The sequence below is a fragment of the Delphinus delphis genome, chromosome X (genome assembly GCF_949987515.2).
Source record: "Delphinus delphis chromosome X, mDelDel1.2, whole genome shotgun sequence".
NCBI classification, from domain to species: Eukaryota; Metazoa; Chordata; class Mammalia; order Artiodactyla; family Delphinidae; genus Delphinus; species Delphinus delphis.
The window spans coordinates 61,058,912-61,203,090 of record NC_082704.1 but is presented as its reverse complement, the minus strand read 5'-3'; the positions used below and the strand labels follow the sequence as shown (position 1 = coordinate 61,203,090).

At 37.2% G+C, this 144,179-nt stretch overlaps 1 protein-coding gene across 1 annotated transcript; it reads left to right on the top strand.

Annotated features, from left to right (window-relative positions):
* The first annotated feature begins 30,283 nt into the window (after positions 1-30,283).
* Positions 30,284-31,471, top strand: TENT5D (terminal nucleotidyltransferase 5D). Its single transcript, XM_060002026.1, has one exon. The coding sequence runs from the start codon at positions 30,284-30,286 to the stop codon at positions 31,469-31,471; it is 1,188 nt and encodes a 395-aa protein (XP_059858009.1).
* The last annotated feature ends 112,708 nt before the right edge of the window (positions 31,472-144,179 follow it).

Genomic DNA, 144,179 nt, shown 5'->3' with positions numbered 1-144,179 from the left:
ACTCCAGGAGAGCACATGACAATTAATATTCCCTGGGCCTGGGAATTCTCTGGTGGTACAGCATCCTGGATTCAGCATTTCCACCCTGGAGGCCCAGGGTTGACCCCTGGCTGGGGAACCAAGAACCTGCAAGCTGCATGGTGCATCCATAGAAGAAAGGAAAACAAAGGAAAAGAAATGAAACAACAAAACCCCAAGACAAATAGCAAAATCAAAAACAAACAGCAGCAACAACACAATAAAAAGGAAGAAAGAAAACAGACAAACCAAACCCAAGATAAGTGATAAAAAGAAAACCAAACAAACAGAAACAAAGAAACGGACTACAAAGGCAAAAAACCCCACAAAACAGGGCTTCCCTAGTGGCGTAGTGGTTAAGAATCTGCCTGCCAATGCAGGGGACACGGGTTGAAGCCCTGCTCCTGGAAGATCCCACATGCCATGGGGCAACTAAGCCCATGCATCACAACTACTAAGCCTGCACTCTAGAGCCCATGAGCTACAACTACTGAGCCTGAGTGCCACAACTACTGAAGTCCGTGCACCTAGAGCCTGTGCTCTGCAACAAGAGAAGCTACCCAATGAAAAACCCATGCACTGCAATGAAGAGTAGCCCTCACTCACCACAACTAGAGAAAAAAGCTCGCATGCAGCAACAAAGACTCTAGATGCGAAAAATTTTAAAAATAAATAAATAAATTTATTTTTAAAAGTAATAAATAAAACACATAGAAACAATCAAAAAAAGAACAAAGACAAGAAAAAACACAGAACAACAAAAAAGTAAATAAAAATAGAAAAAATATATTAAAAATAATATTAAAAAAATAATAAAAACATCAACTGAACAAAATGAAACAAGCAACAAAGGAATAATAGTAATAAGAATGTTTTCCTGGCGCCTCCTCTGTCAGCATCCTTGCTCCCACAGTGAGCCACAGCCATCCTCCACCTCCCCAGGGAGCCCTATAATACCTCTAGGTAGGTCTTTGGACCTGCTGTGGGCACTGTGGGGACAGCTCATAATCTGACCTGGCCCAACTCTCATGCGTACTTGCCCCCAAAGTCCACTGATTTTAATGCTAGACTGGTCTCAGTTTTAGGAACACTTGTTGTCTATTCAGATATTTCAGAGATGTAGGATTTACCAAGCCGATCGTGTTGATTTATCTGTGGCTATGCAACTGCACAGAGATATTTCAGTTCCTCTTCCTTAGTCGCACCACCCCTGGGGCTCAGCTTTGGTTTTGGCCCCAAGTCTGCATGTTTGCCACCCTTAGGTATCTATTCCCTGCCCAGGCGATAGTGAGTGAAAGCAGTGGCTGATTGGGGCACACTTACTCAGGCCAGGGAGGGGTACGTTGGCCACAACTGGGGTGTGCACAAAGTGCCTGCAGCAGCAGTGACCAGCAGATAGTTGCAACAGACTGGGGCATGCTCACTCTGGTGGGAGTCCCTCCCAGTGCTCGCGGAGGCATGGACTGGTGTGTGGGGGCTGTAGTGGCCCCACCTCTTATGTGCCACTCAACAATGACACCTCGTTTCCTAGGCAGACCATGTTTCCTCTAGGGCATTCCAGGCCATGGAGCCCCTCACTCCTGTTCCCTCTGTTGTATCTGTGCAGCCAGCAGTGGTCCTCTCCCCAGATCTGCTCTCTCTCTCTTTTTTTTTTTACATCTTTATTGGAGTATAATTGCTTTACAATGTTGTGTTAGTTTCTGCTGTATAACAAAGTGAATCAGCTATATGTATACATATATCCCCATATCCCCTCCCTCTTGAGCCTCCCTCCCACCCTCCCTATCCCACCCATCTAGGTGGACACAAACCACTGAGCTGATCTCCCTGTGCTATGCAGCTGCTTCCCACTAGCTATCTATTTTACATTTGATAGTGTATATGTCAATGCTACTCTCTCATTTCATCTCAGCTTCCCCTTCCCCACCACCCCCATGTCCTCAAGTCCATTCTCTACGTCTGCATCTTTATTCCTGTCTTGCCACTAGGTTCATCAGAACCATTTGTTATTAGATTCCATATATATGTGTTAGCATATGGTATTTGTTTTTCTCTTTCTAACGTACTTCAATCTGTTTGACAGACTCTAGGTCCATCCACCTCACTATAAATAACTCAATTTCATTTATTTTCACAGCTGAGTAATATTCCATTGTATATATGTGCCACATCTTCTTTATCCATTCATCTGTCAATGGACATTTCGGTTGCTTCCACTCTCTTAACCCCACACTTTAGCACTCAGCCCCTGCCAACATTGGCAGATTCACATCTCAAGCAGGGGCACCCAGGGCTGATTCTGGAGGAGGCTTTGTGATGGGCAGCACTCAGGACCTTGGAGCCTACATGGGCAGAGGCGGCCTTGGCTTGAGGGGTGGGTGAGCCTGCTCAGATGGGTGTCCCTCCCAGTACCCACGGAGGCTGAAGCCAGCGGGTGGTGAAGGGGGTTGCAGTGATGGCTCCACCCCTTGCACACCACTCAACAATGACGCCTTGTTTCTATGGTGTCCCGGGCTTCCTCCGCCAACTTTCCCAGTCATGGAGCACCTTACTCCTGTCCCTTTGGGCTGTCTTTTCACAGCCAACAGCTGTCCCTGCCCTGAGTCCATGCTCCAAACCCCACTTTCCAACACCCATCCCCCCTCTGCAACAAGAGACACATGACTCCAGCTGGGGTGCACAGGGCTGCGACACAGACCATGAGCGCAGTTTTTACCTTGACCTGCCTTCCACAGACTGTCCGCTGCATTCCCCTTTGATCCCCTGAAGGTCTCTCTGTCCCAGCTACTTTCTCCACCATGTGGGGAGGTTTTTGAGTGCGGGAACCTCTCCTCACCTTCAGCTTCCTGCCAGAGTTACTGGTCCCTTTTTTGATTCCTCTTTTCTTTTTTCTTTCTTTCATCTTACCCAGTTGTGAGGGGATTTTTCTTGTCCTTTTATGTGTCCGAAGTCTTCTGCTAATGTTCAGCAGGTGGTCTGTGAGAACTGTTCCATTTGTAGATGTATTCTTAATGTACTTGTGAGGAGAGATGAATTCCGCATCCTCCTATTTCATCATCTTAAATGGCCATGCCTTCTTTTTGGAATTCAGTGTATTTATTAGTCCTCTTCTTGGTTCCACTTTTGAAGAAATTCACAGTCCAAAGAAAGTGTTGCTTCAGCATCCCCAGGAGAAGCTCTGGTCCAAGTTCTGATTGGAATTCCAGGCGAGGCTGCTTGCTGAGCCCTGCCTACTCTACCTATGCTGGGAAGCCCTCAACTGCCTCTGCAGCCAACCATTCAACTGAATGTCTGTCCCACAGCTTTTGAATGCACCATTTTCTATCATATTCTTTCTCCCTCTCCTCATCCTTCTTCCCCTCTTTTTGTCCTCCCTTCCCTCCACCCCACTGTGTTTTAGTTTAGATAATTTCTATTCATCTGTCTCCAAGTTCACTGATTCTTTTCATAAATATATATTATTTATATTTGAATCTCTTTCTGTTCTATTGTTTTCTCTTTCCTTTTTTTTAACTCATAATTATTTGCTTTATAATTGAACAGAATGTATAGGACAGAAGAGACTAGTGTAAATCATATTTATGCCTGGAAATGAGCATGTCTCTTTGGTTAGGCCTTTAGTGTTGGGAATTTGAAATAATCTAATCAGGAATTGAAGTGGGTGTGAAATTTGGTCTTGCTGTGATTATTCTCAGTGTACCACCTGCTTCAAATTCCTCTAGATCCCTTGTGCTTAGGTGAGTGCTACATTGCTGGGCGATTTTTCCAGTGTTCATATCACACCTTCAGCTTTAGCCTTTCTTTGTGGTCCTGTGCTTCAGAGAAGGTACTTCTCCACATTTTTACTTGAAACATGACTCTGCTGATGGGGGCAGGTGAGGATATTCTCTATTGTCTTGTTTTAGGTTCTGTCCTCCATAGGCCCTGTGCCCCTGGTTCTCCTGAAGAGGGCTTTCTCAGTGATCTAGCCCTTTTCCCAGTGTTAGAGGTTGTTTTTGTTTTGTTTTGTTTTCTATTGCTTTCCTCTAGCCACAGTGGGTCTTCAACTGTGCCCTAGGGATGACAAGGTTTGCTGTCCTTCCCCTAGCAACTTAGGCTTTTGTTCCAGAAGGTAAAGTGTTCTGGGCAGAGATTCATGTTTTTCCCACATTGGTAACCACTCCTTTCCCCCAGGTCTATACCATGAGGTAGGCTTTCTCTGGTCTCCTGCCCTGCCCTCAATGTTTTGTTTTGTTCCTGTTTATTGCTGTTGTTTTTTATGGGAAGCCATAGAGGTTTGTGGAGAAAAGCCTGCAAGTTGGGTTAGAGCTCTCCATAGTCTATAGATCTCAAGGGTTCTATATTTTCATGCTAGCTCACATACAGCCTTCAGCAATTTGTTAAAAAAATATATCTGAACTTTTCCCTGCTTGTATGGCAGCCTATTACCCTCCCATGTACTTCTGCAAATTAGCCAGTGCTCATGTTCCATTCTTGGAAGCACCTGTCTTTCCTTAGATTTCAGGCCTGCTTGTTGCCCTGTGACCTTGACTCTCTGATAGGTTCATGGAAATTTATAATTGTGTATATTATCCAGTTTATCTTATTGTAACAGTGGGAATGATTCTCTTTCCAATTTTCTGCATACCAAGTGGAAGGCAAAATAACCCCTACAATGTTTTTGTTAGAATAATAAGATCTAGCGATATGTAAAAGTTGTGGAAAGAATGTAAAAATCACAGAAAGTAGAGCAAACATAGCTATAATAGAGCACATTTGGACAGTTATTAGGAAATTAAAAGGAAAAGAAGATAGAGAAATTAAGATTTTTTTGTTATAAAGTGTAAATGCTTTAAGCCTTAGTGATATAAAAGTGATGGCATAGCTAATAACAAGCATGAGTGAGATAAAATGTCAGTATGCTAATTTCATTATCTTTCATAGCATGGAATCAATAAATTCCAATAAAGTTAAAATAAGTAGTTAAAAATACAAAAATATTTTAATGTCAATGTAGTAGAGTTGTTTTACTTTAGAAGAATCTTAAAAGCTAGTCTACATTGCTGTCTACTAAATTAAAATTGATTTAATATTTTATTATAAATAATATTATAATATCCTTTTGTAGTAAAATCATTTATTTCTAACTTTCCATATGATATATGCACAGAGAGAACAAAGTGCTTCAGATTGTGTTTTCTCAAATTTTAGCACTGGTAGGATTCAAGATAATTTGTTTCTATCCTATTTGCAATTTTTACTGTTGCTTAAATATTTTTAAGTGAATATGTATCATTTTTACTAAAAGGAAGTCAATGTGCTTTAAAAAATCAATTAAATGCATTTTGAGTAAAAATTAAACTGTCGATTACTTCTTAGAGTTTAAAAATTGAATCTGCCACAAAAATCAGCAAGATAACAATGTGAAATACGTTTAATACACTGTTAATTACCTACTAATATGCTATTATTTTCCTTTCTTAAACCAGGAATTTCTGACAGTTTTACATGGAGTCTTATGTTTCAGAGACCTTAGTATCCTTTACTAGCAGTACTTCTCATTGAATTTAAGTAAATGTCTGTGTACTTCCTAATAGCACAGGGTTCTCAACCTTGACACTACTAAAATTTAGGCTGCATAATTCTTTATTGTGGGAAGCTGCCCTGTGCTTTGTAGGATGTTTAGAACATCCCTAGCCTCTACCCCCTATGTGCCAGTAACAATCCCCTGTCCACTATTGTGACAACAAAATATATCTCCAGACATTGCCAGATATACTCTAGGGGGCAAAATTACTCCTCGTTGAGGACCATGTAATAACAACACTTTAGAGGAACTATTCATTTTTCCCACAGCTTTAATAATTGAAGAAAAGTTATGGGATTTTATCTCACTGACTCTAATCAGCCATAAATAATTAATAAGCTCTTGCCCCAAATCTTCCTCTGACCTTATTGTATGAATCATTATACTTTTAATTTACCATCATATATCTTGCTGTTTTCATGCTTTATTTTCCCCCAGTAGATTATAAGATCTCCGAAGTCAAGAATGGTCATCTACTTCATATATACATAACCTTGCCTTGTACCTTATGCATTATATGACTTCAGTAAATGCTTATAGGTTTAAATCAACCTATTCTTATTGAGAAAAGCATTGTGCTAGGCCTTGAAGAGCATACAAATATGGGAAAGCCTAGTCTGCTCCTTCAAGAAGCATATTAGGAACAGAACTAAAATAAATATATTAAAAATTAGTAGAAAGGAGAATATGCTAAAAGCCATAAGAAAGATACAAGCAAATGCCAAAGGTAAGAGAGATCAGGAAAGGCTTCAAGGACAAAATGGGTTTTGAAATGGGCCTAAAGGATGGCTGTTAGGCAGGTTTATGGAGAGTAGAGGGTAGAGAAGGGTTTTTATAGGCATAGTTTAAGGGAAGCGTTGAGGAACAAATTACTGGAGATAGAAAAGCTTAAAAGTATGTTTTGGAAATAGCAAGAAATGATGATATAAAACCTATTGGATCTTTCTTGATTAAAGTCATATTCTATTTTTTATTTCTGCCAGACATAAAACATCTTTATCATCAAAGAAATCATGGTGTTCTATGTAAGGGATTTGTATTAATTTGCTGGAAGTTTTATTAGTATAGTGAACGTTTGGAATAATGTTAAAGCAAAGGGGTTCTTATGCAGCTTTATTTTCTATCTTAAAAATGAAAGTTATTTAAAGTTATCATTTATGAGTTTTATACAGTTTTTCTTTCTGTTTGTTTATTTCATTTTGAATTATCACTGTACACAGTGAACTATGATTTTATATTTACTAAATATTTTCTGTTCATTTTTCCGTCCCTTGTAATGTGAGTTTGCTCATCCAAGTGGCAGTAGAGAGTTATATAGCGCTGGCATATAGATGAATTGGGGAAGAGAAAATAGCTATTAAATTGTAGTTACCCTTTTCCCATAGGAACAACAACAAAAATCTTCCTGTTCAATAAAAATATTTAAAATTTCATTATGTAAAGCATACAGTAACCTAAATTAAGCTTTGGGTGCAAATAAAAATCAATGGGAAACTCATGCTTTTAGATTGTCCTTTTGAGTAGCTCTCAAAGTGTAGTCCAAGGACCCCTAAGAGGCCCCAAGATCTTACTGGAGATCCATGAAGTCAAACTGTTTTCATAATACTAAAACATTATTTTCATTATGCACTATGTTGACATTTTCACAATGGTACAAAAACAACAACTAAAACTACTATTGCCTGAGCATGAATCAAAACACTGGTACTAAACTATAGTAGTAGTAATTTATATTCTTCACCACAATGCACTCAGAGGGGGAAAAGAAGCCAGTTTCACTTAATGTCTTTGATTAAGCAGTAAAAACTATTAATTTTATTTGATCTAGACCTTTGAATATATATCTCTTTAATTGTACAACAGAATGGAAAGTAGGCAGAAAGCACTTCTTCCTCACACCAAGTATGGTGGTTGTCTCCACATAAAGCACTTAGAAGACTGTTTGCATTGTCAAACTTTCCTAGCTGCTTTTTTCATGGAATACCATTTTTATTTGAAAGAACTAGTAACAAACTATGGTTATTCTGATTTGGTTATTTGACATATTTTTTTCAAAAATGAATGACTTGAGGCTTTCACTTCAAAGAAGACAACTGATGGTATTCATTAGCAATGCCAAAATGTAAGTTTTCAAGCGAAAATTGGAATTTTGGAATTAAAAAATAATTCTCAGTTTTCAGATTTACAATATTGCATTAGTTTCAAGGTGTACAGCAAAGTGATTCAGTTATACATATATTTTTCAGATTATTTTTATTGTAGGTTATTACAAGATACTGAATGTAGTTCCCTGTGCTATATGGTGAATCTTTGTTGCTTATCTATTTTATATAAAGTAGTTGTTATCTGTTAATCCCATACTCCTAAATTATCCCTTCCCCCTCCTTTTCCCCTATGGTAACCACAAGTTTGTTTTCTATGTCTGTGATTCTGTTTTGTATATACATTCATTTGCATTATTTTTAGATTCTACATATAAGTAATATATAATATCTGTCTTTCTCTATCTGACTTCCTTCACTTAGTATGATATTCTCTAGGTACATCCACGTTGCTGCAAATGACAATCTTTCATTCTTTTTATGGCTGAATAATATTCCATTGTATATATATACCACATCTTAAAGCAATCATCTGTTGATGGGCACTTGGGTTGTTTACATGTCTTGGCTATTGTAAATAGTACAACTATGAACACTGGGGTGCATATAGCTTTTTAAATTAAAGTTTTTTATCTTTTTTGGATAAATGCCCAGGATTGGGATTGCTGGATCGTATGGTAGCTCTAGTTTTAGTTTTTTAAGGAATCTCCATACTGTTTTCCATAGTGGCTGCACCAATTTACATTCTCACTGAAAGTGCACAGGGGTTCCCTTTTCTCCACAACCTGTCCAATATTTATCGTTTGCAGACTTTTTGATGATAGCCATTGTGACGGGTGTGAGGTGATACCTCCTTGTGGTTTTGATATGCACTTCCCTAAGAATTAGAAGTGTTGAGCATCTTTTCATGTGCTTGTTGGCCATCTGTATGTCTTCTTTGGAGAAATGTCTATTTATCTTCTGCCCCTTTTTTGATTGGGTTGCTTGATTTTTTGATATTGAGTTGTATAAGCCATTTGTATATCTTGGATATTACGCCCTCATCAGTCACATCATTTGCAAATATTTTCTCCCATACCATAGGTTGTCTTTTCATTTTGTTGATGGTTTCCTTTGCTGTGCAAAAACTTTCATGTTTGATTAGGTCCCACTTGTTTATTTTCACTTCTATTTATTTTGCCTTGGGAGATTGATCTAAGAAAATATTGCTACGATATATGTTTTAGAAAGTTTTGTCTATTTCATGTCTCATATTTAGGTCTTTAAACCACTTTGAGTTTATTTTGGTATATCGTGTGAGGAAGTGTTCTGATTTCATTGATTTACATGTAGCTGTCTGCCATTCCCAACACAACTTTTTTTTTTTTTCTAACATCTTTATTGGAGTAAAATTGCTTTAAAATGGTGTGGTAGTTTCTGCTTTACAACAGGGTAAATCAGCTATACATATACATATATCTCCATATCTCCTCCCTCTTGCATCTCCCCCCCACCCTCCGTATCCCACCCCTCTAGGTGGTCACACAGCACCAAGCTGATCTCCCTGTGCTATACGGCTACTTCCCACGAGCTATCTATTTTATATTTGGTAGTTTATATAAGTCCATGCCACTCTCTCACTTCATCCCAGCTTACTCGTCTCCCACCCAATGTCTTCAATTTTGTTTCTTTTTATGGCTGAGTAATATTCCATTGTATGTACATACACATCGTCTTTATCCATTCACCTGTCGATGGACACTTAGGTTGCTTCCATGTCCTGGCTATTGTAAATAGAGCAGCAATGAACATTGTGTTACATGACTCTTTTTGAACTATGGTTTTCTCAGGGTATATGCCCAGTAGTGGGATTTCTGGGTCGTATGGTAGTTCTATTTTTAGTTTTTTAAGGAAGCTCCCTACTGTTCTCCATAGTAGACTTATCAATTTACATTCCCACCAAAAGTGCAAGAGGGTTCCCTTTTCTCCACAACCTCTCCAGCATTTATTGTTTGTAGATTTTTTGATCATGGCCATTCTGTCTGGTGTGAGGTGATACCGCATTATAGTTTTGATTAGCAATTCTCTAATGATTAGTGATGTTGAGTATTCTTTCATGTGTTTGTTAGCAATATGTATATCTTCCTTGGAGAAATGTCTATTTAGGTCTTCTGCCCATTTTTGGATTAGGTTGTTTGTTTTTTCTTTTTCATATTGACCTGCATGAGCTGCTTGTAAATTTTCGAGATTAATTCTTTGTCATTTGCTTCGTTTGCAAATATTTTGTCACATTATGAGGGTTTTTGCTTGTCTTGTTTATGGTTTCCTTTGCTGTGCAAAAGCTTTTAAGTTTCATTAGGTCCCATTTGTTTATTTTTGTTTTTAAGTGCATTTCTCTAGAGGTGGGTCAAAAAGGATCCTGCTGTGATCTATGTCATAGAGTGTTCTGCCTATGTCTTCCTCTTAAGGGTTTTATAGTGTCCGCCCTTGCATGTAGGTCTTTAATCCATTTTGAGTTTATTTTTGTGTATGGTGTTGGGGAGTGTTCTAGTTTCATTCTTTTATATGTAGCTGTCCAGTCTTCCCAGCACCATATACTGAAGAGGCTGTCTTTCCTCCATTGTATATTCTTGCCTCCTTTATCAAAAATAAGGTGACCATATGTGTGTGGGTTTATCTCTGGGCTTTCTATCCTGTTCCAATGATCTATATTTCTGTATTTATGCCAGTACCATACTGTCTTGATTACTGTAGCTTTGCAGTTTAGTCTAAAGTCCAGGAGCCTTTTCCCTGCAGCTCATTTTTTCTTCCTCAATATTGCTTTGGCTATTCAGGGTCTTTTGTCTTTCCATACAAGTTGTGAATTTTTTTGTTCTAGTTCTGTGAAAAATACCATTGGTAGTTTGATAGAGAGTGCATTGAATCTGTAGATTGCTTTGGGTAGTATAGTCATTTTCACAATGTTGATTCTTCCAGTCCAAGAACATGGTATATCTCTCCATCTGTTTGTATCATCTCTAATTTCTTTCATCAGTGTCTTATACTTTTATGCATACAGGTCTTTTTTCTCCTTAGGTAGGTTTATTCCTAGGTATTTTATTCTTTTTGTTGCAGTGTTAAATGGGAGTGTTTCCTTAATTTCTCTTTCAGATTTTTCATCATTAGTGTATAAGAATACAAGAGATTTCTGTGCACTAATTTTGTATCCTGCTACTTTCCCAAATTCATGGACTAGCTCTAGTAGTTTTCTGGTAGCATCCTTAGGATCCTCTATGTATAGTATCATGTCATCTTCAAACAGTGACAGATTTACTTCTTTTCTGATTTGGATTCTCTTTATTTCTTATTCTTCTCTGATTTCTGTGGCTAATATTTCCAAAACTGTGTTGAATAATAGTGGTGAGAGTGGGCAACCTTGTCCTGTTTCTTATCTTAGAGGAAATGGTTTCAGATTTTCACCATTGAGAATGATGTTGGCTCTGGGTTTGTCATATATGGCCTTTATTTTGTTTAGGTAAATTCCCTCTATGCCTACCTTCTGGAGGGTTTTTATCATAAATTGCTGTTGAATTTTTCAGAAGCTTTTTCTGCATCTGTTGAGAGCGCATATATTTTTTCGACTTCAATTTGTTAATATGGTTTATCTCATTGATTGATTTGCGTATATTGAAGGATCCTTGCATTCCTTGGATAAACCCCACTTGATCATGGTGTATGATCATTTTAATGTGCTGCTGGATTCTGTTTGCTAGTATTTTTGTTGAGGATTTTACATCTATGTTCATCAGTGATATTGGCCTGTAGTTTTCTTTCTTTATGACATGTTTGTCTGCTTTTGGTATCCGGGTGATGGTGGCCTCATAGAATGAGTTTGGGAGTGTTCCTCCCTCTGCTATATTTTGCAAGAGTTTTAGAAGGAAAAGTATTAGGTCTTCTCCAAATGTTTGATAGAATTCACTTGTAAAGCCATCTTGTCCTGGGCTTTTTTTTTGTTGGAAGATTTTTAATCACAGTCTCAATTTCAGTGCTTGTGATTGGTCTGCTTATATTTTTGATGACTTCTTGGTACCTGGTTCTTCTGAGAAGGTTGTGCTTTTCTAAGAATTTATCCATTTCTTCTAGGTTGTCCATTTTATTGCCATATAGATGCTTGTATTGATCTCTCATTATCCTTTGTAGTTTGCAGTGTCAGTTGTTTCTTCTCTGTTTTCATTTCTATTTCTATTGATTTGAGTCTTCTCCTTTTTTCTCTTGATGCATCTGGCTAATGGTTTATCAATTTTGTTTATCTTCTCAAAGAACCAACCTTTATTTTTATTGATCTTTGCTATTGTTTCCTTCTTTTCTTTTTCATTTATTTCTGATCTGATCTTTTTGATTTCTTTCCTTCTGCTAACTTTGGGAATATTTTGTTCTTCTTTTTCTATTTGCTTTATGTGTAAGGTTAGGTTGTTTATTTGAGATGTTTCTTGTTTCTTAATGGAGGATTTTACTTCTATAAACTTCCCTCTTACAACTACTTTTGCTGCATCCCATAGGTTTGGGTCGTCGTGATTTCATTGTCATCTGTCTCTAGGTATTTTTTGATTTCCACTTTGATTTCTTCAGTGATCTCTTGGTTATTAATTAGTGTATTGTTTAACCTCCATATGTTTGTATTTTTTACAGATTATTTCCTGTAACTGATACCTTGTCTCATAGCACTGTGGTCAGAAAAGATACTCGATAAAATTTCAATTTTCTTAAATTCACCAATGCTTGATTGGTGACCCAAGATACGATCTATCCTGGAGAGTGTCCCATGAGCACTTGAGAAGAAAGTAGTGTATTCTGTTGTTTTTGGATGGAATATCCTATAAATATCAATTAAGTCCATCTTGTTTAATGTATCATTTAAAGCTTTTGTTTCCTTATTTATTTTCATTTTGGATGATCTGTCCATTGGTGAAAATGGGGTGTTAAATTCCCCCACTATTATTGTGTTACTGTCGATTTCCCCTTTTATGGTTGTTAGAGTTTGCCTTACATATTGAGGTGCTCCTATGCTGGGTGCATAAATATTTAAAATTGTAATATCTTCTTCTTGGATTGTTCCCTTGATCATTATGTTGTGTCCTTCTTTGTCTCTTGTAATCATCTTAATTTAAAGTCTATTTTGTCTGGTATGAGAATTGCTACTCTGGCTTTCTTCTGATTTCCATTTTCATTGAGTGTATTTCTTTATCCCCTCACTTTCAGTCTGTACATTTCCCTAGATATGAAGTGGGACTTTTGTAGATAGCATATGCACAGGCCTTGTTTTTGTATCCATTCATCCAGTCTATGTCTTTTGGTTGGTGCAATTAATCCATTTACATTTAAGGTAATTATCAGTATGTATGTTCCTATTAACATTTTCCTAATTGTCTTGGATTTGTTTTTGTAGGTCTTTTTCTTCTGTTGTGTTTCGTGCCTAGAGAAGTTCATTTAGCATTTTTTGTTAAGCTGGTTTGATGGTGCTGTATTCTCTTAGTTTTTGCTTGTCTGTAAAGGTTTTAATTTCTCTGTCGAATCTGAATGAGATCCTTCCTGGGTAGAGTAATTTTGGTTGTAGGTTTTTCCCTTTCATCATTTAAATTTGTCTTTCCACTCCCTTTTGGCTTGCAGAGTTTCTGCTGAAAGATCAGCTGTTAACCTTATGGACATTCTCATGTATATTATTTGTTGTTGTTCCCTTGCTGCTTTTTATATTTTTTATTTGTGTTTAATTTTTGATAGTGTGATTAATATGTGTCTTGGCATGTTTCTCCTTTGATTTATCCTGTGTGGGACTCTCTGTGCTTCCTGAACTTGATTAACTATTTCCTTTCCCATATTAGGGAAGTTTTCAACTATAATCTCTTCAAATATTTTCTCAGATCCTTTCTTTTTCTCTTCTGCTTCTGGGACCCTTATAATTCGAATGTTGGTTCATTTAATGTTGTCCCAGAGGTCTCTAAGACTGTCCTCAATTCTTTTCATTCTTTTTTCTTTATTCTGCTCTGCAGTAGTTACTTCCATTATTTTATCTTCCAGGTCACTTATCCGTTCTTCTGCCTCAGTTATTCTGCTATTGATTCCTTCTAGAGAATTTTTAATTTCATTTATTGTGTTGTTCATCATTGTTTGTTTGCTCTTTAGTTCTTCTAGGTCCTTGTTTAACCTTTATTGTGTTTTCCCCATTCTATTTCCAAGATTTTGGATATGTTTACTATCATTAATCTGAATTCATTTTTAGGTAGACTGCTTATTTCCTCTTGATTTGTTTGTTCTGATGGGTTTTTACCTTGTTTCTTCATCTGCTGTGTGTTTCTCTGTCTTCTCATTTTACTTAATATGTTTGGGGTCTCCTTTTTGCAGGCTGCAGGTTCATAGTTCCCATTGTTCTTGGTGTCTGCCCCCAGTGGGTAAGGTTGGTTCAGTAAGTTTCAAAGGCTTCCTGGTGAAGGGGACTAGTGCCTGTGTTCTGGGGGATGAGGCTTGATCTTGTCTTTCTAGTTGGCACGACCACATCTTGTGGTGTGTTTTGGGGTGTCTGGGACCTTTTTATGACTTTAGGCCACCTCTATGCTAATGGGTGGGGTTGTGTTCCTGTCTTACTAGTTGTTTGGCACAGGTTGTCCAGCACTGTAGCTTGCTGGTCGTTGAGTTGAGCTGGGTCTTATCCTTGAGATGGAGATCTCTGGGAAAGCTTTCACCATTTGATATTACATGGACTTGGGAGGTTTCTGGTGGACCAGTGTCCTGAACAAGGTCTCACACCTCAGAGGCACAGGCCTGACATCTGGCAGGAGCACCAAGACCCTTTCAGCCACACGGCTCAGAAGAAAAGGGAGAAAAAAGGAAAGAAAGGAAGAAAAAAAATAAAATTAAAATTAAAAAATAACTTTTTAAAATTTAAAAAATTAAAAAGTATTTAAAAAACAGAAGAAGCAAAGCAGAGAGCAACCAAACCAAAAACAAATCCACCAATGATAACAAGCTCTAAAAACTATACTAAATACAAAAAACAAAGAAACAAAAAAGAAATGGGCAGGCAGAACCCTAGGACAAATGGTAAAAGCAAAGCTATACAGACAAAGTCACAGAAGGAAGCATACATATACACACTAACAAAAAGAGAAAAAGGAAAAATATATATATATAAAGGAGGAAGAGAGCTACCAAATCAATAAACAAATCTACCAATGATAATAAACTCTAAATACTAAACTAAGATAAACATAAAACCAGAAAGAAATTAGATGCAGAAAGCAAACCTCAAGGCTACAGTTGCTCCCAAAGTCCACCACCTCAATTTTGGGGTGATTCGTTGTCTATTCAGGTATTCCACACATGCAGGGTATGTCAAGTTGATTGTGGAGATTTAATCCACTGCTCCTGAGGCTGCTGGGAGAAATTTCACTTTCTCTTCTTTGTTCACACAGCTCCTGGGGTTCAGCTTTAGATTTGGCCCCGCCTCTGCATGTAGGTCGCCTGAGGGTGTCTGTTCTTCACTCAGACAGTACAGGGTTAAAGTCGGACCTAATTAGGTGGCTCTGGCTCACTTAGGCTGGAGGGGAGGGTGGGGTACAGAATTCAGGGTGAGCCTGCAGCGGCATAGGTCTGCGTCTGCATAGGTCTGCATGACGTTGCAACAGCCTGAGGCATGCCATGTGTTCTACCGGGGAAGTTATCCCTGGCTGTGGTGGGCTGCATAGGCTCCTGGGAGGGGAGGTATGGATAGTGACCTGTGCTTGCACACAGCCTTCTTGGTGGTTGCAACAGCAGCCTTAGTGTTTCATGCCTGTCTCTGGTGTCTGCACTGATAGCCACAGTTCACGCCCATCTCTGGAGCTCCTTTAGGCGGTGCTCTGAATCCCCTCTCTTCACGCACCCTGAAACAATGGTCTCTTGCCTCTTAGGCAGATCCAGACTTTTTCCCGGCCTCCCTCCTGCCTAGTTATGGTCCACTGGCCCCCTTCAGGCTGTGTTCATGGATCCAACCCCAGTCCTCTCCCTGGGATCTGACCTCTGAAGCCCAAGCCTCAGCTGCTAGCCCGCACCCATCCCAGTGGGTGAGCAGACAAACCTCTCAGGCTGGTGAGTGCTGGTCGGCACTGATCCTCTATGCAGGAGTCTCTCTGCTTTGCCCTCTGCAGCCCTGTTGCTGCACTCTCCTCTATGGCTCTGAAGCTTCCCCCCTCTGCCACCCACAGTCTCAGCCCACGAAGGGGCTTCCTATTGTGTGGAAACATTTCCTTCTTCACAGCTCCCTCCCAGAGATGCAGGTCTCCTCCCTATTCTTTTGTCTCTATTTTTTCTTTTTTCTTTTGCCCTACCCAGGTACGTGGGGAGTTTCTTGCCTTTTGGGAAGTCTGAGGTCTTCTGCCAGCGTTCTTCAGGTGTTCTGTATGAGTTGTTCCACATGTAGATGGATTCCTGATGTATTTGTGAGGAGGAAGTTGATATCCACATCTTACTGCTCTGCCATCTTGAAGGTCCCCCCCCAACAAGGTCCCCCCCCAACACAACTTATTGAAGAGACTGTCTTTTTTTTTTTTTTTTGCGGTATGCGGGCCTCTCACTGCTGTGGCCTCTCCCATTGCGGAGCACAGGCTCCGGACGCGCAGGCTCAGTGGCCATGGCTCACGGGCCTAGCCACTCCACGGCATGTGGGATCTTCCCAGACCGGGGCACGAACCCGTATGACCTGCATTGGCAGGCGGACTCTCAACCACTGCACCACCAGGGAAGCCCAAGAGACTGTCTTTTCTCCACTATATATTCTTGCCTCCTTCGTTGTAGATTGACTGTATGTGTGCAGGTTTATTTCTGGGGTCTCTATTCTGTTCCATTGATCTATATATCTGTTTTTGTGCCAATATCATGCTGGGTTTTTTTTAACATCTTTATTGGAGTATAATTGCTTTACAATGGTGTGTTAGTTTCTGCTTTATAACAAAGTGAATCAGTTATACATATACATATGTCCCCATGTCTCTTCCCTCTTGCATCTCCCTCCCTCCCGCCCTCCCTATCCCACCCCTCTAAGTGGTCACAAAGCACTGAGCTGATATCCCTTTGTGATGCAGCTGCTTCCCACTAGCTATCTATTTTACATTTGGTAGTTTATATATGTCAATGCTACTCTCTCACTTCGTCCCAGCTTACCCTTCCCCCTCCCTGTGTCCTCAAGCCCATTCTCTACATCTGCATCTTTATTCCTGAATCCTGGACTATTTTGTCTATTACTCTACTCATTAATTTACTTTATAACTTGTTCTCTATGTTTTTTTCACATGAATCTTGGGCCCTTCTGATTTTCTTTACATTCTTTTGAGTGAGAGTTAAATGAGTTAATTAAAGCACTTAGTACCTGACACACTATAAGCATTACATAATTTTTAGTTATTGTCACCATTTAAATACATGTTTAAAAATTATACACTTAGTACGTTAAAGTTTAAAAATCTATATTAAGTATTACATATCACGAAGTGTCATGCAATGTCTATATTTTTCCCTTAGAAAATCTACAGATATATTTTTCTTTTCAAATTAAGCTCTGTTTAACATTATTTTTATATACTTGGTTTATACTCTTAGATCTAATTCAAAAATTGTTTCTTCTTTTTTTTACATATATTATAGTACCAGAAAAAAAACTAAAGAAAAACAAGCAGGTATCTTGTTTTATCTTGGCCCTTCTAAAATGTACTTAGTCTCTTCTCTCTATTATACTGCAAAATGACATACATGGGCTCTCCAAAACATATCCTATGGATCATTGGCTTTGACAACTGATTTGCTTCCTATATCTATTTGCTTGCCTATCTTTTCAATTTTTATATTTTTATTAAAAACAGTTATAGGATGATTTCTATAAACTGGACATATTGTAACAAGACACTATGTTGGGAAAAACTTTGTCTTTTAAAATGGTTTTGTATTAATCTTTGGTATTCCACACAATTATCAAATGCTTATCAACGACCATAATTTTTAACTGTTTGAGGATTTTTGAAACACTGTTCATTTGGGGGATAAAAATTAAATAGAAAATATTTCCCCAAAGTCTGTATTTCAAAAATTACAGCTTAATTTTGATTTCACATATAGATAGTTACAATAAAACAAAAGTATTTACCTATCTGCATATATCTGTATGGGTTATTTATTTACCTCTACTATGTTTTATTAAAGTCAAAGTAACTTGAGGAATGTTTTTAATCCTTAATATTGTTTTACTTGAGATTTGGGATTCAGAATTGCCCCATATAAATTGTTCATTTGAAAATACTCTTAACTATAAGAGCATTAATGATGCAACAGTAATATTCTTGGTCTCCTGGCAACGGTATCCATGTGGTTGTGGCAAGTGAGGTGCAGAGAATGTGGGGAGATCAGTTGATGGGGAACTAATGGAGAAGGAAATTAGTCTTCAGAGTCGGAGGTGTTAAATTCAATAAAGTGTGCTAGCAAAAGCATGGTGAGAAATCCTATAGAAAAGGAATTTTGTTACTTTTCCTTTTAGTTTTAACTATAAGTAGACATTGAAATTACATTTTATTCAGAAACTGATTTTATTTGACTAAAATATATATACTGACTTCCTTAGAAAATTAACTCTTTTATTAATAATTGTGTCTATATGGCTGTGGTAAAGTTGAACTTAATGTGCTGAAGAAAGCATCAGTAATTATTTTAATATTTTATTTTCTGTGCTGAGTAAACAGTAATAAATGGGAGATGTAATATAACTGATATGTTGATGTAGTATCAAGAATTATGTTTATTCACAACTCCAAGGTAAGGGAAATACAAAATCTCCTAGATTAATTGACTAACACATTGACATCTCAATAAATAGCCTGATAGTGAATGATTTTCAAAATTTAACTTCAGACATTTCTAAAATGAAGTATTAAAGGTCTGTACCTCTTTTTTTAGATATCAAGTATGTTTAACTACTACATATCAGTGAATGAAAATTATAACCAGATAATCAAGTATGTTTACATATATATGTATATATATATATGTGTGTGTATTTTTTCTTTAATCCTGAACTTCATTTTGAGATTTTTTTTCTTCCATAAAGCACTCATTAGTTATCCTTTTTTTAATAGAGTCTTTGAGTACCTTAAAAGTGAACTCTATTTTATGCTAGTAGAATAATTTAATGCAAATAAAGTTTAGAAATAATAATCAGATTAATACATTTAATATTACCAATCATAAACTTAGTAGATTTCATTAAAGTAATTGTATTTTAAACTATCAAAGACTGCACTTTGAAATTGTATTTTTAAGGAATGCCATCCACCTGTTTTCACTTATGAGAAGTGGCTATAGATATGGGAAATATCATAAGGACCTAAATATTTCTAGCAAAACAGAGAACAGAATGTATTAAAGTAAGGGAGGGAACTCCTCATGATAAACAGAGTTAAGGATAAAAAACACTAGAGAAAAGCCACTTGTTTCAGAAAAACTGCATTCCGAATTTAAGTTTGTGTTCATGTTGGCAATGATTAAAGAGGTGGGGGAGGAGTTACTCATTTGTGTGTGCGGGGGAAGTTGGATGGGTGGAAGGTAGAAAAGACACAGTCAAGACACTATTTGTGGGAATGAGAAGAAATCTCCCTCCCTCCCATTGCAGGAAGGGAGAAAAGGTAGTATTATTCCACTGGAGAAAGTTCAGCACTAAAGGAAAAAGGAAAGTAGTGGAGAGATCGCCAGCCTGGGGAAAGTGGAATTTATGACTCAGTACTACAGACCACCTTAAATCGTGTGACCACAGGTTACCATGGAAATGGTTTTATGCTACAGGGCGGGTTAAGCCTGGGAGGAAGGGAAGTCTGTGGAGTGGATGAGTTGAACTAGAGAAGTGTATTGGGGAAAGTCATTTCAGCACCCAGTTGCCTTTGGACAGCAGCGGTTCAGCGGCCCTGGCAGCTGTTGCAAGTGCTGGCTCTCTGTGTTCTCTTTCCTTTCTTCCTTAATTTCGTTTTCTTTTTTCCTTCTACCCTTATTTCTTCCTTTTTATTTTAATTTCTGCATTTTTATTTTTCTCTATTTGCCACCCCTCCCCTTCTCCTGTGTGCTTACCAGCAGGCCCCCTCCAAAGCTTCACTCTAGCGCCACATAACTGCCTCCTTCTTTAGTTGCTCCTTGCCTGGATGAATTTGAAGAGAGCAGCAGTTGGTGAAGTGAGTTCTTACAGCCTGCCAGAGGGTTCGGTGAGGGGAGAGGGGGAGAGATGCTAACAGAGATTAAAAAAAAAAAGCTGAGGCTTTTTCCTCGAGCATTCCGGTGAGTTCCTACGTCCCTGTTTCTTCAGATAGTGTTGCTGAGTCATGTGGAAGGTGTATATGGTGTTGGCTCTAATTCGGAAGGCCCCTTCAGTCTCCAGAGAATCCTTGATCCCTTGAGTGTTGGCAGGGTTATCCACAAAAGGGTAAGAGATCTGGAATGACTCAGGGAATACTTACCTGGTTACTGGGTTATTCCGAGAGTCATGAGGAGCTGAACAGGGTCCAGTGCAGAAGGGATGGTGCTTTGGTCTCACTACATAGTTTTAGCTCACAGCTTGCCCAGAAGCCTGTTGCACTTTAGAATCTTCTCAGTGATATCCCCACCCAGTCACTCCCTCCAAAGGGAACTGGAATTCTCTCTAGTCAGCTCCCCTCACTGAGATTAATGGCAATTTGGAGAGGCAGCAAGTCTTTTCATTAGGTACATCAGAAGTAAAAGAAGCCTGATTTGGTGGCTGTTGAATTTGCATAGCTATCAACCTCCACCAGCCATGTAAGAAACTAGGAGAATGAGGATGGAGGCAGTGCTGCTGCAAGCTCTCACACTTCCCATGGTAACGGATTGGTGCTAAAACTAAAAGGAGTTGGGAGACGATTTCCTTAGAACAGTGCACACTTTTAACACTTAAAAGCAACAAACAATATACACAACAACACAAAAAAATTAAAACAAACACAAGAAAGTGTATGTATGTGGATTGGGGCAGAGGGAAAGAAAGTGATAAGATTTCTCAGGGATTAGGGGCAGAGGTTTAACCGAGGGAAGACAGTTCCTTTTTTTTTTTTTTTTTAACATCTTTATTGGAGTATAATTGCTTTACAATGGTGTGTTAGTTTCTGCTTTTTATTTATTTATTTATTTTTTGCGGTGCACAGGCCTCTCACTGCTGCGGCCTCTCTTGCTGCGGAGCACAGGCTCTGGACGCGCAGGCCCAGTGGCCACGGCTCACAGGCCCAGCCGCTCCGCAGCACGTGGGACCCTCCCGGACCACGGCACGAACCTGCGCCCCCTGCATTGGCAAGCGTACCCCCAACCACTGCGCCACCAGGGAAGCCCCTAGTTTCTGCTTTATAACAAAGAGAATCAGTTATACATATACATATGTTCCCATATCTCTTCCCTCTTGCATCTCCATCCCTCCCACCCTCCCTATACCGCCCCTCTAGGTGGTCACAAACCACCGAGCTGATCTCCCTGTACTAAGAGGCTACTTCCCACTAGCTATCTATTTTACGTTTGGTAGTGTATATATGTCCATGCCACTCTCTCACTTTGTCACAGTTTACCCTTCCCCCTCCCCATATCCTCATGTCCATTCTCTAGTAGATCTGTGTCTTTATTCCTGTCTTGCCCCTAGGTTCTTCATGACCTTTTTTTTTCTTTATTTTCTTAGATTCCATATATATGTGTTAGCATATGGTATTTGTTTTTCTCTTTCTGACTTCACTCTGTATGACAGACTCTAGGTTCATCCACCTCACTACAAATAACTCAGTTTTGTAATATTCCATTGTATATATGTGCCACATCTTCTTTATCCATTCATCCGATGATGGACACTTAGGTTGCTTCCATGTCCTGGCTATTGTAAATAGAGCTGCATTGAACATTTTGGTACATGACTCTTTTTGAATTATGGTTTTCTCAGGGTATTTGCCCAGTAGTGGGATTGCTGGGTCATATGGTAGTTCTATCTTTAGTTTTTCAAGGAACCTCCATAGTGGCTGTATCAATGGCCATCATCAAAAAATCTAGAAACAATAAATGCTGGAGAGGGTGTGGAGAAAAGGGAACACTCTTGCACTGTTGGTGGGAAGGCAGTTCGTTTTAAGCTTCTGAGCATCATGCCTTTAAATTCAGAGCTGCTCCTCTTTGGGACCTTTGTGTTCTTTTCTCTAGGTGCCTGGCATGTTTATCTTTATTGTCCCAATGCACTTTTCACCTGAGCTTTTCCACTCAAAAGACATTCTTTTAGCATGGTACTACCCATATATAAGAATTTCACGAACAAGTTATTTCCCTATTCATCAATGGCAGGAAACTGAGAATTCATGTAAATTCTCAGTCAGTAAGAGCACTGACTTTTAGAATGGGAAATGGATCTAAGCATAATATTTGAGAGAAATCGTTCATGAAAGGAAGAATCCATTGATGTGGCAAACTTCACTGTCTCAAGGAATTGCCACAAGCACTCCAACTTTCAGCAGTCACCACACTTTATCAGTCAGCAGCCATCAACACTGAGGCAAATGATTCATTGTAGGCTCAGATGATGGTTAGCATTTTTTATCAATAAAGTATTTTAAATTAATGTATGTACATTGTTTTTTTAGACAATGCTATTGTACACTTTAATAGACTACAGACTAGTGTAAACACAAATTTTACGTGCACTGGGAAACCAAAAAATTATGTTACTCACTTTATTGCAATATTCACTTTATTTATTTATTTATTTATTTATTTATTTATTTATTTATTTATCTATTTATTTTAATAAGACACACCTAGCTTCTCATTTGACTTCAAATCTTTATTTATTTCTCCCTGCATTGTTGTCTCTGTTCTAGCTCTAAGACCTCAGTGTGAAGGAGGAGTGGCTTCTTCATGCCCCCCCGCCCTTTTTTTTTGGCCACACCACTTAGCTTTTGGGATCTTAGTTCCCTGACCAGGGATTGAACCCAGGCCCTTGGCAGTGAGAGCATGGAGTCCTAACCACTGGACCACCAGGGAATTCCCAATATTCACTCTATTTTGGTGGTCTGGAACCAAACCCTCAATGTCTCTGAAGAGTGCCTGTAATCTGAAATATTCTATGGAGTTATCTCTCTCTGTGAAGGGATATCTGTTTGGATTTGGTGGCCATTCTAAGCATTGCCTTAAGATTATGTAGGTAGATGTTGTAGGCATTCAGAAAAGGTAATATGCATAATTACTGTGGACTCAAGATAGCTGAGATATATAGATAAATTGTTGGTATGTAGTGATAACTGCAAAATGCTCATCTTTCAAGGAAAAGTGAGATAAAAGTACATTAATTTTAAATCTCAGTCCTATCGATATTATGACTATTAGAAATAGACTTCCACTTTTAATTTGCATTCTCTGTAATCAGGCAACAAAATCACTGGAGCTCTCTATTGTTACAGAGATCACTTTTATCCCATTTGAAGCAACTCACTTTGCCTTTCACTGCTTTTATTATCTCTGACTGGTATCATGTGCTTTGAGTTAGCACCATAAACAAGCAAGAAAAAATGTTTTCTGCTGGGAATTCTTTTTTTTTTTTTTTAAGTCTTGGGAATTTTTTTTAAAAACATCAAACCTGACTTAAGATACTTTGGTTAAAAAGATTTTTTAAAATTTATTTATACATAGCTATTGCAATACTTTATTCCTTCTACAATTACTCCTGTACTCCCCAGCAATTATTAAATCAAAAGAATATGGTTTAGGGGCTTCCCTGGTGGCGCAGTGGTTGAGGGTCCGCCTGCCGATGCAGGGGATGCGGGTTTGTGCCCCAGTCCGGTAAGATCTCACATGCCGCGGAGCGGCTGGGCCCGTGAGCCATGGCCGCTGGGCCTGCACGTCCGGAGCCTGTGCTCCGCAACGGGAGAGGCTGCAGCAGTGAGAGGCCCTTGTACTGCAAAAAAAAGAAAAGAAAAGAAAAGAATATGGTTTGAGTAGCCAACAACTCGATTGACGTCACTATATTTGTGAAAGGCAAAAGTACAAAACAGTAGACATCTTACATTTTTTAAATCACAGAGCCAGACACAAAGTATTGACCATGATGGCTTATATGTTCATTGATATCCCAGTCAGTATTTTATTAAATTTTCTCTCAGATTTGAATGAGTCGGATATCAATAAGAGTTTTCTCTTAGGTTAATGTAATACTTCACTCTTTTCTTTTGACAGGGTGAAAATAATGTGGGACATTTCTGTGAGATGATTAATGCTTGTTTCATAGATTTTCTTTTAATTTAGTGCATTATACTATGAATGTTGGCTAGGGTATTCTACCATCTTATTGAATACCACATGGAAACATCAAAGTAATATCATTTGTAATCATAATGTTTTCTTCTTGATATACAAAAATACTACTTTTTTTCTGAAATAGGTATCTGTATTTTTAAAGGAATAATGGTTGTTTGTGAGTAAACCATTGCTTAATTAAATACTGCATTGTCACTTCTTACCATTTCTCACAGACATTAACATTCTTTCTTGGAAACAAATGCAGTATACTAGATAAAATATCCAACACCTTTTTCCAGTCAGCAAATAACACTTCTTTGGACTGGTAAAATATATATGATCAAAAACTCTTTGTTGGGCTTCCCTGGTGGCGCAGTTGTTGAGAGTCCACCTGCCGATTCAGGGGACACAGGTTCGTGCCCCGGTCCGGGAAGATCCCACATGCCGCGGAGCAGCTGGGCCTGTGAGCCATGGCCGCTGAGCCTGCACGTCCAGAGCCTGTGCTTTGCAATGGGAGAGGCCACCACAGTGAGAGGCCCACATACGGCAAAAAAGCAAAAAACAAACAAACAAAAAAAAAAAAAACCAACTCTTCGTCTGTTTATCTATATGTAGGCATATGTGTATATGTCTTAAGTGTTCCTAAAGCACAGGAGTCCGTTTCTATATATCATCATTTATGATAGATAGTGGTACAAGTTAGACTTATATTTTAGAATTATAATACAAACTTTTTAAAGATTTTCTATTACCTTTAATGTTTATTTGAAAAAATAATATTGGACTGTTACAAGGTAAAAATAGGAAGTCTAGATGTTTAAAGGAACATTCACTTTGATCAGAATTATCTACATTATTCAATGTAATGCTTTAAATTAAATAGAAATAGCCAAATTCTATGAGGGACTAGTTATTGCTATTGAGACTACTGTTCCTTTACTCTTCTTTCTGAGTTTATTTTAGATTAATGATTATTAAGTGTGGTTCTCTTACCAGCAGCATCAACATTACCTTGGAAGTTGGTAGAAATGCAAATATTCAGGCCCTACCTCCAACCCGAAGAAGAAACACTGGAGTTGGGACCCAGAATTCTATGTTTACAGATCCTCCATGTAATCCTGATGTATCCTAAGTGTGTGTGCGCGTGTGATATATGTATGTGTGTATGTGTGTGTGTGTGTGTGTGTGTATATATATATATATATATATATATATATATATATATATATATAATTTGTAGGACTACTGGCCAGCAGTCATCATATTACTTGTATATAACATTATTAAATGACTCTATTATTACTTGCTTTTTTCTCCCTGCATTCCTGGTTGATTCATGACTTTATTTAGTGATCAGATGAAAATTCTTATCTTCACTGAAGGATCCACTGAATCATCATATCAATTCAACTATAGTGCATCCTTGAAACTATTCCTTCAAAGTAAATCTTAAGTCTTTTTCTCTTTGAAAATAACATTCTAATATTAATACAAATATGAAAACGATGGCTAAGTTCTTCATTTCCCATACAGTAGTGGTAGGGGGAATAATTATATTTTATTATATGAGTATCTATTCACAGTCCTTTGTGAAATCTTGGCAACTCACTCATTTTACCTTGCATTACCAGGTGAATTTAACCCACTGAATAATGGAAACCACTTTGTTTTGAATTCAGTGTTTACTAAAGTTGGATACACTAATATTAGTTAAGTTAGATGTAAAAAGTGGTAGCTTTAAGGATAAGTAAATTGCAAGAAGGCAGAGAGTCAGAACAAGATTTATATGCTCTGTTAAAATAGTGAACTACTGCTGATCCTCATATTTGGAGAATAATTAGGAATTTCAGATTTTGGGCTTCTGTTTGGGCTTCTGTGGCAAATTATTGAAGAATTTCTGCCTTGAATTTGAGTTATTAGTCCATGAACATATACCTCATGCTCAATAAATACACTTTCAGTAACTAAGAATTGTACTGTGCTCAAGACAGAAACATAAGCAATATTGATGGCTTTGTTGGAGTTTTCAAACTTCTAATATGATAGTCATCCAAAGTCTATATTTAGCCATGCTTTCTGGTTCATCAAATCAAATCAAATTTCCCGACAAGTTTTGTTACTTTTTTGTCTTTGATATAAAGTATTTGATTCTGCTATATGAGGTGTGACAGTTAAATGCTGAACCATAATCTACACATGAAAGATAAATCATTATTTTAATGTTATATTTGAAATTTGTACTTATAGCATTAATTGATATTGTACATTATGTGAAAATGAATAGTAGATGTGCCAAAGAAGCATAACATTACTCTCAAATCTTGATTATCCATGTTAATAGAAGTGAGCATTAGTGGAAGTGTGTATAGATTTCAGATCAATATAAGTGACATATTTATTCCATTCTGACATATATTTCATTATATTTTGTGTGCTCATATATGTGTGTATGTGTGTCTGTATCACAGATTTATTATCATAGATAATAATGTGTGTATCATAGATGTATTTTTATAATTATTTTCCTAAGTCTATTTTTAAAAATTCTAATTTGCATTTCCTGTGCATGAAGCTGTAGAGGTGTTCAGTGAGATGGTGGCTCAGAAATCTTTGGTTGTTAATGAGGTATTAATTCAATAGAAAAATAAGCTTGATTTAAAAAATAATTGTATGTAGTTATAGCTAAAGAAAGGTAAAAATACTAACTGGTTTTTAAAGCCCTGATTTTGAACAATTAAGTAATATATTGCTCAATCTAGGACACAGGTTTCCCACATCCTAGCAAGTTGGCTTCACTGTTACCTTTTTTAACAAGAAATACTAGGCCTGAAATATTCTATATGTGTATTTTTTAAAGCTCTCTAGATAATTCTGAAGACCATAAAGTTTGGGTATCATTAACATAGGTAATTAAGCATCAACTAGATAGTTGCACAATTATGATCAGTTTTCCTGCACCACTTTCCTATTATAAAGTGAAGTTAAACTTTGGACCTCTTTCTTTTTTTATTTTAATTTTACTGGAGTATAGTTGATTTACAATGTTGTATTAGTTTCAGGTGTACAGCAAAGTGATTCAGTTACACATATACATACATTTATTCATTTTCAGATTCTTTTCTCATATAGGTTACCACACAGTATTGAGTAGAGTTCCCTGTGCTATACAGTAGGTCCTTGTTGGTTATCTATCTTATATATAGTAGTATGTCCATGTTCATCCCAAGCTCCTGATTTATCCCTCTCCACCACATTTCCCCTTTAGTAACTATAAGTTTGTTTTCGATATCTGTAAGTCTGTTTCTCTTTTGTAAATAAGTTCATTTGTATTGCTTTTTAAATTAGATTCCACATACGAATGATATCATATGATATTTGTCTTTCTCTGACTTACTTCACTTAGTATGATAATCTCTAGGTCCATCCATGTTGCTGCAAATGACATTATTTGATTCTTTTTTATGGCTGAGTAAAAATCCGTTGTATATATGTACAACATCTTTATCCATTCTTATGTTGATGGACGTTTAGGTGGCTTCCATGTCCTTGCTATTGTAAATAGTGCTGCAGTGGACATTGGGGTGCATGTATCTTTTCAAATTATGGTTTTCTCCAGATATATGCCCAGGAGTGGGATTGCTGAATCGTATGGTAGTTCTATTTTTAGTTTTTTAAGGAACATCCATACTGTTCTTCATAGTGGTTGTACTAGTTTTACATTCCCACCAATGGTGTAGGATGGTTCCCTTTTCTCCACACCTTCTCCAGCACTTATTGTTTGTAGACTTTTTGATCATGGCTGTTTTGACCAGTATGAGGTGATACCTTGTAGTTTTGTTTTGTATTTCTCTAATAATTAGTGATGCTGAGCATCTTTTCATGTGCCTTTTGGCCATTTGTATGTCTTCTTTGGAGAAACTGGACCTCTTTCTCATCTTTGCAAGATCTTACTGTGATTCTATCCAGGAAACAAAATTATGTCCCTTCCTTTCCTCTAATATCTATGAGAAGATTCAACATATAAAGCAAGGCTTATGATTTCTTGATCTGAAAGGTACCTTTTTGATAAAGGACTCCTGCTTTCTGGCAATTAGAAAGTTAAATTATTCATATTTTAGATGGTTTTATTTGCACATAAAGGTCCTGGAAACTTCTGTATGGAAAAGAATTTGGTAACTTCAGTAATGTCAGTATGACAATGTAAATGATCTCCTTTATTTTCAGATCATTGGTGATTAGAAGTATCGATTAAATGGGGATTGTAGGCCTGGGATTAGGCCATTGAATTTTTTTTTGTTTTTTTGGCCACACCACGTGGCTTGTGGGATCTTAGTTCCACGACCAGGGGTTGAACCCGTGCCCTTGGCAGTGAGAGCATAGAGTCCTAACCACTGGACCACCAGGGAATTCCCTAGGTCACTGAATTTTTAACTTTTAGCTAATATTGACACAGGAAATTTGCCATTAAGGAAAATAAAATTTCCATTTGCAAAAGAAATTTGCATATTAAAAAGGAATTTGGGAACTTTTTTCTATAACAATTAAAATTACATAGTTTATATGTGATATTTCTAAAATATTTATTAGGTAAATGATTGAACTCCATAAAGTCTTACATGAAGCCAGCCAATGTTATTAACTATTACTTTTCCAGATGGAGAATTTGAGGATAACAAACTTTATTAGCTTCAAATAATTCAGTGATAATTCCAGGAAATTAATTAGAAAATAAGCATGCCAGTTCTTATTGCATATTCTATCCTTCATGTAGCATTTTGTTCTTTCCATTGTCCTAAAGACACTATAAAGATCATTTCACTTGACGGATGAATGACCAAAATCCAACAACCTGATGTGTAGTCAGTTCAGTTCATTCATCTTTAAGGATTGATTTGGATATTGACATAGCTGATAAAACTGTATGAACTTTGGCAATTAATGTGGCTTAAAATGAAACACATAGCACATTATATGGGCCATTTCATCACATAATAAAAATAAATACTCTAATTCATATACATGGGGATTTCATATAGAGAAACAAAACAGGTTTAGCCTTCTCACTGACAGATCTGCCATTGCTTAATTGGCCTTTTGCAAAATTCTTGGGCTGTCAAAGTTGGTTTTACAGATGTGAAATAAGATGATTCTCTTTGCTCTAGTTCTACTGGGGAAATGTAGAAATATACAACACCAAATTCTAAATATTTATATTCTGTTCTAATGGCTCTCTAGATAAGCAAAATATGAATACTATCTATACAAATCTGTCATAAGCTTTGTATAATTTTTATTTCTGGAATTCAGGAAAGAGTGCCTAAACCCAGAGCTACATCCATAATGAACTTTACTTACTAGATTTATTGCTTAAATAGCTTAAGAGTATTTGAAGGTCCATGTAATAACTGTAATTGTACCTAATTATATAATAGTATAATTATATTTAATTATATTTATAGTGTCTATAATTTTAGCTTCCTAATATTCCCCCAACTGTAAAATTTTCTGAGCATGTCATATTACACATCAGCAGAAAACATTTTTTTAAATTAGGAATCTTATGCTTTTGTATATTCTTGCTCATTTTGGAGACAAATTTAGTAACACTATTTGTTTTCTATTTTAAAATGACATTCATTATTTCCTTTAACCAACAATTCTTTAAGGGCTACCAGGAACATAGAGGAGGTGTTGCATTAGGTACTCTCCTTATCCTCAAGCAATTCAAGGAATTAATAATCTAATAATGGACTTCAGTAGCATTCTTTAAAACAAGAGCAGTAATATATATAAAATTTAATAATAGAATGCTCTGATGCTTTTGGATTAAAGATGCTATATATTGCTTTTAAACATTATGCTGTTCAGTCAATTGGGTCTACCACACACAGACATGCTATCTGATCTCACTTTAAATTCATGACAGTTAACCTCAATTATGTGCTCTGATTATCTCATGAACAAAATTTATACCACCAAACAAATATACTTGTTATAGTACTTACATGAGGAAAGATTGAGAAAGGCCACCGTTTCACATCAAAAATAATTCCAACTCTAACAAATCCCTGAGAATGTCTGTTTACATGCACCAATCAATCTAACAAATTTGATATAATCATAGTGCTTTTATTTCACTTATAGATTTGAACACAATTAGATACATTGATAATTTACTGCCTAATATTAGTTTGATTTATGTTGAAGGTAAGTCTATTTTTTACTTTTCATATGCTTTAGCTGTAACACTGATATCAAGATGCTAAATTTCTTCTCAATATTTTGCTTACTTTCTAGTTGACCTACTGACTTCATAATGTCTGAAATCAGATTCAGCAATCTCACTTGGGATCAAGTTATAACACTGCATCAAGTGTTAGATGAAGTAATTCCAATTCATGGAAGGGGGAATTTCCCCACATTGGAGGTGAAACCGAAAGATATCATTCATGTTGTGAAAGATCAACTGATAGAGCAAGGAATTATTGTTAAAGATACCCGATTGAATGGTTCCACAGCAAGTTACATACTTGCAAGCTACAATGGCATGAGCTATAAGGATCTGGATGTTATTTTAGGTATTGAACTACCAAGCGATCAGGAATTTCAGCTTGTTAAGGATGTAGTTCTAGGTTGCCTACTCGACTTTTTACCAAAAGGTGTTAAAAAGGAAAAGATCACCCTAAAGACTATGAAAGAGGCTTACGTGCAGAAAATGGTCAAAGTTTGCAATAAGCATGATCGTTGGAGTCTTATCTCTCTTTCTAATAACACTGGGAAGAATGTAGAGCTAAAATTTGTGAATTCACTCAGACGACAATTTGAATTTAGTGTAGATTCCTTTCAAATTATCTTGGATCCCATGTTAGATTTCTACAGTGACAAAAGTGGTACGCTAACCAAAGAATTATATCCTGTTGTGGTAGCTGAAAGCATGTATGGAAACTTCCAAGAAGCAATGACACACTTGCAGCACAAGCTTATATCTACCAGAAAACCTGAAGAAATTAGAGGTGGTGGCCTTCTGAAATACAGTAACTTGCTGGTTCATAACTTTAAGCCAGTTTGTGAAGCAGAAATCAAGACCCTAGAACGTTATATGTGTTCTAGATTCTTCATTGATTTTCCTGATATAGAAGAACAGCGAAAGAAGATTGAATCATACCTCTACAACCATTTCATAGGTGAAGAAAAGAGAAAGTATGACTACCTCATGACCTTGCATGGAGTTGTGAATGAAAGCACTGTTCTCCCCATGGGTCCTAAAAGAAGACAGACCCTCAATATGATCACCCTTATGGCTTTAAAAGTACTTGGAGAACAGAATATCCTACCTAATACAGGCAAGGTAACTTGCTTTTATCTGCCTGCTCCATACCTTGCTGCTTGGGGAGGGTCCCCTACGTATTATGTAACATCTGTACTACCACCTACATTGTTTCAGCCATACCACCCACTACACTTTCATGTGCCAAATGGTATGGCTTTTAAAAAAACACAGTAGAAACTTTGCTTTAATTAAACACCTCTTAAAAGCAATTTTCCAATTTCCATAAAATTTAAGCTCTATTTTTATTTTTATGCAGTTACCAACAATTTTTCATCAATTATAGCTTAAACCATCACAGTAAATACAATATCATCTGTGAAATGACCTCTTTAAATGATTTTCAAATGTTATCAATTATCTATAACAACTTTCAAATGTTGTGGACCACTTAAAATGATTTTTAAGTCTGACTGACTACTTATGACTTTCAAATTTTCTATGACAAATACATTAGAGATGCCTGCAACTTTGATTACATTACAAAAGAACAGACTCATATTTTAAAATCCAGATGTACAGTAAAGACCAGTGCAAACATTTTTGTATTCAGTCAATTCCTTTGTTACCTTTACTTAATTTTTTGCTAGTGAATATTACCATCAATGAATTTTCAGTGCCTAACAACAATGCCTAATTTCAAAGACAACAGATTCAGAAGATATTAAAACCCTGGACTTTGTAAGCATATATTTCGTTTCTCAATTGAATTGGGTTAGATACAATATCCTACTATAGTTTGAAGGAACACTGAAAAAATGATCCTGGAAAACATTGGCCATTAGTAATTTATCAACTATCAAATAAGTTGACTTGTGGATCTGAAGAATAGTACTGTCCAGCTGGACAGCCAATACTGTGACCACTTATACAGATTTCTTCATTTTCCCCCAAACAAGTTGAAAAGAATGAAAATGACCAACTCTGAATGTGAAAGTTTTCTATCATCATCTGTTAAAAAGAGACTCTACATGTCAAACAGCAAAAAGCAGGCAGAGGTTTTTAGCTATTGCATTTACTATTTTTATGACCGACTTGACCAACATCTTAATATGTGGAGACGTTCAATGTTAGTAAGTGAGAATATTTTCATTACTAAATGAGGCTTTTTTCCATCTTGCCTTTCCAAAGATCAGTTTCTAACACGACACTCAAGTGCCTCATCATATGAGATTTTGCATAATGCTGTAATTTATTCAACAATTGTATATGTTCATCATGTATCTGAATATCTACTCACAACATCAGATATGCAGCTAGCAAATCTTCCAGTGGGATTAAAACTGTATTTTCTTCCTGTAATGAAGAAAATAATCCATGACCAAGATTACCTGGGATGACAGAAGGGGAGGAGCTGTCCTGAATGAATATAGATAAGATCATCAGATAACTTCACTATTTTTGCTTGCTTCTAATTTTTTATGAGTTTCCATCTCAGTTTTCATTGACCGTCACAAGGTTTTCCATCACAACATGATCCAACAGGCATATTCTGAGAATTTGTCACTTATAGACTGTGCTTAATCTGTCCTCTCTATATTACAGTATTGGACAAAAGAAGTACACCAAAGATGGCATTTTCAAATAACCAATATTTATGAAATGTTTTATACCACAGTACCACTGGCCATCAGTATATGAATATATATATATATATATATATATATATATATATATATATATATATATATATATATATCTCATAACCGTGAAGCTTTAAAACATTGTATGGATTCACTTCCTTGCTTGGGACAAATAAAGAATTTTAAAATGCTATATTAAAGAGAAAATTCAGTCATCTATCAGTATAATGTATGGGCTAAAAATGATTGATCTTTCTGCCCTAAGTATACTGTTTAGTTTTCAGTTAATGAGAGTGTGTCTTTTTTTTTAACATCTTTATTGGAGTATAATTGCTTTACAATGGTGTGTTAGTTTCTGCTTTATAACAAAGTGAATCAGTTATACATATACATATATCCCCATATCAATGAGAGTGCTTCTACATAAAACTGAAGGATTTTATGCTATATTAACAGTACCAACAAATTTACAAAAGATATAGGAAAAGTATTTAAGAATAAAAGAACTATGATAGTGATGAGTCAGGGGTAAAGGTTCAGTATTTTCCAGAGTAGCATTTTATGCTGAACAGCAGAATTTTGAAGCTATTTGGAAACATCTTACCATCCATGTGCTCCCTTAGTTTCCTTTGGTCCTTTTGAGAATTTGAACTCCTTCCCTAAAAAGCAAATCCCCTATGGTATTCTCCTGATGGGAAAATGGCCTGAAAGCTATATGCTTCCTCCTACCATGTCAATCATGTGTTTCCATTATAGCAAAGAAGCTCAGAATTGGCATTTTAAAAGTTCAGATTTTTCTCAAGAGAGAGAATCCAAACTTGTTGAAGGGAATGGTATCACTAAAGAGAAAGCTATAGCTTTACCTATCATGGCTTTCTTTCTGTTGATACCATCATCAAGCTAGGCTGTCCTCTTTGCTCCCAACTCAAGCAGAAAAATATTTATCTTCTATAGTGTATGAATATATCTCCAAGATTAGGCTAGTTGGGTTGAGAAGCACTACTATCTCATTCTGTTCATTAGGATAATAAATGGAATTTTTTAAATGAGTGCTAGCCTCTTGTCCTAAAGGAGCTAATAGAAGTTAGTTAAAAATATAACTCTATAGCATGTCATCCCATTACAAGAGAGAAATGATGCTGTCTTTTCTTATTTTATTTTATACAATTCAAGACTGAGTCTTGGCTCAGGAGTTTTGTTTTGTTGTTGTTTTTTTCCCTCCAGAAACCTAACCAAAACCAAAAAAAGAAAAACCTTTTGATATACTTCTAGCATTCATATCAGTGGGACATATTTGGTGTCAGTTATTGGTACATATTTTTAAAAACTAAAATATTCTTGCATTTCACAAATATTCACGTTATTATCAAAGTTTCACTACTAGAGTATTTGTAACTTTTAAATTCAGAGTTATTCTAATAGAGACTGATGTCCAGTTTAGTCAAAGAAAACTGAAGAGAAGGATTAAGTATTGTTTTAAATGAGAGCCCAGCTAAATTAAAGACAAAATATCAGAGCTAGAAAAGTTGTGAATATCTTTTTAAAAAGTGGGAAAGCTCCTGGACCCAAATTCCTTTTTTTGTATTATCTCAGAAAGGCTCTATTAAAGTACCTCCAAATTGAAGTGATTTTAAAATTTGCCTTTAGTCACCTTTTTGTTTTAGACATTGATAAAGATATCAATATGCAAAACTCCTGAGATCTGATTAAAACTCCTTTCATTCGATGGATCTATTATCTGAAAATATTCACCCAATTTTAAAAATATAAATTAAAGTGTATAATTGAGAAAATTTTTGAAGTTTAAAGATTGTAATGCTTTTCAAAATTATATCAATATATGAATACAGCAGTTCCATTTATAGAAGATTTTTTTAAAATAAGTAACTCTGTAAATTAACATTGCAACAGGATTGGGAGATATGTGGGACTACAGTTTGGTAAACTTTTTTTTTTTTTTTTTTTTTTGGTGGTACGCGACCCTCTCACTGTTGTGACCTCTCCCGTTGCGGAGCACAGGCTCCGGACGCGCAGGCTCAGTGGCCATGGCTCACGGGCCCAGCCGCTCCGCGGCATGTGGGATCTTCCAGCACCGGGTCACGAACCCGTGTCCCCTGCATCGGCAGGCGGACTCTCAACCACTGCACCACCAGGGAAGCCCTGGTAAACATCCTTATGAAGTCCATTTCGGCAAGGCATAAAACCCGACATTTTAACCTGCTTTGGGATTCATTTGCTTTACCATTATAAAAGAAATACATTAATGTTTTGTTTTCAGTTCTGCTATTATTTTAGTGGTTCTATTTTATATATTATAATGATAAAATTTATGTAATAAGTATAGGAAATTGTATTGCTAATCCACTGCTTCATTTATGAACATATTTTCAGCATGTGTAATTGGAGGCAGCTAATTTGTTGGAACATCAGCTCTTAAGTTTTCCTTGAATTTTTTGAGTTTGAGCAAAATATACTATTTTGAATATATGCTGTCTGGAAACCAATTTAACATGTAACAGGTGATCTTTAAGCTCAACTCATTGTACTTTTTGTTTTGCTTTGCTTTAATATGGGGAACTGTAAGGTTATTTTTCACACAGTTGTTGTGTCTACATGGATTGTATTAGTGTTTGAAACAGCAACAGAAACGCTTTTTGTTTAGATTTAGCCCTTGAAAGAGCAACAGAAAATTTATAAATGACTTTGTTGTATTGGGTTGGCCAAAAAGTTCGTTCGAGTTTTTGGTACCATCTTATGGAATGACCCGAACGTACTTTTTGGCCAACCCAATACATGTGCTTTTTATGACCCTTCAAAATAAAAAGAAATCAAACTCCCTATTCTAGAAAAATAATACTATATTGATATACCTCTCAGTACTTTATGGCCAAGATGTTAACCCCTATAAATGCATAAGCAGCTTTCCCAAGAGAGAAATATCTTGAGAGGGCCCTCTTGGAAAATTCTCTCTCATGACTCCTAGTTAAAAGTGATGGATTGACTAACCCTGTTAAATCCAACTCAAGTAGTTTCATGATGATTTATGAAAATTTACATTTTATACATTCTAGACTGGTGATAGTATTTGAACCATTCTTTAAAATTCTAATAAGTAGTCCATTTCCCTTATAAATAAAGAATGACCAAGTCACACTTGGTCCTTTGGCTCAACTAGAGAACCCAGAAGCCTAAGATTGAATCCTGTTTCAGCACTGATGCAGCCCTGGAGAATCAGTAGGGGAGATTTGGTCACCATGAAAATGACAGTAGAGCATGGTATGAGGTTCAGACTACTATATGATTCAGCAATTTTACTTTTATCATAGGACAACATTTAAAACAAACACTTTTCTATATAGAATGTGGCTTCAATCCCAAATGAAAAAATGATATTGTAATATCTTCAGCTTGTAAAACTAGAGTTAAAAAGGGAATTCCATGCATTTGTAGTAGTGACTTCTAAAATGTTTCTTTAAAATAAAAACCGGTATTAGCCATTGAGGTTTAAAATTTCTGCTTAAAATTTTTTTACAAATGTTCACCTTTCCCCAATAAAATTGAATAGTCAACCCAAACATATATTAGTGGATATTTGAATAAAGAGGATTGAAAATAATGTTCTTTAAGCCTTACAAGTGACCTCCTTGAACAAAATGATTTTTACAAAAATGATTTTCTTTACTGTTTTGTTAAGTTTTCTAGGGTAGCTTTGGGACACTTAAGATTAAATGCCTCCAAAAAGCAATGGTTGCTCAGACAGTGAACGCCAAATAACTATTGTCTCATTGCAATTCCTCCAGATTTATTATCAGGTAAAATTCTTTCAGATAGTGTCAGCAGGTAAAAAATGTAAATTAACAGTTTGTAAGGTGAAAAATCTTCTTTTAAAAGCACCTAAATACATTTTTAAAATAAAAGGCATCATCTTCTAGGTAAATAATATATATACTGAAATAGAAACCATGGCAGGGAGGTTATGTGCTTTAGAAATGCAGAGAACTATATTTAATATGCTGCAATAGACTCATATGAAATTCAGTAACCGTTTATTTAGTCAAGGAGTGTACCTCTGAATAAGAGATGTACAAATTGTATTCCTGACAGTTTACAAAAGGGGGCACATTTCCTGACAAGTTTTTAATTCCTGAAGTTTTTCTTCTACCTTCTCCTCGTTTACAAAAATGACATCTTTCTGTGCTCACAGTGATAAGGTGCAAAAAAATGAAGTCTAGGGGCAATTTATTACTGTTTATATTACCAAAAGATAAAATGACACTGTTCCAAGTTTAGTTCTTAGTGAGAGGAGAGCCTGGAAATATCAGAATTATTGACTCAGGTAGGATTGTGATGGTAGATGTTCCCATTTTAGAGAATAAAGTTTTCATATGTGCTTTGTGGAGAATCCAATTTTAGGATCTCTGATTTTTCAAGATGTCTCTTAACTAGGATGTACTAACAACACTTTGATTCAAAGGCCATGATTCTAGAGATAAACACACACTTTTCCGTTGTTTAAGAACCCTGAAATTCTAAGCAACTAAATGTGAAGAAATCACTTACATGGCTTACTGTATCATTCAGAGTTCAGACTGGAATAAATTATAAATTAACTTTTTTAGTAAGAAATAGTCAACATTATTTTAAACATTGTTATGTGCTCTTGTATAATTCTTGGGAATTTTTTAAAGTTAGATGAGAAGTTGCATTTTAATTAGTACATGTAAAAATTTTAAGTCAAACCAATTAAACTGTTTTAAAATCAAAACCCCGTATCAATTTAGATTTCATGCATAAAATTATATTTAAAAGTATACAAACTTACAAAATTTTTAAATTCCTACAGAATTAATGCCATGTTAAAATATAAAACTATTAAGATTCACCTTCATTAATTACAATGCAGTATCACATTTATTGAAAAATTTTAGTATATTTTATGTATTTCACTCAAAAATCTTAAGCATTTTCCAATAAATATTGGAAATAACCTGTTGGATTATCTTCATTTCCCAGATTTCAATCCATTATGATTTGATAGTATTGTCCTATGACTATCTTTTCCAATTTGTCTTTAAGTTCCCAGTTTACAAATGACATGTTAAAATATAGCAAACTCTTACTTGCTCTTTAAATAAATATATTCTTCCATTTTAAAACAAATCCCATATATGTACTTTAATACATAAATCTACATTAACCCACACACTGCTACTAGATTTAATTGAAAAATAAAGTTCCCTTTGAACAGTTGTGACTAATTGTTTCATCTCACGTAGTCCCTGTTTAGATTGAGTGAAATCGGTATTAGTAACTTTCTTCTAGTTGGAAAAGCATGAGCAAGAAGAAAGCTTTAACATTCTTCTGGATGTTTAATGAGTGTCTCAACCTACAAAACAAAAAATTTAGGTAATTACCAAGATAATTAAGACCAGAAACATATCATTAAGTAATGAACAAGGAAAAGTGAACCTAAATTTTTATGATCCAAGTCATTCAATAACTGCAATTATCCCATAGAGATCAGACCAAAAATAACTATTAGATATGAAAAAATCCTACAATATCATTTCACTAGATGTAAAACAATTAATCCAATAAAGAATAAATTTAAAATTAAAATAAATCTTTGAAAGCTTAGCAAACAAATTGAATCTATAAGCATTTATCTTAAAGATGTGTTTCAGGTTTCAGCTAATTCAAATCCAATTGTTTAGCATTACAGAAAATATCAGTGAAAGGACTTGTAATCACTGAGTGGGAAATGAAATAGAAACATCAAAATGTAATTACCCAGCAACGAGGAAAATTACTGATATGATTTCCTACACTACTTCAAGACAGACCTACATTTTAACATTAAATATTTCAGCATTTTAGGAAAGCAGTGAATATAATTATAGCCTTATTAATACAAATGTTTTAGGTACCTTTTTAGCATTATGGTTCACACGACAAATTTTAATCTATTACTGCAAAATTTTTGAAGTGTTCTTAAGAACTTACTGTGTTTCTGTAAATGAAAATTTCAAGAGTATTAATGGAGTGTCTAAGAGATGACAGAAATGTCCAGAACTGAGTGAAATGTGCATTTTCTTAACATCTTTATTGGAGTATAATTGCTTTACAATGGTGTGTTCTTTTCTGCTTTATAACAAAGTGAATCACTTATACACATACATATATACCCATATCTCTTCCCTCTTGCGTACCCCTCCCTCCCACACTCCCTAACCCACTGCTCTAGGTGGTCACAAAGCACCGAGCTGATCTCCCTATGCTATGTGGATGCTGTCCACTAGCTATCAGTTTTACATTTGGTAGTGTATATATGCCCATGCCACTCTCTCACTTTGTCCCACCTGACCCTTCCCCTCCCTGTGTCCTCAAGTCCATTCTCTAGTAGGTCTGTGTCTTTATTCCCGTCTTGCCCCTAGGTTCTTCATGACAATTTTTTTTTTAGATTCCATATAAATGTGTTAGCATACAGTATTTGTTTTTCTCTTTCTGACTTACTTCACTCTGTATGACAGACTCTAGTTCCATCCACCTCATTACAAATAACTCAATTTCATTTCTTTATATGGCTGAGTAATATTCCATTGTGTATATGTGCCACATCTTCTTTATCCATTCATCTGTTGATGGACACTTAGGTTGCTTCCATGTCCTGGCTATTGTAAATAGAGCTGCAATGAACATTCTGATACATGACTCTTTTTGAATTATGGTTTTCTCAGGGTATATGCCCAGTAGTGGGATTGCTGTGTCGTACAGTAGTTCTATTTTTAATTTTTTGAGGAACCTCCATATGTTCTCCATAGTGACCGTATCAATTTACATTCCCACCAACAGTGCAAGAGGGTTCCCTTTTCTCCACACCCTCTCCAGCACTTAATGTTTGTAGATTTTTTGATGATGGTCATTCTGACTGGTGTGAGATGATATCTCATTGTAGTTTTGATTTAAATTTCTCTAATGATTAATGATGTTGAGCATTCTTTCATGTGTTTGTTGGCAATCTGTATATCTTCTTTGGAGAAATGTCTCTTTACGTCTTCTGCCCATTTTTGGATCCGGTTGTTTTCTTTTTGATATTGAGCTTCATGAGCTGTTTGTAAATTTTGGAGATTAATCCTTTGTCAGTGGCTTCATTTGCAAATATTTTCTCGCATTCTGAGGGTTGTCTTTTCATCATGTTTATGGTTTCCTGTGCTGTGCAAAAGTTTTTAAGTTTCATTAGGTCCCATTTGTTTATTTTTGTTTTTATTTCCATTACTCTAGGAGGTGGTTCAAAAAGGATCTTGCTGTGATTTATGTCATAGAGTGTTCTGCCTATGTTTTCCTCTAAGAGTTTGATAGTGTCTGGCCTTACATTTTCGTCTGTAATACATTTTGAGTATATTTTTGTGTATGGTGTTAGGGAGTGTTTTAATTTCATTCTTTTACATGTGGCTCTCCAGTTTCCCAGCACCACTTATTGTAGAGACTGTCTTTTCTCCATTGTATACTCCTGCCTCCTTTATCAAAGGGAAGGTGATCATAAGTGTCTGGGTTTATGTCTGGGCTTTCTATCCTGTTCCATTGATCTATATTTCTGTTTTTGTGCCAGTGCCATACTGTCTTGATTAATGTAGCTTTGTAGTATAGTCTGAAGTCAGGAAGACTGATTCCTCCAGCTCCGTTTTTCTTTCTCAAGATTGTGTTTGCTATTCAGGGTCTTTTGTTTTTCCATACAAATTGTGAAAAATTTTGTTCTAGTTCTGTGAATATGCCATTGGTAATTTGATAGGGATTGCATTGAATCTGTAGATTGCTTTGGGTAGTATAATCATGTTCACAATGTTGATTCTTCCAATCCAAGAACATGGTGTATCTCTCCATGTATTTGTATCATCTTTAATTTCTTTCATCAGTGTCATAATTTTCTGCATACAGGTCTTTTGTCTCCTTAGGTAGGTTTATTCCTAGGTATTTTATTCTTTTTGTTGCAATGGTAAATGAGAGTGTTTTCTTAATTTCATTTTCAGATTTTTCATCATTTGTGTATAGGAATGCAAGAGATTTCTGTGCATTAATTTTATATCCTGCTACTTTACCAAATTCTTTGATTAGCTGTAGTAGCTTTCTGGTAGCATTTTTAGGATTCTCTATGTATCATGTCATGTCATCTGAAAACAGTGACAGCTTTACTTGTTCTTTTCTTATTTGGATTCCTTTTATTTATTTTTCTTCTCTGATGGCTGTGGCTAAAAATACCAAACCTATGTTGAATAAGAGTGGTGAGAGTGGGGAACCTTGTCTTCTTCCTGATCTTAGTGAAAATGTTTTCAGTTTTTCACCATTGAGGATTATGTTGGCTGTGCATTTGTCATATATGGCCTGTATTATGTTGAGGTAAGTTCCCTCTATGCCTACTTTCTGGAGGGTTTTTATCATCAATGTGTGTTGAATTTTGTCGAAAACTTTATCTGCAAATATTGAGATGATCATATGGTTTTTCTCCTTCAATTTATTAATATGGTGTATCACATTCATTGATTTGCCTATATTGAAGAATCCTTGCATTCCTGGGAAAAAACTGACGTGTTCATGGTGTATGATCCTTTAATATGCTGTTGGATTCTGTTTGCTATTATTTTGTTGAGGATTTTTGCATATATATTCATCAGTGATATTGGCCTGTAGTTTTCTTTCTTTGTGACATCTTTGTCTGGTTTTGGTATCAGGGTGATGGTGGCCTCATAGAATGAGTTTGGGAGGGTTCCTCCCTCTGCTATATTTTGGAAGAGTTTGAGAAGGATAGGTGTTAGCTCTTCTCTAAGTATTTAATAGAATTGCCCTGTGAAACGATATTGTCCTGGGCTTTTGTTTGTTGGAAGATTTTTATTCTTTTTTCGGTACACAGGCCTCTCACTGCTATGGCCGCACAGGCTCAGCGGCCATGGCTCACCGGCCCAGCTGATCCACGGCATGTGGGATCCTCCCAGACTGGGGCACATACTCGTGTCCCCTGCACCGGCCGGCAGTCGCTCAACCACTGCGCCACCAGGGAATCCCTTTTGGAAGATTTTTTTTTTTTTTTGTGGTACACGGGCCTCTCACTGTTGTGGCCTCTCCCACTGCGGAGCACAGGCTCTGGACATGCAGGCCCAGCGGCCATGGCTCACGGGCCCAGCCGCTCTGCGGCATGTGGGATCTTCCCGAACCGGAGCACGAACCCGTGTCCCCTGCATCGGCAGGCAGACTCTTAACCACTGCGCCACCAGGGAAGCCCTAAGTGACACTCTTAACCCCTCTCCTCGTGCACTAGGAAACAAAGAGGCAAGAAAATGTCTATTGCCTCTCAGCCAGTTCCAGACTTTTCCCAGGACTCCCTTCTGGCTAGCTGTGGTGCACTAACCCCTTCAGGCTGTGTTTACTCCGTCAACCCCAGTCTGCTCCCTGGGATCTGTCCTCCGAAGCCCGAGCCTCAGCTCCCAGCGCCCCCTCCCCGGCAGGTTAGCAGACAAGCCTCTTGGGCTGGTGAGTGCTGGTCGGCACTGATCCTCTGTGCAGGAATCCCTCCACTTTGCCCTCTGCACCCCTGTTGCTGCACTCTCCTCCATGGTTCCAAATCTTCCCCCCTCCACCACCCGCAGTCTCCACCCATGAAGGGGCTTCCTAGTGTGTGGAAACTTTTCCTCCTTCATAGCTCCCTCCCACTGGTGCAGGTCCTGTCCCTATTCTTTTGTCTCTGTTTTTCCTTTTTTCTTTTGCTCTACCCAGGTACGTGGGGAGTTTCTTGCCTTTTGGGAGGTCTGAGGTCTTCTGCCAGTGTTCAGTGGGTGTTCTGTAGGAGTTGTTCCACATGTAGATGTATTTCTGATGTATTTGTGGGGAGGAAGTTGATCTCCACATCTTACTCTTCCACCATCTTGAAGCTCCTCTCTAGATGACTTCTTAACCCGTCAAAATGTGCATCTTTGCTTTCATGTTGACTATATGTTAACTCCAATTAATGTTAACTCAGATTAGTTTTTTTTTTTTAGCCATGTTATTGCTCATTATATAGTTCTAACTGAGACATATATACACTATTTTGGAAAATGTATTTTACTGTTGACAAAAATTTAATGTTATATGAACAGTGCAGGGGTTTTTTGGTAGAAACTACTTTTAAATGAATTATACCACGATAATTGTATCTCATTATTTACTTAGTAGCTCTTATACCTGTTTCATTTGCTTCGTCTCATGCTTTTGTACAGTTTGTTGAAAAAGCACTGTAGAGATTATTAGATTAAATGAGTTTTTGAAGTAAAATCACTGTGAAACATGCAGCGATGTACCAACTGAAAAATAGGTAAATGCCTATTATTTCATATACCACCAAATTAATTTTTTGCAGTGTGTTCAAAAAAGTACTTAGAAATGAACTTTACCCTTGAATTTGTACAGAATTCCTATTAATAGTGTGAAGGGACTGACCATCAGTATATTATGGTCTATATAATTGACTTTAACCTTTATAATAGATTAACTGACAGATAATCCCATTTTCATAGCTTAATTATATAAAAAGTGTGTATTCATTCATTTCCAAAACTTCATTTGTGTTTACATTGGTAAAATGTACTTATCCTCTCCTCCCTCTCAAATAGATGGTACCTACAATACATTGGATAAGAACATAATTGGTGGTGAAGTGAATAAAATGGCAGTATTACTCAAGGAATTGAGTCAAACGATATGACACTGTATTGAATCCTCCTCCCAAAACACACACACACACACACACACACACACACACCAGCACCATAGAGTTAGCTGAGCCAGATAGTGTCTCAATTCACCTCTGTATGCTGATCACATATCCAAACAATGATCTTAGTGATCACTCTTTGGAGTGACAAATAGGTTAGAATACAGCATGTATTAGAAGAATAAAGAACTGTGGTAAAAATGATTGGAGAGATGAAATTCCACTTGATATGGTTTGCTTGAAGTTTCTACAGCTATAGCAACAGCCTAGCATCTCTAGAGGATTAAGTATCTTATGTGAAATATGAAGCAAGATATCAGTAAATACCCTTATGCTAAAAATCACATATTTTCTCTACATAATGTAAGTTATCAGATGACTAAACCTTAAGCTAAAATAGATGATTACAAGGAAAGAACAAAATGACCCACTGACACAATCAAGACAGCTTTTTAATCCTTTAATATGCAAGGATAAATTGTGCCTTCTCTGTTACTTCAAACTTTACCAGAAAGCATATATACTATACACACATAAAAATAGCCAACTTTAAATTTGGTAACAAACAGTGACAAAAAACAAATGCAAGCCAAAAATATTCCTATTTTTGTCCCACAGTGTTTTGCTTGTAAATGTGCCAGTTAAATCATGGGTGATAAAAACCACCATTATATTAATATAGTATATTTTACCAAGCACTGTAACATTATATCATTATTAAACATAGAAACGAGATTGGTAGAAGTGAGATTCATTTACTTTGAGATGCCTGACAGTGATGCCATTAAAGTACATACATATTACAAAATTTCTTATTGGACTTGGTGATTGCTGTACTTGTCCTCTACCAACATTATTTCCAATAGTAAAACAAAGTGGAGACACACTATTGTTCTATCTGCTCTCATACCCACCTAAATCAGGTCTGGTCCTTAGTAGGAATATCTAAAATTATCTACTTGCATGATTTCTTCAAAGGTATACTTTGTTCATTTTTTCCTAAAACTTTAACCATATTTTCACATATTTAAAAATAAAATTGTAAAGGCATAAAAAGATGATGAGTAGCAGTATATTTCCCATTGCTGCTCACATTACATGTTGTCCTTCCCAGCTGCTTCCATATTCATCTTTCATATCATGTGTTATTACAGAATGTCCATTTCTAAAATCACAATTAGTTGCTATGGAAAGAATTACAACATTAAAATATAATTTGAATAATGTGATCAAACAGAAAATTGAGTCTCCTGTAGAGTATACATATATCTGTGAATGGGCTCCACATTTCTTTTAGCTATATTACAGACTCCCTTCCCCCACATCCACATATACAAGGATATGAAAATGTAGCAGGTACTTTTGATATACATGTCATGGAGGAAAATCACCTCTTCAGTTTCAAAGGGAGACTGAAAACTGCTATATATGATAATGGTCTTAGGTTATAATTAAAATATTTCGTTGAAACTGATCATTTTTTCTAGGCACACAGAGATAGGGATAAGACAGTGGCTGAGCTGAGAGGCATTACCAACTAATATTATAGAAAATTGGTTAAAAAAAAAGAGAAAGGAAATCAGGGAAGGCCCCTAAGAGTAGTTCTATGGGAAGTTAATTATCATATTCTTATAGGTTTCTGATACCTTTGTAGATTCTAAAGGAGACTCAAAATCACCTGAATAACACTCGTTTGAGCATGTCTGGGTATCTTCTTGCAAAACTCATTCAAATATCACTATCTCTGGATTGGTGACTTCCTTCATCCATCTCAATGCCTAAGTGAAATAACTTTGAACATCCCCATTGGGGATGTCCTCAGGGTAATTGTTAAGCATGGTTTTATCACTCCCTTCCAAAGACTCAAGCCCCTATGCATTTGAATCTGTACCCTAGCACTCCCCTCCACACTTCACCCAGCTCATACATATGTACATCCTGATGTGATTTCCCCTCCATAGGCTGCACTTAATATACACCTCCATAAAAATATTAGTGGCCCATGGTATCATCTCCTGTCATGTTAATTCTTTTAACTTTTCTTTACTTGTACAAAATGTCCAGGGTGAAGTCAGTAAAAATGGTGGAGTAAGGACTTCCAAATATTAAATTATTGATAAAAGCAATGAAGAATGCAAAGATTGTTGGAGTTAACCTTTTCAGAACCCTTGAAATTATCCAGAGGCTTGCAGCAACACAGAGAGAAAAATGGTTGAATCTTAGTAAGAACATAAGTTTTGTGGCTTTTAAAAAAATAGACAATCTTTAAGAGCATTTGTAGATTCACTGCAAAATTGAGTGGAAAGTGCAGAGAGCTCCCACATATCCGCTGCCCGTACACATGTCCAGCCTCCCCTGCTGTTAACATCTGCACCAGAGTGATGCATTTATTAAAATCAATGAACCTACATTGACATACTATTACCAGCCAAAGTTATAGTTTATATTAGAGTTCAACCTTGATGATGTACATTCTATGGATTTGGACAAACTTAAAAGACATGTTCCCACCATTATAGTATCATAAAGAATAGTTTTGTGTACTCGGCCTATTTATCCCTCCCTCCCCCTAAACTCTGGCAACCACTGATCTAACTGTCCCTAGTTTTGCCTTTTCCAAAATGTCATATGCTTGGAATCTTACAGTATGTAACTTTTCAGATTGGCTTCTTTCACTTAGTAATATGTATTTAAGTTTCCTCCATGTCTTTTCATGGCTTGATAGCTCATTTCTTTTTAAACATTGAATTATATTCCATTGTCTGCATGTGTCACAGTTTATCCATTCAGGTTTTGGCAGTTATGAATAAAGCTGCTATAAATATCTGTGTGCAGGTCATTGAGTGAACAAAATTTTGAGTAAATACTAAGGAGCAGGTTTTCTGGATTGTTTGGTAAGAATATGTTTTTTTTTTTAAAGAAACTTCCAATCTGTCTTCCAAAGTGGATGTACCATTTTGCATTCCCATGAGCAATGAATGCAAGTTCCTGTAGCTTCACATCAGGGCCATCATTTGTTGTTGTCAGTGTTTTAGGGTTGTGCCATTCTAATTGGTGTGTAGTGATATCTCACTGTTTTAATTTGCAATTCCCTAATGATATGGTGTTGATTATCTTTTCATTGCTTATGTGTCATCTGTATATCTTCTTCGGTGAGGTGTCTGTTCAGATCTTTTGTTCAATTTTTTAATCAATTTTTTAAAATGTTCTTCCTGTTGAGTTTTAAGATTTCTTTGTTTATTTTGGGTTACAGTTGTTTATCAGATGCTTTTTACAAATATGTTCTCCAAGTCTGTGGCTTGTCTTCTCATTCTCTTCACAGTATTTTTCACAGAATAGAAGTTTTAAATTGTAATGAAGTCCAGCTTATCAATTATTTCTTTCATGGATTTTGTATTTGGTACCTTTGGTGTTGGATCACCAAACACAAGGCCAACTACATTTTCTCTTGTGTTGTCTTCTAGGATTTTTATAGTTTTGTGTTTTACATTTAGATCTATTATACATTTTGAGTTAATTTTTGTGAAGAACATAAGATCTGTGACTAGATTAATTTTTTTGCATGTGGATATCCAGTTTTCTAGCATTATATGTTGAAAAGGCTTTTCTCCATTGTACTGCCTTAGCTCCTTTGTCAAAGGTAAGTTGACTGTATTTGTGTGGCTCTACTTCTGGGCTCTCTATTCTGTTTCATTGATCTATTTGTTCTTTTGCCAATACCACACTGTCTGGATTAATATAGCTTTATAGTAGGTCTTGAAGAATGGTGGTGATAGTACTCTAACATTTTTCTACTCCTTCAAAACTGTGTTATCTCTTCTGGATCTTTTGTCTCTGCATATAAATGTTAAAATCTGTTTGTCAATATCCACAAAATAATTTGCTGGGATTTTAATTGGGATTGCATTGAATTTAGAGGTCAAGTTGGGAAGAACTGACAGCTTGATAATATTGAGTCTTCCTATCCATAAACACGGAATATCTCCTCTTTTTTTTTTCTTGATTTCTCTCATCAGTTTCATAGTTTTCCTTGTACAGATCTTGTACACATTTTGTAAGAATTATACCTAAGTATTTCCTCTTTTGGTGCTAATATAAATGGTATGGTGTTTTTAATTTCAAATTTCACTTGTCCATTGCTGGTATATAAGGAAGTGATTAACTTTTATATATTAAACTTTCTATCTATCAACCTCAGTATAATCACTTATTAATACTAGTTTTTAAAATATTGATTCCTTTGAGTTTTCTACATAGAAAATCATCACATCATCTGCAAACAAAGACACTTTTATATCTTCCTTCCCAATCTGTATATCTTTTATTTTATTTTCTTGTCTTATTCCATTAACTAGGAGTTTCAGTAAGATGTTGAGAAGCAGGGGTTAGTGGGGACATCCTTGACTTGTTTCTGATCATAGAAGGGAAGAGTCTAATTTCTCACCATCAAGTATGATGTTAACTATACGTTTTTTGAAGATATTCTTTGTCAGTGGAGGAATTTCCCCTATATTCATAGTTAACTGAGAGTTATTATCATGAATATATGTTGTATTTGCCAAGTGCTTTTTCTACATCTATTGATATAATCATGTGATTTTTTTTCTTCTTTAGCCTGTTGATGTGATGGATTACATGAATTAATTGTCACATGTTGAACTAAACTTGCATACTTGGAATAAATCCCATTTGGTCATGGTATATAATTCTTTTCTTTTTAAACCACTTTATTGAGGTATTATTGACATACAAAAAGCTGTACATATTTCACATGTACAAAATGATGGGTTTGAAGGTAAATATACATCCATGAAACAATCACCACAATCTATGCCATAAAAATACCCATTATCTTCAAAATCTTCCTACCACCGTCTTTATTATTTTCTTTTAAGTAAGGCTTTTAGGAGTGAGTCAGTTTTCCTGGGTCTCTCCCATGTATACATCTTATTAAACTTTGTTTGATTTTCTCATGTTACTTTTCTTTCAAGAACTCTTAACATAAAATCTACCCTCTTAGCCAAATTTTGTCTACAACACACTGTTGTTTATTATAAGTACTGTGCTGCACAGTAGACTTCTAGTTCTTGTTTGTCTTATATAATTAAAATTTTATACCATTTGAGTAATACCTTCTCATGTCTCCTTACCCCAGTCCCTGACAGCCACCATTCTCCTTTCTGCTTCTATGTTTGATTATTTTAGATTCTTCATATAAGTGGTATCATGTAGTATTTGTCCTTCTGTGTCTAGTTTATTTCAGCTATCAATGTCCTCAACATTCATCCATGTTGTCACGGATGGTGAGGTTTCCTTCTTTTTTTAAGGATGAATAATATTCCATTGTTTGTATTTGCCATATTTTCTTTATCCATACATCCATCAAATGGTCATTTGGGTTGCTTCCATGTATTGCTTATTGTAAATAATGCTGAAATAAACATGGGAGTTCAGATATCTCTTAGGGATACTGATTTAAATTCCTTTGGATATAGAACCAGAACTAAGTTTTCTGGATCATATGGTAGGTCTATTTTTAAGTTTTACAGTTACCACCATCCCGTTTTTCATAGTGGTTGCACCAAATTACATTTCCACCAACAGTGTATAAGGGTTACCCTTTATGCACATCCTCAACCATGCTCTATTTTTAAAAAAAATAATAGCCATTCTAACAGGTGTGAGGTGAATATCTCACTGAGGTTTTGATTTGCAATTTCCTAATAATTTATAATGTTATGTACCTTTTTTCATATACCTGTTAGTCATTTGTATGTCTTCTTTGGAGAGATGTCTATTCAAGTCCTTTCCCCATTTTTTAAATCAGATTATTTGGTTTTTATTGTTTCTTTGTTTGCTATTGACTTATAGGTGTTCCTTATATATTTTGGATATTAACCTTTTATCAGGTATGTGGTTTTCAAATAATTTTTTCCCATTCCATAGGTTACCATTTCATACGTTTATTGTTTCCTTTGCTGTGCAGAAAGTTTTAGATTTCCAGGATTCAGTCTTCATAAGTTGTATGTTTTTAGGAACTTATCCATTTCTTTTAAATTATCTAGTTTGGGGAGAAGGCGGAAGATGGCGGAAGAGTAAGACGCGGAGATCACCTTCCTCCCCACAGATACACCAGAAATACATCTACACGTGGAACAACTCCTACAGAACACCTACTGAAGGCTGGCAGAAGACCTCAGACCTCCCAAAAGGCAAGAAACTCCCCAGTACCTGGGTAGGGCAAAAGAAAAAACAGAGACAAAAGAATAGGGACGGCACCTGCACCAGTGGGAGGGAGCTGTGAAGGAGGAAAAGTTTCCACACTCTAGGAAGCCCCTTCGCGGGCGGAGACTGCGGGAGGCGGAGGGGGGAGCTTCGAAGCTGCGGAGGAGTGCACAGCAACGGGTGCGGAGGGCAAAGCGGGGAGATTCCCGCACAGATGATCGGTGCCGACCGGCACTCACCAGCCCGAGAGGCTTGTCTGCTCACCCGCCGGGGCGGGCGGGGCTGCGAGCTGAGGCCGGAGCGCAGGGAGAGGACTGGGGTTGGCGGCTTGAACATAGCCTGAAGGGGTTAGTGCACCACAGCTAGCCGGGAGGGAGTCCGGGGAAAAGCCTGCACCTGCAGAAGAGGCAGGAGACTTTTCCTTCCCTCTTTGTTTCCTGGGGCGTGAGGAGAGGGGTTTAAGAACGCTGCTTAAAGGAACTCCAGAGACGGGCGCGAGCCGCGGCTAAAAGCGCGAACCCCAGAGACGGGCGCGAGCCGCGGCTGAAAGCGCGGACCCCAGAGACGGGCGCAAGCCGCGGCTGAAAGCGCGGAATCCAGAGACGGGCGCGAGCCGCGGCTAAAAGCGCGGACCCCAGAGGCGGGCGGGAGACGTTAAGGCTGCTGCTGCCGCCACCGAGGGGCCTGTGTGCGAGCACAGGTCACTCTCCACACCCCTCCTCCACGGAGCCTGTGCAGCCCGCCACTGCCGGGTTCCCGGGATCCAGGGACAACTTCCCCGGGAGAGCACACAGCGCGCCTCAGGCTGGTGCAAAGTCACGCCGGCCTTTGCCACCGCAGGCCCGCCCCGCACTCTGTGCCCCTCCGTCCCCGCCGGCCTGAGTGCGCCAGAGCCCCCAATCAGCGGCTCTTTTAACCCCGTCCTGTCTGAGCAAAAAACAGACGCCCTCCAGCGATCTACACGCAGTGGCAGGGCCAAATCCAAAGCTTAGCCCTGGGAGCTGTGAGAACAAAGAAGAGAAAGGGAAATCTCTCCCAGCAGCCTCAGAAGCAGCGGATTAAAGCTCCACAATCAACTTGATGTACCCTGCATCTGTGGAATACCTGAATAGACAACCAATCATCCCAAATTAAGGAAGTGGACTTTAGGAGCAAGATCTATGATATTTTCCCCTTTCCTCTTTTTGTGAATGTGTATGTGTATGCTTCTGTGTGAGATCTTGTCTGTATAGTCTTGCTTCCACCATTTGTCCTAGGGTTCTATCCGTCCATGTTTTTTTTTTAATTTTTTTCTTAATAATTAATTTTAATAACCTTATTATACTTTACCTTCATTCTTTCTTTCTTTCTTTCCGTCCTTCCTTCCCTCCTTTAGACAACGAATCATCCCAAATTGAGGAGGTGGTCTCTGACAGCAAGATTTAGGATTTTTCCCCATTTACCTCTTTTAGTGAGGGTGTATGTGTATGCTTCTGTGTAAGATTTTGTCTGTATAGCTTTGCTTCCAACATTTGTCCTAAGGTTCTTTCCGTCCTTTTTTTTTTTTTTCTAAATAAGAAGTTTTTAATTCAATAACTTTATTATACTTTATTTTATTTTTACTGTATCTTCTTTCTTTCTTTTTTCCTTCTTTCCCTCCTTCCTTCCTTCCTCCCTCCCTCCCTCCCTCCTTTCTTTCCTTCTTGCCTTCTTTCCTTCTTTGCTTCTTTCTTTCTTTCTTCCTTCCTTCCTACCCTCCTTTCCTTCTTTCTTTCCTCATACTTCTACTAATTCCCTCTACTTTTTATCCCTTTTCTCCTGAGCCTGTGGATGAAAAGCTTTTGGTGCTCCAGCCAGGAGGCAGGGCTCTGCCTCTGAGGTAGGACAGCCAACTTCAGGACACTGATCAACAACAGACCTCCCAGCTCCACATAATATCAAACGGCGAAAATCTCCCAGAGACCTCCATCTTAACACCAGCACCCAGCTTCACTCAACGACCAGCAAGCCACAGTGCTGGAAAACCTATGCCAAACAACTAGCAAAACAGGAACACAACCCCACCCATTAGCAGAGAGGCTGCCTAAAATCATAATAAGGCCACAGACACCCCCAAACACACCACCAGACGTGAACCTGCCCACTAGAGAGACAAGATCCAGCCTCATCCACCACAACACAGGCACTAGCCCCCTCCACCAGGAAGCCTACACAACCCACTGAACCAACCTTAGCCACTGGAGACAGACATCAAAAACAGGAGGAACTACAAACCTGCAGCCTGCAAAAAGGAGACCCCAAACACAGTAAGATAAGCAAAATGAGAAGACAGAAAAACACACAGCAGATAAAGGAGCAAGATAAAAATGCACCAGACCTAACAAATGAAGAGGAAATAGGCAGTCTACCTGAAAGAGAATTCAGAATAATGATAGTAAGTTTGATCCGAAATCTTGGAGATAGAATGGACAATAGATTGGACAAAATGCAAGAATCAGTTAACAAGGACCTAGAAGAACTAAAGATGAAACAAGCAACGATGAACAACACAATAAATGAAATTAAAAGTACTCTAGATGGGATCAATAGCAGAATAACTGAGGCAGAAGAACGGATAAGTGACCTGGAAGATAAAATAGTGGAAATAACTACTGCAGAGCAGAATAAAGAAAAAAGAATGAAAAGAACTGAGGACAGTCTCAGAGACCTCTGGGACAACATTAAACGCACCAACATTCGAATTATAGGGGTTCCAGAGGAAGAAGAGAAAAAGAAAGGGACTGAGAAAACATTTGAAGAGATTATAGTTGAAAACTTCCCTAATATGGGAAAGGAAATAGTTAATCAAGTCCAGGAAGCACAGAGAGTCCCATACAAGATAAATACAAGGAGAAATACGCCAAGACACATATTAATCACACTGTCAAAAATTAAATACAAAGAAAACATATTAAAAGCAGCAAGGGAAAAACAACAAATAACACATAAGGGAATCCCCATAAGGTTAACAGCTGATCTCTCAGCAGAAACCCTACAAGCCAGAAGGGAGTGGCAGGACATACTGAAAGTGATGAAGGAGAAAAACCTGCAGCCAAGACTACTCTACCCAGCAAGGATCTCATTCAGATTTGATGGAGAAATTAAAACCTTTACAGACAAGCAAAAGCTGAGAGAGTTCAGCACCACCAAACCAGCTTTACAACAAATGCTAAAGGATCTTCTCTAGGCAAGAAACACAAGAGAAGGAAAAGACCTATAATAACGAACCCAAAACAATTTAGAAAATGGGAATAGGAACATACATATCGATAATTACCTTAAATGTAAATGGACTAAATGCTCCCACCAAAAGACACAGATTAGCTGAATAGATACAAAAACAAGACCCTTATATATGCTGTCTACAAGAGACCCACTTCAGACCTAGAGACACATACAGACTGAAAGTAAGGGGATGGAAAAAGATATTCTATGCAAATGGAAGCCAAAAGAAAGCTGGAGTAGCAATTCTCATATCAGACAAAATAGACTTAAAAATAAGGACTATTAAAAGAGACAAAGAAGGACACTACATAATGATCAAGGGATGATCCAAGAAGAAGATATAACAATTGTAAATATTTATGCACCCAACATAGGAGCACCTCAATACATAAGGCAAATACTAACAGCCATAAAAGGGGAAATCGACAGTAACACATTCATAGTAGGGGACTTAAACACCCCACTTTCACCCATGGACAGATCATCCAAAATGAAAATAAATAAGGAAACACAAGCTTTAAATGATACATTAAACAAGATGGACTTAATTGATATTTATAGGACACTCCATCCAAAAACAACAGAATACACATTTTTCTCAAGTGCTCATGGAACATTCTCCAGGATAGATCATATCTTAGGTCACAAATCAAGCCTTGGTAAATTTAAGAAAATTGAAATTGTATCAAGTATCTTTTCTGACCACAACGCCATGAGACTAGATATCAATTACAGGAAAAGATCTGTAAAAAATACAAACACATGGAGGCTAAACAATACACTACTTAATAATGAAGAGATCACTGAAGAAGTCAAAGAGGAAATCAAAAAATACCTAGAAACAAATGACAATGGAGACACAACGACCCAAAACCTGTGGGATGCAGCAAAAGCAGTTCTAAGGGGAAAGTTTATAGCAATACAAGCCCACCTTAAGAAGCAGGAAACATCTCGAATAAACAACCTAACCTTGCACCTCAAGCAATTAGAGAAAGAAGAACAAAAAAACCCCAAAGCTAGCAGAAGGAAAGAAATCATAAAAATCAGATCAGAAATAAATGAAAAAGAAATGAAGGAAACAATAGCAAAGATCAATAAAACTAAAAGCTGGTTCTTTGAGAAGATAAACAAAATAGATAAACCACTAGCCAGACTCATCAAGAAAAAAGGGAGAAGACTCAAATCAATAGAATTAGAAATGAAAAGGGAGAGGTAACAACTGACACTGCAGAGATAAAAGAGATCATGAGAGATTACTACAAGCAACTCTATGCCAATAAAATGGACAATCTGAAAGAAATGGACAAATTCTTAGAAATGCACAACCTGCCAAGACTGAATCAGGAAGAAATAGAAAATATGAACAGACCAATCACAAGCACTGAAATTGAAACTGTGATTAAAAATCTTCCAACAAAGAAAAGCCCAGGACCAGATGGCTTCACAGGCGAATTCTATCAAACATTTAGAGAAGAGCTAACACCTATCCTTCTCAAACTCTTCCAAAATATAGCAGAGGGAGGACCACTCCCTAACTCCTTCTACGAGGCCACCATCACCTTGATACCAAAACCAGACAAGGATGTCACAAAGAAAGAAAACTACAGGCCAATATCACTGATGAACATAGATGCAAAAATCCTCAACAAAATACTAGCAAACAGAATCCAACAGCACATTAAAAGGATCATACACCATGATCAAGTGGGGTTTATTCCAGGAATGCAAGGATTCTTCAATATACGCAAATCTATCAATGTGATAAACCATGTTATCAAATTGAAGGAGAAAAACCATATGATCATCTCAATAGATGCAGAGAAAGCTTTTGACAAAATTCAACACCCATTTATGATAAAAACCCTGCAGAAAGTAGGCATAGAGGGAACTTTCCTCAACATAATAAAGGCCATATATGACAAGCCCACAGCAAACATCATCCTCAATGGTGAAAAACTGAAAGCATTTCCACTAAGATCAGGAACAAGACAAGGTTGCCCACTCTCACCACTATTATTCAACATTGTTTTGGAAGTTTTAGCCACAGCAATCAGAGAAGAAAGGGAAATAAAAGGAATCCAAATTGGAAAAGAAGAAGTAAAGCTGTCACTGTTTGCAGATGACATGATCCTATACATAGAGAACCCTAAAGATGCTACCAGAAAACTACTAGAGCTAATCAATGAATTTGGTAAAGTGGCAGGATACAAAATTAATGCACAGAAATCTCTGGCATTCCTATACACTAATGATGAAAAATCTGAAAGTGAAATCAAGAAAACACTCCCATTTACCATTGCAACAAAAAGAATAAAATATCTAGGAATAAACCTACCTAAGGAGACAAAAGACCTGTATGCAGAAAATTATAAGACACTGATGAAAGAAATTAAAGATGATACAAATAGATGGAGAGATATACCATGTTCTTGGATTGGAAGAATCAACATTGTGAAAATGACTCTACTACCAAAAGCAATCTATAGATTCAATGCAATCCCTATCAAACTACCACTGGCATTTTTCACAGAACTAGAACAAAAAATTTCACAATTTGTATGGAAACACAAAAGACCCCGAATAGCCAAAGCAATCTTGAGAACGAAAGAAGGAACTGGAGGAATCAGGCTCCCTGACTTCAGACTATACTACAAAGCTACAGTCATCAAGACGGTATGGTACTGGCACAAAAACAGAAAGATAGATCAATGGAACAGGATAGAAAGCCCAGAGATAAACCCATGCACATATGGACACCTTATCTTTGATAAAGGTGGCAGTAATGTACAATGGAGAAAGGACAGCCTCTTCAATAAGTGGTGCTGGGAAAACTGGACAGGTACATGTAAAAGTATGAGATTAGATCACTCCCTAACACCATACACAAAAATAAGCTCAAAATGGATTAAAGACCTAAATGTAAGGCCAGAAACTATCAAACTCTTAGAGGAAAACATAGGCAGGACACTCTATGACATAAATCAAAGCAAGATCCTTTCTGACCCACCTCCTAGAGTAATGGAAATAAAAACAAAAATAAACAAATGGGACCTAATGAAACTTCAAAGCTTTTGCACAGCAAAGGAAACCATAAACAAGACCAAAAGACAACCCTCAGAATGGGAGAAAATATTTGCAAATGACGCAACCGACAAAGGATTAATCTCCAAAATTTACAAGCAGCTCATGCAACTCAATAACAAGAAAACAAACAACCCAATCCAAAAATGGGCAGAAGACCTAAATAGACATTTCTCCAAAGAAGGTATACAGACTGCCAACAAACACATGAAAGAATGCTCAACATCATTAATCATGAGAGAAATGCAAATCAAAACTACAATGAGATATCATCTCACACCAGTCAGAATGGCCATCATCAAAAAATCTAGAAACAATAAATGCTGGAGAGGGTGTGGAGAAAAGGGAACACTCTTGCACTGCTGGTGGGAATGTGAATTGGTTCAGCCACTATGGAGAACAGTATGGAGGTTCCTTAACAAACTACAAATAGAACTACCATATGACCCAGTAATCCCACTACTGGGCATATATCCTGAGAAAACCGAAATTCAAAAAGAGTCATGTACCAAAATGTTCATTGCAGCTCTATTTACAATAGCCCGGAGATGGAAACAACCTAAGTGCCCGTCATCGGATGAATGGATAGAGAAGATGTGGCACATATATACAATGGAATATTACTCAGCCATAAAAAGAAACGAAATTGAGCTATTTGTAATGAGGTGGATAGACCTAGAGTCTGTCATACAGAGTGAAGTAAGTCAGAAAGAAAAAGACAAATACCGTATGCTAACACATATATATGGAATTTAAGAAAAAAATGTCATGAAGAACCTAGGGGTAAAGCAGGAATAAAGATGCAGACCTCTTAGAGAACGGACTTGAGGTTATGGGGAGGGGGAAGGGTGAGCTGTGACAGGGCGAGAGAGAGTCATGGGCATATACACAGTAACAAACGCAGTAAGGTAGATAGCTAGTGGGAAGCAGCTGCATGGCACAGGGATATTGGCTCGGTGCTTTGTGACAGCCTGGAGGGGTGGGATGGGGAGGGTGGGAGGGAGGGAGACGCAAGAGGGAAGACATATGGGAACATATGTTTATGTATGACTGATTCACTTTGTTATAAAGCAGAAACTAACACACCATTGTAAAGCAATTATATCCCAATAAAGATGTTAAAAAAAAAATTATCTAGTTTGTTGGTGTATAATTGTTCATAGTAATGTTTTATGATCCTTTATATTTCTGTGGTATCAGTTATAATGTCTCTTCTTTCATTATAATTTTATTAACTTTAGTCATCTCTTTTCTTAGTTATTTTAGCTAATGGTTTGTCAATTTTATCTTTAAAAAAGTCAGTTTATTTTTTTGTCCTTTGAGTCACTATTTCATTTATTTCTGCTATAATCTACATTTTTTACTTCCTTCTGATAGCTGTGGGCTTAGCTTTTACTTATTTTTCTAGTTCCATGAGGTGTAAAGTTAGATTGTTTTATTATTTTTATTAATGTAGGCATTTATTTGTATATACTTCCCTATTAAAACTGCTTTTGCAGCATACTATAAGTTTTGGTATGTTGCATTTCCATTTTTGTTTGTCCCAAGATATTTTTTTGATTTCTTCTTTAACAAATTGGTTGATCAGAGTGTTTTGTGTTGTTTAATATGCATATATTTGTGAATTTTGGGGCTTTTCTCCTGTTATTTATTTCTAGTTTTATACCATTGTTGTTAGAAAATATACTTGATATGATTTCAGTCTTAAATTTGTTAAGACTTGTTTTGTGACCTAAAACATGATCTATCTTGGAGAATATTCTGTGGACACTTGAGAAGAATGTGTATTCTGCTGCTGTTGAATGTAATGTTCTGTATATATCAGTTAGATCTGTTTGGTCTAAAGTATAGTTCAAGTCCACTATTTCCTTATTTGTTTTCAGACTGGATGATCTATTCGTTATCTATTCATTGCTGAAAGTGGGTTATTAAAGTCCCCTACAATTATTGTATTGTTGTATATTTTTGCCTTCAGATCTGTTAATAATTTTTTAATATATTTAGGTGTTCTACTATTGTGTACATATATATTTACAATTGTTATATCCTCTTGATAAGTTGACCATTTTATAATATATGATGACCTTCTTTGTGTCTTGTTACAGCTTTTGACTTAAAGTCTATTTTGTCTGATATAAATATAGCCACCCCTGATCTCTTTTGCTTTCTGTTTTTACGGAATATTTTTTTCTATCTTTTCACTTTTAGCCTATGAACATCCTTATAACTGAAGTGAGTCTCTAGTAGGCAGCATATAGTTGATTCTTCTTTTTTTATTCATTCAGCTACTCCATGAATTCTAATTGATGCATTTAAACCATTTACATTTATAGTAACATTGATAGATAAGAACATACTAGCAACATTTTCTTACTTATTTTCTATCTTGTAGCTTTGTTGTTTCTTTCTTCCTCCCTTGCTGTCTCTGTGAATTGATGCTTCTTTGTAATTGCAGCTTTGATCCTTTTCTCTTTATCATTTGTGTAGCTTTATAGGTTTTGCCTTGTGATCACCACAGAGCTTTCATAATACATCTTATAATAGTCTATTTTAAGCTGAGAACAAATTAACTTCAACTACATAAAAAATTTCTACACATTTACTTGCACTCAGCCACATTTTATATGTGTACTAATTTAAATATTTTTATATTGTTTATCCATTAACAAAATATTGTAGCTATAATTATTTTTAATACTTTTGACTTTTAATCTATATTCTGGAATTCAAATTAATTTATACACCACCGCTGCAGTATTATTTTGAATTTGTCTATATATTTCCCTTTACCAGTGAATTGTGTAATTTCATATGTTTTCATGTTACTATGAAAGGACTAATGTCCTTCCATTTCAGCTTGAAGAACTTCCTTGAATATTCCATTTAGAGGAGGTCTAGTGGTTATAAATTCCCTCAGCTTTTGTTTGTCTGGAAAAGTTTTTAACTCTCTTTAATTTCTGAATGACAACCAAGTGTTCTTAGTTGACAGTTTCTTCTTTGAGCACTTTGAATATATCATCCTACTCTCTCCTGGTCTGCAAGATTTCTCTTGAGAAATCTGCTGAGAGCCTTATTGGGGTTCCCTTGTATGTAATTAGTCTTTTTTCTCTTGCTGCTTTCAAAATCCTTTCCTCATCTTTGATTTTTGAGAGCCTGATTATACTGTCTTGGTGCAGATCTCTTTGGGTTAAATCTATTTGTGAATCTTTGAGTTTCAGTACCTGGATATACCTGGATGGCCATATCTCTCCCTACATAGGGAAGTTCTCAGCTATTATTTCTTTACATATGTTTTCTGTCTCTTTCTCTCTCTCTTCCTTCTGGGACTCACATAATGCAAATATTGTTTCTTTTGATGGTGTCCCACAAGGCACACAGACTTTCTTCACTTGTTTTCATTCTTTTTTCTCCTCTGATTGGATAATAGCAAGAGATCTATCTTCAAGTTTTCAGAATCTTCCTTCTGCCTGATTGGGCCTGATGTTGAAGCTCTCTTGCATTTTCCATTTTCTTTATTATTTATTTCTATTTTTTTAATTTTATGATTTATATCTCTGTTGAACTTATTTTGTTCATACATTGTTTTCCTGTGTTCATTGAGTTGTCTATCTGTATTCTTTTGAATCTTGCTGAACTTCCTTAAAATAATATTTTGAATTCTTTTTTTCAGGTAACATGCAGATCTCTATTTGGGGGGATCAATTATTGGAAAATTATTGTGCCCCTTTGATGGTGTCATATTTCTTTGCGTTTTTGTGTTCCTGATGGCTTTGCATTGATATCTGCACATTTGAGGAAGCAGTCACCTCTTCTAGCCTCATCAGACTGGCTTTGGTGGAGAAAGACTTTCACTTGAAGGTGACCATGGGCCCCAACTGGATAGGGTGCAGCATCTCTGTTTCATGGGGAGACACAGTGGTGTAGTCTTCATGTAGCTCTATCAGCTGAGGTAAATGTTGGTGAAGACTGCAGAGGTCTTCTGTGGCCTAGGCTGCAGAGGCCCTGTGAATGGCAATGGCAGCTCAGGCTATTGAGGTTCTTGAAGTAGGAGGCTGCTGGGGTCCACTTGTTCAATAGTTTTCCTGTGAGAGGAATTTATATCTATTGGGAGAAATCCCTCTTGGCACCAAGTCTGGTGTGTTGATACCCAGAGCTATAGCACAGCTGGTTTCCTGTCATCAGGCACATGTGGAACTACCACATCACCTGAGTTCTGGGGCACAGTTGCGCTTGCTTTAGCAATGGTGTGGCTGTCTGGGTGTGGGCATAGGCAGATATGCTATGAAACTGGGGTCTGGATCACTGGTGCTTGATACAGTGACTCAGGCCGGGGAGGGGGTGGTACATAGCAGCAGCACTGGCTGTGGAATGACAGGGTGAAGCAGTGGCTTGGGCCCAGGACCCAGGATACAGTAGTGGTACAGTCTGGTGATGTTGTGTCAAGTCCCAACTTTAACCTCAAGGTGAAGTGGAAGATGGCCTGGTTATGGAGTGTCAATGTCCCAACTTTGGCCCCAGGGGCTAGTCTCATAACAACAACAGTATGTCCTTGGTGATGGCCTATTAAAGGTCACACGTCAGGACATAGTGGGTCAGATGTAGAGCAGTGACAACACAACCCTGGTAAGGGTAGGTCAAAGCCTAACCTTAGACCTGGGCGTGGGTTTCAGAGAAGTAGCAGCTACACCCCAGCAATGATGGATCAAAGCCATGATCTTGGGCACAGGGTTGGAACTCATAACAGCAGTAGTGTACACTGGTAGTGTCAGGTCAAAGTGGGACTTGGGTCCTGGGGAGCAGGGCACAGAGCAGTGACAGTACAGCTAGATACTTGCTGATCAAAGCTGCAACCTGGGATCTGGGGGTGGGACTTGGAGCAGGGCAGCTCCAGTACCATAGATGGTGAGGTGCTGTGGTGTACTGATCCTGGAGAGTGGAGCACAGCAGCAACTAGAACCCCTGGGGACAGGTCTCTCTGCAGTGTTATCTCCAGCCCATAGGAGGAGATGTAGTGGCAGGGACTCTGGACAGCTCCATCAGCTGGGATTAGCATTGGTGAAGACTGTGGGAGTCCTCAATAGAAAAAGCTGCAAATGACCACTGTGGTGAGGCTTGCTAGGGTAAAATCCTTTTGAGGGACTCCCTCCTTGCTCTGAACTGCTGTGGACTCAAGGATGAGAAGACATAGATAAAATGCTTCCTATACTTTTCTATGTGACCATCCTTAGGTTTTGAGCTCTGTAAGGTTTCTGTTGCTTCTTCCTTGTATTCCAGAGTTTTATTTCCAGAGCTATTTTCATTGCTTTGTAGTTGTTTATTTGTTTCTGTGGGGAAGACAAGTATTGTGATCTCCTAGCCCTCCATCTTGCTAATTAACTTACCCTGCCAAAAGTTTTTGAATGTTGTGTTTTTGTTATGCTTGTTTTGAGCTATTTTCTAACTTCTGCTATTTTCTCTTTGACCTAATGATTGTTCAAGAGTGTATTATTTAATTTCCATTTATTTGTGACTATTTCTATTTTCCTTTTACTCCATTGTGGTTGGAAAAGACACTTTAAATTATTTCAATCTTCTTAAATTTGTTAAGACTTGTTTTGTGACCTAGCATGTAAAATATTCTGGAGAATGTTTCATGTGTGCTTGAGAAGCAAGTGTATTTTGCTGCAGCTTGTTGGAAAGATCTGTATATGTCTGTTAGGTTCATTTGTTCTATAGTGTTGTTCAAGTTCAGTGTTTCTTAACTGAATGTTTTGTCTGGATGATCTATCCATTATTGAAAATAGGGTATTGAAATCTTCTACTATTATTGTATTGCTATCCATTCTCCCTTCAGATCTCTCAATGTTTGCTTTATATATTTAGGTGCTGTGATATTGTGTGCATGTATGTTTATAATTGTTATAGCTTCCTGGTGCTGAATTGGCCCTATTATCATTATGTAATGATCTTCTTCATCATTGTGAAAGTTTTTGACTTAAAGTCTACTTTGTCTGATGTAATATGGCCACTCCTGCTCTCTGAGTTTCCATTTTCATGGAATAACTTTTTCTATCCCTTCACTTTCAGGATATGTGTGTCCTTACATCTGAAGTGAGTCTCTTATAGATAGCATATAGTTGGAATTTTTTCCCAGTGGGAGAAGTCAGGCTGAGGAGATCTCTCTCAGCACTGTGCTATGACAACTTGGGGGAGTGGTGACGTGGGTCAGATTAAACTGTTCTTCTTACACTTTTAATGTGTCTTTTCTTATTTCTGTGCTCCATGGGGGAGCCATAACCTCTCATCTGGATTCAAGAACTTTTATAAAGTTTTTTCTTCATTTCTGGAAGGTTGTTATGTGTGGGTATTTTTTGGGGGGGAAGAAGGTTGGTACCTCCTATTCCACCATATTGCTGACATTACTGCCTGTATAATTATTTTTATATACTATTGGATTCAATTTGCTAATATTCTGTTGAGGATTTTTGCATCTACGTTCAAGAGAGATATTGTTCTGTAGTTTTCTTTTCTTGTAATATCTTTGTCTGCTTTTGGTATTAAGGTTATGCTGACCTCATAGAATAAGTTAGAAAGTAAAGGCATCCTGGTTTTATTGCATTTTGCTTTATTGCACTTCACAGATATTGTGTTTTTTACAAATTGAAAGTTTGTGACAACCATATGTCAATCAAGTCTATTGGCACCATTTTTCCAACAGCATTTGCTCACTTCTCTGTGTCACATTTTGATAATTCTTGCAATATTTCAAACTTTTTCATTATTATTCTATTTATTATGGTGGTCTGTGATCAGTGATCTTTGAGGTTACTACTATGACTTGCTGAAGGCTCAGATAATGGTTAACAGATTTTAGCTATAAAGAATTTTTAAATTAAGGCATTTTTAGACATAATGCTATTGCACACTTATTAGACTGCTGTATAATATAAAACATAAGTTTTATATGCACTGGGAGACTAAAAATATTGTGTGACTTGCTTTATTGCAATATTCACTTTGTTGCAGTAATCTGGAACCAAACCCTTAATATCCTCAAGGTATACCTCTATTTCCTCTGTTTCTATTTTGTGGAAGAGATTGTAGAGAATTGATATAATTTCTCCCTTAAATGTTTGATAGAATTCACCAGTTAATCCAGTGGGACTGATGATTTCTGTTTTAGAATATTATTAACTATTGATTCAATTGATTTGATGGATATAGGCCTATTCAGATTGTCTGTTTTTTCTCATGTGAGTTTTAGCAGATTGTATCTTTCAAGGAATTGGTCCTTTCCATCTAGGTTATCAAATTTGTGAGCATAGAGTTGTTCTTAGTATTCCTTTGTTATCCTTTTAATGCTCATTGGATTTGTAGCAATGACCCCTCTTTCATTACTAATATGAGTAATATGTGTCTTCTCTCCTTCTTTTCTTAGTTAGCCTGGCTAGAAGCTAATTGATTTCACTGATCTTTTTAAAGAACCAGCTTTTTTTTTTTTTTTTTTTTTTTTTTTTTTGCGGTACGTGGGCCTGTCACTGTTGTGGCCTCTCCCGTTGTGGAGCACAGGCTCCGGATGCGCAGGCTCAGTGGCCATGGCTCACGGGCCCAACCACTCTGCAGCATGTGGGATCTTCCCAGACTGGGGCATGAACCCGTGTCACCTGCATCGGCAGGTGGACTCTCAACCACTGCGCCACCAGGGAAGCCCAAGAACCAGCTTTTTTATTGAGTTTATTTCTCTATTGATTTCCTGTTTTAGTTTCATTGATTTCTGCTGTAATTTTATTGTTCTTTTCCTACTTACATTGGATTTAATATGCTCTTCTTTTTCTAGTTTTCTAATGTGGAAGTTTGAATTATTGATTTTTAAATGTTTCTTCCTTTCTATTATATGCATTTAATGGTTTTTAAAAAACCCTCTAAGCACTGCTTTAGTTCATCTCACAAATTTTGATAAGTTGTATTTTCATTTTACTTTACTTCAAAATATTTTAGGGCTTCCCTGGTGGCGCAGTGGTTGAGAGTCCGCCTGCCGATGCAGGGGACGCTGGTTCGTGCCCCGGTCCGGGAAGATCCCACATGCCGCAGAGCGGCTGGGCCCGTGAGCAATGGCCGCTGAGCCTGCGCATCCGGAGCCTGTGCTCCGCAATGGGAGAGGCCCGCGTACAGCAAAAAAAAAAAAAAAAAAAAAAAAATTAAACATTCTCTTGATAAATGTTCACTCATGTATTCATTTTTTCATGGTTTAATTCATTTGGCAATCATTTATTGGTGCTGATTATGTGCCAGTTATTATACTATAATACACTGTGAAGAATTAGTGGATTACATTCCCTCAAGGAGTTCACTATCTACTGGGGAAAATGAGGCATGTGTATACGGAACAATAATACAAGGTGAAATGGTATGTTCTATGAGAGAAGGACAATATTCCATGGGCATTCCAATGAGTTAGAGGTCACTTGTAACTGGGAAACATCTAGGAAATCCTCATGCATGAAGGTGATTAAATGTATACCAAGGAACTACTAGAAATGACTTGAAAAGATGAGCAAGGCTTCTTACCCCAAAACGTCTTCCTGCAATGTGAGTTTACTGTTGGACTTTTACAGAATTGCTTATATAATAATATTTTTCTAACATTGACAGTGCCATGAAAATCATGCTCTCTGCAGATGACATACACGAATATTATTGTGTCCTTGTATTTATTTGCTTTCATGAGGAGAGAGTCACCTTTGGGATTCCTAAGGCCACTGTCATGGTTGCTGTTCTCACAACTCCTTAATGTATTATGACAAATAATGTGATTTAGCTGCATGTTTGGAAAACATATATAATCATTTTATTTTCTTTGAAAATACATAACTCAAAGATGTCAATTATCTATTTCTCATGAACTCAGCTTGAGCCTCTATGATATTCTTGATGAAGGGTATAACTTATAGATGAAATAGTCTTTAGTCTAGCAGAAGTTGTTGATACCTCATTCTATAACTCCTTGGTCTACCTCTGAGTTCACTTTCAGCCTCAAATCTCCTCTATGCTAAGAGACAAACAGCTTATGTATCTTTGCTTCTCTGCCTGAGGGCATTCTTTTAAAACAGGATAATTTGCTTATCCCACAGCCAGTTTCCTCAATTTAGGGACTATTGAAATTTTAAGCCAGATAATTCTGTGTTGTGTGGACTGTCCTGCACATTGTAAATTGTTGAGCAGCATACCTGGCCTCTACCCACTAGACACCAGTTACACCCCTCTCCCCAGTCATGACAACTAAAACCATTTCCAGACATTTCTAAATGTCCCCTGGAGGGAAAAATTGTTCCAGATTGAGAATCAATGGCCCAGAAGCAGAACAGTCAGAAATGCATGGGAGTTAATGCCTTCAGGGACAACCCTCAACTAGTGAGGAAAGCAAAGTTGGTTCCCTGTTCTTCAGTAGGACAATTCTGAGGCAAATCATACAAAAGTCCTCAGAAAATCCCCAACAAGATTGAGCCCCAGTTACCCATAGTAGTACCTGCTCATTAATGCATATACTATGGGTTTTTCTTCCTTCTATGTCTCATTTTTCCACCTCCTTACTTGTGTTTCCTGGGATCACCTCTCAAATGATGCACCTACATCAAATTTTTTGTCCCTGGAACTGATTTCATAAAACCCTAAGAATGCATCTTGATTGCATTATTAAGGTCTATTAAGATCACTTTTTAGTTGATTCCCATATCTAATGAATTTGGCATGAATTACAGATATTCATGTGAGGCTTTTTCTCCTTCAGAAAAATGTCAAATCACTGGGTCATTTGGAAGGCTGTGCCCTCATACTTTCTACAGAGGCATGGTTGTGAACTCAGACATATTTGTCTATCTCCTTTGATCCTTGAATTCTAAATAACTCCTTTAACAATTCAAAGTTGTTTCCAGAGATTCCAATTAAAGTAATGAAAAGATGTAATAAATGGTACCAGTATTGCCATAGAGCTTATTGGTCGCAACTATTAGGGAGAAAGGAGAGTGCTTGGACCAAGCCAGGATCAGTGTGGGCAGAGACTAGGGTTCAAAAAACCAAGTCTAAAAAACTCTGACAAACTTAGGTATGATCTAGCCCAAGGTTACTGTCTGGGAGGTATCTGATTAAAGGAGCAGATATTGATACTTTGGTTCATATATATGTTCCAGGATAAATGGAGACTCTAGATTATCTGTGATGAGACTTGCCCATGTATTAGAAATTATATAAAAAAGTAGAACCTAATCCCAGTTAAAAGGGCTAGATGAAAGGATCAAACTGTTCAGACTTGTCCCTAGGATTTAGGGCTAGAATCATATTCACATGGAAATCAAAGCGTTCTGAACACGTGGAACCTAGGAAAACAGGTCAGGATTTCAGGTTAGATAAGGAAGCAGCAGCTTAATATTTCCTTAGCCCCCCAGAGGGCAAAGCCTATTCTTGAGGCTGCTAGTAATTGGAGCAAAAGACAATTTCTAGACCCCAGTGCAGAGAGAGTGGGACTCCTGTTGCAGCTGACCTTACTATTATTGTTCCAGGGTCTATTTGGGGCTGAGTCTGTGGTGGTAGCTTGGGCTAGATTAGTGTAGGCAAGGATGGTTAAAAGGGAATCTAACTCATTTTAAGTTGGTAACAGGAAGACTTTCCAGCTAAAATGAAACTGTGAGAAGTGGCAAGCTTCTTAAATAACATCAGAATATAGTTCAGAGAAATTCTCAGAGCATCCACTTATTTCTTTTCTACCTATAGACATTTACAGACTCATTCGATTGAACGACAGTATTTTGTGAACCTGTAGAGGGGGAAAAACTTGCATAAGGAATGAACTCATGGAGTGCATTAGCTAATTAATAAGGAAGTGGCACATATAATATACTATATAATGGCTGATATTTATTAATAGGATGCTGAGCAAGGCTTGACATTTTCTACAGACCTCGGTGCCATCCAAAATTTGGTTCAATCCTTTTATCGGCAGAGGATCATCAGGAGTTGATATATTCTCCATACTGGATGCTATTATTTTCCAGTGACTTGGTATAATGTTTTCTGCTGTCATTACATCCATGTCCCTGACTAAATGAGTTATTATTCCCATTTCTTCTAAGTCTTCTCATATACATCAAATAGAGCTCACAACTCTTCATATAAATGATAGTACCAGTAGAAGAGAAAAGACTAACACCAAATTTTCCTATGTTTGGATCAATCTCCTTTCTGAGTGGCTACTATTTTTTAAGCCATTAAGAATTGCTGCAAGGGACATTTTCTTAATTAATTAATTAATTGATTGATTGATTATTTATTTATTTTGACTGCATTGGGTCTTTGTTGCTGCATGCGGGCTCTCTCTAGTTGTGGCAAGCGGGGGCTACTCTTCATTGTGGTGCATGGGCTTCTCACTGAGGTGGCTTCTCCTGTTGTGGAGCACGGACTCTAGGTACCTGGGCTTCAGTAGCTGTGGCTCGTGGGCTCTAGAGCGTAAGCTCAGTAGTTGTGACACATGGGTTTAGTTGCTCCTCGGCATGTGGGATCTTCCCGGACCCATGTCCCCTGAATTGGCAGGCAGATTCTTAATCACTGCACCACCAGGGAAGTCCTGGACATTTTTTAACATGAGCAAACATTGCTTGTGTTTGCTCATGTTTGATTAGCAAACCAATTTGCTTCTGCATCAAGTGACCTGGGGAAGTCATTCTTCACTTGTTTCCAAACAAGAAAGATAGGACAAAATATTTTCTGACACTGAAATCAGCTCATGGTCAAGGGAAGTGGCTATCAGAAAGGATGCGACATTTTCTTCCAAATATATTCTGCTTTTCCTCATTTCTATTTTTGCAGATCTTACTCTGCAGTATAATATTTCTCTCTCTAGGAGATGTGGAGAATATATCTGAGTGTGCAATCTGGCACTGATGAAATTGCCCCCAATACATACTGTGAACATGGGAGGGGTAGAATCAATTTGCAGGCAAGGGTTGGGGAAAGAGAAAGTCCTACAGATGGTCTTAAAAGCGAAGCTCCACACTTTGTTGGGGTGGAATGACCAATACTATTGTAGACACAGGATGATTAGAGTGTGGTAGGAAGCTGACACTTATTGAACACTTCCAGTAACCCAGGCACTGTGTTAAGCACTTTACATATATTATCTTAGTTGATGCAAGAATCAATACTATAGCTGTTGTCCTTATTTTACAGACAAGAAAACTAAATGTGTGGTGTGAGTTGGGGGTGGATTGGAGTGATTGAGAAGCAGATTTTTCTGGCTCCCTACCCATCTAGGTGTTGCCTTGCCTATGGGGCAATGCCCAGTCACCTTCCAAACCAAAGGAAATGGAAATTCAGCATTTGAACAGAAAAAGAAGAAACAATCTAGAAACCCAAATCTGAAAAAAAGAGTTAGATTAATGTATCCCTTTGATGTAGAAGTTTCCTCCTCATCTCAAACCCTTCCCTAAGATCTTTCACATGAGTAAAAGCCAACATAATAAAAAGGGTGCTACTTTTATTTTTCAGAGTAGTAAGTTCTGTCCAAAAACAAGTAATGCTATTTGAAATGAGATTATTTCCTATTTACTTCTGATAAGATTAAAATAAACTTTAAATTTTCCATGCAAAAAACACTCGTTGGTCACAATGATTTTCTCACTCAACCCAGTATAGTTCAAGTTCAGTGCTACTGACTTTCTTCAGCTTCCTAAAGTTTCCTCAGCTAGTATGTCAGAACAGTGATGTAAGAATTCCCCTTGCATTTTGTAGAACATCTTATGCAAATAATTACCAAGATTAACAAATTCTTCTCTATCTATGAAGAATTACCAAGATTAACAAATTCTTCTCTATTTGCAAGCCATTTTTTCATAGCCTGAAAAGACAGCCCTTCTAAACGTTTCTTTTAATCAATACAAGATGCTCCTAAGGGCACTGCCTATTTTGACCAGCTTGAGAAGCCTAACTGTAAGCTAACATTTTTTTAAATAGATCTTTATTGGAGTATAATTGCTTCACAATACTGTGTTAGTTTCTGTTGTACACCAGAGTGAATCAGCCATATGCATACATATGTCCCCATATCCCCTCCCTCTTGCGTCTCCCTCCCATCCTCCCTATCCCACCCCTCTAGGTCATCACAAAGCACTGAGCTAATCTCCCTGTGCTATGCTGCTGCTTCCCAACAGCCAACTATTTTACATTCAGTAGTGTATATATGTTGATGCTACTCTCACTTTGCCCCAGCTGCCCCCTCCCACCCTGTGTCCTCAAGTCCATTTTGTGTGTCTACATCTTTATTCCTGCCCTGCAAATAAGTTCATCAGTTCCTTTTTGTTTTTAGATTCCATATATATGCGTTAGAATACAGTATTCCTTTTCCTCTTTCTGACTTAGTTCACTCTGTATGACAGACTCTAGGTCCACCCACCTCACTACAGATAACTCAATTTCATTCCTTTTTATGCCTGAGTGATATTCCATTGTATATATGTGCCACATCTTATTTATCCATTCATCTGTTGATGGACATTTAGGTTTCTTCCATGTCCTGGCTATTGTAAATAATACTGCAATGAACATTGTGGTACATGTTTCTTTTTGAATTATGATTTTCTCAGAGTATATGTCCAGTAGTAGGATTGCTGGATCATATGGTAGTTCTATTTTTAGTTTTTTAAAGAACCTCTGTACTGTTTTCCATAGTGATTCTATCAATGTACATTCTCACCAACAGTGCAGGAGGGTTCCCTTTTCACCACATCCTTTCCAGCATTAATTTTTTTAGATTTTTTCATAATAGTCATTCTGACCAGCATGAGGTGGTACCTCATTGTAGTTTTGATATTCATTTCTCTAATAATTAGGTGATGTTGATCATCTTTTCATGTGCCTCTTGGCCATTTGTATATCTTCTTCACTTTCAATTCATCCCAGCTTACCATTCGCCCTACCCATGTCCTCCAGTCCATTTTCTACATCTGTGTCTTTATTCCTGTCCTGATGCTAGGTTCTTCAGAACCATTTGTTTCTTTAGATTCCATATATATGAGTTAGCATACAGTATTTATTTTTCTCTTTTTGACATTTCACTCTGTATGACAGATTCTAGGTCCATCCACCTCACTACAAGTTATTCATTGTGGTTTTGATTTGCATTTCTCTAATGATTAGAGATGTTGAGCATCCTTTCATGTGTTTGTTGCCCATCTGTATATCTTCTTTGGAGAAACGTCGATTTAGGTCTTCTGCCCATTTTTAGATTGAGTTGTTTGTTTTTTTGATATTGGGCTGCAGGAGCTGCTTCTATATTTAGGAGATTAATCTTTTGTCAGTTGTTTCATTTGCAAATATTTTCTCCTATTCTGAGGGTTGTCTTTTCATATTGTTTACGGTTTCTTTTGTTGTGGAAAAGTTTTAAGTTTCATTAGGTCCCTTTTGTCTAATTTTTGTTTTTATTTCCGTTACTCTAGCAGGTGGATCATAAAACATCTTGCTGTGATTTATGTTATAGAGTGTTCTGCCTATGTATTACCCTAAGAGTTTTGTAGTGTCTGGACTTACTTTTAGGTCTTTAATCCATTCTGAGTTTATTTTTGTGTATGGTGTTAGGGACGGTTCTAATTTCATTCTTTTACATGTAGCTGTCCAGTTTTCCAAGCAGCCCTTATTAAAGAGGCTCTCTTTTCTCCATTGTATACTTTGCCTCTTTTGTCATAGATTAGGTGTGGATAAGTGTGTGGGTTTATCTTTAGGCTTTCTATCCTGTTCCATTGATCTATATTTCTGTTTTTCTGCTGGTACCATACTGTCTTGATTACTGTAGTTTTTTAGTATAGTCTGAACTCAGGGAGCCTGATTCCTCCCACTCTGTTTTCTTTCTCAAGATTAGTTTGACTATTCGGGGTCTTCTGTGTTCCCATAAATATTGTAAAATTTTTTGCTCTAGTTCTGTGAAAAAGGTCATTGGAAGTTTGATAGGGATTGCATTGAAACTGGAGATTACTTTGGGTAATACTGTCATTTTCACAATGTTGATTCTTTCAATCCGAGAGCATGGTATACCTCTCCATATATTTGTATTGTCTTTGATTTCTTTTTATTTTTAACATCTTTATTGGGATATAATTGCTTTACAGTGGTGTGTTAGTTTCTGCTTTATAACAAAGTGAATCAGTTATACATATACATATGTTCCCATATCTCTTCCTTCTTGCGTCTCCCTCCCTCCCACCCTCCTTATCAAACCCCTCCAGGCGGTCACAAAGCACTGAGGTGTTATCCCTGTGCTACGCGGCTGCTTCCCACTAGCTATCTACCTTACGTTTGTTAGTGTATATATGTCCATGCCTCTCTCTCGCTTTGTCACAGCTCACCCTTCCCCCTCCCCACATCCTCAAGTCCGTTCTCCAGTAGGTCTGTGTCTTTATTCCTGTCTTACCCCTAGGTTCTTCATGACATTATTTTTTCTTAAATTCCATATATATGTTTTAGCATACGGTATTTGTCTTTCTCTTTCTGACTTACTTCACTCTGTATGACAGACTGTAGGTCTATCCACCTCATTACAAATAGCTCAATTTTGTTTCTTTTTATGGCTGAGTAATATTCCATTGTATATATGTGCCACATCTTCTCTATCCATTCATCCGATGATGGAAACTTAGGTTTCCATCTCCGCACTATTGTAAATAGAGCTAAAATGAACATTTTGGTACATGACTCTTTGAATTTTGGTTTTCTCAACGTATATGCCCAGTAGTGGGATTGCTGGGTCATATGGTAGTTCTATTTGTAGTTTGTTAAGGAACCTCCATACTGTTATCCATAGTGGCTGTACCAATTCACAATCCCACCAGCAGTGCAAGAGTGTGCCCTTTTCTCCACACCCTCTCCAGCATTTATTGTTTCTAGATTTTTTGATGATGGCCATTCTGACTGGTGTGAGATGATATCTCATTGTAGTTTTGATTTGCATTTCTCTCATGATTAATGATGTTGAGCATTCTTTCGTGTGTTTGTTGGCAGTCTGTACATCTTCTTTGGAGAAATGTCTATTTAGGATTTCTGCCCATTTTTGGATTGGGTGGTTTGTTTTTTTGTTATTGAGCTGCATGTGCTGCTTGTAAACTTTGGAGATTAATCCTTTGTCAGTTGTTTCATTTGCAAATATTTTCTCCCATTCTGAGGGTTGTCTTTTGGTCTTGTTTATGGTTTCCTTTGCTGTGCAAAAGCTTTGAAGTTTCATTAGGTCCCATTTGTTTTCTTTTGTTTTTATTTACATTATTCTAGGAGGTGGGTCAAAAAGGATCTTGCTGTGATTTATGTCATAGAGTGTTCTGCCTAGGTTTTCCTCTAAGATTTTGATAGTTTCTGGCCTTATATTTAGGTCTTTAATCCATTTTGAGGTTATTTTTGTGTATGGTGTCAGGGAGTGATCTAATCTCATACTTTTACATGTAGCTGTCCAGTTTTCCCAGCACCACTTATTGAAGAGGCTGTCCTTTCTCCACTTTACATTCCTGCCTCCTTTATCGTAGATAAGGTGACCATATGTTTGTGGGTTTATCTGTGGGCTTTCTACCCTGTTCCATTGATCTATGTTTCTGTTTTTGTGCCAGTACCATACTGTCTTGATTACTGTAGCTTTGTAGTATAGACTGAAGTCAGGGAGCCTGATTCCTCCAGCTCCATTTTTTGTTTTCAAGATTGATTTGGCTATTCAGGGTCTTTTGTATTTCCATACAAATTGTGAAATTTTTTGTTTTAGTTCTGTGAAAATGGTCATTGGTAGTTTGATAGGGATTGCATTGAACCTGGAGATTACTTTGGGTAATACTGTCATTTTCACAATGTTGATTCTTGCAATCCGAGAGCATGTTATACCTCTCCATATATTTGTATTGTCTTTGATTTCTTTCATCAGTGTCTTATAGTTTTCTGATTAGAGGTCTTTTTTCTCCTTAGGTAGATTTATTCCTAGGTATTTTATTCTTTTCATTGCAATGTAAATGGGAGTGTTTCCTTACTGTCTCTTTAAGATTTTCCATTGTTAGTGTATAGGAGTGCAAGAGATTTCTTTGCATTAATTTTGCATCCTGCTACTTTACCAAATTCATTGATGAGCTCTAGAAGTTTTCTGGTACATCTTTAAGATTCTCTATGTACAGTATCATGTCATCTGGAAACAGTAACTGTTTTACTTCTTTTCCAATTTGGATTCCTTTTGTTTCTTTTTCTTCTCTGGTTGCTGTGGCTAAAACTTCCAAAACTATGTTGAATAATAGTGGGGAGAGTGGGCATCCTTGTCTTGTTCCTGATCTTAAAGGAAATTGTTTCAAATTTTCACCATTAAGAATGATGCTGGTTGTTTGTTTATTGTATATGACCTTTATTATGTTGAGGTAGGTTCCCTCTATGCCCACTTTCTGGCGGGTTTATATCATAAATGAGTGTGGAATTTTGTTGAAAGCTTTTTCTACATCTATTGAGACTATCATATTATTTTTATCCTTCACTTTGTTAATCTGGTGTATCACATTGATTGATTTGCTTATATTGAAAATTCCTTGCATTCCTGGGATAAACACCACTTGATCATGGTGTACGATCATTTTAATATGCTGTTGGATTCTGTTTGCTAGTATTTCGTTGAGGATTTTTGCATCTATGTCCATCAGTGATATTGGCCTATAGTTTTCTTTTTTGTGATATCCTTATCTGGTTTTTGTGGCATGGTGATAGTGGCCTTGTACCATGAATTTGGGAGTGTTCCTCCCTCTGCTATATTTTGGAAGATTTTGAGGATAGGTATTACCTCTTCTCTAAATGTTTGATAGACTTCACCAGTGAAGCCATCTGGTCCTGGGCTTTTTTTTGTTGGAAGATTTTAAATCACAGTTTCAATTTCAGTGCTTGTGATTGGTCTGTTCATATTTTCTATATCTTCCTGGTTCAGTCCAGAAGGTTGTGCATTTCTAAGAATTTGTCCATTTCATCCAGATTTTGTCCATTTTATTGGCATAGAGTTGCTTGCAGTATTCTCTCATGATCCTTTGTATTTCTACAGTGTCAGTTGTTACTTCTCCTTTTTCATTTGTAATTGTGTTGATTTGAGTCTTCTCCCTTTTTTTCTTCATGAGCCTGGCTAATGGTTTACGAATTTTGTTTATCTTCTCAAAGAACTAGCTTTTAATTTTATTGATCTTTGCTATTGTTTCCTTCATTTCTTTCCCTTTGTTTCTGATCTGATCTTTATGATTTCTTTCCTTCTGCTAACTTTGTTGTTTTGTTGTTGTTGTTGTTCTTTGTCTAATTTCTTTAGATGTAAGATTAGGTTACTTATTTGAGATTTTTCTTGTTTTTTGATGTAGGATTGTATTGCAATATACTTCCCTCTTAGAACAACTTTTGCTGCATCCCATAGGTTTTGGGTCAGCCTGTTTTCATTGTTATTTGTTTCTAGGTATTGTTTGATTTCCTATTTGATTTCTTCAGTGATGTCTTGGTAATTTAGTAGCATATTATTTAGCCTCTATGTATTTTTATTGTTTACAGTTTTTTCTCTGTAATTGATATCTAGTCTCATAGCATTTTGGTCAAAAAAGATACTTGATACAATTTCAGTTTTCTTAAATTTACTGAGGCTTTTTTTGTGACCCAAGATATGATCTATTCTGGAGAATGTTCCATGTGCACTTGAGAAGAATGTATTCTGTTGGTTTTGGATGGAATGTCTATTATATATCAATTAAGTCCATCTGGTCTAATGTGTCATTTAAAGCTTGTGTTTCCTTATCAATTTTCTGTCTGGCTGATCTGTCCATTGGTGTGATTGGGGTGTTAAACCCCCACACTACTTTTGTGTTACTGTCAATTTCCCCTTTTGTGGCTCTTAGAATTTGCCTTATGTATTGAGGTGCTTCCATGTTAAGTGCATAAATATTTACAATTGTTATATCTTCTTGGATTGATCCCTTGATTATTATGTAGTGTCCTTTGTCTGTTGTAATAGTCTTTATTCTGCAGTCTATTTTGTCTGATATGAGTATTGCTACCCCAGCTTTCTTTGGATTTCCATTTGCATGGACTATCTTTTTCCATCCACTCACTTTCAGGCTGTATGTGTCCCTTGGTCTGAAATGGGTCTCTTGTAGACCACATACATACATTCTTTTATTTGTATCCATTCAGCTAGTCTGTGTCTTTTGGTTGGAGCATTTAATCCATTTACATTTACAGTAATTATTAATATGTATGTTCTATTACCATTTTTTAATTGCTTTGGGTTTGTTTTTGTAAGTCCTTTCCTTCTCTTGTGTTTCCTGCCTAGAGTAGTTCCTTTAGCATTTGTTTTAATGCTGGTCCTGTGGTGCTGAATTCTCTTAACTTTTGTGTGTCTGTAAGGTTTTAATTTCTCCATTGAATCTGAATGAGATCCTTGCTAGGTAAGTAATATTGGTTGTAGGTTCATCCCTTTCATCACTCTAAATATGCCCTGCCATTCCCTTCTGGCTTGCAGAGTTTCTGCTGAAAGATCAGCTGTTAACCTTATGGGGATTCCCTTGTATATTATTTGTTGTTTTTCCCTTGCTGCTTTCAAATTTTTTCTTTGTATTTAACTTTTGTTTGTTTGATTAATATATGTCTTGGCAAGTTTCTCCTAGGATTTATCCTGTATGGGACTCTCTGCACTTCCTGGACTTTACTTACAATTTCCTTTCCCATGTTAGGGAAGTTTTTGACTACAATCTCTGCAAATATTCTCTCAGATCCTTTCTTTTCCTCTTCTTCTGTGACCCCTATAATTCGAATGCTGGTCCATTTAATATTGTCCCAGAAGTCTCTGAGACTGTCTTAATTTCTTTTTATTCTTTTATCTTTATTCTCAGCAGCAGTTATTTCCGCTATTCTACCTTGCAGGTCACCTCTCCGTTCTTTTGCCTCACTTATTCTGCTATTGATTCCTTCTAGAATATTTTAAATTTCATTTATTTTGTTGTTCATCATTGTCTGTTTGCTCTTTAGTTCTTCTAGGTCCTTGTTAAGCATTTTGTATATTTTCTCTGTTGTTTTTCCAAGATTTTGGATCATCTTTCTATCATTACTCTGAATTCTTTTTCAGGTATACTGCCTATTTCCTCTTCATTTGTTTGGTCTGGTGGTGTTTTACCTTGCTCCTTCGTCTGCTCCATATTTCTCTGTCTTCCCATTTTGTTTAACTCACTGTGTTTTGGGGTCTCCCTTTCACAGGCTGCTGGTCCATAGTTCCCAGGTTTTTTGGTGTTTGCCCCCAGTGGGTGAGGTTTGTTTGTTTGCTTGTGTAGGCTTCCTGGGTGGGGGTGACTGGTGCCTGTGTTCTGGTGGGTGGGACTGGATCTTGTCCTTCTGGTGGGCAAGGCTGCATCTGCTGGTGTGTTTTGGAGTGTCTGTGAACTTAGTATGAAGTTAGGCAACCTGTCTGCTAAGGAGTGGGTTTGTATTCCTGTCTTGCTAGTTGATTCGCATTGGGCGTGCAGAACTGGAGCTTCCTGGCCATTGGGTGGATCTGAGTCTTAGTGTCGAGCTGGCAATCTGTGGGAGAGCTCTCTCTGATTAATATTATTTGGGGCTGGGGGGTTTCTGGTGGTCCAAAACCCCAGACTCAGCTCTCCCAACTCAGAGGCTCAGGTCAGACACTGGCTGGAGCATCAAGACCCAGCCAGCTGCACAGCATGGGAGAAAAGAAAAACGAACAGACAGAACCCCAAAACAAATGGTAAAAGTAAACAGAAAAAATCACACAAAGAAACATACACACACACACTCACATAAAGGAAAAGAAACAACAAAACGAACAGACAGATCCCCAAGACAAATGGTAAAAGCAAAACTGAACAGACAAAATCACACATAGAAACATATACACACACACTCATAGAAAGAGAAAAAAAAAAGGAAGAGAGCAACCAAATCAATAAATAAACCCACAAATGAAAACAAGCACTAAAAACTAAAATAAGATAAACATAAAACCAAATCAAACACAGAAAGCAACCCCGAAGTCCACAGTTGCCCCCCGAAGTCCACAGTTGCCCCCAAAGTCCACTGCCTCAATTTTGGGAACATTTTTGTCTCTTCAGGTATTCCACAGATGCCAGGTTTACCAAGCAAATTACAGGGATTTAATCCACTGCTCCTAAGGCTGCACGGAGAGATTTCCCTTTCTCTTCTTTTTTCGCAGAACTCCTGGGATTCAGCTTTGGTTTTGGCCCTGCCTCTGCATGTAGGTTGCCCTCAGGCTTCTGTTTCCTGCCCAGAGAGGAGGGGCTTAAAGCAGCTGCCGATTAACGTTCTCTTGCTGACTCATGCTGTGGAGAGGGAGGAGTATGGTACTTGTAATTGGGATGTGGGGACTGTCTGCAGAGGCAGAGGCTGGCGTGAAGTTGCAAAAGCCTGAGGCACTCCTGGGGAAGTTGGCCCTGGATCACAGAACCTTGACAGTGGTGTGCTGCACAGGCTCCTGGGAGGGTGTGAGTAGTGACTTGCACTTGCACACAGGACCCTTGGTGGCACCAGTGGCAGTGGTAGCAGTCTGTGCCTGCCTCTGTGATCCGAAATGATAGCTGTGGCTCACGCCCATATCTGGAGCTTGCTGAGGAGGTGCTCCGCCATCTGTGGGCACACGGAGCAGGAAGACCCTCTCCTTGTCCACCCTGAAAATTGTCTCTTGCCTCCCTGGCAGGTCCAGACATTTTCCCGGATTCTCTCCAAGTTAGCTGTGCCACACTATCCCCTTTCAGTCTGTCTTCACACAGCCAACCCCAGTCCTCTCCCAGGGTTCTGAATTCTGAAGCTGAAGCCTGAGCTCCCAGCCCCCACCCACCGCGGTGGATGAACAGACAAGAGTCTCAGGCTGATGAGTGCTTGTTGGCACCAATCATCTCTGCAGGAATCTCTCTGCTTTGCCCTCTGGACCCCTGTTCCTGCACTCTCCTCCATGGCCCCAAATCTTCCCCCCCACCAGTGAAGGGGCTTCCTAGTGTGTGGAAACTTTCCTCCTTCATAGCTCCCTCCCTGAGGTGCAGGTCCCATCCCTATTCTTTTGCCTCTGTTTATTCTTTTGCCCTACCCAGGTACATGGGGGAGTTTGTTGCCTTTTGGGAAGTCTGAGATCTTCTTCCAGCGTTCAGTAGGTGTTCTGTAGGAGTCCTTCCACATGTAGATGTATTTTTGTTGTATTTGTGGGGAGGAAGGTGATCTCCACATTTTACTCCTCTGCCAATTTGAAGGTCCAGAGTCATTCACATTTCACCTTTATGATTGTTGTTATATGTGTGTACCACCTGTACTAAAATTACCTAAAACTTTTCCTTTAAGTAAACATTTTTAAAATTTTAATCAGTGTTCAACAACTACATTGATGAGTATAAATCTGTAGAGTACAAGTAGAACCAACTGTATTATTTTTAAACTCCCATTGTTGCTTTAATCTGTTCCATGGGTTATATCTTAACTTGCCCTTGGATGAAATTTTAGGCAACTGTTTTTTTCTGTCAGTCTTGAATAATAAAAATGTACCTGGTCACTTTTAATCACAAATCAGACTCACCAACAATCTTATCAGTTATTTTAGTCATTTAAATATCCCAGAATTTTCAATAGTCCAAACTATAACATTTCCATAAAGTTAAACTCCCCCCACCCCCGAACCAGCTCTAACCTGCATCAGATTTGAAGTTTTTGGTACCATTTTGATCTGATGTTTGTTTCCTCTGAGCTTGTTGGGTGTTTAAAACTGATTCACTTATTTATTTTTTTTACATCTTTATTGGAGTATAATTGCTTTACAATGGTGTGTTCATTTCTGCTTTATAACAAAGTGAATCAGTTATACATATACATATATTCCCATATTTCTTCCCTCTTGCATCTCCCTCCCTCCCACCCTCCATATCCCAACCCTCCAGGCGGTCACAAAGCACCAAGCTGATCTCCCTGTGCTATGCAGCTGCTTCCCACTAGCTATCTACCTTACGTTTGTTAGTGTATATATGTCCATGCCTCTCTCTCTCTTTGTCACAGCTTACCCTTCCCCCTCCCCATATCCTCAAGTCCATTCTCTAGTAGGTCTCTGATTCACTTTTTGGTGGATTGTTTCCATGGGTTCTTGGGCAATGTCCCTCATAGTGCTACAACTTTGGAATGGGTCTCCTAAAATGATTCAGGTCACCTTTCATCTGTGGGGTTCACATCTGTCCCAAAGTAATTGAAACTCATACTTTTGTCCCACCATAGGTGACAAGATATTTGACTGCCAGTGCAGCCCTCACCTCCCCATCACTACACTGCTTCTTTTCTAGCTTTTAGACTATATACTTTTTAAGCTGTTAATCAGAACATAGTTTTATATTCACCAAACTTTAGGGGACACATAAAATTCTCTGAGTGATGTTCCTGAAGCCCTTTTCACAAGGTCTGATGAGATGAAGGGAAAAAATCCCATAGTACTTCAACAACTTTCTCCAAAGAAATTCCTTCTCCAGTTCTCTTCCTATTCAACTATTTTATGTGCTGGAGGTGGTGTGTAGAAATAAAGGTTATAAAACTGATTTCCAGCCACCTCCACTGTAAGCTACATATGCTTGCTTTAGAATCCACTAGGTGCATATTGATACTTATCATTTACTTCTCAAGTTTTGAGGCTTCAGCAAAAAATGGAACATAGAGAGCTTTGTTTTAACATCTTGTTACAAATACATTTAGAAACAAATGTTATATCACGACCACAAATGTATAATAAAACCAGAATCACTTACTATAAAGGGAAAGAAACTATAAAGGGAAGAATAAGAAAGCAGTTATTACATTTTTTAATAAAACTTAAACAATGAGATATACATAAAAATAAATACTTAATTTACAAAAATTCAGAGTAAAGTTAATTCCTTGAAGAAAAGAATGGAGCTATTTGTGATACATTGGTAACAAAGCAATATTTGTTTAGATGTTGTTCAACTTGAGATGAAGATGAATCTCTATATCAATTAGATTTTTTTTTCATTTTGATGATATCAACAACAAACACCCAACCCACATATCAGAAAGGGCAATATAATAGAGGCCTCAAGGGAAGGAAAACTAACAAATTTTAGCATTTCAAATGACTTCTTTTCTCCCTCCAAGTACTAGAGTTTTCCACTAAGGCCTGACAAAGCTTTCACTAGGGCAAATGATCAAGGCTGAGGTGAGGATCCTGTGGCTTAACCATTTATTTTTTGTTTACTTGACTCCTTGCACTGCTCCTGGTTGTAGAAGAACATGATGCCTTGTGTGGTCAAAGTGCTGTTAACAGAACATAGGCATTCACCCCTACTGGGCTAAATACTCAATGATGCTTCCAGAAGGGAGACAACTGACCAAGACTCAGGGAAGAAGAATCTAGAGTCTCTTCAGTGTATTCAGCAGGAAGTCCAAATATTCTTTTGTATATCATGCAAAATCATCTCATATACCACCAGTAGTACATGTACCACATCATAGGAAATATTTTCTAATATCATGCTGTTTTCTCCATGAAGACTTTATTGTTTTTCCCAGGAAGTTAAATTTGTTACTTTCTAATGTCTTATAGCACCTTTTTCAAACTTCATTGGATCACTTATCACATTACTGTAATTATTTTTTATGTGTCTGCTTCCTCCACCAGCTTGTAAGTATTTTGAGAGCAGGACACTATGTTCTACTCATCTATGTATTGCTAGTATCTAACACAATGCCTGGTCTTTTAACTGTTTATTGAATAAGTGACACGAACAATATTGCATGTTATAGAGGTGGTGGTGGATGTAATCAATAGACTTCATTAAATTAGTGTTTAAGCTAGGCTCTAGGCTAGATAGTGGTGATAAACTGGTGAAAATCAAGACATGGATGTCTGTCTGTATGGGGATCACAATCTAGTTGGAGAGGAAAGACAAGAAATTAGTAAGCAAGTGAAAGTATACATAATTGTAAATTGTAATAATTTGTTGGTAATAACTGAAAGGGGGGGAGTGAATCACAAAAACATAACTACTCTATATAAGACAGTCAGGAAAGGTCACTTTGAGGATGAGACCTAAGGAGTCACTGTGGACTAAGTGATTTCAAAGAGTTCTCAGTACTGGGTATATTTCCAATGGTAGATTGAAGAGAGTAGCCAATGGGAAGCCACTGAAATTTATTGAGCAATGCGTTGCAAGATTAACCATGCAAAATAAAATTCCAAGTATTTGAGACTAGAATTAAGAACACAAGCATTAATGCATTAGTTTAGGAATGATAATAAGGAGGTAAAGTAGAATAGTAGTAATGGAAATGGAGAGGAGTAGGTGGATATGAGAGACACTTAACTCAGCAAAAATGGAACCACATAGAGGAAAGGGCACAGACATGGATGTTAGGAACCTGGGTTCTAGTCCTGGAACTACTGTGCAACTGTGGGCAAGGTACATCTTAGTTTCCCAATTTATAAAAATAAAAGGTTTAAATTCTGTAGCTAATACTGCTAGGTGATCCCCAAACACATTTGCTTTACATTCTACAACAATAAATTAATTTCCATCTTATCTTGCAGTTAGGTGTGACCAGCTAACCAAGTTCTAGCTAATGAAATACAGACAGAAGTGATATTTGAAATTATTCTTTTAGTCCTGGGTCATTAAATCTCCCTAGTCATAATTTTTCGTGCTTTTTCCCTTTCTCTACCAGGTTACTGTGGGTTTTTTGCATAACAAACCACCCCAAAAATTAATGGCTTATAACAACGAGTTATTTAGCTCACTACTCTTTGGATCCACAATTAGGGCTGGGTTAAGCTGGATAATCCTTCAGGTCTTGACTAGACACACTCATGCATCTGTGTTCTGCTGCCAGGTTGAATGAGGGTTACCTGAGCTAGGATGATCTTGGTTCAGTCATCTTGACTTTATTCCATATGATCTTTCATCCTCTGTCACACTAGTCCAAGCTTATTCACAAGGTAGATAGGCAAGATTCCAATAGAACCAATGGAAATGCACAGTGCCTTTTGAGGCCTCCATGTGGAATAGGCATATCATTATGTCTTCTGCATTCTATTAGCCAAAAGAAGCCATAGGATCAGATCAGTAGTATCAAAATCTATGCCTCTTGTGCACCTATCTCCCACAGTGGCCAGTCTGCAACCTTGGTAGGGGTCTACACCTCTACACCATATTTCAACTTTAAAAGCCTTTGGTATGCCATTTGCGATCATTTCCATGCATGTGCAGCCCAGAAGTGAGCCTTGGATTTCACAGGCAGCTTCAGGGGATCTCTTGATTGAACCCCCTCTTTTGTGTAATTTCCCCCACACGCAGTAGCTCCCAGGGATCCTCTTTTCTATGCTCTGGCTCAAAAGCTATAATTTTAGCCTCCTCATGCTGCCATGCATTTCCACAACTGATTTCATCTCCAAGGAAAAAGTTGCAAGAAGAAAGAGAGAAAAAGAAAATGGGTACTTCCACCTACACTCTTAAAACTACAGGTATATTTTTTCCTAATTCTTTTGGTCAGGGAGAAAGATACTTTTCTTTTTCTCAGAGCATTTGGTGCCTATAAGGCCATGGATGCCTTACCTATACTATCACAGGAGTGCAGCTTGAAGTCTGGGACTTTCCAGTAAACAAACACACAAATAAAAACCAAAAATGAAAATTTCCCCACTGTCTCAATCCCACAACTGAGTCACCCCTATTTCCGGCCCATCTCATAGACATCTGACCATAAAAAGAATGTTTCTTTGGAGATTTTTATATTCCTGGAAGCTGTACAGTCCCAGCATTCAAGCCAAGTTTAATTAAGACTGAGAGATATGGTAGGAAAAAGAAAGGAAAATCACCATTGTATCTATCCTTCTTCAAGTTTTGATTTCTCTCCCAATCTTCCTGTTGTACTTATTTCCCACAGTCATAAGAGACTTGCCTCATGTATTAAGTCGAGAGATTTTACATGTAATACGTGGGGGATATAGTGTGAAATGTATTCACACCATCTTAATTGTAACCGTATTATTACTTATGAGAAGTCTTCTGTTAGTATACTTAGGGTTTCTTTATAGGTAATGTGTCTTTCTCCGTTTATTTATTTTTACATATTTATTGGAGTATAATTGCTTTACAATGGTGTGTTAGTTTTGGCTTTATAACAAAGTGAATCAGTTATACATACACATATGTTCCCCTATCTCTTCCCTCTAGCATCTCCCTCCCTCCCACCCTCCCTATCCCACCCCTCTAGGTGGTAACAAAGCACCAAGCTGATCTCCCTGTGCTATGCGCCTGCTTCGCACTAGCTATCTATTTAACGTTTGGTAGTGTATATATGTCCATGCCAATCTCTCGCTTTGTCACAGCTTAACCTTCCCCCACCCCATATCCTCAAGTCCATTCTCTAGTAGGTCTGTGTCTTTATTCCTGTCTTACCCCTAAGCTCTTCATGACATTTTTCTTTCTTAAATTCCATATATATGTGTCAGCATACGGTATTTATCTTTCTCTTTCTGACTTACTTCACTCTGTATGACAGACTCTAGGTCCATCCACCTCACTACAAATAACTCAATTTCGTTTCTTTTTATGGCTGAGTAATATTCCATTGTATATATGTGCCACATCTTCTCTATCCATTCATCCGATGATGGAAACTTAGGTTGTTTCCATCTCCGCACTATTGTAAATAGAGCTAAAATGAACATTTTGGTACATGACTCTTTTTGAATTTCGGTTTTCTCAGGGTATATGCTCAGTAGTGGGATTGCTGGGTCATATGGTAGTTCTATTTGTAGTTTGTTAAGGAACCTCCATACTGTTATCCATAGTGGCTGTACCAATTCACAATCCCACCAGCAGTGCAAGAGTGTGCCCTTTTCTCCACACCCTCTCCAGCATTTATTGTTTCTAGATTTTTTGATGATGGCCATTCTGACTGGTGTGAGATGATATCTCATTGTAGTTTTGATTTGCATTTCTCTCATGATTAATGATGTTGAGCATTCTTTCATGTGTTTGTTGGCAGTCTGTATACCTTCTTTGGAGAAATGTCTATTTAGGTCTTCTGCCCATTTTTGGATTGGGTTGTTTGTTTTTTTGTTATTGAGCTGCATGAGCTGCTTATAAATTTTGGAGATTAATCCTTTGTCACTTGTTTCATTTGCAAATATTCTCTCCCAATCTGAGGGTTGTCTATTGGTCTTGTTTATGGATTCCTTGGCTGTGCAAAAGCTTTGAAGTTTCATTAGGTCCCATTTGTTTATTTTTGTTTTTATTTCCATTTCTCTAGGAGGTGGGTCAAAAAGGATCTTGTTGTGATTTATGTCATAGAGTGTTCTGCCTAGGTTTTCCTCTAAGAGTTTGAATGTTTCCAGCCTTGCATTTAGGTCTTTAATCCATTTTGAGGTTATTTTTGTGTATGGTGTCAGGGAGTGATCTAATCTCATACTTTTACATGTAGCTGTCCAGTTTTCCCAGCACCACTTATTGAAGAGGCTGTCCTTTCTCCACTGTACATTCCTGCCTCCTTTATCAAAGATAAGGTGACCATATGTGCGTGGGTTTATCTCTGGGCTTTCTATCCTGTTCCATTGATCTATATTTCTGTTTCTGTACCAGTGCCATACTGTCTTGATAACTGTAGCTTTGGAGTATAGTCTGAAGTCTGGGAGCCTGATTCCTCCAGCTCTGTTTTTCGTTCTCAAGATTGCTTTGACTGTTCAGCGTCTTTTGTGTTTCCATACAAATTGTGACATTTTTTGTTCTAGTTCTGTGAAAAATGCCAGTGGTTGTTTGATAGGGATTGCATTAAATCTATAGATTGCTTTGGGTAGTAGAGTCATTTTCACAATGTTGATTCTTCCAATCCAAGAACATGGTATATCTCTCCATCTATTTGTATCATCTTTAATTTCTTTCATCAGTGTCTTATAATTTTCTGCATACAGGTCTTTTGTCTCCTTAGGTAAGTTTAGTGTATAGGAATACACTATACTTTATTAGTGTATAGGAATGTCAGAGCTTTCTGTGCATTAATTTTGTATCCTGCTACTTTACCAAATTCATTGATTAGCTCTAGTAGTTATCTGCTAGCATCTTTAGGGTACTCTATGTGTAGTATCAAGTCATCTGCAAACAGTAACAGCTTTACTTCCTATTTTCAGATTTGGATTCGTTTTATATCCTTTCCTTCTCTGATTGCTGTGGATAAAACTTCCAAAACTATGTGGAATAAGAATGGTGAGAGTGGGCAACCTTGTATTGTTCCTGATCTTAGTGCAAATGCTTTCAGTTTTTCACCATTGAGGACGATGTTACCTGTGGGTTTGTTATATATGACCTTTATTATGTTGAGGAAATTTCCCTCTATGCCTATGTTCTGCAGTGTTTTTATCATAAATGTGTGTTGAGTTTTGTCAAAAGCTTTCTCTGTATCTATTGAGAGGATCATATGGTTTTTCTCCTTCAACTTGTTAATATGGTGTGTCACGTTGTTTGATTTGAATATATTGAAGAATCCTTGCATTCCTGGAATAAACCCCACTTGGTCATGGTGTATGATCCTTTTAATGTGCTGGATTCTGTTCGCTAGTATTTTGTTGAGGGTTTTTGCATCTATGTTCATCAGTGATATTGGCCTGTAGTTTTCTTTCTTTGTGACATCCTTGTCTGGGTTTGGTATCAAGGTGATGGTGGCCTCGTAGAAGGAGTTTGGGAGTGTTCCTCCCTCTGCTATATTTTGGAAGAGTTTGAGAAGGATAGGTGTTAGCTCTTCTCTAAATATTTGATAGAATTCGCCTGTGAAGCCATCTGGTCCTGTGCTTTTGTTTGTTGGAAGATTTTTAATCACAGTTTCAATTTCAGTGCTTGTGATTGGTCTGTTCATATTTTCTATTTCTTCCTGATTTAGTCTTGGAGGTTGTGCATTTCTAAGAATTTGTCCATTTCTTCCAGGTTGTCCATTTTATTGGCATAGAGTTGCTTGTAGTAATCTCTAATGATCTTTTGTATTTCTGCAGTGTCAGTTGTTACTTCTCCTTTTTCATTTCTAATTCTATTGATTTGAGTCTTCTCCCTTTTTTTCTTGATGAGCCTGGCTAATGGTTTATTGATTTTGTTTATTTTCTAAAGGATTCAGCTTTTAGTTTTATTGATCTTTGCTATAATTTCCTTCATTCCTTTTTCATTTATTTCTGATCTGATTTCTATCATTTCTTTCCTTCTGCTAACTTTGGAGGGGTTTTTTTTGTCCTTCTTTCTCTAATTGCTTTTGGTGCAAGGTTAGGTTGTTTATTCAAGATGTTTCCTGTTTCTTAAGGTAGGATTGTGTGGTTATAAACTTCCCTCTTAGAACTGTTGTTGCTGCATCCCATAGGTTTTGGGTTGTTGTGTCTCCATTGTCATTTGTTTCTAGGTATTTTTAATTTCCTCTTTGATTTCTTTAGTGATCACTTCGTTATTAAGTAGTGTATTGTTTAGCCTCCATGTGTTTGTATTTTTTACAGATCTTTTCCTGTATTTGATATCTAGTCTCATAGCATTGTGGTCGGAAAGGATACTTGATAAAATTTCAATTTTCTTAAATTTACCAAAGCTTGATTTGTGACCCAGGATATGATCTATCCTGGAGAATGTTCCATGAGCACTTGAGAAGAATGTTTATTCTGCTGTTTTTGGATGGAATGTCCTATATATAACAATTAAGTCCATCTTGTTTAATGTATCATTTAAAGCTCGTGTTTCTTATTTATTTTCATTTTGGCTGATCTATCCACTGGTGAAAGTGGGGTGTTTAAGTCCCCTACTATGAATGTGTTACTGTCGATTTCCCCTTTTATGGTTGTTAGTATTTGCCTTATGTATTGAGGTGCTCCAATGTTGGGTGCATAAATATTTACTATTTTTATATATTCCTCTTGGATCGATCCCTTGATCATTATGTAGTGTCCTTCTTTGTCTCTTCTAATAGTCTTTATTTTAAAGTCTATTTTGTCTGATATGAGAATTGCTACCCCAGCTTTCTTTTGGTTTCCATTTGCATGGAATATCTTTTTCCATCCCTTTATTTTCAGTCTGTATGTGTCTCTAGGTCTGAAGTGTGTGTATTGTAGACAGCAGATATATGGGTCTTGTTTTTGTATCCATTCAGCCAATCTGTGTCTTTTGGTGGGAGCATTTAGTCCACTTACATTTAAGGTAATTATCGATATGTATGTTCCTATTCCCATTTTTTTAACTGTTTTGAGTTTTGTATTGTAGGTCTCTTCCTTCTCTTGTGTTTCTTGCCTAGAGAAGTTCCTATAGCAGTTGTTGTAAAGCTGGTTTTGTGGTGCTGAACTCTCTTAGCTTTTGCTTGTATGTAAAGGTTTTAATTTCTCCATCAAATCTGAATGAGATCTTTGCTGGGTAGAGTGGTCTTGGTTGCAGGGTTTTCTCCTTCATCACATAAAATATGTCCTGCCAGTCACTTCTGGCTTGCAGAGTTTCTGCTGAAAAATCAGCTGTTAACCTTATGGGGATTCCCTTGTGTGTTATTTGTTGTTTTTCCCTTGCTGCTTTTAATTTGTTTTCTTTGTATTTAATTTTTGACAGTTTGATTAATATGTGTCTTGGCATATTTCTCCTTGGATTTATCCTGTATGGGACTCTCTGTGCTTCCTGGACTTGATTAACTATTTCCTTTCCCATATTAGGGAAGTTTTCAATTATAATCTCTTCAAATATATTCTCAGTCCCTTTCTTTTTCTCTTCTTCTTCTGGAACCCCTATAATTCGAATGTTGGTGTGTTTAATGTTGTCACAGAGGTCTCTGAGACTGTCCTCAGTTCTTTTCATTCTTTTTTCTTTATTCTGCTCTGCAGTAGGTATTTCCACTATTTTATCTTCCAGGGCACTTATCGGTTCTTCTGCCTTAGTTATTCTGCCCTTGATCCCATCTAGAGTATTTTTAATTTCATTTATTGTGTTGTTCATCATTGTTTGTTTCTTGCATTTTGTCTATTCCATTTCCAAGATTTTGGATCAACTTTACTATCATTATTCTGAATTCTTTTTCAGGTACACTGCCTATTTACTCTTCATTTGCTAGGTCTGGTAGGTTTTTATCTTGCTCCTTCTTCTGCTGTGTGTTTTTATGTCTTCTCATTTTGCTTATCTTACTGTTTTTGTAGCCTCCTTTTTGAAGGGTGCATGTTCGTAGTTCCCGTTGTTTTTGCTGTCTGTCCCCTGTGGCTAAAGTTGTTTCAGTGGATTGTGTAGTCTCCCTGGTGGAGGGGACTAGTGCCTGTGTTCTGGTGGATGAGGCTGGATCTTGTCTTTGTTGTGGGCAGGTCCACCTCTGGTGGTGTGTTTTGGGGTGTCTGTGGGCGTATTATGATTTTAGGCAACCTCTCTGTTAATGGGTGGGGCTGTGTTCCTGTCTTGCTAGTTGTTTGGCATAGGGTGTCCAGCACTGTAGCTTGGTGATGTTGAATGAAGCTGGGTGCTGGTGTTATGATGGAAATATCTGGGAGATTTTCGCCGTTTGATATTACGTGGAGCTGTGACGTCTCTTGTGGACCAGTGTCCTGAATTTGGCTCTCCCATCTCAGAGGCTTAGAACTGAGTCCTGGCTGCAGCCCCAAAAGCCTTTCATCCACACGGCTTAGAATAAAATGGAGAAAAAGTAGAAAGAAAGAGAAAAAGAAAGAAAGAAAGAAAGAAAGAAAGAAAGAAAGAAAGAAAGAAAGAAAGAAAGATAGGAGGGAGGGAGGGAGCAAGGAAGGAGGGAAGGAAGTAAAGAAAGAAAGAAGATAAAATAAAGTAAGGTAAAATAAAATAAATGTATTAAAATTAAAAATAATTATTAAGAATAAAACATTTTGAGAAAAAGAAAATAATGGACGGATAGAACCCTAGGACAAATGATGGAAGTAAACCTATACAGACAAAATCTCACGCAGAAGCATACACATACACACTCAGAAAAAGTGTAAAAGGGGAAAAAATAATAAATCTTGCTCTCAAAATCCACCTCCTCATTTTGGGATGATTCGTTGTCTATTCATATATTCCACAGAGGCAGGGTACATCAAATTGATTGTGGAGTTTTAATCTACTGCTTCTGAGGCTGCTGGCAGAGATTTCCCTTTCTCTTCTTTGTTCTCATAGCTCCAGGGGCTCAGCTTTGGATTTGGCCCTGCCTCTGCGTGTAGGTCGCTGAGGTCATCTGTTCTTCTCTCAGACAGGACGAGGTTAAAATAGCAGCTGCTTTGGGGACTCTGTCTCACTCAGGCCAGGGGGAGGGAGGGGTACAGATGCGGGGTGAGCCTGTGGCAACAGAGGCCTGCATGACGTTGCACTAGCTTGAGGCGGGCCGTGTGTTCTTCCGGGGAAGTTGTCCCTGGATCACGGGACCCTAGCTGTGGTGGGCTGCACAGGCTCCCGGGAGGGGAGGTGTGGATAATGACCTGTGCTCGCACACAGTCTTCTTGGTGGTGGCAGCAGTAGCCTCAGCGTCTTATGCCCATCTCTGGATCTCCTTTAAGCAGCGTTCTTAATCCCCTCTCCTCGCGCACCAGGAAACAAAGAGGGAAGAAAATGTCTCTTGCCTCTTCGGCAGGTCCAGACTTTTCCCCAGACTCCCTCGCGGCTAGCCGTGGTGCACTAACCCCCTGCAGGCTGTGTTCATGCCACCAACCCCAGTGCTCTCCCTGTGCTCTGACCGAAGCCCAAGCCTCAGCTCCCAGCCCCGCCTGTCCCGGCGGGTGAGCAGACAAGCCTCTCGGGCTGTTGAGTGCAGGTCGGCACCGATCCTCTGTGCGGGAATCTCTCCGCTTTGCCCTCTGCACCCCTGTTGCTGTGCTCTCCTCCGTGGCTCCGAAGCTTTCCCCCTCTGCCACCCACAGTCTCCGCCCACGCAGGGGCTTCCCAGTGTATAGAAACCTTTCATCCTTCACAGCTCCCTCCCACTGGTGCAGGTCCCGTCCCTATCCTTTTGTCGCTTTATTCTTTTTTCTTTTGCCCTACCCAGGTTTGTGGGGACTTTCTTGCCTTTTGGGAGGTCTGAGGTCTTCTGCCAGCGTTCAGTAGGTGTTCTGTAGGAGTTGTTCCACGTGTAGATATATTTCTGGTGTATCTGTGGGGAGGAAGGTGATCTCCGCTTCTTACTCTTCCGCCATCTTCCTGTCCAGCCTCTCCCTGGTTTTTTTTAAGGTTCTTTTGACTTTGAGTTCTGTGACTTCACTAATATGAGTCTAGATTTGAATTTTATTTCATTTATCACTCTCAGAACTCGTACTTCTGGAATGTGAGGATCCTTAGAGTTTTTCAACAATGAAAATTCTTAGCCGTTACCACTTTGAATATTATCTCTCAGCCATTCACTCTATTATTTTCCTCCTGGAACATTAGTCTTATGAAAGACCTTCTCATTCTATTTTTCATGTCTCTTAACTTCCTGTTCAGATGTTTCATCTCTGTATCTTACCTTGCCACATTTTGGGTATCTTATATGCCAGAAATTAAGATAGGCAATTAATATACATTATTTCATTTAATTGCTATAACAACATTAAATGTAGGTATTCTCATTTCTTTTTTCTTTATAGGAGCATAATTGATTGAAAATGTGTCAGTTTTAGGTGTACAGCAAAGTGATTCAGTTATATATATACATGTATCTATTATTTTTCAAGTTATTTTCCCATATAAGTTATTAGAGAATATCGATCAGACTTCCCTGTGCTATACAATAGCTCCTTGTTGGTTATTTATTTTAAATACAGCAGTGTGTAATGTCAATCCCAAACTCCCAATCTATCCTCCCCCTTCCCCCTTCCCCCGGTAATCATAATCTCATTCTGTAAGACTGTGAGTCTGTTTCTGTTTTGTAAATATATTCATTTGTATCATTTTTTTAGATTTCGTATATAAGTGATATCATATTATATTTGTCTTTCTCTGTCTGCTTACTTCACTTAGTATGATAATCTCCAGGTCCATCTATGGTCCTGCAAATGGCATTATTTCATTATTTTTAAAGGCTGAATAATATTCCATTGTATATATGTAGCACACTTTCTTTTCTTTTCTTTTTTTTCATGGTTCAAAAGAATTATTAACTTTTTAATTAAGGTAAAATCAACATACAATATTATATTAGTTTCAGGTGTGCGATCTAATGATTCAATAAGTGTATACATTGTGAAATGATCACCACAATAAGTGTTGTTAACATCCATCATCATATGTAGTTACAAATTTTTTTATTGTGATGAGAACTTTTAAGATTTACTCTCTTAGCAACTTTCAACTATGCAATACAGTATTATTTTTTTAATTAATTTTTATTGGAGTATAGTTGCTTTACAATGTTGTGTTTGTTTCTACTGTACAACAAAGTACATCAGTTCTATGTATACATACATCCCCTCTTTTTTGGATTTCCTCCCCATTTAGGTAACCACAGAGCATTGAGTAGAGTTTCCTGTGCTATACAGTAGGTTCTCATTAGCTATCTATTTTATACATAGTATCAATAGTGTATATGTGTCAATCCCAATCTCCCAATTCTTCCCACCACCACCCCCTTTCCCCCTTGGTATCCATATATTTATTCTCTACGTCTGTGTCTGTATTTCTGCTTTGCAAATGAGAGCACCTATACCATTTTTCTAGATTGCACATGTATGTGTTAATGTACAATATTTGTGTTTCTCTTTCTGACTTACTTCACTCTGTATGACACTAAGTCCATTCATATCTCTACAAATTATGCAATTTCATTCCTTTTTGTGGCTGAGTAATATTCCACTGGCAATACAGTATTATTAACTGTAGTTGTCGTGCTGTACATTATATTCCCATGACTTATTTATTTTATAACTGGAAGTTTGTACCTTTTGACTACCTTCACCTATTTCAGCCACCCCCCACCTTGCCTCTGGCAACCACCTACCTGTGTTCTGTATATACAAGCTTGGTTTTCTTTGTTTTTTTGTTTTCTGTTTTTTGTTCTTAATTCCACATATAAGTGAGATCATGTAATATTTGTCTGACATATTTCACTTAGATAATGTCCTCAAGTTCCATCCATTTTGTACACATGGCAAGATTTAGTTCTTTCCTATGGCCAAATAATGTTCCATTGTGTATGTATGCACCACAGTTTCTTTATCCATTCATCTGCCAATGGACACAGGTTGTTTAAATATCTTGGCTATTATAAACAATGCTGCAATGAACACCTGGGTGCATAATATCTTTATCCTTTATCTGTCAAAGGACATTTATGTTGCTTTCATGTCTTAGCTATTGTAAACAGTGCTTCAATGAACATTGGGATACATGTAGCCTTTTGAACCATGTTTTCCGTATATATGTCCAGGAGTGGGATTGCTGGACCATATGGTAGCTCTATTTTTAGTTTCTTAAGGAACCGGCATATTTTTCCCCATAGTGGCTGTACCAATTTACATTCCCACCAACAGTGTAAGAGGGTTCCCTTTTCTCCACACCTTGTCCAGCATTTATTGTTTGTAGACTTTTTGATGATGGTCATTCTGACTGGTGTGAGGTGATACCTCATTGAAGATTTGATTTGCATTTCTATAATAATTAGTGATGTAGAGCATCTTTTCATGTGCTCTTTGGTCATCTGTATGTCTTCTTTGGAGAAATGTCTATTTAAATCTGCCCATTTTTTGACTGAGTTGTTTGTTTGTTTGATATTGAGCCGATTGTGCTGTTTATAAATTCTGGAGACTAATCCCTTGTCAGTCATGTAATTTGCAAATATTTTCTCTCATTCTGAGAGTTGTCTTTTCATTTTGCTTATGCTTGCCTTTGCTGTGCAATGCTATTGAGTTTAATTAGATCCCATTTATTTTTTGTCCATTACTCTAGGAGATGGATCAAAAAAATCTTGCTATGATTTATGTCAAAGAGTGTTCTGCCTATGTTTTCCTCCAAGAGTTTTATAGTATTCAGTCTTACATTTAGTTCTTTAATTCACTTAGAATTTATTTTTGTGTATGGTGTTAAAGAATGTTCTCATTTCATTTTTTTAAGTAGCTGTCCAGTTTTCCCAGCACCACTTATTGAAAGGCCTGTATTTCCTCCATTGTATAGTTTTGCCACATTTGTCATACATTAATTGACCATAGGTGTGTGGGTTTATTTCTGGGCTGTCTATCCTATGCCATTGATCTGTATTTCTGTTTTTGAGCAAGTACCATACTGTCCTGATTACTGTAGCTTTGTAGTATAGTCTGAAGTCAGGAAGCCTGATTCCTCCAGCTCCGTTTTTCTTTCTCAAGTTTGTTTTGGCTATTCAGCGTCTTTTGTGTCTCCATACAAATTTTAACATGTTTTGTTCTAGTTCTGTGAAAAATGCTGTTAGTAATTTGATAGGGATTGCATGGAATCTGTAGATTACCTTGGGTAGTATAGACATTTTGATGGTATTGATTCTTCCAATCCAAGAACATGCTTTATCTTTCCATCTGTTTGTGTTGTCTTTGATTTTTTTTATCAGTATCTTATAGTTTTTGTAGTACAGATCTTTTGTCTCCTTAAGTAGGTTTATTCCTAGGTACTTTATTCTTTTTGATGTGATGGTAAACGGATTTGTGTTCTTAAATTATCTTTCTGATCTTTGTTGTTAGTGTATGGAAATGCAACAGATTTCTCTGTATTAATTTTGAGTCCTTTAAATTTACTGAATTTATTGATGAGCTGTGGCATTTTTCTGATAGCATCTTTAGGATTTTCTATGTATAGTATCATGTCATCTACAAACAGTGACAATTTTAATTCTCCTTTTCCAATTTGGATTCCTTTTATTTCTTTTTCTTCTCTGATTGCCTTGGCTAAGACTTCCAAAGCTATGTTGAATAAAAGTTGTGAGAGTGGACATCCTTTTCTTATTCCTGATCTTAGAGGAAATGCTTTCATATGTTCACCATTAAATATGATGTTAACTGTTGGTTTGTCATATATGGCCATTATTATGTAGAGGTATGTTCCTTCTATGTCCACATTCTGGAGAGTTTTTATCATAAATGGTGTTGAATACTGTCAAAAGCTTTTTCTGCTTTTATTGAGATGATTTTATTCTTCAATTTGTTGATGTGGTGTATCACACTGATTGATTTGCAGGTATTGAAAACTCCTTGCATCCCTGGCATAAATCCCACTTGATCATGGATATATGTTCTTTAAATGTATTGTTGGATTAGGTTTGCTAGTATTTTGTTGAGGAGTTTTGCACCTATGTTCCTCAGTGATATTGGCCTGGATTTTATTTATTTTTTTGTATCTTTGTTTGGTTTTGGTATCAGGGTGATGGTGGCCTCATAGAATGTGTTTGGGAGTTTTCATTTCTCTGAAATTTTTGGAATAGTTTCAGAAGGATAGGTGATTACTCTTCTCTAAATGTATGACAGAATTTGCCTGTGAAGCCATCAGGTCCTGGGCTTTTATTTCTTGGGAGTTCTTAAATCACAGTTTCAATTTCATTGCTTGTGATTGGTCTGTCCGTATTTTCTATTTCTTCCTGGTTCAGTGTTGAGAGATTGTACCTTTTTAAGGGTTTGTCCATTTCTTCCAGGTTGTCCATTTAATTAGCATATAGTTGCTTGTAGTAGTCTCTTATGATGATTTGTATTTCTGTGGTGTCTGTTTTAACTTCTCCTTTTTCATTTCCAATTTTAACAATTTGAGCCCTCACCCTCTTTTCTTGATGAGTCTGGCTAAAGGATTATCAATTTTGTTTATCTTTTAAAAGAAACAGCTTTGGGGCTTCCCTGGTGGCGCAGTGATTGGGAGTCTGCCTGCCAATGCAGGGGACACGGGTTCATGCCCCGGTCCAGGAAGATCCCACATGCCGCGGAGCGGCTGGGCCAGTGAGCCATGAACACTGAGCCTGTGCGTCCAGAGCCTGTGCTCCGCAATGGGAGAGGCCACAACAGTGAGAGGCCTGCATACCGCAAAAAAAAAAAAAAAAAAAAAAAAAAAGAACCAGCTTTTAGTTTCATTGATCTTTGCTATTTTTTGCTTAGTCTCTATTTCATTTATTTCTGCTCTGATCTGTATGATTTATTTCCTTCTACTAACTTTGGGTTTTTTTGTTCTTTCTCTAGTTGCTTTAGGTGTAATGTTAAGTGGTTTATTTGTGATTTTTCTTGTTTCCTAAGGTAAGATTATATTACTATAAACTTCTCTCTTAGAATTGCTTTTGCTGCATTCTATAGGTTTTAGATAATTGTACTTTCATTTTCTTCTGTCTCTAGGTAATTTTTAATTTCCTCTTTGATTTCTTCAGTGATCCATTTTTTGTTTAGGGGCATATTGTTTAGCCTCCACATGTTTGTGTTTTTTAAGTTTTTTTTTTCTCCTTCTAGTTGATTTCTACTCTCATAGCATTGTGGTCAGAATAGATGCTTGACATGATTTCAATTTTCTTAAATTTACTGAGGCTCACTTTGTCACCCATCATGTGATCAATCCTGGAGAATGGTCCATGTGCACTTAAGAAGAATGTGTATTCTGCTGCTTTTGGATGGAATGCTCTACAAATATCCATTAAGTCCATGTGGTTTAATGTGTCATTTAAGGACTGTTTTTTTAGTTGATTTTCTGTCTGGATGATCTGTCCATTGATGAAAGTGGGGTGTCCCCTCCTTCCTTCCCTCCCTCCCTCCTTCCTTCCTTCCCTCCCTCCTTCTTTCCTTCCTTCCATGCCCCCCCCCTTCTATCTCTCTCTCGGTCTCTCCCTTTGTTCTTTCTTTTCCCTTGTTCCCTCTCTTGGGATAAATATATCCCTGCAAACTGAAGGAAACTCTGAGGTGATGGTACTTCCAGCTGTAGACTCCAGGAGACATGGTTGGGCTGACCTGAGTTAGGGGGTGCTGCTTGGCACCTTGGAAAAAGAGAAGCAGAGGCTGTGTTGTGCCCCAAACATCTGGGGCTGTTGATGCCACCCAGGCAGTGAACTGTTCCATAGGAAAAAATAGGCTGCAGGAGTGGACAGTGTTAGAACTGCCACCTCGGGATCGAGCAGTTCTCAGCATAAATAGAGCAGCATATGGGCCTCTTAGTAACACCCTGGACCTCCTTTTATCTTAGAACTTCTCACCATTTCATCATTGACATGTTCTGGTCACAAAAGAAGACAAGAAAGTCAATATCTTTGGAGGGTTCAGATCTATCCAGACTGTTTCCCAGAACTCATGGATAGGTGGTGTATGCCACAAGATGTAAAGAACCACTCAAGAAAAATCAGTGCCTGGATGGAACAGCTGAGAACAAACACCTCAAAAGCTATTCCTCCTGGCTCCTGCAATGACATACCTATTTCTGTTGGGGTTTTGTGGAGATGGGTTGGGCTGCTGATTAAGGAAGGGTTATACAATCTTAAAATTAGTGAAATATTTTTTTAAAAAAAGAAAGAAGATGGGGTGGTTAAGTCTTCACTATTATTGTGCTGCTGTCAATTTCTCCTTTTATGGCTGTTAGTATTTGCCTTATATATTGGGGTTCTTCCATGTTAAATGTATACATATTTACAATTGTTACATCTTCTTGGATTGCTCTCTTTATCATTATGTAGTGTCCTCCTTTGTCTCGTGTAACAGTCTTTATTTTAATATCTATTTTGCTGATATGAGTATTGCTACTCCAGCTTTTTTTTGATTTCCATTTTCATGGAATACCTTTTTCCATCCACTCACTTTCAGTCTGTATGCGTCCATGGATCTGAAATGGGTCTCTTCTACACAGCATATATATGGGTCTTGTTTTTGTATTCACTTAGCCAGTGTATGTCTTTTGGCTGGAGCATTTAATCAGCTTAAATTTAAGGTAATTATTTATATGTATGTTCCTGTTGCCATTTTTCCTAATGGCTTTGGATTTGTTTTCATGGGTGTATTTTTCCCCTTCCACTTTTGTTCTTTTCTCTTGTGATTTGATGCCTATTTTTAGTATTTACTATCTTTCATCTTTAGTGCTTAGTGTTTTGATTCCTCTTTCTTTTTTTGTGTGTATCTATTTTAGATTTTGGGTTTGTGTTTTTTTGGGGTTTTTTTGAGGTACGTGGGCCTCTCACTGTTGTGGCCTCTCCTGTTGCGGAGCACAGGCTCCGGATGCACAGGCTCAGTGGCCGTGGCTCATGGGTCTAGCCACTCTGTGACATGTAGGATCTTCCCGGACCGGGGCACGAACCCATGTCCCCTGCATCAGCAGGCGGACTCTCAACCACTGTGCCACCAGGGAAGCCCGGGTTTGTGCTTTTGATATAACAGTATGTATATAAACACAGTTGTTTTAACTTGCTGGTCTGTTCATTGCAAACGCATTTCCAATATTCTACATTTATTTTCCCCTCTTCTCTCGATTGCTACTTTGATAAGATATTTGTGTGTGAATGATTTCTTACCTTTACTGTATGATTTCCTTTACTGGTGAGCTTTTCCGTTCATAATTTTCTTGTTTCTAGTAGTGGTCTTTTCTTTTCCGCTTAGAGAAGTTCCTTTAGCATTTGTTGCAAGGCTGGTCTGGTGGTGCTAAGTTTTCTTACCTTTTGCTTAACTGGAAAGCTTTTGATTTCTCCACTGAATCTGAATGAGAGCCTTGCTAGTTAGAGTGTTCTTGGTTGTAGGTTCTTCCCTTTCATCACTTTAAATATGTCGTGTCACTTGCTTCTGGCCTGCAGAGTTTCTGCTGAGAAAACAGCTGATAACTTTACCAGAGTTTCTTTGTATGCCATTTATTGCTTTTCCCTTGTTGCTTTTAATATTTTTTTGTTTGTCTTTATTTTTTGTCGATTATACTGCTATGTGTCTTAGTATGTTACTGTTTGGAATTTTCTGCACTTCCTGGATTTGGGTGGCTGTTTGCTTTCCTATATTAGGGAAGTTTTCAGCTATTAACTCCTCAAATATTTTCATGGGGACTTTTTCTCTCTCTTCTCCTTCTGGGACCCCCCCATAATGCAAATGTTGTCCCAGAAGTCTCTTAGATTGTTTTCATTTCTTTTAATTCTTTTTTTCTTTACTCTGTTCCATGATGTGATTTCCACCATTCTGTCTTCCAGCTAATTTATCTGTTCTTCTGCCTCAGTTATTGTTCTATTGATTCCTTCTAGTGTATTTTTCATTTTAGTTATTGTATTGTTCATCTCTGTTTGTTTGTTCTTCAGTTCTTCTATGCCTTTGTTAAACATTTATTTTACCTTCTCAATCTTTTCCAAGATTGGATCATCTTCACTATCATTACTCTGATTTATTTCTCCAGTAGATTTCCTATCTCACTTCACTTAGTTGTTCTTCTGGTGTTTTATCTTGTTCCTTCATCTGGTACATATTCCTCCGCTGTCTCATTTTGTGGAACTTTCTATAATTGTGGTTTTCATTCTGCAGGCTGCAGGACTGTACTTCTTCTTGCTTCTGCTCTCTGCCCTCTGGTGAATAAGGCTGTCTAAGAGGCTTGTGCAGGCTTCCTTGTGGGAGGGACTTATACCTGCCCACTGGTGTGTGGAGTTGGGTCTTGTCATTCTAGTGGGCAGGGCCATGCTCAGTAATACTCTAAGAAGCCTGTCTGCCGAGGGATGGGGCTGTGTTCTCACCCTGTTTGTTGTTCAGCCTGAGGCGTCCCAGCACTACAGCCTACAGCCTGTTGGGTTGGGCTCTGTCTTGGGGAGGAAATGCCAGCCTCCAAGAGGGCTGACACCAATGAGTACTCCCCAGAATTGCCACATTAAGCCCCAGCTTCCCCATACCTCTGCAGGAGACTCTCCAAAACTAACAGGTAGGTCTGGCCCATTCTCTTATGAGGTCACTGCTTTTTTCCCTGGGTCCTGGTATGCATGAGACCTTGTGTGTACCCTCCAAGAGTGAAGTTTCTTTTCCCCTAGTCCTGTGGAATTCCTGTGATTTAACCATTCTGGTCTTCAAAGCCAGATTCTCTGGGGTTCTCCTCCTCCAGTTGCCAGACCCCCAGCCTGGGAAGCCTGTCATTGGACTCAGGATTTTCACTCCTCTGGGAGAACTTCTGTGGTGTAAGTATTTTCCAGATAGAGGGTCACCCAGCTGGTATGTATGGGATTTGATTTTATTGTGATTTTACCCCGCCTACCATCTTGTTGTGCCTTCATGGTCTTTGGATGTAGGGTATGTTTTTTTTTTTGGTAGGTTCCAGCACATTTTTCTTGGTGGTAATTCAGCAGTTACTTGTGTGCTTTTTTTTTCTTTTCTCTCTTAGCAACATTCAAAAATGCAATGCAGTACATTACTAAATATAGTTGCCATGCTGTATATTATATCACCAGGACTTATTTATTTACTTATTTATTTATTTATAAAATAATATCAGTAATTTTAATCTTTTTTTAAAATATCTTCAGTGATACATGGTATTTCGTTTTTTAAACATATTTATTGGAGTATAATTGATTTACAATGGTGTGTTAGTTTCTAATTTATAGCAAAGTGAATCAGCTATACGTATACATATAACCTGATATCTCCTCCCACTTGTGTCTCCCTCGCATACTCCCTATCCCACCCCTCTAGGTGGTCATAAAGCACCGAGCTGATCTCCCTGTGCTATGTGGCTGCTTCCCACTAGCTATCTATTTTGCACTTGTTAGTGTATATATGTCCATGCCACTCTCTCACTTCTTCCCATCTTCCCCTTCCCCTTCCCCATGTCCTCAAGTCCATTCTCTACATCTGTATCTTTATTCCTGTACTGCCCCTAGGTTCTTCAGAACCATTTTTTTTCTGAATACATATATATGTGTTAGCATACAGTATTTGTTTTTCTGTTTCTGACTGACTTCACTCTGTAGACAGACTCTAGGTCCATCTATCTCACTACAAATAACTCAATATCATTTCTTTTTATTGCTGAGTAATATTCCATTGTATATATGTACCACATTTTCTTCATCCATTCATCTGTTGATGGACAGTTAGGTTGCTTCCATTTCCTGGCTACTGTAAAGAGCTGCAATGAACATTGTGGTACATGACACTTTTTGAAATATGGATTTCTCAGGGTATATGTCCAGTAGTGGGTTCCTGGGTTGTACGGTAGTTCTATTTTTACATTTTTAAGGAAACTCTATACTGTTCTCCAGAGTGGCTGTATCAATTTACATTCCCAGCAACAGTGTAAGAGGGTTCCCTTTACTCCACACCCTCTCCAGCATTTATAGTTTGTAGATTTTTTGATGATGACCATTCTGACTGGTATGAGGTGATGATTGTAGTTTTGATTTGCGTTTCTCTAATGATTAGTGATGTTGAGCATCCTTTCATGTGTTTGTTGGTAATCTGTATATCTTCTTTGAAGAATTATCTATTTTTGTCTTCTGACCATTTTTGGATTGCGTTTTTGTTTTTCTGATATTGAGCTTCATGGGCTGCTTGTAAATTTTGGAGATTAATGTTTTGTCAGTTGCTTCACTGGCAAATGTTTTCTCCCATTCTGAGGGTTGTCTTTTCATATTGTTTATGTTGTTTTCCTATGCTGTGAAAAAGCTTTTAGGTTTCATTAGGTCCCATTTGTTTATTTTTCTTTATATTTACATTTCTCTAAGAGGTGGGTCAAAAAGGATCTTGCTGTGATTTATGTCATAGAGTGTTCTGCTTGTTTCCTCTAAGAATTTGATAGTGTTGGGCCTTACATTTAGGTCTTTAATCCATTTTGAGTTTATTTTTGTGTATGGTGTTAGGGAGCTTTCCAATATCATTCTTTTATATGTAGCTGTCCAGTTTTTCAAGCACCACTTATTTAAGAGGCTCTCTTTTCTCCATAGTATATTCCTGCCTCCTTTATCAAAAATAAGGTGACCCTAAGTGTCTGGGTTTATCTCTGAGCTTTCTATCCTATCCTATTTTCTATCCTATCTTATTTTCTATCCTATTTTTTCCATTGATCTATATTTCTGTTATTGTACCAGTACCATACTCTCATGTATACCGTAGCTTTCTAGTATAGTCTGAAGACCGGGATCCTGATTCCTCCAGCTCCGTTTTTCTTTCTCAAAATTGCTTTAGCTATTTGGGGTCTTTAGTGTTTCCATACAAATTGTGAAAGTTTTTGTTGTAGTTCTGTGGAAAATGCCATTGGTAGTTTGATAGGGATTGCATTGAATCTGTAGATTGCTTTGGGTAGTATAATCATTTTCACAGTGTTCATTCTTCAAGTCCAAGAACATTGTATATCTCTCCATCTGTTTATATCATCTTTAATTTCTTTCATCAGAGTCTAATACTTTTCTGCATACACGTCTTTTGTCTCCTTAAGTAGGTTTATTCCTAGGTATTTTATTCTTATTGTTGCAATGGTAAATAAGTGTGTTTCCTTAATTTCTCTTTCAGAATTTTCATCATCAATGTACAGGAATGCAAGAGATTTCTGTGCATTAATTTTGTGTCCTTCTACTTTACTAAATTCATTGATTAACTCTAGCATTTTTCTGGTAGCATTTTTAGGATTCTCTATGTATTGTATCACGTCACCTGCAAACAGTGACAGCTTTACTTCTTCTTTTCTGATTTGCATTTCTTTTATTTCTTTTACTTCTCTGATTGCCCTGGTTAAAACTTCCAAAACTATGTTGAATATTAGTGGTGAGAGTGGGCAACCTTGTCTTGTTTCTGATCTTAGTGGAAGTGGTTTCAGGTTTTCACCATTGAGGACAATGTTGGCTGTGGGTTTGCCATATATGGTCTTTATTATGTTAAGGAAAGTTCCCTCTATGCCTACTTTCTGCAGGGTTTTTATCATAAATGGGTGTTGAATTTTGTCAAAAGTTTTCTCTGCATCTAGTGAGATGATCATACAGTTTTTCTCCTTCTATTCGTTAATATGGTTTATCCCATTGATTGATTTGTTTATACTGAAGGATACTTGCCTTACTGGGAGAAACCCCACTTGATCATGATGTATGATCTTCTTAATGTGCTGCTGGATTCTGTTCGCTAGTATTTTGTTGAGGATTTTTGTATCTATCTTCATCAGTGATATTGGCCTGTAGTTTTCTTTGTTTGTGACATCTTTGTCTGGTTTTGATATCAGGGTGATGGTGGCCTCATAGGGTGAGTTTGGGAGTGTTCCTCCCTCTGCTATATTTTGGAAGAGTTTGAGAAGGATAGGTGTTAGCTCTTCTCTAAATGTTTGTTAGAATTCACCTGTGAAGCCATGTGGTCCTGGGCTTTGGTTTGTTGGAAAGTTTTTAATCACAGTTTCAATTTCAGTGCTTGTGATTGGTCTGTTTATATTTTCTATTTTGTCCTGATTCTTGGTTCTGCCTGGAAGGTTGTGCTTTTCTAAGAATTTTTCCATTTCTTCCAGGTTGTCCATTTTGATGGCATGTAGTTGCTTTTATTAATTTCTCATGATCCTTTGTATTTCTGCAGTGTCAGTTGTTACTTCTCCTTTTTCCTTTGTAATTCTATTGATTTGAGTCTTCTCCCCCCCTTTTTCTTTTGATGAGTCTGGCTAATGGTTTATCAATTTTGTTTATCTTCTCAAAGACCCAGCTGTTAGTTTTATTGATCTTTGCTGTTGTTTCCTTCACTTCTTTTTGATTTATTTCTGATCTGATTTTTATGATTTGTTTCCTTCTGCTAACTTTGGGGGTTTTTTGTTCTTCTTTCTCTAATTGCTTTAGGTGTAAAGTTAGGTTGTTTATTTGGGCTGTTTCTTATTTCTTGCGGTAGGATTGTATTGCTATAAACTTACCTCTTAGAAGTGCTTTTGCTGCATCCCATATGTTTTGGGTAGTCGTTTATTCATTGTCATTTGTTTCTAGGTATATTTTGATTTCCTCTTTGATTCCTTCAGTGATCTCTTGGATACTTAGTAGTGTGTTTTTTAGCCTCCCTGTGTTTGTATTTTTTCAGTTTTTTTTCCTGTAATTGATATCTTGTCTCATAGTATTGTGGCTGGAAATGATAGTTGATACCGTTTCAATTTTCTTAAATTCACCAAGATTTCACCTGTGACCCAAGATATGATCTATCCTGGAGAATATTCCATGAGCACTTGAGAAGAAATTGTACTCTGTTGTTTTTGGATGGAATGTCCTACAAATATCAATTCATTCCATCTTGTTTAATGTGTCATTTAAAGCTTGTGTTTCCTTATTCATTTTTATTTTGAATGATATATCCTTTGTTGAAAGTGTGGTGTTAAAATCCCATACTATGGGGGCTTCCCTGGTGGTGCAGTGGTTGAGAGTCCGCCTGCCGATGCAGGGGACACGGGTTTGTGTCCCGGTCCGGGAGGATCCCACATGCCATGGAGCAGCTGGACCCATGAGCCATGGCCACTGAGCCTGCGCATCCGGAGCCTGTGCTCCACAACGGGAGGGGCCAAAACAGTGAGAGGCCCATGTACCGCAAAAACAACAACAACAACAACAACAAAACAAATCCCATACTATGATGGTGTTACTGTCAATTTCCCACTGTATGATTGTTAGCATTTGCCTAATGTTTTGAGGTGCTCCTATATTGGGTGCATAAATTTTACAATTGTTATATCTTCTTCTTGGTTTATTCCTGTGATCATTAGGTAGTGTCCTTCTTTGTCCCTTGTAATAATCTTTATTTTAAAGTCTATTTTATCTGATAGGATAATTGCTGCTCCAGCTTTCTTTTGATTTCCATTTGCATGGAATATCATTTTCCATCCCCTGACTTTCAGTCTGTATGTGTGCCTAGGGCTGATGTGGATCTCTTGTAGACAGCATATATACGGGTCTTCTTTTTATATCCATTCAGCCAGTCTGTGTCTTTTGGTTGGAGTGTTTAATCCATTTACATTTAAGGTAGTTATCGATATGTATGTTCCTATTGCCATTTTCTTAATTCATTTTAGTTTGTTATTGTAGGTCTTTTCCTTCTCTTCTGTTTCCTCCCTAGAGGAGTTCCTTTAGCATTTCTTGTAAAGCTGGTTTGGTGGTGCTGAATTCTCTTTGCTTTTGCCTGTTTGTAAAGCTTTTAATTTCTCTGTTTAATCTGAATGGGATCCTTGCTGGGTAGAGTAATCTTGGTTATACATTTTTCTCTTTCATCACTTTAAATATGTCTTGCCACTCACTTCTGGCTTGTAGAGTTTCTGCTGAAAGATCAGCTGTTAACCTTATGGGGATTCCCTTGTATGTTATTTGTTGTTTTTCCCTTGCTGCTTTTAATATTTTTTCTTTGCATTTAATTTTTGATAGTTTGATTAATGTATGTCTTGGCGTGTTTCTCCTTGGATTTATCCTTTATTGGACTCTCTGTGCTTCCTGGACTTGATTGACTATTACCTTTCCCAATTTAGGGACGTTTTCAACTATAATCTCCTCAAATATTTTCTCAGTCCCCTTCTGTTTCTCTTCTTTTTCTCAGACCCCTATAATTCGAGTGTTGGTGCATTTAATGTTGTTCGAGAGGTCTCTGAAACTGTCCTCAATTCTTTTCATTCCTTTTTGTTTATTCTGCTCGGTGGTATTTATTTCCACTATTTTATCTTCCAGGTCACTTATCTGTTCTTCTGCCTCAGTTATTCTTGTATTGATTCATTCTAAAGAATTTTTAATTTCATTTATTGTGTTGTTCATCATTGTTCGTTTGTTCTTTAGTTCTTCTAGGTCCTTGTTAAATGTTTCTTGTATTTTCTCCATTCCTTTTCCAAGATTTTGGTTCACCTTTACTCTGATTACTCTGAATGCTTTTTCAGATAGACTGCCTATTTCCTCTTCATTTGTTTGGTCTGGTGGGTTTCTACCTTGCTCCTTCATCTGCTGTGTGTTTCTGTCTTTTCATTTTAGTTAACTTCCTATGTTTGGGATCCCCAATTTGCAGCCTGCTGGTTCGTAGTTCCCATTGTTTTTGCTCTCTGCCCCCAGTGGCTAATGTTGGTTCAGTGGCTTCTGTAGGCTTCTTGGTGGAGGGGACTGATTCCCGTTTATTGGTGGATGAGGCTTGATCTTGTCTTTCTGGTGGGGAGGATGGTATCTGGTGGTTTGTTTTGAGGTTTCTGTGACCCTGTTATGATTTTAGGCCACCACTCTGCTCATGAATGTCATTGTGTTCCTGTCTTGGTAGTTGGTTGTCATAGGGTGTCTATCACTGTAGCTTACTGGTCATTCAGTGGAGCTGTTTCTTCGCATTGAGATGGACATCTCCTGGAGAGCTTTCTCTGTTTGATATTACATGGAGCCAGGAGGTCTCTGGTGGACCAATGTCCTGAACTCGGCTCTCCCACCTCAGAGGCACAGGCCTGACACCCAGCCAAACACCAAGACCCTGTCAGCCACACGGCTTAGAAGGAAGGGGAGAAAAAAAGAAAGAAAGAAAGAAAAAATAATATAATATAAAGTTATTAAAAAATATTAAAATAATTTAAAAGTATTTAAAAAAAGAAAGAAGAGAGCAACCAAACCAAAAAACAAATCCACCAATGATAAGAAGTGCTAAAACCTATACTAAAAAAAAATAGACAGACCATCCTAGGACAAATGGTAAAAGCAAATCTATACAGACAAAATCACACAAAGTCCACCACCTCAGTTTTGGGATGATTCATTGTCTATTCAGGTATTCCAGATATGTAGGCTACATCAAGTTGATTGTGGAGACTTAATCTGCTGCTCCTGAGGCTGCTGGGAGAAATTTCCCTTTGTCTTCTTTCTTTGCACAGTTCCTGGGGTTCAGCTTTGGATTTGTCCCTGCCTCTGTGTGTAGGTCTCATGAAGGCATCTGTTCCTTGCTCAGACAGGACGAGGTTAAAGTAGCAGCTGATTATGGGGCTCTGGCTCACTCAGGACAAGGGAGGGAGGGGTAAAGAATGCAGAATTTGGGGCAAGCCTGTGGCAGCAGAGGCCAGCATGACGTTTCAACAGCCTGAGGCATGCCGTGTGTTCTCCTGGGGAAGTTGTCTCTGGATCACAGGACCCTGGCTGTGGCAGACTAAACAGGCTCCCAGGAGGGGAGGTGTGGATATTGATATGTGCTTGTACACAGGCTTTGTGATGGCTGCAGCAGCATCCTTAGCATCTCATGCACATCTCTGATGTCTATGCTGATAGCCATGGCTCGTGCCCATCTCTGGAGCTCATTTAGATGGTGCCCTGAATCCCCTCTCTTCACCCACCCCAAAACAGTGGTCTCTTGCCTCTTAGGCAGGTCCAGACTTTTTCCCAGACTCCCTCTTCCCTAGTTGTGGTGCACTAACCCCCTTCAGGCTGTGTTCTAGTTGTGGTTTTGTTGTTTTTGTAAGAAGAGTTGAGCTCACGTCCATTTACTCTGCCATCTTGAAACTTCTCCTGTATTCTCATTTCTATTTTACCAATATATTATTCTTCTATGGCTGTTATAACAAAGTATTACTGACTGGATGGCTTAAACAAGAGAAATTATTTTTATCAGTTTATGTAGGTTGCAGTTTGAGATCAGGGTATCAGTATGCTTAGTTTCTGATGAGATGTCTCTTCCTGGCTTATGGACTCCACATTCTTACTGTGTTCTCATATCGTGGAGAGAGTTTGAGTTCTTTGATATCTCTTATAAGGGCACTAATCCTATTGGATCAGGGCCTTAACCTAATGACTTCATTTAACATGAATTACTTCCTTACTCTAAATAAAGCCACATTGGGGATTAGGTCTTCAACACATGAATTTGAGAGGGACACTGTTAGTCCATTGCAACCACTGAGGAAACAGATCCAAAAGGGTAAAGTGGTTTGTCCAAGCTTAAAAACCGAAAGAGTCAGAGTCTTTAATAAATCAAGATCTTCTACTGTGGTGGAATTGCAATATTTTAGCATAATTTTATCATATTTTTATAAAAGCTAGGACAAGTCTTGCTTAAACTTGAATTTAAACTGTGCTTTTTTCTAAAAATTAAAGTAATATGTGCTCCTTATATATAAAGCACACAAAAGTTAAATAAAAAAGAAAAAAAGTATATCATCCATAAACCCACTATCCATAGGTGTTAATATTTTAGCATTTTTTTCTTAAGAAATTTAATTTTTACTGTGCAGATTTTATTTACATTGAATTCATACTTCATATATAATTTTACTTCCCATAACTTTTATTTAACATCACACCATAAGCATTTTCAAAACTTATTTTATTTCTTTATAAACACAATCATTATGGCTACTTAATATTTAATCATATAAATATCACATAATTTCAAGATGGTGGAATAGGAGGACATGGAGTTTGCATCTCCTCACAAGTGCACCAAGAGTGCACCACAGTGGTTCTCACAGAACACCTGCCAAACATTGATGGAGGACCTTGGACACCTAGGGGGATGGGAGGAGTCCCTGTGCAACTGGCCCAGGAGTCAGGCCTGAACTTCTGTGGTGGGAACACCAAGTCCGAGCTGATGGAATAACAGAGAACTTAAGGCACCAGGGAATATTAATCTTTGTGAGTTCTCCTGAAGGTCCTCATCTTGGCACCAAGACCTCGCTCCACACAGCTGCCTGCAAGCTCCAGAGTGGGACACCTCAGGCCAACAACCAGCCAGACAGGAACACAACCACACCTATCAAGAAAATGAGATGACAGAGAATATGTTACAGACAAAAGAACAAGGTAAAAACCTACAAGACTAGGCAAACTACATGAAAAAGAATTCAGAGTAATGATAGATGATGCAAAATCTCAAAAATAGAATGGAGGCATAGACTGAGAAAATACAATAAATGTTTAACAAGGACATTGAAGAACTGAAGAACAAACAAACAGTGATGAATAACACAATAACTGAAATGAAAAATACACTAGCAGAATAACTTACTTTTTTGTGTGTGTGGTACACGGGCCTCTCACTGTTGTGTCCTCTCCCATTGTGGAGCACAGCCTCCAGACGCGCAGGCTCAGTGGGCATGGCTCACGGACCCAGCCACTCCGCAGCATGTGGGATCTTCCCAGACTGGGGCACAAACCCGTGTCCCCTGCATTGGCAGGTGGACTCTCAACCACTGCGCCACCAGGGAAGCCCTAGCAGAATAACTTGAGGCAGAAGAATGAATAAGTGAACTGGAAGATAGAATGGTGGAAATAACTGCCAAGGAGCAGAATAAAGAAAAAAGAATGAAAAGAAATAAGGACAGTCTCAGAGACCCCTGGCACAAAATTAAACTCAACAATATTTGATTTATAGGGTTCCCAGAAAAAGAAGAGAAGGAGAAAGTGTCTAAGAAAATATTTGAAGAGATTATAGTCAAAAACTTCCCTAACTTGGGAAAGGAAATAGCCACTCAGGTCCAGGAAGCACAGACAATCCCATACAGGATAAACCCAAGGAGAAACACACAAAGACACATATTAATCAAACTATCAAAAATTAAATACAAAGAAAAAATATTAAAAGCAGCAATGGAAAGGCAACAAATAACATACAAGGGAATCCCCATAAGGTTATCAGCTGAGTTTTCAGCAGAAATTCTGCAGGCCAGAAGGGAGTGGCAGGATACATTTAAAGCAATGAAAGGGGAAAACCTATAATGAAGATTACTCTAACCAACAAGGATCTCATGCAGATTCAACAGAGAAACCAAAAGCTTTACAGGCAAGCACAAGCTAAAAGAATTCAGTGACACCATACCAGCTTTACAACAAATGCTAAAGGAAATTCTCTAGGTAGGAATCACAAGAGAAGAAAAAGACTTACAAAAACAAATCCAAATCAATTAATAAAATGGTAGTAGGAACATACATATCGATAATTACCTTAAATATAAATGGATTAAGTGCTCCAACCAAAAAACACAGACTGGCTGAATGGTTACAAAAACAAGACCCGTATATATGCTGTCTACAAGAGAGCAACTTCAGATTTAGGGACACATACAGACTGAAAGTAAGGAGATGGAAAAAGATATTCCATTAAATTGGAAATCAAAAGAAAGATGGAGTAGAAACACTCATATCAGACAAAATAAACTTTAAAATAAAGACTGATACAAGAGACAAGGAGGGACAAAATATAACAATCAAGGGATCAATCCAAGGAAAGGATATAACAATTGTAAATATTTATGCACCCAACATAGGAGCACCTCAATACATAAAACTTATACTAAAAACCATAAAAGAGGAAATTGACAGTAACACAATAATAGTGTAGGACTTTATCACCACACTTACACCAATGAACAGTTCAGCCAGACAGAAAATTAATAAGGAAATGCATGCTTTAAATGAAATGTTAGACAAGATATACTTAATTGATATTAATAGTACATTCCATCAGATAGAAGCAGAATAAATTTTTCTCAAGTTCACACTGACCATTCTCCAGGATAGATCACATCTTGGGTCGCAAATCAAGCCTCAGTAAGTTTAAGAAAATTGAAATTTTATCAAGCATTCTTTTCCAAACACAATGCCATGAGATTAGAAATCAATTACAGGAAAAAAATGTAGAAAACACAAACACACAGAGGCTAAACTTTATGCTACTAAATAACCAGGAGATCACTGAAGAAATCATAGAGGAAATAAAAAAATACCTAGAAACAAATGACAATGAAAACATGATGACCTGAAACCTATGGAATGCAGCAAAACAGTTCTATGAGGGAAGTTTATAACAATACCATCCTACCTCAAGAAATAAGAAAAATTTCAAATAAAAGACTTAAGCATACACCTAAAGCAACTCTAGAAAGAAGAATTAAAAAAAAACGGAAGTCAATAGAAGGAAAGAAATCATAAAAATCAGGGGAAAAATAAATGAAATAGAAATGAAATAAACAATAGCAAAGGTCAATGAAACTAAAAGCTGGTTCTTTGAGAAGATAAACTAAATTGATATACCTTTAGCCAGAGTCATCAAGAAAAAAAGGAAGATGACTCAAATCAATAAAATTAGAAAAGAAAAAGGAGAAATTTCAACTAACACCACAGAAATACAAAGGATCATGAAAGACTACTACAAGCAAATATATGCCAATAAAATGGAAAACCTGGAAGAAATGGACTAATTCTTAGGTACAACCTTCCAAGACTGAACGGGGGAGAAATAGAAAATATGAACAGATCAGTCACAAGTAATGAAATTGAAAACGTAATTTAAAATCTTCCAATAAACAAAAGTCCAGGACCAGATGGCTTCACAGCAAATTATATCAAACATTTAGAGATGAGCTAACACACACCTTTCTCAAACTCTTCCAAAATTTGCAGAGGTCATAACACCTCCAAACTCATTCTATGAGGCCACCATCACCCTGATACCAAAACCAGATAAAGATATCACAAGAAAACTACAGACCAATATCACTGATGAACGTAGAATAAAAATGCTCAACAAATACTAGCAAACAGAATCCAACAACACATTGAAAGAATCATATATCATGATCACATGGAATTTATGCCAGGGATGCAAGGATTCTTCAATATATGCAAATCAATCAATGTGATACACCATATTAACGAATTGAAGAATGAAAATCATATGATCATCTCAAAAGATGCAGAAAAAGCTTTTGACAAAATTCAACACCCATTTATAATAAAACCTCTCCATTGTGTGAGCACAGATGGAACCTACCTCAACATAATGAACGCAAGCCCACAGCAGACATCATTTTCAAAGGTGAAAAACTGAAAGTGTTTCCTCTATGATCAGGAACAAGACAGGGATGTCCACTGTCGCCACTATTATTCAGCATAGTTTTGGAAGTCCTAGCCATGGCTATCAGAGAAGAAAAAGAAATAAAATAAATCCAGATTGAAATGGAAAAATTTAAACTGTCACTGTTTGCAGAACTGATAATATACATAGAAAATCCTAAAGATGCCACCTGAAAACTACTAGAGCTAATCAATGAATTTAGTAAATTAGCAGGATATACAATTAATACACAGAAATCTCTGGCACTCCTATACACTAACAGCAAAAGGTCAGAAAGAGAAATTAAGGAAACAATCCCATTTACCATTGCAACAAAAATAAGAAAATACTTAGGAATAAACCTACCTAAGCAGGCAAAAGACCTGTACCCAGAATACTGTAAGATACTGAGGAAAGGAATGAAAGATGACACAAACAGATGGAGAGATATACCATGTTCTTGGATTGGAAGAATCCGTATTGTGAAAATGACTATACTACCCAAAGCATTCTACAGGTTCAATGCAATTTCTATCAAATTACCAATGGCATTTTTCACAGAATTAGAAAAAATATTTTGCAATTTGTATGGAAATACAAAGGACCCCGAATGGCCAAAGCAATCTTAAGAAAGAAAAACGGAGCTGGAAGAGTCAGTCTCCCTGACTTCAGACTATATTACAAATCTACAGTTATCAAGACAGTATGGTACTGGCACAAAAGCAGAAACATGGATCAATGAAACAGGATAGAAAGCCCAGAGATAAACCCACACACCTATAGCCACCTAAGGAGACATGAATATACAATGGGTAAAAGACAGTGTGTTCAATAAATGGTGCTGTGAAAACTAGACAGCTACATGTAAAAGAATGAAATTAGAACACTCCCTAACACCATACACAAAAATAAACTCAAAATGGATTAAAGACCTAAATATAAGGCCAGACACTATAAAACATAGGCAGAACACCACTCTTTGACATAAATCACAGCAAGATCATTTTGACCCAACTCCAAAATAATGAAAATAAAACAAAAATAAACAAATGGGACCCACTAAACTTAAAAGCTTTTGCACAGCAAAAGAAACCATAAACAAGACTAAAAGGTGACCCTCAGAATGGGAGAACATATTTGCAAATGAAGCAACTGACAAGGGATTAATCTCCAAGATATACAAACAGCTTATGCAGCTTGATATCAAAAAAAAACAAACAAAAAGCACCATCACAAAATGGGCAGAAGACTGGAATAGACACTTCCCTAAAAGGAGACATACAGATAACCAAATGGCACATGAAAAGATAGGTGCTCAACATCACTAATTATTAGAGAAATGCCAATTGAAAATACAATGAGATATCACCTCACACCAGTGAGAATGGACATCATCAAAATCTCTACAATTAATAAATTATGGAGAGGGTGTGGAGAAAAGGGAACCCTCATACACTGTTGCTGGGAATGTAAATTGATAGAGCCACTATAGAGAACAGTATGGAGGTTCCTTAGAAAACTAAAAATAGAACTACCATATGACCAAGAAATCCCACTCTGGGGCATACACCCTGAGAAACCATAATTAAAAATATATATATATATATATATGCACCCCAATGTTCGTTACAGCACTATTTACAATAGCCAGGACATGCAAGCAACCTAAATGTCCATCAACAGAGGAATGAATAAAGAAGATGTGGTAAATATATACAATGGTATATAACTCAGCCATAGGAAGTGACGAAATTGTGCCATATGCAGAAATGTGGATGGACCTAGAGACTGTCATACAGAATGAAGTAAGTCGGAAAGAGAAAAACAAATATCATATATTAATGCATATATGTAGAATCTAGAAAAATGTACAGATGAACCTATTTGCAAAGCAGAAATAGAAACACAGACTTAGAGAACAAGTGTATCAACACCAAGGGGGAAAAGGGGGGTGGAATAAATTGGGAGATTGGGATTGACATATATACACTATCATGTATAAAAGAGATAACTAATGACAACCTACTGTATAGTACAAGGAACCCTACTCAGTGCTCTGTGTTGACCTAAATGGGAAGGAAATCCTAAGAGGAGGAGATATATGTATATGTATCGTTGATTCACTTTGCTGTAGAGCAAAGACTAACACAACATTGTAAAGGAACTATACTCCAAGTTTTAAAATGTCCCATAATTTATTTAACATCTTCCTTTGTTAGATGATTTTACTTTTCAATTTAACATTCTTCTTAATAATGCTATGATAAACAAAAGTAGTTTTGCAGACAAATATATCTATCCATCTGTAATTATATGCTTAGGATAAAATCTTGGATTTTGGAATTTTATAGTGTAAATGTAGAACAACACATTTTTAGCCATGTCTGCCCTTGAACACTTTAAGCTGCAATCATTGTATCCTTTGTATGTTGACTGTCCTCTTACCTTCAACACATTGCAATCAGGAAGGAGAATTAGTGGGTTACATGGGCAGAGCAAAAGGAACAGTCCTATTTTTGCAATAAATCTCTGTCCCTTATCTAGCATGGCTTAAGACTAACTTGGGAGAGCACAAAATTACTGCATCTATAAGAAACAAGAGCATAAATCTACCTGAAGGACCCATTGGCATTTGGAAGCAGCAGTGTCAAAAGTCTTCAGAATAAGTAGTTGTAGCCACCCCTGCAGGACTGCCTGATACATTGTGTGGAGCCTATAGAGGAGTTGGAGTGACAACATTGATTCCCAGGAGTGGGAGGCACAAAAGACAAGGGCTGTCTGCTACCACCCCCATCACTCTTGACTGGAGGCAGCACTGCAGTTAGAACATGGACGGATGGGAACCAATGCATGAGCCTACACATGTGGTTCAAGCCCAAGGGTTGTTGTTGGACTTTCAGTAGCCCAGAGCTATGAACTTTTCACATGTCTTTCATGAGAATAATCCCAAATCAACATGTCATCACCATCGTGGTAGCCTAGTGTCATTCTGTCCCACGAAAGAAATACAATGTTAACCAGACGATCCACTTACCAAACCACCCACCTGGAATTGGAGCCTGTTCCTGAGGGTCCTGGAAAATCCCCAGAGATGTACATCTTGGAGCCCTCATAGTCAGAAATTCTGAAGATCCCTGAGGCATCTAGCCATGTCCATGTGTGGAATAAATAGGGTACCCTGAAGGGATAAAACAGGGACTAGGACCCATGCAGGTCTTATGTAGGCTTTGGGTGCAGAGTTCACATAGCGCTATCAATTCAGCTAGCCCCGGCCATGAGAAGAGGACTTGGGAAATTTGGGATAGGAATCTGGCGTCCTGGATATACATGGGACCAAGCTGGGCTCAGGACACCTTGTTTGGATGGCTCTGTTTGTCCAGTAGTTTTTAGGTCCTGGAGGGTTTTTTTTTTAATTCCTAGAAAGGCACTGCAAAGTACAGGGCCCTATATGGTGTGCGGCCTAAGGCAGGATCTCCCTTTGCCCAGATCTAAAGGAAGTACTAATAATTTGGAGCCAACATACAAACACCTTTAATGGTTTTGTGATAAATCATCCTCTGGATGGACTGTAGGCATTGTGACTTCCAAAAACAGTGTATGAGAGGCTCATATTATAATCTTCTGGTTTTTCTTTTAGCTTCCTTTTTTCTACTGCTGTTTCTGCAGAATCAGAACCTTCATCCCAACATGTGGATAGCTTGGGTGAATATTATGATAGGAACAGAACTTCTCAAAAATAAATTCATCTCTCTCTTTTATTAAGGCTTTTCAAAAACTTTGAAAAAAAGCAAGAAATAAGCTTTCCTTCTAGGAATTTAAAGGAGAAAAATAAAACTTATCATTGGCACGTGTTTTAATAATCAAGACCATGCAAGTAAGCTAAGCCCCTCATTTTTGCTTCAAAGACCCCTTTCACCCACTGCCAGGGTTCTCTGAAAATGCTGATTGAACATGCATCAAGTATTGTATTCTTTGCTGTTTTGGGAACACTCTTTAATTAGTGTCCCCAGTGTAAGAACAATGCCTTCTCTGTCAGTGGCAGCCTAGGAATGTGTACCTTTCATATCCTAAATGCATTAGCACAGTCTGTGTCTTATCTCTGCTGTTTCTAAATGCTCAGAAGGTATATCCAGGAAAATTGATGTAACGAACCATTTCCACTTCAGTTTGGATGTCTGGCATGGTGAACTCCAGCCAAAGGAGATTTAGAGATACAGACCCTCAGTAGCCAGATATTACCATTGACAAGATGGTGAAGTGTGTAAAGTATGCTCTGCCTCTTCATTCTAACCCAACTAGTCACCCAGTTCTTGCCTGCCCTCTTCCTTCCTAACCCTGTCACTTATTCTAGTCTCAGGAAAGGCTCTGTTTACTGATAATAACGGATCAGGTTTAGAATACAGACCTGCTTCATATGGTACAAAGGGAATAAACCTGGGGCTTCCAGAAGTTCTACCCCATAGGGAAATGTTTTCTATGGCTATGCCAAAAGTCTACATATGTATCCATACTAGTGGCTATATTGCTAGTGCAGGAGTGAAGTGGAATTGGGGCAGTATGCCTACCATCAACAAGGCCCTTGATTGATTTTCAATGAAACTGTCTCTATTTGAATAGATCTTAAACCATGGTGAGGCTTATAGATTATTGCCTTAAATTCCCTACCATGGCCTAGTAGGCCTAACAGTCTGGCTCCTGTCTGATTTTCCAGCCTCATCTTACACCATATTCCATTTCACTCAATGTTCCTTCCACTTAGGCCTTCTTTTTAGTTTCTTAAATGGATTATGCTTTCTCTTAATCCCAGGGCCTTCACATATGCTGTCCTTTCTGCTTGGAATGAGCTTTTATTTCTCCTTACCAAGTTAACACCTACTTATTATCTCAGTTCAAAGTTAACTTCCTTGGAAAGCCTTCCTTGACCCCAGACACTATGACAGCATCCTCTGTTAAATGAGCTTTTGTCACACTTATTATTCTTTCATAGCTCTTACCAAAAGTTGTAATTATAAACCTATTTGTGTGACCATTTAAATAACTATAGTTTCTCCCTCTTATAACATATTCTATGAGGGTAGAGAGCATGCCATTTTTGTTCATCATTGTGTCCCCACAAATTAACACTGTCAGACATATATTAGGCATTTATATTAATGAACAAATGACAAGTTTTTGTATTGGCTTCCTTCAAATCCGTCCTATACATTAATGCCATCTTCACCTATATAATTTAATAATTTAAACATCCTTTGCATACAAAATTTCAGGTATTTTCCACTGCTTACAAGATAAAGTTCGAACTCCCTAGCATGGCTTATAGGTTTTCCTCACCTGGTTCCTTCCTCCCTCTTCAGCCTCATACTCCAGTGATTTTTTTAACTCCTTGTGGTTCTTGCTGACACCATATCCCTCTTCTTCTGCCTGGAATTCTCTTGCACTATCCCTGCACTTAATGCATCCTTGTTCCCTAAGATTCACTTCAAATGTCATTTCCTCCAGAAAACCTTCTCTGATAACTCAATTTGATTTAGATGCTCCCTCTACTATGCTAACACTTTGCATTGTCCCCAACCCCATTTTAACTGGCCTAAGTTTTCCTCTTTTGTGCCATAATTGCATCCTGTGCACACTCCAATTTGAGCACTTAAAAGTTGTGAACTGTTATGGTATCTATATAGCAGGGATTGTAGAGATTTAAGAGGGAATAGGCTTTGACTCAGACCTGTGTTGAACTCACTTTCATCTCACTTGGGAGCACATTAACTCAGTTTCCTCATCTATAAAATGGGAGATAGTAACATTATTTGACAAAGGGGGAAGTTGTAAGGAATAAATGAGATACTAAATGAAAATCACCTTGTGTATAATTGCTGGCATAAAAATTAATAAACAGTAACCAATAAGTGGTAGCCTAGAACCTGGCAAGAGATAAGTGCAATAATGAGTCAGTGAATTAAAAGTTCTAATTTGTACTATTTGTCAATATCTGCAGTGTTAATACTCCCATCATTTCAAGATTATGGGAAGAAATGGACAATGAGCTCTCTCAAGCTGGTAGGATCTGACTCACTACAGCACAACACAAACGAATATTTGTTGAAGGGAACTATTTCAGTGGAGGGGGTGTTCCTCTTCCTTTTCAAGGATGATCTCTCTGCCAGTACCCTCCTACTTCCTCCAAACCTTATTCGTTTTAAGTATTTCCTCTTGTACCTTTAAGCATTCCCTCCCTCTTGGATCCTTATCCTCTAACTACAAATACGTATGCCTGCCCTATACTTTGCAAGTTTTATTTCTTCTCTTACACTCCCCTAAACCTCATAATGTCTCTCTTATACATAGATTTGATAAGTGTGTTTTAGTCATCCACTAAGAGTCAAGCACTGTGCTAAGCACCTGCCTTGGATTTGAACTAAGAATAAAACACAAACTCCTTACCTTGGCCTCCTGTGTCCTATATGATATGACCTCTACTTATCTCTCTGATCTCATATCTTATTACATTTCCTCCTGCACACTAGGCTCTTTACCAGTCATCATTCATGACAATTTCTTTCCTTCCTTATGGACTTTGCACATTCTCTTCCTTTTGCCTGAAAATAACTTTCATAATTTTTTTTTCTTTTTACACTTTATGTCTCAAACACCATATCTGCTCCTGAGAAAGTTTTCCCCTGAAGACCTTATTCAAGTATGTTGGCACTGTCTTCTCAGTTACAGAGTTTCATAGCACTCTTCTCTTTTGGTTCACAGCTTACCACATTTTGTAAGGAAATAATTCTGTTTGTAATTTTTCGTTTAATGTCATTATTTCTAGCTAGACAATGACCTCCAGGAGGAAAGTAACCACTGCATATCTATCTTTTAGCATAATGGCTAGTGATACTGAGTGAATAAATGAATGAATGAAAGAGTCATTATATTACATTAAGCTACAGATATTTTCTTGTTCTGTTAGAAAATGTAAATTCTGTTTTCCTCATCTATAAAATGTGGATAATATTAAATGATCTCCTGAAATCTATTCTGGCCCCTCCAATATTTACATCACAGTCCAGCCAGGATAATATTTTTAAAAACAAATTTGATCAATATGTAGCCCTGATTTAAATATTTTAGTGGCTTCCTATTTCTCTTGTGATTTAAATCTAATGAGGTATAAAAAAAACTTGAATGTTCATATCACTATCTAGCTTAGTATTCACATCTCATCTCATGTTCTCTCTTGTTTTCTCTGCTTCAGCATTAGGCGTCCCTTCAATTCTCAGGATGCATCATCATGCCTTTTGTACTATTCTTCCCTCTATTGGGATGAGCATTCTCTGAACACATCCCCACTCCTTTTTATTCTTTAGCTCTTAGCTCAGTGATCACTTCCACAGAGAAGCCTTCCCAGATGCTCCAGTCTGTCAGCCCTTTCTCTATGCTTTCATAGAACCGTATTTTTTCCTTTAAGAGGGCCTATTTGTTTATAATTTTATATTTATTATTGTGTTTAAATGATCAATGACTGTCTCCACCAACATACTGTGAACTCCATAAAGCAATATTGTACAAATCAAGAGATTAATGGCGTGGTTTTATTAGGGAAGGTATAAAACCTACCTGTCTTAAAGGGCTACTGTAAGGGTTAAATGTTATAATACTTCTTACAGAATTTTAAGTAGTATAAAGTATGTTATAAAATTTAAAATATTATTTTAAACTTAATGTACAAACTAAGGTTAAATGTGGGTATAAGACAGATATATCAAAGGTGATAGAAAACATATCCAGGGAATCAAATTTTACCTCTCTGAAGATATTTCTATGTTGTTTTCCAGATATTTGTCTAAGAGCTACAGTTACTTCCCTTTGATCTTCAGGTTAATTGCAAGGGTTTGGCATATTCCTGGATTGTTTTCAGGGCCATAGTGGAATAAAACACTAAGATGCACTGCAAGAATCCCAGTATTCAAAGCAAGCATCTTGGAGTCATCAGTTTCTTCCTGAAATACTTGATTCAGTTGTGCGTAAGAAGAGGAGAGGGAAAAAAATGTCCTGAACCATGTCATATTGGGAAATATTTAAGAAATTTGAGGAGTTTATGTGGCCAAGATAGTGGAGTTGGAAGACGCTGAGCTCACCTCCTCCCATGGGCACACCAAAATTACAGCTATTTATAGAGCAACTCTTTGTGAAAAAACTATCTGAAAACTAGCAGAAAAAAATTTCCACACCTAAAGGTAAAAAAAAAAAAAAAAAAAAAAAAACAGAGAGATTGGGTATGAAGAGCAGAGACATGGTAAGTCAGGACCCACACCCCCAGAGAAGTGACCCAAAAACAGGAAGATAATCACAATTGCAAAGGTTATCATTGAGGAGCAAGGGGTCTGAGCGCCACATCAGGGTCTCCAGACTGGGGAGCTTGCACTGTGAAGACAAGCCCCCAGAATGCCTGGCATTGAAAGCCAGTGAGGCTTGCATATGGGTGAGCTTGAGGGCTGTAGGAAACAGACTCCACTATTAAAGAGCACATGCAGACACTTACATGTGCCGAGTCCCAGTGCAGAGGTAGTATTTGAAAGGAGCCTGGTCTTACAGCCAGCCACCAGGGTAACATTGCCCTGCCAAGCAGTAAGCCAGCAGCCACTTCATGAGGCAGGGCCTGGAAGCCACCCTGGTTGGGACCAGCTTTGCTTACGAGCACATCAGAAGCAGTCAGTCCCACCACAAAAGAAAGGCCCATGATGCCCACATAGGGGGCAAACTCAGAGCATATGACACAGGTGATGAGAGGGAAGTATGCTGCTGAACCCCGTAAGATGTCTCCTATGTAAGGCCACTTCTCTGAGATTGGGAACATAACTGACCTACCTAATACTTAGAAATAAACGCAGAGAATTAGGCAAAATGAGGAGGCAGGGGAATATGTTTCAAATAAAGGAACAAAACTACAGAAGGACTAAGCAATGTGGAGATAAGCAATGAACCCAAAAAAGAGTTCAAGCATCATAAAGATGCTCAATGAACTCTGGATAAGAATGGATACATACAGTGAGAATTTTAACAGAGAACTAGAAAATAGAAGAACTAAGCAGAGCAGAAGAATATAATAACTGAAACAAAAAATACACTAGAAGGACTCAACAATAGATCAGATGATAGAAAGGAATGGATCAGAGAAATGGAACAGAGTAGGGGAAATCACCCAAGCTCAACAGAAAACAGAAAAAGTAATTTTTAAAAATGAGGAGAGCCTACAAAACCTCTGGGACAAGATCAAGCATACTAACATTTACATTAGAGGGGTCTGAAGAGAGAGGAGAAATGGGGAGAAAACCTTTTCAAAGACATATTTGAAAACTTCCCTAAACTAGGAAAGTAAACAAACATGCAGGTCTAAGAAGCACAGGGAGACCCAAACAAGATGCACCGAAAGAGGTCCACATTAAGACAATTATAATTAAAGTGACAAAAAATAAACATAATGAGAGACTCTTAAAAGTAACAAGGGAAAAACAATTGATTACATAAAAGGAAACTCCCATAATACTATCAGCTGACTTCAACACAAACACTGCAGACCAGAAAACAGTGCCATAATATATTTAAAGTGATGAAAGGAAAAAAATCTACAACCAAAAGTACTCTCACCAGCAAATCTACCATTCAGCTTTGAAAGAGAGAAACAGAGTTTTACAGGCAGGCAAAACTAAAATAGTTCGTCATCACTAAATCAGCTGTACAAAAAAACTTAGAGGGACTTCTCTGAGTGGGAAAGGAAACACCACAATTAGACCTGATACTTATGAAAGAAAAAATATCTCATTGGTAAAGGTAAACACAAAGTAAAGGTAGTAGATCAACCACTTATAAAGCAGGTAAGAAGGTTAAAGGTCAAAAGTAGTGAAAGCATCTATATCCACAATAAATAGATAAGGGATGCACTAAAAAAAGATGTGATATATGAGGTTAAAAATGTGAAACTTGGGAGGTGAAGTAAAAATTCAGAGTTGTTAGAATGTGTTCACACTTAAGAGATTATGTTATTATCAACTTAATCATTTATATGTATGTGTATACACATGTATATACATGTGTGTGTGTGTGTATATATGTGTGTGTATATATATATATATATATATATATATAGTTATACCTAAACCTTATGGTAACCACAAACCTAAAACCTGGAATAGTAACACACTAAAAAATAAAGATATTGGAGCATAACACTAAAAAATTGTTATCAAATAAGAAGAGAACAAAAGAAGACAGGGTAAAAAACTACAAAAAAACAAGAAAACAATTAAAAATGGCAATATGTACAAACTATAAATAATTACTTTAAAAATAAATGGAGGGGGCTTCCCTGGTGGCACAGTAGTTGAGAGTCTGCCTGCTGATGCAGGGGACATGGGTTCATGCCCTGGTCCGGGAAGATCCCACATGCCACAGAGCAGCTGGGCCCATGAGCCTGTGGCCCAGCTCAGCTGGGCCTGCTGAGCCTGCGCATCCAGAGCCTGTGCTCTGCAACAGGAGAGGCCACAACAGTGAGAGGACCGTGTACCACAAAAATAAATAAATAAATAAAATAAATAAGTAAATAAATAAATAAAAATGGAGGGCTTCCCTCGTGGCGCAGTGGTTGAGAGTCCGCCTGCTGATGCAGGGGACACGGGTTCATGCCCTGGTCCGGGAAGATCCCACATGCCGTGGAGCGGCTGGGTCCATGAGCCATGGCTGCTGAGCCTGTGTGTCCAGAGCCTGTGCTCCACAATGGGAGAGGCCAAAACAGTGAGAGGCCCACATACTGCAAAAAAATAAAAAAAAAAAAAGAAATAAATAAATGTACTAAATGTTCTAATCAGATGTATGGTGGCTGAAAGCATGAAAAGCAAAGACCCATATACATGTTGCCTAGAAGAGACTCACAGCAGAGATAAAGACACACACAGATTGAAAGTGAAGAGATGGAAAAAAGTATTCCATGCAAATGGAAACAAAAGGAATGCTAGGGTAGCAATACTTACATCAGAAAAAAATAGACTTTATAACACAGACTATAACAAGAGACAAAGAAGAATGTTACATAATGATAAAGAGATCAATCCAACTAGTAGATATAAAAGTTGTAAATATATATGCACCCAACAAAGGAGCACCTAAATACATAAAGCAAATATGAACAAATGTAAAGAGAGAAATTGACAGTAACACAAAAATGATAATTTAACACCCAGCTTACATCAATGGACAGAACATCCAGACAGAAAATCCATAAGGAAATATTAGCTTTAAATGACACCTCAGACTATGGACTTAATGGAAATACGTAGAACATTTCATCCAAAAGCAGCAGAATATGCATTCTTTTCAAGTGCACATGGAACATTCTTCAGGATAGATCACATGCTAGGTCACAAAATAAGTCTCAATATATTTAAGAAAATCAAAACCATATCAAACATCTTTTCTGATCACAACATTATGAGACAAGAAATCAATTACTAGAAAAACAAACTGCAAAAAACACAAACGAACATATGGAGGTTCAACAGTATAATACTAAACAGCCAATGAGTTATTGAAGAACTCAAAGAGGCAATCAAAAAATACCTGGAGACAAAGGAAAATGGAAAGAGAGCAATCCAAAATCTGTGGGACACAGCAAAAGCACTTCTAAGAGGGAAATTCATAACTATATAAGCCTACCTCAGGAAACAAGAAAAATCTCACATTAACTCTCTAACCTACACCTAAAGGAACTAGAAAAAAAACAAAAATAATAAAGATACAAGCAGAAGTAAATAAAACAGAAACTAAAAAAGCAATAGAAAAAGATTAATGAGACTAAGAGTTATATCATTAAAAGACAAACAAATTTAATAAACCTATAGCTAGACTCATCAAGAAAAAGACAGAGGACCCAAATATATAAATCCAGAAATTAAAGAGGATAAATTACACCTGACATCACAGCAATACAAATGGTCATTAGAGATTACTATAACCAATTATATGCCCCCCAACTTTAAAACCTACAAGAAATGAATAAATCCCTAAGAAAGTACAATCTGTACAGACTGATTCAGGAAGGAATAGGAAATATGAATAGAGACATTACCACTAATGAAATTGAATCAGTAATTTAAAAAAAAAAAAACTCCAAACAAACAAGTCCAGGGATAGACAGCTTCACAGGTGAACTCTATCAAACATTTAAAGAAGAGTTAAAACCTATCCTTCTCAAACTATTCTAAAACATTAAAGAGGAAGGGATGCTTCCAAACTCATTCTATGAAGTTAGCATCACCCTTATACCAAAACCAGACAAAGATGACACAAAACAAGAAAATTATAGGCTGATATCATTGATGAACATAGAGGCAAAAATCCTCAACAAAATATTAGCAAACTGAACTCAATACATTTAAAGGATCATACACTATGATCAAGTGAGATTTATTCCAGGGATACCAGGATGGTTAAATATCCACAGATCAATCAATGCAATACACCACATTAACAAATTGAGAACTAAAAATCATGATCATATGTCAAAATGTTTTGACAAAATTTAACATCCATTTATTATAAAAGCTCTCACAAAGTGGGTTTGGAGGGAGCATAATTCAACATAACAAAGTCCATATATGACAAACCTACAGCCAACATCATACACAATGGTGAAAAGACAAAATCATTTCCTCTAAGATAAGGAATAAAACAAGGATGCCCACTGTCACCACTTTTATCCAACATAGAATTGAAAGTCCTAGCCACAATGATCCAACAAGAAAAAGAATTAAAAGGAACTAAATTGGAAAGGATGAAGTAAAACTGTTACGTTTTGCAGATGACATAATACTATACATAGAAAATCCTTCAGATGCAACTGAAAAACTACTGTAACTGATAAATGAATTCGGTAAAGTTGTATAATACAAAATTAATATAGAGAAATCTGTTGCATTTCTATACACCAACAATGAAATATCAGAAACAAAAATTAAGGAAACAATCCCATTTACCATAACAATAAAAATAATAAAATACTAGGAATAAACCTACTTAAGGAGACAAAAGACCTGCACTACAAAAACTATAAGACACTGATGAAAGAAATCGAAGGTGAAACAAACAGATAGAAAGATAAACCATGTTCTTGGATTAGAAGAACCAATATGGTCAAAATGACTATACTACCCAAGGCAATCTACAGTTTCAATGCAATCTCTATCAAAATAACAGTGGCATTTTTTTTCACAGCACTAGAACAGAGATCCAAGAAATAAACCCACATTTATATGGGTAATTAATCTTTGACAAAGAAGGCAAGCATACACAATGGGGAAAAAGCAGCCACTTTAATAAATGGTGCTGGGAAAACTGGATAGCTACATGAAAAGAATACAACTGGATTAATTTCTCACACCATATACAAAAATAAATTCAAAGCCTTTAAAGATATAGATATAAAACTTAAAATCAAAAACTGTTAGGAAAAATATATGGGCATACACCCTTTGACATTGGTCTTAGAAATATTTTTAAAAATAATGTTATGTAAGCAAGGGAAAAAAGCAGAAACAAATAGGACTACATCAAATTTAAAAGCTTTTGCATAGAGAAAGTAACTATCAACATAACAAAAAGGCATCCTATTGAATGGAAGAAGTTATTTGCAAATGATATTACTGATAAAGGGTTAATATCCAAAATAAACAAAGTACACATGCAACTCAACATCAAAAAGACAAATAACTTGGGACACAGAGCAAAGATGGTGGCATGGGAAGCAGTGGGGTTTGCATCTCCCCAAAACTAGGGCATCTGGCAGACACTGGGGACTTTGACACCCAAGGAGACGGGAGGAACCCCCAAGTGAACTGCTTGTAGGATCGAGGTTCACAAGCTGGGGGTGGGGCCAAAGCGCTTGTGGTGAGAGTTCCGAGGCCAAACCACTGGAAAAGCATAGAAACTCACACCCCAGGAAGTATTCATTCTGAGTGAGGTTTCTCAGCGGTCCTTATATTGGCACCAAGAGCCAGCTATGCCCACAGCCTACAAATTGCAGTGTTGGAAGCCTCTAGCCAAACAACCAGTAAGACAGGAACACAATCCCGCTCATCAAAAAAAAAAAAAAAATGAGATGGCAAAAAATATGTCACAGATGAAGGAGCAAGATAAAAATCTACAAGACCAAATAAATGAAGAGGAAACAGGCAATCTACTTGAAAAAGAATTCAGGATAATGATAGTAAAGATGATCCAGAACCTCAGGGAAAAAAATGGAGGCACGGATTGAGAAAATACAAGAAATGTTTAACAAACAACTAGAACTAAAGAACAAAAAGACATGAAAAACACAATAAGTAAAATGAAAAATGCAATAGAAGGAATCAATAACAGAATAACTGAGGCAGAAGAACAAATAAGTGAGCTGGAAGACAAAATGGTGGAAATAACTGCCAAGGAGCAGAATAAAGTAAAAAGAATAAAAAGAATTTAAGACAACATCAGAGACCTCTGGGATGATACTAAACGCACAAACATTCGAATTATAGGGGTCCCAGAAAAAGGAGAAAGAAAGAAAAGATCTGAGAAAATATTTGAAGACATTATAGTCAAAAACTTCCCTAACATGGGAAACAAAATAGTCATCCAAGTCCAGGAAGTGCAGAGAGTCCCATACAGGATAAATCCAAGGAGAAACACACCAAGACACATATTAATCAAGCTAACAAAAATTAAATTCAAAGAAATAAGCAGAAAGGGAAGAGCAAAAAATAACATAAAAAGGAATCCCCATAAGGTTATCAGCTGATTTGTCAACAGAAACTATGCAGGCCAGAAAGGAGTGGCAGGATATACTTAAAGTGATGAAAGGGAAAATCCTACAACCAAGATTACTCTACCCAGCAAGGATCTCATTCAGATTCGATGGAGAAAACAAAAGTTCTTCAGACAAACAAAAGCTAAGATAATTCAGCACCACAAACCCAGGTTTACAACAAACTGCTCTAGGCGGGAAACACAAAAGAATAAAAAGACCCACAGAACAAAAACAAAGCAATTAAGAAAATGGTAATAGCAACATACATATTGATAATAACCTTGAATGTAAATTGATTAAGTGCCCTAACCAAAAGACAGAGACTAGCTGAATAGATACAGAAAAAAAAAAAGAAAAAGAAAAAGAAAAACCTATATGTACTGTCTACAAGAGACACACTTCAGACATAGGGACACATACAGACCGAAAGTGAGGGGATGGAAAAAATATTCCAAGCAAATAGAAATCAAAGCAAGGCAAGAGTAGCAATACTCATATCAGACAAAATAGACTGTAAAATAAAGACTATTACAAGGGACAAAGAAGGACACTACATAATGATCAATGGATCAATCCAAGAAGAAGATATAACAATTATAAATATTTGTGAACCCAACAGAGGAGTACATCAATACATAAGGCAAATGCTAACAAACATAAAGGGGAAATCGACCATAACACAATAATAGTAGGGGATTTTAACACACCACGTCTACCAATAGACAGATCATCCAAACAGAAAATAAATAACGAAACACAAAATTTAAATGACACAATAGACCAGACAGATTTAATTGATATTTATAGAACATTCCACCCAAAAGTGGTAGAATACACTTTCTTCTCAAGTGCACATGGAACATTTCCAGGATAGATCATATCTTGCATCACAAATAAAGCCTCGAAAAATTTAAGAAAATTGATATCATATCAAACATCTTTTCTGACCACAATACAATGAGATTGGAAATCAGTTACAGGAAAAAAAAACTGTAAAAAACACAAATACATGAAGACTAAACAATACACTACAAAATAACCAAGAGGTAACTGAAGAAATCAAAGAAGATATAAAAGAATACATAGAAGCAAATGGCAATGAAAACACGATGACCTAAAACCTATGGGATGCAACAAAAGCAGTTCTAAGAGGGAAATTTATAGCAATTTGTCCTCGCCTCAAGAAACAAGAAAAATCTCAAATAAACAATCTAACGCTACACCTAGGGAAAGAAGAACCAAGAAAACCCAAAGCCAGTGAAAGGAAAGAAATCATAAAGATCAGAACAGAAATAAAAGAAATAGAAACAAACAAATGAACAAAAATAGAAAAGATCAATAAAACTAAAAGCTGGTTGTTTGAGAAGGTAAACAAACTTGATAAACCCTTAGCCAGATTCATCAAGAAAAAAAAGGGAGAGGATGAAAACCAATAAAATTAGAAATGAAAAAGGAGAAATCACAACTGACAAGGCAGAAATACAAAGGATTATAAGAGACTACTGCAAACAACCATATGCCAATAAAATGGACAACCATGAAGAAATGGATAAATTCTTGGAAAGGTACAATTTTCCAAGACTGAACCAGAAGTAATTAGAAAATATAAACAGACTTATCACAAGTAATGAAGTTGAAACTATAATTAAAAATCTTCCAACTAACAAAACTCCAGGACCAGATGGCTTCACAGGCAAATTCTATCAAACATGTAGAAAAGAGCTAAAACCAGTCCTCAAATTCATCAAAAAATTGCTGAGGGAGGAACACTCCAAATTCATTCCATAGAGCCCCCATCACCCTGATACTAAAACCAGAAAAAGATATCACAAAAAAGAAAATTATAGACCAATAACACAGATGGACATAGGTGCAACAATCCTGAACAAAATACTATCAAACAGAATCCAGCAACACATTAAAACAATCATACATCACGATCAAGTGGGATTTATCCTGGGGATGCAAGGATTCTTCGATATACGCAAATCAATCAATGTGATACACTATATTAACAAATTAAGGAATAAAAACCACATGATCATCTCAATAGATGCAGAAAAAGCTTTTGACAAAATTCAACATCGATTTATGATAAAAATGCTCCAGAAAATGGGCATAGAGGAAACCTACCTCAACATAATAAAGACCATATATGACAAACCCACAGCAAACATCATACCCAATGGTGAAATACTGAAAGCATTTCCACTAAGATCAGGAACTAGACAAGGAAGTTCACTCTCACCACTCTTATTCAACATAGTTTTGGAAGTCCTAGGCACAGCAATCAGAGATGAAAAAGAAATTTAAAACATACAAATTGGAAAAGAAAAAGTAAAGCTGTCACTGTTTGCCAAAGACATGATACAATACATAGAAAATCCTAAAGACACCATCAGAAAACTACTAGAACTAATCAATGAATTTAGTAAGGTTGCAGGATATACAATTAATGCACAGAAATATCTGGCATTCCTATACACTAACAGAGAAAAATCTGAAAGAGAAATTAAGGAAACACTCCCATTTACCACTGCAACAAAAAGAATAAAACACCTAGGAATAAACCTTCCTAAGGAGACAAAAGACCTGTATGCAGAAAATTATAAGACACTGATGAAAGAAAGTAAAGATGATACAAAGATGGAGAGATATACCATGTTCTTGGATTGGAAGAATCAACATTGTGAAAATGACTATATGACCCAAAGCAATTTACAAGTTCAATGCAATCCCTATCAAACTACCAATGGCATTTTTCACAGAACTAGATCAAAAAATTTCACAATTTGTATGGAAACACAAAAGACCCCGAATAAGCCAAAGCAATCTTGAGAAAGAAAAATGGAGCTGGAGGCATCAGTTTCCCCAACTTCAAACTATACTACAAAGCTACTGTAATGAAGACAGTATGGTACTGGCACAAAAACAGAAATATAGATCAATGGTACACAATATAAATCCCAGAGACAAACCCACACATATAAAGTCACCTAATTTACAAGAAAGGAGGCAAGAATGTACAAATGGAGAAAAGAGAGCCTCTTCAATAGTGTTGCTGGAAAACTTGACAGCTACATATAAAAGAATGAAATGAGAACACTACATAACACCATTCACAAAAATAAACTCCAAATGGATTAATGACCAAAATATAAGACCAGACACAATAAAACTCTTAGAGGAAAACATAGGAAAAACTCTCTTTGACCTAAACCACAGCAAGTTATTTTTTGACCCATGTCCTAAAGTAATGGAAATAAAAACAAAAATAAACAATGGGACCTAATGAAACTTACAAGCCTTTGCACAGCAAAGGAAACCATTAACAAGAGGAAAAGACAACCTTCAGAATGGAAGAAAATATTAGCAAATGAAACAATGGACAAAGGATTAATCTCCAAAATATACAAAGAGCTCATGGTGCCAAATATATATAAATAAAGACCCAATTAAAAAATGAGCATAAGACCTAAATAGACATTGCACCAAAGAAGACATACGGATGGCCAAGAGACACATAAAGAAGACATACAGATGGCCAAGAGGCACATGAAAAGATGCTCAACATCAGTAATTATTAGAGGAATTCAAATGAAAACTACCATGAGGCATCACTTCATACTTGCCAGAATGGCCATTATCAAAAAATCTAGAAACAATTAGTGGTAGAAAGGGTGTGGTAAAAAGGGAATCCTCCTGCACTGTTAGTGGGAATGTAAATTGATACAGCCACTATGGAGAACAGTATGGAGGTTCCTTGAAAAACTAAAATTAGAACCATGTGATGACCCAGCAATCCCACTACTGGGCATATACCCTGAGAAAACCATAATTCAAAAAGAGACATATACCCCGAATTTCATTGCAGCACTATTTACAATAGACAGGACATGGAAGCAACCTAAATGTCCATTGACAGATGAATGTATAAAGAAGATGTGGCACGTATATATAATGGAATATTACTCAGCCATAAAAAGAAATGAAATTGAATTATTTGTAGTGAGGTGGAAGAACCTAGAGTCTGTCATACAGAGTGAAGTAAGTCAGAAAGAGGAAAACAAACACCATATTCTAACACACACACATATATATATATATAGAATGTAAAACAAAATGGTACTGATGAACATAGTGGCAAGGCAGGAATAAAGACATTGACATAGAGAATGGACTTGAGGATATGGGGGTGGTGGGGGAAGCTGGGGCAAAGTGAGAGTAGCACTGACACATATACACTTCCAAATGTAAAATAGATAGCTAGTGGGAAGAAGCAACATAGCACCGGGAGACAAGGTCAGGGCTTTGTGATGACATAAAGGGGTAGGATAGTGAGGGTGGGAGGGAGGCTCGAGAGGGAGGGGATATGTGGATATATATATGTATGTGGCTGATTCACTTTGTTGTACAACAGAAACTAACACAACATTGTGAAGTAATTATAGTCCAGTAAAGATGTATTAAAAACAAAACAAATAACACAGTTGAAAAATGAACAGAGAAACTGAATAGATATTTTTTCAAAAGAAGACCTAAAGATGGCCATCAGGCACATGAATAGATGCTCAACATCACTAATTGTCTAGAATATGCAAATTGGGCTTCCCTGGTGGCACAGTGGTCGAGAGTCTTCCTGCTGATGCAAGGGACACGGGTTCGTGCCCCGGTCCGGGAAGATCCCACAAGCCACGGAGTGGCTGGACCCGTGAGCCATGGCCACTGAGCCTGCGCATCCAGAGCCTGTGCTCCACAACGGGAGAAGCCATTACAGTGAGAGGCACGCGTACCACAAAATATATATATATATATATATATATATATATATATATATATATATATATATATATATGCAAATCATAACCCCAATGTGATATCTCCTCACACTTGTTCATTTTCAAAAAACAAAAAATAACAACCGTTGGAAAGGATGTGGAGAATAGAGACCCCTTGTGCACTGTTAGCAGGAAAGTAAATTGGTACAGCCATTATGGAAAACATGACAGAGGTTCATCAATAAATTAAAGATAAGAGTAGGTGGAGACAAGATGTGGAGTAGAAGGTCATGAGCTCTCCACATCTTAATAAAACCCCAAAATCACACTTAACTGCTGAACAACCACTGACAAAAACACTGAAACATATGAAACAATACAGCCTACATCCAAAAAAAAGAAGAAGCCACAATGCAAAGGTAAGAGGGGCACAATTGGATAAAATGAACTCCCATACCCACCATTGGGCAAGAGAGCTGAACGTGACCAATCAAAATTTTATATGATCCATTTCTGCAACCTTATGTAATGATGAAAGACTTTTTTCAGAAGTGATATGTAGGTCATAGCATAAGATCATGGAATAGACTTAAGATACTGGGATGGATTCTTGACTAGCAATAGAGTGCATGATACAAGTCTGTATATGAAGGTTTCTTCAGGGACTAGTTTAGGTAAGAAAGAGTGCTTTAGCAGAATATAGTGAAATACTGACAAAGGCCCTCATAAAGTTTTGAAATCATTGACTCTCTTCTCAGGCTATACTATCATGCATGGCATGCACAGTGAACTGAGGGGAGGAGAAAAGATGGTGGAGTACAAAGATGTGAGCTCACCCCATCTTTTGAAAACGCCAAAATCACAACTAACTCCTGAACAACCACTGACAAAAAAATGGTAGAACCTAACAAAAAAGATACCCTAAGTACAAAGACAAAGATAAAGCCACAACAAGACAGAAGGGGCACAATCATGATAAAATCAAATCCTATACATGTCAGGTGGGTGACCCACAAAGTATAAAATAGTTATAATGCAGAAGTTCTCTCACAGGAGTGAAAGTTCTCAGCCCCATGTCAGACACCCCAGACTGGAGTTATGGCATTGGGAGGAGGAGCCACCAGAGTATCTGGACTTGAAGGCCAGTGGGGCTTGACTGCAGGAATTCCACATGACTGAAGGAAATAGAAACTCCACTCAAGGGGTTTTACAGTCTTGTGTGCACCAGGACCCAAGGAAAATAGTGGTGACCTCATAAGAGACTGGGCCAGACTTACCTGCTAGTATTGGAGTGTCTCCTTGGAGGTGGGTGGCAGCTATGGCTCACTGCGGGGACAAAGACACTGGTGGCAGCAGTTCTGGGAAGTATTCATTGGCATGAGCCCTCCTGGAGGCCACCATTTCCTCCCCAAGATCTAGGCCCACTAAGCAACCTGTAGGCTCCAGTGCTGGGATGCCTCAGGCCAAACAAAAAACAGGGCGGGAACACAGCCCCACCCATAATCATATAGGCTGCTTAAAGTCTTCCTGAGTAAACAGCTGCTTGACAAACATACTTCCCACACACAGCCCTCCCCACCAGAGGGACAAGACACAGCTCCACCCACCAGTGGTCAGGTACCAGTCCCTCCCACCAGGAAGCCTGCACAAGCCTCTTAGATGTCCTCATCCACCAAGGGGCAGAGAGAAGAAACAACAACTACAACCCTGCATCCTGCAACATGGAAACCAATCAGAAAAAAATTAGAAAAAAATGAGATGGCAAAGGAATATATCCCAGATGAAAGAACAAGATAAAACACCAGAAGAACAACTAAGTGAAGTGAAGATAGGCAATCTTCCTGAAAAATAAAAAAGAAATTCAGAATAATGATAGTAAAGATGATCAAAGATCTTAAAAAAATAATGGAGGCACAGATCAAGAAAAAACAAAAGAAGTTTAGCAAAGACCAAGAAGAACGAAATAACCGACAAACAGAGATGAACAATACAATAACTGAATTGAAAAATTAAAAATACACTAGAACAAATCAAGAGCAGAGTGATGGAGGCAGAAGAACAGATAAGTGAGCTGGAAGACAGAATGGTGGAAATCACTGCTGTGGAAGAGAAGAAAGAAGAAAGAATGAAAATAAATGAAGAAAGCATAAGAGACCTCTGGGACAACATTAAATACACCAACATTCATATTATAGGGGTCCCAGAAAAAGAAGGGAGAAAGGACCTGAGAAAATATTTGAAGAGACAATAGCTGGAAACTTCACTAACATGTTAATGGAAACAGTCACCAAAGTCCAGGAAGTGGAGAGTGTCCCAGGCAGGATAAGCCCAAGGAGGAGCATGCCAAGACAAAGACTCATCAAATTGAAAAAACTAAAGACAAATAAAAAATATTAAATGCAACAAGCGAAAAGCAACAAATAAAATGCAAGGAAATTCCCATGAGGTTATCAGCTCAATTCTCAGCAGAAACTCTGCAGGCCAGAAGGGAATAGCATGATGTATTTAAAGTGATGAAAGAGAAGAACCTACAGCCAAGAATACTTTACCCAAGAAGGCTCTCATTCAGAGTCAATGGAGAAATCAAAAGCTTTACAGACAAGCAAACCTAAGAGAATCCAGTACCACCAGACCAGCTTTGCAACAAATGCCAAAGAAACTTCTCTAAGTGGAAAAGAAAAGGCCACAACTAGAAACAAGAAATGTACAAATGGGAAAGCTCACTGGCAAAGACAAACATACAGTAAAAGTAGGAAATCATCAACACACAAATATGATATCAAAATCAGCAATTGGGATACGATGAGAGTACAAATACAGGATATTGAAAATGCATTTGAAATTAAAACACCAGCAACTAAAAACAATCTTGTTTATATAAAGACTGCTATATTAAAACCTCATGGGAGCCACAAAAAAATCTACAATAGACACACACAAAAAAAGAAAAAGGAATTCAAATGCAACAATAAAGTTAGTCATTAAGTCACAAAGGAAGAAAACAAAAAAGGAAGAGAAAAAAAACAGCTACAGAAACAAATCCAAAACAAATAAGAAAAAGGCAATAAGAACATGCAAATCGATTATTACCTTCAATGTAAATGGATTATATGCTCTAACCGAAAGACACAGACTGGCTGAATGGATACAAAAACAAGACCAGCATATATGCTGTCTACAAGAGACCCACTTCAGATGTAAGGACACGTGCAGTGTGAGAGTGAGGGGATGGAAAAGGTATTCCATGAAATGAAAATTGAAAGAAAGCTGGAGTAGCAATACTAATATCAGACAAAATAGACTTTAAAATAAAGACTGTTACAAGAGACAAAGGGTACTACATAATGATCAAGGGATCAATCCAAGAAGAAAATATAACAACTGTAAATATATTTGCACCCAACATAGGAGTGCCACAATATATAAGACAATGCTGACAGCCATAAAAGGAGGAATTTACATTAACACAATAATAGTGGGAGACTTTAACACACCACTTTCATCAATGGACAGATCATCCAGATTAAAGATCAATGTGTTAAATCACAGGCCTTAAATCACACATTAGGCCAGATGGACTTAATGGATATTTATAGATAATTCTATCTAAAATAGCAGAACATACATTCTTCTTAAGGGCACATGGAACATTCTTCAGGGGTGATCATATCCTGGGCCACAAAGTGAGTCTCAGTAAATTTAAGAAAACTGAAATCATACCAAGCACCTTTTCCAACCACAAAACTATAAGATTAGAAATCAAGTACAAGAAAAAAACTGTAAAAACACTAACATGTGAAGGCTAAACAACATGCTACTAAACAACAAACGGATCACTGAAGAAATCAAGAGGAAACTAAAAAATACCTAGAGACAAATGAAAATGAAAGCATGACAATCCAAATCTATGGGACGCAGCAAAAGCAGTTCTAAGAGGAAAGTATGTAGCAAACCTATCTTACTTCAGGAAAAAAGGAAAATCTCAAACAACATAACATTAAACCTAAAGCAACTAGAGAGAGAAGAGCAAGCAGAACAAACAAAACCCAAAATTAGTAGAAGGAAAGAAATCACAAACATCACAGCAGAAATAAAAGAACTAGAAATGAAGAAACATCATCCTCATTCTATGAGGCCACCATCACCCTGGTACCCAAACCAGACAAAGATAGCAGAAAAAAAAGAAAATTTCAGGTCAATATCTCTGATGAACATAGATGCCAAAATCCTCAACAAAATACTAGCAAACCAAATCCAACAATACATTTAAAGGATCATGCACCCTGATCAAGTGAGATTTATCCCAGGGATGCAAGGGACTTTCAACATCTGCAAATCAATCAGTGTGATACATCACATCAACAAATTGAAGAATAAAACCATATGACCATCTCAATAGATGCAGAAAAACTTTTGACAAATTTCAACACCCATTTATGATAAAAATTCCACATGAAGTGGGCATAGAGGGAACATACCTCAACATAATAAAGGCCATATATGAGAAACCTACAGCTAACATCACACTCAATGGTGAAGAGCTAAAAGCATTTGCTCTAAGATCAGGAACAAGACAAGGATGTCCACTCTTGCCATGTTTATTCAACATAGTTTTGGAAGTGCTAGCCATAGCAATCAGAAAAGGAAAAAGTAGTGGAAATACAAATTGGAAAAGAAGAATTAAAACTGACACTGTTTGCAGATGACATGATACTATACATAGAAAATTGTAAAAGTGCTACCAGAAAACTACTAGAATTCATCAATAAATTTGGTAAAGTTGCAGGATACAATATTAATACACAGAAATCTATTGCATTTCTATACACTAACAACAAAAGATCTGCAAGAGAAATTAAAGAAACAATCCCATTTGCCATGCATCTTAAAGAATAAAATACACAGGAATAAGCCTATCTAAGGAGGCAAAAGACCTATACGCCCAAAACTGTAAGATGCTGATGAAAGAAATCGAAGATTACACAAACAGATGGAATGATATACCATGTTCTTGGGTTGGAAGAATGACCATTGTCAAAATGACTGTACTACTGAAGGCAATCTACAGATTCAGTGCAATACCTAGCAAATTAAGTTTGGCATTTTTCACAGAATGAGAAGAAAAAACTTATAAATTCTATGGAGACACAATAGACCCTGAACAGCCAAAACACTCTTGAGAAAGAAAAATGGAGCTGGAGGAATCAGGCTTCCTGATTTCATAATATACTACAAAGCTACAGTCATCAAAACACTATGATACTGGCACAAAAACAGATTATAGATCAATGGAACAGGATAGAAAGCCCAGAAATAAACCCACATACCTATGGTAAATTAATCTACGACAAATGAGGCAAGACTATACGATGGAGATAGTCTCTTCAATAAATGGTGCTGAGAAAACTGGACAGCTACATATAAAAAAATGAAATTAGAACATTCTTTAGCCCCATACACAAAAATAAACTCAAAATGGATTAAAGACCTAAATATAATATCTGATACTATAAAACTCTTAGCAGAAAACACAGGCAGAACACTCTTTGACATAAATGACAGCAATATCTTTTTTGAGCTGTCTTCTAGAGTAATGGAAATAAAACATGAATAAACAAATGGGACCCAATTAACTCAAAAGGGTTTGCACAGCAAAGGCAACCATAAACAAAAAGAAAAGATAACCCACAGAATGGGAGAAAATATTTGAAAACACTACGACTGAGAAGGGATTAATCTCCCAAATTTACAAGCAGCTTATATGGGTCAATATCCAAAAAACAATCCAATCAAAAAATCGGCAGAAGACCTAAATAGACATTTCTCCAAAGAAGACATACAGATGTTCCGGAGGCACATGAAAAGATGCTCAACGTCACTAATTATTACAGAAATGCAAATCAAAACTACAATGAGATATCACCTCACACCAGTCATAATGGCCATCATGAAAAAATCTACAAACAATAAATCCTGGAGAGGGTGTGGAGAAAAGGGAACCCTCTTGCACTGTTGGTGGGAATGTAAATTGATACAGCCACTATGGAGAACAGTATGCAGGTTCCTTAAAAACTAAAAATAGAACTACCATACGACCCAGCAATCCCACTACTGGGCATATACCCTGAGAAAACCATAATTCATAAAGAGTCATGTACCACAATGTTCATTGCAGCTCTATATACAATAGCCAGGACATGGAAGCAACGTAAGTGTCCATCGACAGATGAATGGATAAAGAAGATGTGGCACATATATACAATGGATTGTTACTCGGCCATAAAAATAAATGAAATTGAGTTATTTGTAGTGAGGTGGACGGACGTAGAATCTGTCATACAGACTGAAGTAAGTCAGAAAGAGAAAAACAAATACCGTATGCTAACACATATATATGAATCTAAAAAAAAAGTTTATGAAGAACCTACGGGCAGGCCAGGAATAAAGATACAGAGAATGGGCTTGAGGACATGGGGAGGGGGAAGGGTAGGCTGGGATGAAGTGAGAGAGTGGCATGGACATATATACACTACGAAATGTAAAATAGATAGCTAGTGGGAAGCAGCCACATAGTACAAGGAGATCAGCTCGGTGCTTTGTGACCACCTAGAGGGGTGGTATAGGGTGTGTGGGAGGGAAGGAGATGCAAGAGGCAGATATGCAGATATATGTATATATATAGCTGATTCACTTTGTTATGAAGCAGAAACTAACACACCATTTTAAAGCAATTATACTCTAATAATAATGTTTTAAAAAATTAAAAATAAATAAATAAAAAAAAGAAAAGTGAACCGAGAATATGGGAAGTGCCTATGCATTTGCATAGTGCAATAGTCGGGAAGAAACAAAAGGTTATACTGGATGACAGCAGAGCTCTATATACTAATGGGCTAATAAAATTACCTTGAGATTATAATCCAGGTATATATAATATAATTTTCCTCATCACCAAGTCATGATGGGATGGGCTGCATTATTTTAATAGTTTAGGGAACTGTTAGTGTTTATCTTGTGCACAAGAATTTAGACCTTTCTGGAAGAGAAATAGTGTAATTCTATAGGACAAAAAGACATGCTGAAATGTGATAATGCAGCTAAGAATAGAAGCACACTGGAGAGCATTTACATGAATATTAAAGGGGAGAAAGGCTGAAAAGATATTGCATAAGTACTGTAGAGACTGCCAGGTGGAGGAAATGGATGAGGTAATCCTGATGCTAAGGATAAAACATGCACTGAAGATAAGGGCTCAGAAGTGTAGTAAAGGAGGGTTAAAGAGTAGGCATTTGACTATCTGTATATCTGCTGAAGCTTCATTCAGTGAAACACTGTATTTGGTAATATCTAGACTTACCTTATTGACAAATGTCTCCTTGATAGTAAAAAAACAAAACAAAATGAAGTTGGTTAGCTGCTATCTTGGCATTGATTTTGACTTAAAAAGAGAATTTGATTGGTCACTTGGAAGAGTCAGAAAAATCATTAGAAAGCCACTCATCCATTTTATAGTTTGGGATAATCAGAACACAGTAAAAAATTTATTCTAGAGAGAACTTGACTCAAAGATTGCTTGACTTGTAGATTGGTATTAACTTGTTATGAGGATCCTTGTATTCTGTCGAGGATCCTATCCTTGATACCTGCCCTGTTCTATCCCATATTTTGTAAATGACATGATTGGAGATGTTTAAGGAGTGCTGATCAGATCTTGGAAAAGATACAAAACTGAAGGGCTTTGTTCAATGACAAAATAAAAATCGAAAATAATTGAGATGGGCTGACACAATGAACTATTAAATCCTACATTTGATTCTTGAATTCCAACTCCACAATACAAGTGAGGAAGTTGTGAATCATGGAAAAAGGCAATATGTTTAGTATGAATCAAAAATGGGGTGTTCTGTCAAAAGTAAAATATAATAATATGTTGCATTAGTAAAAGTATAGACCGTATAATAAGGGAAGTGATATTCTTCTTCTATCTACATTGGACATATCACAACAGGAATATTGTTTTCAGTGCTCAGAAGACATTTTAAGGAGCCACTGACAACATATTCAGAAGTGCATGACCAGGTTGGTAAGTGAAATTGACATCTATGAGGAAGGTCTGAAATATTAGGGTATGGTGAACCCAGAGGGGGGAAAAAAAATCTTCCAGAGGATACATAATTATGGTTGCTATTTACTAATAACTACAACCAAGGTACTCTGCTAGATACTTTCCGTATACTATATAATTCTCAAAACAACCCATGATACAAGTCTTATTATCTCCATTTTTCAAAAAAGGGCATAGGTACATAGAGGTTAAGTAGCTTGTCCACGTTTATGCAGCAAGGTAGTGGTAACACTGGGATTGGAACTGAGGTCTTTCGAAGACTAGAAACTAAGGCATTTCCATCATACTACAATCCCCTCCTTCCCCTTCCTACCACCACTATTTTAAAGTAACTGCAGTAAATATAAATTTATATTATCATAACTTTGTTTGTTGAGGATCCACAACATACTAAGCATTAAGCAAGCATGATAAACAGTTTACTTCACTACTTTTCATAAAAATTCTATGAGGTAGATTTTATCATTATATTATAAGAGGGTTGTTTAGACCAAGGTGATTATGCTTCACTTTACTTTTCAAAGAGCCTAAGTTTTCTTATCTAAAATATGTTCCATTCAGTATGCCTCTCACAGATTTCCTATGAGGTAATAATAATGAGATACTATCATCCTCAGTTTAAGGATAAAGAGACTGAAATTTGGAGAACTGAAGATGAGATGATCAGGAACAAGGGATCTGAATTAGTTTCAGAATGAGAGAGAACTCTCTACCGATTAAGCTGTCCAGAGATGGAAGCTCTCCTAACAAGGATATTCTAAGTTTGATATAATTTCATGATTCAATCAATGACAATATGGACATTCAATATCTCATTTTTCTTTTATAATTCTTTAAGGCCCTTAAAAAGTATAATGAAGATATAATCTCTGAAAACCATTTAGAAAGTCTGACTGTGGATGTGACAGAGTTAGCAATACTCACCAAATATTCTATCTGCTCTTCTATACTTCCCAGTCTCCTTGCAGTTAGGTAAGGCCAAGTATCTAGTTCTAGTCAATTGGCTGTGAGAAAAATGAATGTGTGGTTTTCAGGCTGAAGCTATGAAATGTTCCTGTGTGATGTTCCAATGCTTTCCTCTCCTGTCACTTTTGATCATCATAACCATGTAAAGCTATAAGAATTAAACAGACTGATACAACATTGTAAAGCAACTATACTGCAATAAAAATTAATAAAATAAATAAAAAATAATAAAGAAGACTGAATATTTACTGGATTCTTAGTTCCTGTGTGTGAACAAAAATAAACATTTGTGTATTAAGTCACTGACATTTGTATATTTGCTTATTACCACAACATAGCCTGTTCTATCCTGGCTAAGGAAAATAATTAAGATTCTTCTAGGCCCTTATACTGTGCCAGGAATTGGAATAATTACTTTATATAAATTATCTCATTTCAATTTTTGAATAATCTTCTATTATACTATTATTCTATTATAGTACATATTACACAATTGAGAAAAATTATTTACATAGAGGTAAAAAGCTTAACCAAGACACACAGTCAATAAGTAAGTCACTGAACTCAACTTGGAAAACAACCAATGCAGTCATGAAAGTGATATTTCAAAGCTTTTATATTCACATAGAAAATATCTATGATATAATATTTGTGAAAGAGGTAAACGATATACAGTTTGCTTAAATTTTAAAAACAAATATAATGAAGATGAGAAGTATATATGCTAAAATGTTAATAATGATGATATATGGGTGGTGATCTTATGAGTGATGTTATTTTCTTTTTTATGGCTTATAAAACAGGATATAGAGTCCAGAAATGGACCCACTAATAAATAGTCAATTGTTTTATGACAAGAGTGCCAACAAAGAAAGAAAAGTTTTTTCAACAAACATTGCTGGATCACCTGGATACCAATATAGAATAAAACATATATATTGACCATTAGAGCACACCATAAACAATGAGTAACTTCAAGTGAACCATAGTCCCAAATGTAAAATTGAAAATTATAAAAAATTTTGTAGGAAAACATAAAAAAAACCTTTGCCCCCTTGGGGATAGGTAAAGGTTTTCTTGCTAAAACACACCAAAAAAGCAAAAGCGTAAAATTAAAAATTGATAAACTGGACCTCATCAAAGTTAGGAAAATAGAAAGTTTTGCTATTGAAAAAAAAATCAAGAAAATAAGGCAACCACAGATGGGGAGATTATTTGCAAAACTTATATCTGATAAAAATTTTATCTAGGTAACAAGAACTAATAATAATAACTAATATTATATTTATGTAACTTTATATAACTATATAATTATAATTTAATAGTTATTATTATTATACTCCATTAAAATGGGCAAAAAGTTTGAACAAACACTTTTTAAAGGAAGATACACCAATAGCCAACACGCACCTAAAAATATGCTCCACATCATTACTCATAAGGAAATGCAAATTAAAATCCCAGGGAGATACAACATCATACCCACAAGAATCACTATAATAAGAAAGACAGCAATGTTAAGTGTTGGGTTAGGAATGGGAGAAACTTCAACTCTCATACATTGCTGATAGGAATGCAAAATGGCACATACACTCTTGCAAAGAATTTGGCAGTTTGTACACAAGTTACATACATCTATCATACAAGCCGACCGTGTGTTATGAGTATCCGCCCAACAGTAATGAAAGCACATGACAAAGACTTGTTTATGGATTTTCATAGCTTTATCATTGCAAAAATCTGGAAACAACCCAAGTATTCATCGAGTTAATATTTATGCAAATTGAATTTATCCATACCATGGCACACTATTCAGCAAGGAAAAGGAATAAACTATTGATATGTGTGACAACATGAATGAATCTCAAAATCATTGTGCCAAGTAAAAGAAGCCAGACAAAAAATAGTACATACCATATAATTTCACTTGTATAAAATTATAGGAAATGCAAACTAATGACTATAGTGGCAGAAAACCACTATAAAATTCTGAGGCAGATAAAATTCTGAGGCAGAAGGGATCTTAGACCTTATTTCAAACTCTTTGTTTTAGAACTTTGGAAACTGTTGCCTAAAGAAAGGTAGAGACTTGCTGAAAGTGTGCATAGCAGGTCAACAACAAAGCTAAAGATAGAATACAGATTTATTTCTTTCTAATCATGTGTTTTTTCTACTATCACATATTATAAAATGGCTGGAAAAACACACAGAAAGTGCGATTATTGCTGGTTGAGGAAATCATGTCAGTTTTATTACTAGCTTATTACTGATTTAGTCAAGTATGTTTCTCTTTGTACAAGCAAGTGGAAGATTAAGCCATTTTGTCTAGCAGCAGAAAATTTACCTCATGGAGCTACTTAGGTAGATTATTGAAGACCTGGATTGACTAATGGAATAAGAAATTTGTCCAATTTCTGATCCTTTCAGCTTCTGATGTCAATCCTTTTACCTAATAAGCAATAAAGAAAAAATATATATCCTTTGGTATCAGCTTTGAATTTAGGCACATTGTTAAGTTAGAATTCATTTCAGGCAATTATGGAAATGTAGCTGTGATTTGGATGTCATTCATAGATACATATCTCAGTGCATGGACTTTGGACAGTTGACTTGGAAGCTAGTCATCTGGAACCTTTGTGTTTTCTGCCTAAGAGTTCTCCCACTGAAGCAGCTTCCACTGACTCACTGGAGACAGTGCTTACAAATCAAAGTTCAGAGCTGGCCTTGTGTAGAATCAGAGTAAGTGACTGCCATAAAGTGTTTTGGGGGCTTCTCTGGAGAACTCCTCAGCAAACCTCTCTTCTTTTGTCCTCACATTATATATGAATTATATATATATATATATATATATATATATATATATATATATATATATATTAGAGGCTGAGGAGGTTTGAGGAGGTTGCTTCACATATTAGAGGCTGCAGCTCAGGGTTCAAACAAGTCATTTGATTCTGAAGCTGGTAGAAGCTTCTCTATGTCATAGGTTTCTATGTTGTGGGCAAGATTGTCCTTAGGGGTGTTCATCTTGTTGGCTTTAGGGACTATGGACTTGGTGACATTAGAATGACAAGGCTTGGTAACTTTAAGGACAGTGGCTATAGAATTATAACAATGGTGGGGTTGAGACTGGCAGGGTTGAGGCAGAGAGCCTTTATAACCTCTGCCCAAGGGTTAATGCATTGTTTCAAGCCGTTCAAGTTGCATTTTTTGGCAAAATGTATGTTCTTCAGGGACTTTGAGTTGACTCAAATTAGAGATTTGTATGTCTTTGAACTGGCCTTTCAAATTCTATTTCTGAACAATTTCTAGGTATGATCAAGGATGTTGTAACTCGGTTTTTATTTTATTTATGTCTTTGAATCTTTTGGAACTTCAGTTCTTAGGGGAAGGAGTGGGGAAGGGCAGAGAGAGATTTAGACAGAGAGAGGGAGACATTAATTGAAATTACATTTTAATCATTCCTTAAGCAAATTTAATCTAATACTCTCATCATTATTCCATGCAAGTTTTCTCTCATGTATTTTTACTTATTTCTCCCTTTTATCCCTATTTTCCTCCTTTTTTATACTCAGGTCTTTACTGTGTTTAATGAGTATATTTTTATTTGTAGATGCTCTTGCAAAATGTGTATGATTTTGTGTGAATGTAATTTTATTTATTCAAATGCTTTTATATTACATATCTTTTTTTCACATTCCTCATTAGCAATGGATTTTTAAGATCCATCCTGTTGCTTATGTGTGTATCTTATCTGTTGTTTATAACTGTGATAATAGTGCATCATATGTATCCATCACAATTTACTTATTGTCTTATCCTTGGTTCCTCTGAATGCAGGGCCCAAGACAAAGGCTTTGCATGCAGGTGTTTTCTATTGGATTGTGATAACAGGGAACAGGTGTAAGCAACAGGAGGTGTGATATAATGAAGAAAGGAAAGCCAATACAAGAATATGTTGCTGAGTTGGTCACAACTGTTGATAACTGGTGCTTTATCCTGTCGGACCTTCTGAGGACCCTTATGAAATTTATATTTTAAGAACCATCTACCCATGGTAGACAAAATAAGGAAGAATTTTATCCATAGGCTTCTGTTCTCCATTGTCAAGGTTGATCTTATGGACTATAACTCACCTGCACTTCACAATTGCATATGGATGAGTGTCAAGTGGGGTTCAGTGGCTGTCTCACACTGTAGATTGTGAGAAACCCTAGGACAGGAAATGATGGTTACACTGAATGGCCATGAGGAAAGGCAAATATCAGATCGTACATGAATAAGACCAGTCAAATCCTATATGGACCTCATTGCCACAGTAGTGGCTAGAATAAGAGATGAGGATGGGTGGATTGAGTTAGTGTACAAGAGGTGTCCAATATACCTGTCATCTAACCCAGCAATGGTCATCTAGATTTTCCCCCCTCAACTACAAACAATGCTGCAGTAAACATCTTTGTGTATGCCCCTTATGAATTGTATGGATATTTCCCTGGGTAAATATGCCCAGGGGAGGAATTACCAGATGAAAAATTATACATATACTTAATTTGATGAAATAGTGTCAGAGTGCTCTTCAGAATGGCTGCATAATCCTACATGCCAACAAGCAGTACATGAGGGTTCCATTGTCCTCATATGGAATCATCCTGCTTTCTAATTTCAGTCAGTTCAGT

Coding starts and splice junctions, on each gene's coding strand:
- TENT5D (XM_060002026.1), top strand. CDS start 30,284: ATGTCTGAAATCAGATTCAGCAATCTCACTTGGGATCAAGTTATAACA.